General features: G+C 38.8%; 3 protein-coding genes across 7 annotated transcripts; 1 reads left to right on the top strand and 2 right to left on the bottom strand.

Annotated features, from left to right (window-relative positions):
• Nucleotides 1-19890: 19890 nt before the first annotated feature.
• ATG3 (autophagy related 3) lies at nucleotides 19891-46508 on the bottom strand. The gene is made up of 12 exons (XM_019448364.2): nucleotides 46402-46508; nucleotides 43652-43693; nucleotides 39888-39937; nucleotides 37130-37200; nucleotides 35306-35413; nucleotides 30564-30613; nucleotides 28229-28310; nucleotides 25007-25041; nucleotides 24602-24757; nucleotides 23478-23605; nucleotides 21731-21799; nucleotides 19891-20160 (listed from the first exon to the last, which is right to left on the bottom strand). Exons 1-12 carry the CDS (start codon nucleotides 46471-46473, stop codon nucleotides 20079-20081), a joined length of 945 nt encoding a protein of 314 aa, XP_019303909.1. The 5' UTR covers nucleotides 46474-46508; the 3' UTR covers nucleotides 19891-20078.
• Nucleotides 46509-47099: 591 nt separating this feature from the next.
• SLC35A5 (solute carrier family 35 member A5) lies at nucleotides 47100-67673 on the top strand. 5 transcript variants are annotated; one of them, XM_019448362.2, is made up of 7 exons: nucleotides 47100-47213; nucleotides 48029-48177; nucleotides 52041-52139; nucleotides 53675-53808; nucleotides 56410-56477; nucleotides 63791-64571; nucleotides 66183-67673. In XM_019448362.2, the coding sequence occupies exons 2-7, from the start codon at nucleotides 48048-48050 to the stop codon at nucleotides 66249-66251; spliced, it is 1281 nt and encodes a 426-aa protein (XP_019303907.2). In that variant the 5' UTR covers nucleotides 47100-47213; nucleotides 48029-48047; the 3' UTR covers nucleotides 66252-67673. The 5 variants fall into 5 exon arrangements, with proteins under 5 accessions (XP_019303907.2, XP_019303903.2, XP_019303902.2 ...); XM_019448358.2 differs by having other exon boundaries at nucleotides 47119-47213; nucleotides 48001-48177; XM_019448357.2 differs by having other exon boundaries at nucleotides 47141-47244.
• An 11352-nt stretch (nucleotides 67674-79025) lies between these two features.
• Nucleotides 79026-114221, bottom strand: CCDC80 (coiled-coil domain containing 80). Its single transcript, XM_019448365.2, has 8 exons — nucleotides 113632-114221; nucleotides 111272-113178; nucleotides 103188-103344; nucleotides 91161-91297; nucleotides 89335-89483; nucleotides 83648-83751; nucleotides 81087-81167; nucleotides 79026-79529 (listed from the first exon to the last, which is right to left on the bottom strand). Exons 2-8 carry the CDS (start codon nucleotides 113165-113167, stop codon nucleotides 79183-79185), a joined length of 2871 nt encoding a protein of 956 aa, XP_019303910.2. The 5' UTR covers nucleotides 113168-113178; nucleotides 113632-114221; the 3' UTR covers nucleotides 79026-79182.
• Between the last annotated feature and the right edge of the window lie 6896 nt (nucleotides 114222-121117).

Below are 121117 nucleotides of genomic sequence, written 5' to 3' on the forward strand. Positions count from 1 at the left end.
AATGTAAAAAGAAAGCCAGAAGTGGCAATACTTACATCAGACAAGATAGACTTTAAAACAAAGACTGCAACAAGAGACAAATAAGGACATTATATAATCATAAAGGGAACAATCCAACAAGAAGACATAAGAATAAATATTTATGCACCCAACATGGAAGAACCCAAATACAAAGACAGTTAATAACAAACATAAAGGAAGTAATCAACAGTAATACAATAATAATAGGTGGCTATAATACACCACTTACATCAATGGACAGATAATCCAAGCAGAAAATCAACAAGGAAATGGTTGCTTTGAATGACACATTGGACCAGATGGGCCTTAACAGATATATTCAGAATATTTCATCCTAAAATAGAATGCATATTCTTTTAAGTGTACATGGAACTTTCTCCAGAATAGGCCACATATTAGGCCACAAAACAAGTCTCAACAAACTCAAAAAGATTGAAATATGCATCTTTTCTGACCACATATTATGAACCTAGAAATCAACCACAAGAAAAAATCTAGAAAGAACAGAAACATATGGAGGTTAAATAATACACTGCCAAACAATGAATGGGTTAACCAATAAATCAAAGAGGAAAAAAAAATATATGGAGACAAATGAAAATGAAAACACAATGGTCCAAAATCTTTGGGATACAGCAAAAGTGTTTCTAAGAGGAAAGTTTATAGCAATGCATCCTATCTCAAGAAGCAAGAAAAATCTCAAACGACTTAACCTTACATTTAAGGAGCTAAAAAAAAGAACAAACAAAACCCCAAACCAGTAGAAGGAAGAAAATAATAAAGATTAGAGCAGAAATAAACAAAATAGATACTAAAAAAAGAATAGAATAGATTAATGAAACTAGGAGCTGATTCTTTGAAAAGATCAACAGAATTGATAAACCTTAGGCCAGACTTGTAAAAAAAAATCAAAAACAAAACATTGAGAAGACTCAAATAAACCAAATCAGGAATGAAAAAGGAGAAATAACAACTGACACCACAGAAATACAAAGGATTGTAACAGAATATTGTGAAAAATTATATGCCACAAAGATTGGACAACTAGAAGAAATGGATAAATTCCTAGAAACATATAACTTCCAAAAACTCAATCAGAAATAAATAGGAAATTTGAACAGACCAATTACCAGCAGTAATTGAATTGAATCAGTAATACTAACAAACAAAACTCCAGGACCAGACAGCTTCACAGGTGAATTCAACCAACCATTTAAAGAAGAGTTAATACCTATTCTTCTCAAATTATTCCAAAAACTCAAAGAGGAAAGAAAGCTTCCAAATTTATTCTATGAGACCAGCATTACTCTGATACCAAAACCAGAAAAGACACTACAAAAAAGAGAACTAGAGGCCAATATTTCTGACGAACAAAGATGCAAAAATCCTCAACAAAATATTAGCAAACTGAATCCAACAATACATCTAAAAAAATCACTCACCAGGATCAAATGGGATTTATTCCCAGGAAGTAAGGGTAGTTCAATATTTGCAAATCAATCAGTGTGACAATTTACATCAAAAAGAGAAACAATAAGAACTATATGATCATTTCAATAGATACAGAAAAAAGCATTTCACAAAGTACAACATCCATTCATGATAAAAACCCTCAACAAAGTAGGTTTAGAGGGAACATACCTCAACTAAATAAAGGCCATATATGAAAAACTCACAGCTAACATCATCCTCAGTAGTGAAAAACTGAGAGCTTTTCCCCTCAAGTCAGGAATAAGACAAGGATGTCCATTCTCATCAGTTTTATTCAACATAGTACTGGAAGTCCTACCCACAGCAATCAGATGACAAAAAGAAATAAAACTCATCCATATCAGTAAGGAAAAAATAAAACTTTCACTCTTTGACATGACACTGTAAATAGAAAACCAAAGACTCCACCAAATAACTACTAGAACTGATAAACAAATTTAGTAAGGTCACAGGATACAAAATCAATGTACAGAAATCCTTGCATTTCTATACACTAATAATGAAGCAGCAGAAAGAAATTAAGAAAGCAATCTCATTTCTAATTGCACCAAAAATAATAACATACCTAAGAATAAACTTAACCAAGGAGGTGAAAGACCTGGATTCTGAAAACTATAAAACATTTAGGAAAGAAACTGAAGATGTTCCATGCTCATGGATTGGATGAACAAATATTTTTAAATGTCCATAGTATCCAAAGCAATCTACAGATTTAATGTAATCCCTATCAAAATACAAATAGCATTTTTCACAGAATTAGAAGAAACAATCCTAAATTTTTCATGGAACTACAAAAGACCCTGAATAGAAAAAGCAATTTTGAAAAAGAAAAACAAAGCTGTAGGTATCATGATTCCAGATTTCACATTATATTATAAAGCTGTAGTCATCAAAACAGTATGGTAATAGCACAAAAATAGACACACAGATCAACAGAACAGACCAGAAAGCCCAGAAATAAACCTGTAATTATATGGTCAATTAATCTTTTTTTTTTAAACTTTTTTAAATGTTTATTTACTTTTGAGAGAGAGAGAGAGACAGAATATGAGTGGGGGAGGGGCAGAGAGAGAGGGAGACACAGAATCCAAAGCAGGCTCCAGGGAGCCGTCAGCACAGAGCCTGATGCGGGGCTAGAACTCACGAACCATGAGATCATGACCTGAGCTGAAGTCGGAGGCTCAACTGATTGAGCCACCCAGGCGCCCCTATGGTCAATTAATCTTTGACAAATGAGACAAGAATATGCAATGGGAAAAAGACAGTGTCCTCAACAAATGGCTTTGGGAAAACTGGTCAGAAATATGTGAAAGAATGAAATTGGACCACGTTCTTATATAAGACACAGAAATAAAATCAAAATGGATTAAGAACCTAAATATGTGGGGCGCCTGGGTGGCTCAGTCGGTTAAGCATCCAACTTCGGCTCTGGTCATGATTTCGCAGTTCCTGAGTCCAAGCCCCTCACTGGGCTCTGTGCTGACGGCTCAGAGCCTAGAGCCTGTTTTGAGTTCTGTGTCTCCCTCTCTCTCTGCCCCTCCCCTGCTCACACTCCATCTCTCTCTCTCTCTCTCTCTCTCTCTCTCTCTCTCTCTCTCTCTCAAAAATAAACATTAAAAAAAATTTTAAGAAAAGAACCTAAATATGAGACCTGAACTGATAAAAATCCTAGAAGAAAGCACAGGCAGTAATTTCTCTTACATCAGCCAGCCATATAACAACTTTTTTCTAGATAGGTCTCCAGAAGCAATGCAAACAAAAACAAAAATAAACTATAGAGACTATATCAAAATAAAAATCTGCACAGCAAAGGAAACAATCAGCAAAACTAAAAGGCAACCTACTGAAAGGAAGAATAACATATTTGATAAAGGATTAGCACATAAAACATATAAAGAACTTATACAACTCAACACCAAAAGCCCCCAAATAATCCAATTAAAAAATGGGCAGAAGACAGGAACAGACATTTCTGCAAAGATGACATACAGATGGCAAACAGACACATGAAAAGATGCTCAACATCACTTATTATCAGGGAAATTAAAATCAAAGCCACAATGAGATATCACCTCACACCTGTCAGAATGGCTAAGTCAAAACCATAATAAACAGTAAGTGTTGGTAAGGATGTGGAGAAAAAGGAACCCTCATGCACTGTTGGTGGGAATGCAAACTGGTGTGGCCACTGTGGAAGACAGTATTAAAAATTTAATTTAATTTAAAAAATAAAATTAGAACTACCATTTGATCTAGTAATTGCACTACTAGGTATTTACTCAAAGAATATGAGAATAGTAACTTGGAAGAATATATACACCTCTATGGGGTGCCTGGGGGGCTCAGTTTTAAGCGTCTGACTTCGGCTCAGGTCATGATCTCACGGTTTGTGAGTTTGAGCTCCGTGTCGGACTCTGTGCTGACAGCTTGGAGCCTGGAGCCTGCTTCAGATTCTGTGTCTCCCTCTCTCTCTGCCCCTCCCCCACTCATACTCTGTCTCTATCTGTCTCTCAAAAAAGAATAAACATTAAAAAAATTTTTTTTAAAAAACAATATATGCACCTCTAGGTTTATTGTGGTATTATTTACAATAGCCAAGTTATGGAAGCAGTCCAAATGTTCATCAATAGGTGAATGGTTAAAGAAGATGTGGAATATATATACAATGGAATATTATTTCAGCTATGAATGAAATCTTGCCATTTGCAACAACCTGGATGCATTTAGAGAGTATAATGTTGAGTGAAATAATTCAGTCAGAGAAAGACAAATACCATATGGTTTCACTCATATGTGGAATTTAAGAAACAAAACAAATAACCAAAAGGAAAAAGGAGGCAAACCAAAAAACAAATTCTTAACTACAGAGAATAAACAGATGGTTACCAGAGGGGAGGTGGGTAGAGGGATGGGTGAAATAGGTGAGGGGGATTAAGAGTAAGAGTATACTTATCTTGATGAGCACTGAGTAATGTATAGAATTGCTGAATCACTACATCTGAAACTAATATATCACTGTATGTTAACTAAAGTGGAATTAAATTAAACTAAATTAAATTAAAATTAAAAAACAAAAAACAAACCAAAACAGAAGATGCAATATGGGATTAATATAAATCCTTGGTGAAGAAAAAAAGCAAGAGAACAAAAATACTTAAAAATATAATTAAACAGTTTTCCTGAAAACAAACAAAATATTGGCATCCAGACTATTATGTGTGTAATGTGGGATAAAGTAAGTATGTATTTATAGAATAGTATAATTCTACCAATTCCTGTGTCTCTAAGAACCATGAGTCCCAATGAAAGAAAGGAGATAAAGATGTAACATAGAGGTCAAAGACTGTAGCATCCTCAAATTTTGGTTGGTGGTATTAAATATTTTACCCTAAAGTATGTATAAATATATTTTTAAACACGGAACTAGGAGATAGTTGGATAGAAAAAAAAAAAAAAAAGGAAAGAAAGGAGGGAAGGAAGGAGGGAGAGAAGACAGAAGGAGAAGGTGGGAGGGAGATCTTTTAAGATCTATCCCCCCAAGAGGCCTAAAAACTGACCAACCCAGTAGCAATAAGCATCTCTAGTACTGAACTGTGTGGTCTTAACATTTTCCACTTGAAAACAAAACAAAGCAAACAAAGACAACAACCAAACACCAGGGCCTGTTGGAGAAAGTTAATTCAGCGCGTAGGGCAGGAAACGTACAAAATAAACCTAGAACATCTTGTCAGAAAGATAGCAAGGAAGTTATGAAAGATTACTAGGTTATATCAAAAGGGTTTGAAGAAAACTTGAAGAGGATCCTAATGGCCAAAGGTGGAACAATAGAGCATTTAAATAGATAATTGCAATTTATTAAATTCTATCAAGTGTGAGGAAGTAAGTGAGCAGGAAGAAAACAGAAAGCAGGGTGCTTATCGCAGCAAGACCAAGACAGAAAACCTCATGTCAGTTTGAGGGGTTTGTCTTCTAGGTGGATTGAGCACAGTGATACTGAATCATGACTGTGTTTGCAGACATGATTCTAGGACAATCTATTACTCAAGAAAAATCAGAACAGCCATGGACCTGCTGGAGACTTTACCCAGAGTCAGGGAAGGATTATTCCTACTGAATAAAATTTCAAAGAATGGTGAAGGATAAAAAAAAAAAATAATAAAGTGATGTTTTGATTATAATCCATGTGACTTGTTTATTCAACATATCAGTTACATGCATAAAATATAACTCCGTCCCCATGGAGCAGACAAGCTAGAAAGATTTTACATGCATACAAATAACAATAATGCAAAATAGTATGAAATTTGTGCCACAATAGAGGCACAATCAAAATTCTATAGTTCAGTAGGCAGAAATATCACTTCTGACAATGGTGAGAGAGAAAAGTAGGATCAGAGCTGGTCTTTCAAGGATGAGTGGCATCTAGTAGGTAGAGATGACAGGGAAATCATGCTAGTCTAAGGAAATAGATTGAACAGAAATGCAGGATAGGAAAGTACAGGGACTGTCTTGAATTGCAATAGGAAATTCCAACTGTCTGGAGAGAAGGTATGTGATGAAGAAGTGAGACACAAGGCTGGAAAGATGATTTGGGAACAGGCAGCTGCACAGGCCTGCATCATCAGTGTAAAAGCTTGGAATTTATCCCATAATAGAGAGTCACTGAAAGTTTTCAAATGAAATAAAAGTCCTACCAACTAAAAAGCATTTTAGAGTACATGAAGGATAGGCTCAAAGAAAGAGCATGCAGAAACAGAGGGACCAGTGAGGAGGCCATGGCAGTCATTAAAGAACCGGGCTGCCATGGTGGCAGTGGGGATGGAAAGGAAGAAAGGGGTGCCAGAAATATTTTGAATGAAATCTCAAAATAGATTTTTGATGAATGACTAGATTATGGAGTTGAGAAACTTGAAGCAGATGAAGTTAACTGAAACTACATGATCAGAAAGAGCTACGATTGGAGAGGAGAGAATTTTGTGTCTTCTCAACTTGCAGTATGTTGAGTGGGAGAAGCAGGACAATTGAAATGAGAAACTGGAATCAGAGAAGAGCTGGGGCAGGAAACAGTTTTATGAGACAGGCCCAAAATGCAACTCTGGGAGAGTAAATGAGCACTCAAGGAAGTGCAGAGGAAGAAAAGAAGGGAATCAGTGACAGGCTCTTGGAAGAGACTGGTATTTGGTGAGGGCAAAAGGAATCAATGGAGAGTAGGGTAGACCCAGTGCAAATTCTCCGGCATAGTCTCCCAGGGCTTGCGCTGCCTACCCTGGGCTGATTACATCAACCTACCCATTCCACTAGACACTCACTACCCAACAGAAGGCACACTGTAGAGTAGCACTTCACAACCTGTGACGAAAGACCCATTTTTCCTTTTCGATTTGTTAGAATCAATACTTGTATAAAATCAATATAAGTTAATCACTAAAAAAAAAAAAAATGATCAAGTGCTTCGATGTTTTGGCAATATAAACTGCTGTGAAAGTTTTTGAAAGCTTACTTTCAATTTCTGTACTTACACCGTGGTAAATATAAACACCAACATATCCAAGTAGTGTAAGAGGAACTGACACCAAGACAGGATGCTGTTTCTAGTTCTGTTATTACCACTGTGACTACTGACAACCCTTTTAACTTCTTTGAGCTTACAGTCCCTTGTTTGTAAAGTAAGAGGATTAAATCTGTCCTATGAAGTCTAGATTGTATGGTGTTTAAATGTTAGTTGAAACCACAATGGCCTGATTAAATTATCATTCTGCCCATTCTCACTTCTGTGCCTAAGTGGGAAAGAACTGTTTTCATCTCCTGGAGTATTTCCCCCCTCCTAATATTTTAAAGTGTATTGTTGTATTTTGAGGCTAGGAGCCTCAGGGAGCCAGATTTTCTGCAAAACTATTCTGAACTAATCTCTAGTTGTCTCTAATCATGGTACATCAAAACCACAGGAAATCTAAAACAAAAACCTTAACCTGAATCACAGAGCCATTTTACATAACAGGATCCATGATTCACCTACTCAGGATTCCAGGCTACCAGCACCCTGCACCGGGCTGAGGGTGTGCACATTTCCACATGCCCCAGTCGATTTGAGATGGTCAGTGGCATTTATCATATCCTGTTTATCTTCTTGCTAACGGGCATACAGTAAATGCCCAACAACTCTTTCCCAAGTAAATAAATGAATGAAGGTGAATGCCTCATGTCCTACAAAAGCCTTCCACACCCCAGGGTGACATTAAGTTTCTCTTTATTCAGTGTTTCCCTAGCACTTATTCCTTGAAGAAATTACCTGTTTCCTGTCATTTGCTGTAGGAATTGTGATTCACATCTCTGAAAAATGCCTGTCTGGACTGAACTGTGTCCCTCCCCTTTCTCCAAATTCATATGTTAAAGCTCTACCTCTCAATGTGACTGTATTTGGAGATAGGATCTGTAAGAGGGTAATAAAGGTTAGGAGAAATAATAACAATGAGGCCTTGATATGTTAGGGCTGGCATCCTTATATGAAGAAGAAATCTCTCTCACTCTCCCTGCACATCGCAGAGGAAAAGCCATATGAAGAGAGAGTGAGAAGACAGCCATCTGTAAACCAAGAAAAAAGTCCCCGCCAGAAACAGAATTTGCCAGTATCTTGATCATGAACTGTGAGACATTGCTTAAGCCACCTAGTCTGTGGTATTTTGTTATGGCGAGCCAAGCAGACTAATACAATACCCTTTCCTGATTTCTCTCATGCATGCATCAGATGATCGAATGAAACTAGTTCCATAAAAGCAAGAAAACAGGACTATTCACAAATACATGAAAATTAACTCTTGAACAACTATTGAGTCAAAAAGGAAATCAGAAGAAAATTAAAAAACATCTCAAGACAAACACAAATGAAAACAAAACATACCCAAACCTATGGGATGCAGGAAAAGTAGCAATATGGATGTTTATGATGATAAATAGCTATATTAAAAAAGAAGAAAGATCACAAATAGTAACTTTACACCTCAAAGAACCGGAAAAAGAATAAACTAGGCTCAACATTGGCAGAAGAAAGGCAAAACAAGTATCAGAGCAGAAAAAAAAAAAAAAAAAGAAAGAGACTAGAAAGACAATTATAAAGATCAATGAAACTAAGAGGATAAATAGAAAAATCTTTATCTACACTAAGAAAAAAAACAGGGAAGACTCAAAATCACAAATAAAAGGAGACATTATAGCTGATAACACAGAAATACTAAGGATCATAGGAAACTACTATGAACAATTATGTGCCAACAAATTAGATAAACTAGAAGAAATGGATAAATTACTGGAGGCATATAATTTATCAAGATTGAAGCAGGAAGAAATAGAAAATGTGAACAGACTGGTAACAAATAACGAAATTGCATCAGTAACCAAAACATCTCTCTCAACAAAGAAAACTCGAGGACTATCTGGCTTCACTGGTGAATTCTACCAAACATTTAAAGAAGAATTAATACTAATCCTTCTCAAATTCTTCCAAAAAATAAAAAAAAAAAAAAGGAGGAAACACTTCTAAATTCATTTTACAAGACCAACAATATCCTGGTATTAAAGACAGACAAGGGCACTACAAGAAAATTACAGGTCAATATCTCTGATGAACATAAATGCAAAAAATCCTCAACAAACCAAATTTAGTAGTACATTAAAGGAATCTGGGGCACCTGGGTGTCTCAGTCGATTGGGTATCCAACTTTGGCTCAGGTCATGATCTCACAGTTTGTGAGTTCGAGCTCCTTGTCGGGCTCTGTGCTGACAGCTTGGAGCCTAGAGCCTACTTCAGATTCTGTGTCTCCCTCTCTCTCTGCCCCTCCCCTGCAAATGCACTCTCTCAAAAAATGAATGTTAAGGGGTGCCTGGGTGGTTCAGTCAGTTAAGCATCTGACTTCAGCTCAGGTCATGATCTTGCAATTCGTGAGTTCAAGCCCCACGTTGGGCTCTGTGCTGACAGCTCGGAGCCTGGAGCCTGCTTCGGATTCTCTGTCTCCTCTCTCTCTGCCCCTCCCCCACTCATGCTCTGTCTCTCTCTCTCTCTCTCAAAAATAAACATTAAAAAATTTAAAAAAAATTAAAAACATTTTTAAAAAGGAATCATACACATGATCAAGAGAGATTTATTCCTGAATGTTTCAAAATATGCAAGTCAACAAATATGTTACAGCACATTAATACAATTAAGGATAAAAAGAATATGAGCATCCCAATGTATGAAGAAAAAATTTTGGACAAAATTCAACATTTTTTCATGATAAAAACTCTCAACAAGTTAGGTACAGATGGACTGCATCTTAACATAATAAAGGCTATCTATGATAAGCCCACAGCTAACATCATACTCAATGGTGAAAAGCTGAAAAGTTTTCCTCTAAGAGCAGAAACAAGTCAAGAATCCCCACTCTCATCACTTCTATTCAACATTGTAGTGGAAGTCCTATCCCAAGAAATCAGACAAAAAAAAAAGGGGGGGGGGCATGGAAATAGTAAAGGAAGAAGTTAAATCTTCTTTGTCTGTAGATAATATTATATATAGAACAGGCTAGTGTCTGTCAAAAAACTATTAGGCTAATAAATTTAGTAAAATTTCAGGATACAAAATCAATACACAAAAACTAGTTGTTCTTCTATATACTAATAGTGCACTATTCAAAAAAGAAATTAATAAAACAACCCTATTTACAATAGATTCAAAACCACTAAAATATTCAGTAATAAATTTAACCAAGGGGGTGAAAGATCTGTTGTTCCCACAAAAACTATAAAATATTGATGAGAGAAACTGAAGATGATACAAATAAATGGAAAGATATTCCGTGTTTATGGATTGAAAGAATATTGTGAAAATGTCCATACCACTCAAAGCAATCCATAGATTTAATGCAATCCCTATCAGAATTCCAATGGTATTTTTCACAGAAATAGAAAAATCAATCCTAAAATTCACATGGAAGCACAAAACACCTTGAACAGCCAAAGCAATCTTGGGGAAGAACAAACTAGAGACATCACACTACCTGCTTTCAAACTGTATTATAAAACTGTAGTAATACAAACAGTATGGTATTGACATAAAATCAAACATACAGACAAATGGAACAGAATCAAGAGCCCAGAAAGAAACCCACACATACATGGTCAATTAATTTTCAACAAAGGTGTCAAGAATAAACAGTGCGGAAAGGAGAGTTGCTTCAATAAATAATGTTGGGGAAACTGGATATACACATGCAGAGGAATGAAATTTGGGACCCCTACCTTATACCACACACAAAAATCAACTAAAGTGTATTAAAGACTTGCAGATAAGACCTAAAACCATTAAGCTCCTAGAGGAGAACACAGCAGACCATTGGCATTGGTTAGGCAATGATTTTTTTTTGGATTTGCCAACAAAATCTAAGGCAACAAAAGCAAAAATAAACAAATGGGACTAAATCAAACTAAAAAAACTTCTGTACAGCAAAGGAAACGATCAACAAAATAAAGGGCAACCTATGGAGTAGGAGAAAATATTTACAACCACATATTCAAAAAAGGGTTAATATCCAAATTATACAGGAGCTCCTACACTTCAATAGCAAAAAACCCCACATGACCCAATTAAAAAATGGGCAAAGGACTTGAATAGACATTTTTTCCAAATAAGACATACAAATGGCTAACAGATACATGAAAAGATGTTCAACATCACTCACTAATCATGAGGGAGATGCAAATCAATACAGTAATAAAATATCACCTCACATCTGTTGGGATGGCTATTGTCAAAAAGAGATAACAAGTGCTGGTGAGGATGTGAAGAAAAAAGACTTAATACACTGTCAGTGGGAATGTAAACTGGTATGAAACTGGTATGAGACTGGTATAGATGGTATGAAAAACAACATGGATGTTTCCTCAAGAAATTAAAACCGGAACTACCATATGATCCCGATACCTCGCTTCTGGATGTGTATCTAAAGGAAATGAAATCATTATCTCAAGGAGATATCTACACTCCCATGGTCATTGCAGCATTATATATGATAGACAAGATCTTGAACAACCTAATTGTCCTTCGAAAGATAATGGATAAAGAAAACGTGACACACACACACATCATATACACAATAGAATATTATTCAGCCTTTAAAAACGAGAAAATCTTGTCATTTGCAATAACGTGGATGACTCTGGAGGGCATTTCACCAAGTGAAATCAGCCAGATAGAAGACAAATACCACACATTATCACTTATATGTAGAGTCTTAAAAAAAAAAAAAAAAAAGCCAAACTCATAGAACTAGAGAGTAGAATGGTGGTTATCAGGGGCTGGAGGAAATAGGGAGGGGTTGGTAAAAAGGTACATTAACTTTTAGTTATAAGATGAATAAGGTATCAAGATCTAATGAATTGTATGGTGACTACAGTTGCCAATACTTGAATGGATTTTAAGTGTTCTCACCCACCTACCCTCACCCAAAAAAAGGGAAATATGTGGTGATGGGTGTGATGGATGTGTTAAGTCTAAGAATCCTTTTACAGTTGATTTATATATCAAATAATCACTTTGTACACAGTAAACACAATTATACTTTGATAAGACAAAAATAATTTGAGTCCATTTCCCTAATTTTAGAAGGATAAATATGAAGGGTAGCAAAGGTGTTATGAGATTAAAACTGCAAATAATTACAAAAACAGAACCAAAATATTTGCAAACCACGTATTTGATAAAGGGTTAATAACCAAAATAAACTGCATGCATCACTGTTATTCAATAAATGGACGGATGAGAATCTCAAACGCAAAGGATGTTCACCAACATCATCCATTTCCTTCCTCCATCACCACAAGAAATACCAGGAGAGAGAGGTAGTGATTTTTGGTAACTGACATCTCCAGTATGCTTAAATACTTAATTCTTGTGCTATTCTGCCCTCTGCTGGACGTATGTGATACTCAAAACTAGGTCTAGAGTGGTGGCAATAGTGCTCATTATCATATCAGCAGCAGCATTAAAGGTCAAGCACTGTGCTAAGTGCTTTACATGCACTATTGAATTCAATCTTCTTAATAACTCTATGGCTAGAAAATGCTATTCTCATTTTGTAGGTGAGGAACCTGGAGGTTCAAAGGCAAGCAAACTAAGTTTACACAACTAACGAAAGGGAACTGGGAATTAAATACTGGCTCTAGAACCCAGCTCTCAGCTACCTCTTGTTCACTAAATACAAAACTTTCATACTATCAACTGTATTAGAAATAAACCTGGAAAGGTATTTTCATTTGAGACCTGTTTATTCACTAACAATGGAATCGAGAATATGACCTTTATTCTAAAAGCCCAAATGTATATCTTCTAAGTTTTCCCTCTTAGGAAGCCCCCAAATTATTCAAAAAGGAAAAGTTTACTCCTCAATCAAGAGCAGGAGAGTGCTTCTTAGGGGTTCTCACGTGTGATCCATGAATCTCCTGCATCAGAATCATGTGAATTACTTGTTCAGTACACAGAATCCCAGGCATCCAGATGTACTATTGGAGGTAGAGAGGACAGAACGTTACTATGGCATCATGTGTTACTAGTGTAGGGATAGACAGAAAGAAAAATCAAAGATGATTCCTAGGATTTTTGGCTCAGCAACAGGATTGGTAGTAATGACATTAATTGAGATGGGGAAAATTGGAAGAAGAGAATGGGTTTTTAGCAGTTCACTTGTGATAGGTGGGTGTTTGGCAGTGGATACAAAACTGGGAGCTTTGATTTTGACATGTTAAGTCTGTAATGTCTAACAGACAGCCAAATAAAAATGGAAAACAGAGGAAACTACAAAGGAAATAACTGAGACTTACTTTTTTAAATTCAAAACTGTGTAAGATCGATCCATGTTGTGTTATGTTTATCTATTCTGTTTCTAATAGCCATGTAGTACCTCGTAACCCTACCAATGAAAATAGCCAGATTGCTTCCAACTTCTGTTACCACAAACAATACAGCAATGGCATCCTCCTATCTGTTCCCTGTAAAATAATAATAAATATATATTGATCCTTGCCCTCAGCTCTTAACACAAGGCTCCTAAACCTCTTAGAAATTCCTAAGTGATAAGAACACTAAGAGCATCTTTTGTTCTACTGAGGTGATTCTGGGTAGGTTCTTGGTTGGCTGCTGGTAACCAGGAAGACCAAGCCATGATTAGAAGGTTGGAATTTTCAATCCCACCCCTCATCCTCCAGAGAGAGAGGGGCTAGAAATAGTTAATGATTGATTATGCCTATGTGAGCAAGTCTTCATAAAATCTCAATTATACAGGGTTACTTTCAGTTGGCCAAACACAGCCACACCGGAAGGGTGAAGCATCCCAATTCCACAGGGACAAAAGCTCCCGCACTCAGGACCCTCCCGGACCTCATGCTATATAGATCTCTTCATCTGGCTGTTCATCTGTATCCTTTATCATATCTTTTAATAAACCGGTAAAACATTAAGTGTTTCTCTGAGTTCTGTGAGCCACTCTAGAAAATTGAGACCGAGGAGGGCATTGTGGGAACCTATAATTTGTAGCCAAATTGGACTAAGTTGTGAGTAACCTGGGGACCTATTACTTGGAACTGGGATCTGAAGTAGGGTGGATAAGTCTTACGGGACTGAGCTTTTAACCTTTGGGACTGATACCATCTCCAGGTAGTGAGAACTGAGTTGAATTACAGGACGCCTAACTGGTGTCACAGAAAATTGCTTGATGTGGGGAAAAACCTCCACACATTTGGTGACTAGAAGTAAAATGTTCTACACAAGCAGTAAAGGAGAAACACAGGTGCAAAATATATCCCTATAAGATCTTCTGCATCTATTCCTTTGGATTATACACTCAAGAGTGAGACATTCTTAATTTGACCAGGTATTACCAGATTCATCCCTAAAATGGCTGTCAGTCTACACTCCAGCAGTGTACAGGGTTGGTTCCAATATCTTCACATGTCTTTGAATGCCTGCCATTATCCAACAAAACGTTTGCCAACTGAATAGGTACAAAGAAGCATCTTGTTTTAACGTCTTTCTGGTAAGTTTGACTATCTTTTTTTCTTTTTTTTATTGTTTGTTTATTTTTGAAAAAGGTGGGGGTGGGGAGAATCTCAAGCAGGCTCCGCTCCATCAGTGCAGAGCCTGACGTGGGGCTCGAACTCACAAGCTGTGAGATCAAGACCTGAGCAGCAATCAAGAGTTAAACACTTAACCAATGGAATCGCCCAGATACTCCAAGTTTGAGTATCTACACATCTTAGCTTTTTGAGTTTTTCTTCTATAAACTGCCTATTCATATTTCATCTTTTTAAAAAAATTTAGAATTCCTGGCTGTGGACTTTGAGTCTATAAAGTGGCCCACAACGATCCTTGCCTCACAGCATTCACATCTTTGTATAGTTGCCTTCCACACTGGATAGGGCTGACCTGTGCAACCACACCGGATAGGGCTGACCTGTGTAACCACACCGGATAGGGCTGACCTGTGTAACCACACTGGATAGGGTTGACCTGTGAAACCACACTAGATAGGGTTGGATACTAAGGAAACCACGCTGTGTGAATTCTCAGACTAGGTCATAAAATATACTGTGGTTTCTGCCGTACTCTCTCGATGACTTGCTCTTGGAAAAGCCCCGTCATGTCGCGAGGACACTCAAGAAACCTGATGGAGAAGTCCACATGGTGAGAAATAATCACTAGTCAGCACCAACCTGCTGGTCATCTGCCAAGACAGTCATCTTAGAAGTGGATCCTCCAGGTCCAATCAAAACTTCAAGCACCTGCAACCACGGCCAACATGCTGACTGGCAACATCACTAAGACCTTACCCAGAAACACAGCTAAGCCACTCCCAAATTCCTGATCTACAGAGACTGTGAGACAATAAGTGATTATTACTGTTTTAAGCCACTAACATTTTGGGGCAATTTGTTATGCAATGGACTGACACCCTGATTTTTCTGTTGTTGATTTGTAGGATTTCCTTGGATAGTCTAAAAAGATGAGTCTCCTGTCAGTTTTAGACTTTATAAATATCCTTTTCCAGACTACTGTTTAATAGAAAATTTGTCTGTATTGTCTTTTTAAAACAAATTCATAATTTTGATATAGTAAAATTCATCTATTTGCTGAATTATAGTTCATGCTGGGTAGGGGGAAGGACTGGTTTTCAAGGAGACTTCTACATACTAGGTCACAAGGTGACTTTCTTCTAGAAAGTTTTTAATTTTACCTGTGATGGCTGTTCTGGCCTACTTCATCCTCTCTTCAGGGAAGGTTTACCTCAATTCAGGCATATGTAATTTTTTCTGCAAGAATATGCCCCTTCAAATCTTTGCAAGTAGAAGGAGTATAAGTTATAAATTCAAAGCATTTTCCATTCTGTAGCTTAACAAGTAATAAGCTTTACCTATAAAGCTCACGTGCTTTTAAGAGTTCCTTCTAACAAGCTGTTATTCTTACCTAGTATTTTAGGAAAATCTAGGCTTGAGTTGCTTGGTTGTCTGTCCTTACTTCAAATAGAAGTCTATATCCTAAAAAATAAATCAAGCATTATTTAGGTAAGTGAGCTTCACAGAGTGCTTTAGGAGCTCTCAAGTCATTATCACATCATCATGTATTTCCAGAATAAATCATTCATGTGCAGAGGTCAGAATAAACGTTCTTCCATTTGGCTTAGCTGAGGAGTATATTTTGAAGCTAGTGTTTTAAAGTTTATTTGAGAGAGAGAGATAGAGGGCACACATGAGTGAAGAAGGGCACAGAGAGAGGGAGAGAGGGAATCCCAAGCAGGCACCATGCTCAGCACAGAGCCCCATGTGGGGTTCAATCTCATAGAGCTGTTAGATCATGACCTGAACTGAAATCAAAGAGTCAGATGCTTAACCAAAAGAACCACCCAGACACCCCAGAAATTGATGTTGTAAAAAACATAAAGACCTCTGCCTCAAGATGTAGAGAGCTGAAAAAAGTATTTCTTCTGTCCTTGCAGCAAAAAAAGAAAACTAGCTTCAAATTTAAGAATTTATGTAAACCCACAGGAGACCTGAGGTTGCAGAGAAAACACCTGGTCCAAAAGCTTCCCTCCAGCAAGAAAGAAGGGTGGCACAAGCCCACCAGAGGGAGTAAACTGGTATGGCTGGGAAGCAGTGAAGGCAGACTCCAGAATGCAGAATACTGTGAAACCTTTGGGGCCAAACATTCTGGGGGGAGTCCACACCCTCTTCTTCCATGGACTCCATGTGGCACTCACAGAAGAGATCAGAAGGAGCCTTAAGAAGTATCTGCTGTGGTGCTGACCCAGGGTAGGGGAACAGCAGCTATGCACGGGGGGGCAGAAACTCCACCAAGATTGTTCCCCTCTATCTCTACTATAGAACAAAATCCCTCCAAAAAATACAGATTACCAAACTCAAGAGTAGTTATATCATAAACAAAGTAACTGAATTTGTATTTAAAACTTCCCCAGCGGTGCCTGGGTGGCTCAATTGGTTGGGCATCCGACTTTGGCTCAGGTCATGATCTCATAGTCTGAGTTTGAGCCCCACGTCGGGCTCTGTGCTGACAGCTCAGAGCCTGGAGCCTGCTTCAGATTCTGTGTCTCCCTCTCTCTCTGACTCTCCCCCATTCATGCTATCCCTCTTTGTCTCAAGAATAAATAAACGTTAAAAAAAAAAATTAAAAAACAAAAAACAAAAAAAAAAACTTCCCCAAAAATCTCCAGGCCCAGATAGATGATTTCACAGGAAAATTCTATTTGTACACAATATCTTCAAGAAAATAGAGAGGCAACACTTCCCAACTCATACTATTGGGCTAACATTACTGGAAAACCAAAATCAAAATTAAAGACATTAGAAGAAAACCACTGGCAATATCCCTCATGAACATAAATGTAAAATTCATCAATAAAATTTCAGCAAATTTGAATCCGGTCATAATAAAAATATGTGGTTCATCTGAGGAATGCAAGGCTATCTCAATAATCAATGTAATCTTTTTTTACAGGCATAATACAAAACACTATATGACTGTTTCAATAGATACAGAAGACAAATTTGACCAAATTTAACACTTATAACAAAAATTCAGCAAACTAGGGATAGAAGGGAGATTCCTTAACCTAATAAAGACATAACACAAAAAGCTACAACTAACATCCTACTTAATGGTGAGAAACTGGTGCTTTCTCCCAAAGATCAAGAACAGGAAAGGATGTCCACTCACATTACTCCTAATCAACACTGTACTGTTCAATTAGGTAAGAAAAATACAAGACACATAGATTGGAAACAAAAAAGTAAAATTATCTATATATGCAGATGATATGATTGTCTATATAGAAAATCTTTAGTACCTGCAATAAACAGGAATTAAAAATGAATTTAGCAAGGATACAGAACACATCAGTATATGAAAGTCTGTTGTATTGCAAGCAATAAACAATTGGAATTTGAAATTAAGAAACCTAGTCTGACTTCAGCTCAGGTCATTAAGCTCATGGGTTTGAGCCCCGACGTCAGGCTCTGTGCTGGTAGTTCGGAGCCTGGAGCCTGGTCTGGATGGTGTCTCCCTCTCTCTTTGCCCCTCCCCTGCTCGTGCTCTGTCTTGCTTTCAAAAATAAATAGCAAACATTAAAAAAAAAAAAAGAAAGAAAGAAACCTAGCAGACACCACCTTAATCAACTGCTTCCTAACATGATGTTAAAAGGGCACACCAGCTCTGTGGTATTCTTTCCCAAATTTTTTAACCTCAGTCTCATCATGAGAAAACATCAGATAAATCCAGATGGAGGGGTATTGTACAAAATTTCTGACTATTACTCTGTAAAACTATCAGGATCATGAAAGATAAAGACAGAAACGGTCACAGATTGGAAGAGACTTAAGACAACTAAATACAGTGCATCCTAGATTGGATTCTGGAACAGAAAAAAGACATTAAGTAAAAAAAAACTCGGGGGAGTGTGAATAAAACCTGCAGTTAATAGTATATCAATGTTAATTTCTTAGTTTTGATAAACATCATGGTTACATAAGATGTTACAACAGAGGATGCTGGGTGAAGGGTATACAGGACTTGTAATGTTTCTGTAAATATAAAATTATTTCAAAATAAAGTTAAAAAATAAAGAAAACTATTGCCATTTGCTACTATTTATACAAATCAGAGTTTAAAAATACCACCACGAAGCTAATATAAAAAGTAAATTAGGTGCAAAGGCTTTAAGACTGTCATCCATGATCCAAATTTCATCAATACAATTATTGTTCTCATAAAATTCATGAGTTTAAAAACACATTCATACCATTAACACATCCATTTTGTATGCATTACAGATCTATACAAAGATTTCAATTGGAAAAATTACTGAAACTAAAAAGGTTTGACCAACAAAAATGGCTTATGCCACCTAGTGGTGACTGAAATAAATAGGACTTTTACTTGAAAAGATTTGAGGTTATCTATATTATTAAGACTAACTGGGAAAAAGTGCTGACTGTGATAATATCTAATAATGGACATAATTTAGATTAAAGGTATTCAAAAATAGAACACTTCAGTAAAATCAGTTTGGAAGATTAACAAAGGAAAAGAGCTGGCTGGCTTTATGAGCAAGCAGGATATCTGAAGTGTATTCGATGATGCTCATTTTTGTATCTCCATATGACACCCTATCAGACAGCATCTTAACTCTACCAAAACATTATCTTTATAATGGAGATTTCCTTGCAATAAAAGAACTGAACTACAAATGGGAAAAGGAGAAAAGTAAAGGGGCGCTGAAAGAAAGGAGAGTATTCTTGAATGATGAGAAAACAGCAACAACAAAACAAGGAAAGTTCCTTAGAGGCAGGGTTAGCCATTCCATTATATGCAGAATGGAAAGAACAGAGCCAAGAGGCGAAGTACAAAGAGAATATCCTAATGGGCATTCTGGTCCTTCTCCCTAGTTGTCCCACAGTAGAATGCATTTGACCTTTCTGAACTTCTACACCCAGATCTATACACTGATGTGATACAACCAAGAGATCCCTTTAAATTCTAATATTCTACCATGCAATTTCCAGAGATTTTTTTTTTAATGTTTATTTTGAGAGAGGGAGATGAGAGAGACAGAGAGAGAGAGAGAGAGAGAGAGAACGAGCACAATTAGGGGAGAGGCAAGGAGAGAGGATCCCAAGCAGGCTGTGCACTGACAGCTCGTTGGGCTCCATCTCAGGAACCGTGAGATCATGACCTGAGCCGACATCAAGAGTCAGATGCTTAACCAATTGAGCCACCCAGGTACCACCCATTTCCAGAGTTCTAAAATACTACTATCATCTTTTGATAAGAAGCAAGAAAAACAGTCTCTTCACACTCATTTTTATTAAACAAATAAGGATGGTAGTGGAACTTTTTTTATTTAATGCATAAACATATAAGTCCCTTTATTAGAGAAATTGTACATATTGGTGTATATGGTCAATGTCACATCTATGGGTTAATTCTTTAAAAATCAGAACCAGTAATTAGGATAAATTCTATGCTCTCTTCGTTACATTGTGAAGTGTCTTGTGTAGTCATATTCTATTGTTGGAATGACAGCTTGTACGAACTTCAAGAAAATTAGAAGATACCTAAAGGTCTTTAGCTAAGGAAAATTGTTTGGTAAATAGTACTAGGATTTAAGCTAACATTGTAATTATCCTTATTAAACAATTTCTCAGAAAAAATACATAAGACAAAATCTTAAGTATATTAAAAAATAATTCATGGAAGTTTGTGTCTATTCAACATGAGGTTCTCTGTAACTTGAAGACTGCTTGACCTACTCCCATTTAGTATTAAAATGTGAAACTTCCTAATAAGTATGAGTTTGCATGAGCCCATTTTTTTTTTTTATATAAAAGTGAGAACAAGGTTGTTCATGTTTAAATGAGTGGGAAATGGTTCCTTTACTGCCTATTAGTTTGTTAGAAAATAACATAGGGTAAAAAATATAAAAGCACTGAAGCAAAAGAGAAAAAAATAATTAAGTGGAAACCCTCCATAAGGATTGATTGTAGTTAGTGTATGTACTTGCCATACAATCTGCTACACTAGACTGTGTTTAATAAAATCCTGAATTTTTTTTCTATGTTCCACTGCACCTGAAAATATTAAGACCTTAATTTTTATTGGGGGAACTGATGACTCAATTATTAAACACAGAGTCTTACAAGTCGCTACCCAGTCTCCAACACAGAGATGAATGCTCAAGTTATGTGCAATAGGGTTTCAGGAATCAGACTGGCTTGGTCCGAGGGTTCCAGGTTTGTTTCAGTGTCAAATAAGCCCAGTGTTCTTCTGAGGGACACACTTTATTAGCAATTTTTAGGTCCTTTACAGTTCTAAGACAGGGGTGACCCCTCACAGTCTACATCTAACACTGAGTGGCAAGAACCAAGTGTTATATCAATCTAGCACCAAACTTATGTAAACTATTTGGCATCTACATTATTGACTTTGGCTGCTTTTGCCAAATCCATGCTATGGGTACATGTATTTCAGGATCCAGCAGTTTAGTTTATTCTTGTCAACCCCAGAAGTAGGAAAACCATAGTAAGATATAAGAAGGGTGCTCTTAAAATAAAAAAGATACTATATTTTAAGAATATATGAAATATACTTCGTGTGCTTTACTTTTTATTAACCTATTAAGCTGAATTCTGTTTCAGAGACCTCAGAATGACACAACCTAACTTTACTTTTACCTGATGGGAAGCACATTTTTTAATAATAGTTAAACTGGAAATATACTGAGGGAAAAGATACTCATGTGTTATCCTCTAAATTAGTAGGTTACTCTTCTTTTTGCCCGTTTTTTTCCATTAAGAGCAATGGTTCTATATTGACATACTCTTAGCCATTGCCTCTTCCACAAACAAAAGCAACTAGCAAGCTGCTACCTAGACAAACACACTGACCGAGGTTCTGTCATAAGGCAGGGCTGATGGGAGCACAAAGGAACATGTGCTCATCATCTGGACAAAGCATAACTATCACAATATGGCATTTTCTAAATAAAGACTCCCATTAAGACTTCCAGATATGAGGGGCTAAAACAAGTTATAGGTACTGTGTCATTAACATTATACTACATGTCCCAAAGAGGAAAACAATCCTAGGAGCCAATGTGCCACTAATGACATACACAGGTAAGGATACATATGAACACCAAGTTCTCCCCCTCCTTCTGCAACAGTCTCAATGATTTTCTTCATCACCTCAGCATGCCTAAAAGCAAAAGAATAAATAAATCTTATCAGCATAGATTAGATCAAAATAGGAAAAGCAAGGAATCTACCTTATTAGTGTCAGTGAATTAATTTTAACGTAATAGTTATATTATAAAATATTCTCCTTCCTCTTCCCAAACAAATCAGATTGTTGAGTCATGTAGAATATTTTACTGGAGCTCAGGCTAAATTTTAAAAGCTATGGTAGTCACAAACACAATGGCACTAGTTAGCTATCCTACAATGCGGGCTGAAGGAGTTTGGGGGATAGTGCAGCAGAAAACTAGAGAAAAGGGAAACCATGCCAGGGTATAATTGCAGAGCAAGGGCTGTGTGCTCTAAGAAACAAGAATTATACCAGGCAAATTCAAAAAACCTACATGGTAACAGCTAATCAAAAAACAAAAAAAACAAAAAAAAACAAAGACATATTTACAATGCTGGGATTTCAGCTGCTCAAATATTTAGCTGAGAATAAGCCCCTGCTCACTCTCTCTCAAAATAAAAATAAAATACAGTTTAAAAAAAAAAAAAAAAAAAGATTCTCAGAGTCCTGAGAATCCAAAAACATAATCTGAGGTGGCCCATGGCCAGGCCTAAAATGTACTTGAAATCTTACCTTATAGGCCCCCAACTTTTTGCTACTTACATTACATTGTATAATACAGCCATTTATTAAAACGTTTAACATTAATTACCAGTTAAATTACTTATCTCTTTTCCCTAACACAGCTAAGAAAGAGACATGCCTCAGTTTGATAAGCACCATCCTAAAACCTCAAACCATCAGAGAAGGCAACAAAATAAAATGAAAACCTTTCAGATAATTCAAAACTAAAACTAATGACTCTTGAATTACTTTTCAGTTAGCAATATTAACAACTCTTGACATAAATAAACTGGAAAAATGAACTAGGCTTTCTATTGGATAAAGTATGAGGACAAAGAGGTTGCAAAAAATAAGAAGAAAATACTAAGAATTTTTAAAAACTAGAATGTTGCATCTAATTAGTCAATGGAATACCAAAGTTTTCATCCAAAAAATATTGTTACCAGAATATCTCAGTGATTTGTAAGAGTTACCCATTAGAAATAACAGAGTAAATTGTGCATATAGAACCCGCTTCACTTACTTGGCCCTAAGAAAACACAATGATGCAAAGAAAATCCCAAACAGTAGGGCTGAATATCTCTTAACTGGAGACTAAAGGAAAATAGAAACTCTGAATACATCTTCCTTCACTAACCAATAAAAGGAGATAAATAAAAAACAAAAGGATAACTTTATACTCCACATTCATAGCAAGATTTGTCACAATAGGGCAAACCATGTCTAAATGATGAGTACTTTTTAATCTAAAAAGCATCTTCTAAACTATTCTTGGAGCTGAAAACAGTAAAACCACAAAGATCTATACTACACTATAGCTAAACACACAAAGAGAACAAAAAATAGTCTTATTAATTAAACTTAAAATAAATTGGTCTTTTTCCTTTGTTCTTACATATTTAAGCACAAGAACCTTTCTAAAAAAGACAAAAGAGAATTTTACTTGCTTATTAAACTTTTCTGTTAGGACACTTTGTTTACAGACTCTCAAGTAATAAATCCTTATGGACACACAACACAATACACACACACACACACACACACACACACACACACACACACACACCTGCACGGGTGAACTGAACACATAGGAGGAGGTGGGAGATGAGGGTGATTTTCAATGGTCACTGTTTTCTTCACATGATCTTGACTGATGTCTTCATACATGTGTTCAACTGTTAAAGGCTGCCTTTGCTGAAATGATAAAAAATGTTTTGAAATCACTGTTTAAAATCTTTCAAGCCTGGGGCACCTGGGTGGCTCAGTCAATTGAGCATCCAACTTTGGCTCAGGTCATGATCTTGCGTGGTTCAGAAGTTCAAGCCCCACATTGGGCTGGCGGCTGTCAGCACAGAGCCTGTTTCAGATCCTCTTTCCACCCCCTGCTTGCGCTCTCTCTCAAAAAACAAAAACAAAAACAAACAAAGAAAAAACACTTAAAAAATTTCAGGCCTAAACTTCAATGTTTAAAATAGATATATCCCTCTCTCCCATATCACCTGCAATACACTATTACAGACTATTTAGAATCACCAGACTCTTTGGGGAAGAAATTACAATTTATTTATACCAGGGAAAGGAGGAAGGAGTCTGTACACCAAGGTTATATAACTTCAGCTGCAGTAAAGATTCCACAAAAAAGTAAGTTCATAGCTGTCGAAACAATTTTATAACTTTTTAATTCATCTTTGGGGCCTATTTTGTTTTACTTTTTTATTTTCCCATTTATAGTCATAAGAATGACATACATGTTAAAACAAGTTGATTTTATTTCAGTTATCCCTTAATTCAATTACGTAAACAAGTTAAAAAAAAAAAAAAAGGTTTTCCGTCTTAAGGAAAAAAAACACACGCAACATGATCATTTTGTAAATGTCTTATGTACGCAACAAATGTAATACCCCCAAAATTTAATACAAGAAACTAAGTTCAATTTCTCTTACATTATGAATGAATAACCTCAAGAACAAAGCAATAAATATGTAGCAGATTATTTCTGTTTAATTCTTAGTAGTGTTATTGTCACACTGAATAATTCATAGTTTCTTTAAAATAAGAATCAAGTTCAGTATTAATCATGAAATTATAAAACAAATGATTTCTAAAATTTAAAAGGTCACAGTATATACACATGGACCTAATGACAAAGGAAGTAAATCCAAAAATTATAAATATATTTTCTGTTTGTACCTCATCATAGCCGAACAACCATAGCCGTGGTGTCTGGTAATATTTATCATAAGTGATATAAAGGTCGTAAGTTCGCGTTTGCAAAATAGCATCTTCACCTCCAGCATCAGTTTTAGCTTTACAAGCTTCTACCATTTTCCTTGTGTCTAGGGTAGCCTAGCAATAATGGAGAAAAATTTATAGCCGTTAAAATTAGTATGAATGTAACAATTTATAAAAGGTAATTTTCTCACCTTGTATTTTTTCCAAAAACAAATAGAACTTAAAAGTCAAAGCTAAAATGTTATACGCTATAACCAATGTAAACATATAAATAAAAGTTTACTGGAAAGATCAAGATACTATTAGAAATATTAATCAGCAAGTTTATTCAGTAAAAGTTAACTAAAAACTCAATTTACAAACCTCATCTGTTTCCAACAATCCACTCTCTTCATATTCTGTTATAAAAAGCAACAAAAGGTTAATCAAGTACAAGATTTCTTAAACCAAATAACATATATTACTTCAGAGTATCATTCAAAACCTGGGTTTTTGCTTTTGTTTTTACTTTATTTACTTATTTATTGACTTTTTTATTTTGAGAGACACAGAGACAGCATGAGCAGGAGACAGGCTCTGCACTGTCAGCACAGAGCCTGACACAGGGCTTAAACTCACGAAACCATGAGATCGAGACCTGAGCCGAAACCAAGAGTCGAACACTTAACCGACTGAGCCACCCAGGCACCCCTGCTTTTGTTTTTAACTGAAGATACTGAATAGGTATGAGTGGGCTAATTCCACACTTCCAAAGCAGCACTATACCTGACAAAGCCAGAGAACATCAGCATGGCAAGGCTTGGTCCACGCTACTGTCTATTAGCAATACCAAATGGCATGATACTGTAGAACCCTCAGTGACTCCACTGTATAACATAAGGCTGTTTATATAATTGCATAAAGTGTGCTTATTAAAATCATCAGTGACTTCCTCTTTGCTGAATCCAGGGGTAAATTCCCAGGTTTCATCTTAACTGACCTTCTAAGACCATCTGGATGATTTATTCCCACCTTCCTGAACACTTTCCTTGGCTTTGCCTCTCATCTCAGTGGCTTCTCCTTTACTAACTTCTATGCTTGGTTCTTCTTCATCTCAACTTTATTTCCTTTTTTTCTTTCTTTTCTTTTAAAAAAACTCTATAGTAACCAAGGGCTCAGTTCTTGGACTTTGTCTTTTCTCTATCTACCCTTACTCCCTTGATGATTTCATCCAGTCTGAATGGCTTTAAATGCTACTGATCCCCAAATTTACCCCTGCTCACAATATCTAACTCTTTACTTATGGCTCCAATGGAATGACTAATGTACATGGCAAACAGCACACATCTAAAACTGAACTCCTAAACTCCCCCTCCAAAGCTATTTGGTCCTACAATTTTCCTCATCTCAGGTCAAGACACCGTGCCAGACACTCACACCAAAAATCTTTGGCTACTCTGTCTCTCCCGTGCCACTTCCCACTCAGCAGCAAATCCCTTCGACCCTACCCTCAAAATATGTCCAGAAGTCTATTTCTCATCACTGTCAGTGTTGCCACTCGAGCCCAAGCTCTTATCATTTCTTGCCTAGATTATCCAAACAGTATCCTGTTGTCCCTAATCCCCTTCAGCCTGTTCTCAATACAACAATTACAGTGATTCTGTTAAAATAGTAAATCTTATTCTAAGTTGCTCTTCTAGTTACAAAAACCTTCCAATGGCTTCTCATCTCACTGAGTTAAAGCCAGGGCCCTACATGATCTGGTCCCAAGGTTACCTCATTGACTCCATGCTTTACTTCTCTGCCCTCGCTCATCTCTGGACACAGGATTTTTTTTTTTTTAAAGTAAGTTCTATACCCAATGTGGGGCTTGAACTTATGACCTTGAGATCAAGAGTCACATGCCCTACCGACCGAGCCAGCTAGGTGCCCCTGCTCACAGTATTTTATATAAGCCACACAAGCTCCTTCCTCAGGGCCTCAGATATCCAAATAGCTTGCTCACTCACCTCCTGCCAGGCTTTTACTTAAAATTCATGTTCTCAATGAATTTCTTGATCAACCTATTTTAAATAGTACTCATCCCTCCCCAAGACTCTGTCCCCTCCCCCTCCTTTATTTTGCTAATACTTATAACCACCTAATAAAGTATATTGCTTATCTATTGTTTTTTTTTTGTCTCCCATAACTAGAATATAAGCTCCGTAAGATGTCTACTGCTTTATCTCTAGCACCAAGAACAGTGCCTGCTACATAGATACTATATTGCCCAATAAATATTTGCTGACTAATGAAAACTGCCTGTTATATTAATTATTATATTACCTCCTATACCATCAACACAGTTTTTTAAGCAAAATTCCACACACAGCAATTTTTTCTTCAGCTCTATCCAAGGGAAATGTCACAAACACACTAAAAGGCTGTCGGTCAGATATTTAAGGCAGTCCCACAACTTGTACTCTAAAAACAGTGCTTTCTTCACTGTATTCTTCCTACCCTCTACCCCAGCCTGGATAACTGTACACCATTCAGACAGATGGAATGCACAAAAGTATTTGTGCAAGAAGGTGGTTCTGACAATTATGAGACATCCAGGTACAAAGGAAACTACACAAGTACCTCTGAAGTTCAGGAGATCTGGACTGGAGGTTTAAATACAGAAGTCGATCACTGGGATGGTTGGTATGTGAGGCTGCTGTGAGCAATTCTGGTTACAAGTTAACTCATACAGATTTCTTCCAAGAATGGGTGTTTGCCACAAGAATAAGGACAAAACTCTCACTAGAATTCAGTAACAGATATACAGCTAGGTTTCATGAAGACTCAAAAGTAATTTAGAAAACAAAACAGAAAAGTACTTTGAGTCAAGACTATGCTGGCAATTCAGCTACGCGTCATCTCCTCATGAGCAAACGCCACTTGCTATTAACAGCGCCTCGACTCTCCTTGGCACCATCTTCCACTTCTGCGTGCTACAGAACATTTCTATCTCATCATAAATTCTATGTATTTGGTCAAAAGAAGAAAAGTAAATGCATAATACAAGAGCACACTTTGCTCTGCTCTGAAATAGTTTTCAAGAATTAGCTTTTAAGCAGGCACCTGGGTGGCTTAGTGGGTTAAGTGTCCAGCTCTTGATTTTGGCTCAGGTCATGATCTCTTGGTCTGTGAGTTTGACCCCTGCATCCAGCTCTGCGCTGACAGCATGGAGCCTGCTTGGGATTCTCTGTCTCCCTCTCTCTCTGCCCCTCCCCTGTTCAAGCATGTGCCCACATGTGTAGGCTCTCTCTCTCTCTCTCTCTCTCTCTCTCAGAAATAAACATTAAAGAAAAAAAAAAAGAATTAGAGCTGTCCCCAGTGTTAAAGATTTATGACTAAGATGTATCCCACTAGAAATAATGCTATCAAGGCTATGCCTTAGGTAAAGTAGAAGAGTCCAAGATAAGGTAAGTTCTGCACTACTTAAGTTTAAATAAAAGCCTCTGTAGGCTGTTAAATGTTAAAATCTAGAACACAATGGAGTAGAATTCTTGTCCGCCTCAACTACAAATACTCAAAAATCCATATTCTAGTGTGATTAAAGCAAATCTAGAACACAAATACCTTCCATATCTGCAGCTTCTCCTTCATCTTCCTCTTCTTCCTCCTCACATATTGCTGAGCAATCTTGAAGTTTTATACTGTCCTTTGAAAATAAGTATATTTAAAGTCACTTAAGTATGTCCATTAGTTCACACACTGAGCACTCATGCATCAGCACAGTGCAAACCACCGTGAAAATGAGAGTGGTAAAGACAGTTCTTATCCTCAAGAAACTCCTACTCCACTGGAGATGACAAACCCATAAGCCAAATATTAAAAATGATATGCTAAGTGCTGTGACTGAAAAATATAAAAGTATTATAGAAGTACCAAGAATCACCTAAGCTCTCCATTTAAAAATAGTTGTCAGTTGCACTTCCAAAAAACTGTATTTTTATTTAACCAATTCATTAGTATTAGGAAACTGGTTCATAGTTATAACTTACACACATAATTTAAAAGAAAAAAAAGGCATATTTTATAAATCACAATACATTTATAAGTTAAACTTATTAGAAATCAAACATTATGTTCTAATTTGTTAACAATATCTTCAGTTGAATTAAGTAAAATTATCAGACTCTACAGTTACTATAATATGTAAGATTTCAGTTCAATTTTTAACCTATATTTGCACTAGAATAAAAGAATAATGCTAACCAAAGACAAGCCTAATACAGAATTATTTCACAAAATCAATATTCTAAAAAAGTGAAGTCAATGTAGTAAAGTAAAAAAAAAAAAATCCTGGCTATCTAGTTTCACCTAATTCGTAATTTTACTTAGGGAAGATTTTATTTACCACTAGAAGCTTAAATTGTATGTATCATTACTACACTCAAAATGTGAAACCAGAGAAGAAAGATAATATCTGGGTAATTATTAGAAGAGCCAATATCTGACAAAGTGATTGTTAAGAGAAATTTTAATCATGTTGATGTCATGGTGATCATACTTGAAACAGAATACAGTAGAAATCAACAAGAAAGATTAATATTTGGGTCTGGACAACAAATATTCTAAGCATTAAATTATGAAAAATAATATAAATTCTATATTACATAGGAAATGACAGGAAAGATATATTCCAGTTGTCCATTATTAAGTATTTACACTTTAGTAGGACATAAGGATGTTAGATGGGATATCAAGTACCATATTAACCACTACTGCATTTATAAAAAATTTTTTCAACAATTATCATCAACCTATCATAAAATGCTACCCCATACTACACTGCCATTTATCATTCCCAAAGGCTGAAGGATACATAATTAACAGCCAGAGTAAACAAGATTTTCTAAAGTAGCCAAAGCCATTTTGGGGTTTTTCAGTCATTCAAACTCTCCAAAAAACAGAATTTCAAAAGGCTGAATTTTCAGGCCAATGAACTGAACCTTAATCCCTAGCAAGCATAAAACTGTACATTAAAAAAACAAAACAAAACAAAAAGAAAACTTGTTTTAGTTTCTAACCCTTCCTGTTAAGACTCAGTTATGAATCCCAAAAGATCTAAATGATAAAAACACACAAAAAAGAGTATCTTAAACTTGTAGCAAATGTTGTATCAAGTGTTTCCTAAGGACAAAAGAAATGCAATTATTCTGTCCAAACATTCTGCTCTCTAAGAGATCTATTAACAAAATAATAAAGAAAAGAATAAAGGCATTTTGTATTTTTCATATTATTTCAAATATAAAAATATGAAGACAGCTGCAATCATCCTCTCTTTAGAAATGAAAAGCTTCTATAATAAAGTTAGCTTGAATTAACTGAAAATTTTCAAGCAGAAAAATTCCACCCCATTACAGATTTTTATCCCCTCTCCCCACAATAAACCATACAATAAAACTCAACTGATTTAGCTCCCACTCAGTCAAAATCCATTCTGGATGATGTTAAAATTTACCTTTAAATTTTCAAAAACAAAAACTTCCACTGAAAACAACTATAAATTAAGAGATTACAGAGGGAATGAGTAAATTACTTAAGACAATGTTTAAACTACAAAATTTGAAATTAGTAGCTACTAATCACTAAGTACATAAACCTCTTCAAAAACTTCTATTCACGGAAAATTTTATACTTAAAAATAAAAACATTTCTTTTAAACTAGCATAGTAGCCTTCCCAATTAGTGAAAATTAGTTGTTTTTACCAGTTACAATCTGAAAAAAAATTTTTATCATACACGGATTTAGGAAGATAAGCACTGAGAAGGAGTAGTTTTGATATGGTCGTATAAAAAAGTGAGAGGAGAAAAAAATAACTCAAATTTTAAAAAGCTTGAATAAGAATATATATATATGCAAATAATTACAACACTGAATTTAGAAATGTAACTAATTAACCAGTACCTTGCTCTCCAATGTAATCTCCTTAACTGCTTCAGTTACTCCTGCAATACCTGTTTAAAGTTCAAAAAAATACCTGGATTAAAGTGTAAACATCTACCATTTCCCAGATTCAAGCAACATATAAATTAACACTTAAAATTACCTAAATTCTCACAACTCCTCTGAAATAAGGAGGCAAAGTTAGCAGTATTTTTACAAATAAACTCTAATAGGAATAAATAATGCCAAAAGCACTTCTCAAATTAAAAAATATACCATTTTGATATTTTACCATGAATTATTCTATCACTCATTTACCATTCCTCATTTACTTTCCCTGTGTCTTTATCAAATATATATTCATTCTCAGACTGAACACATTAGAAGACTATAGGATTCATATTCATATTTCATTTAAACCTGCATTAAAATTTTCTCAAGAAGATATTAATGTTATTTGTTTCAGAAATCTAGGAGAGCCAGAAGTAGTAATACCATACCACACTTACATGGACCTTTCTATTTTACTGTTTCCATAGGTTATTTTATCCTTATAAACACTATCTTTTGAGGTAATTAGGTAATCATTTCTCCTTATAAAGAAACGAATGAGACTTGCTGAGTCTCACAGTGAAGAAACTGGGATTCGAATCCATATGTGCTACCTTTTAGTTCAATGCTCTGTCTACTGCACCCCATTAAGCAACTACCTCGCATACTTGTCTCAATGAAGGTGGCACTAAGCAGATGGCAGCACCACAAGTCAGCTAAGTACATTCTCATTTAAAATACATGTCAGTTTATTTAAGTTTATTTATTTATTCATTTAGAGAACAAGCATGGGAGGGGCAGAGACACAGGGAGAGACAGAGAATCCCAAGCAGGCCTCATTTTGTCAGTGTGGAGCCTGATGCAGGGCTCAAACTCACAGATCATGAGATCATGACCTGAACTGAAATCAAGAGTCAGCTGCTTAACCAACTGAGCCACCCAGGCGTCCCCACCACCACTTTTTTAAAAGCTTCTTTATTTATTTTGAGAAAGAGAGACAGAGACAGGGAGGGAACATGAGTGGGGGAGGGGCAGAAAGACAGGGAGAGAGAGACCATGTCAATGTTTCTAATTTGATAGTTTATTTAAAAAAAATTTTTTTAAACATTTATTCATTTTTTGAGAGACAGAGAGCATGAGCAGGGGAGGGGCAGAGAGAGGGGGAGACACAATCCGAAGCAGGCTCCAGGCTCTGAGCTGCCAGCACAGAGCCCGATGCGGGGCTTGAACTCATGATACGCAAGATCATGACCTGAGCTGAAGTCGGACACTTAGCCAACTGAGCCACCCAGGTGCCCCCCTAATTTGATAGTTTAAGAAGGACGAGATACACTAGAGAAAAAACTCTACATACAAAATATGCTTTGCTCCCTTTTTAATCTTCTAAAACTTTGATACATCTGTTCAACATGTCCAAAGAATAACTCACTTTTTACTAATAGAAAATATCACAATCCACAGCTCTAGCACAATGCTTTTACTTCATCCTTTTTTAGAAATTATTACATAATAGATAGATTATTTCATAACATTAAGATCCAAATCTTAACATACTGAATTGGTATTACAAAATGATTCCCTGAATCCAATACATAGATACAAAGAAAATAAACCTCTTCAATTCATTTATATATAATAATGCAGTAGTATGCCACTAGACTCTTCTAAATGTAGGACTGACAAAGAAAAAAAAAAGCTGAAATGACTCTAATGAGGGTAACATTCTCAAAGACTGTGGTGGTTAATTTTATGTCACCTTGGCTACGTTACTGTGTCCAGATGCCTGGTCAAACACCAGTCTAGATGTAGCTCTGAAGGTGGTTTTTAGATTTTTGTAGACTCTAACATTTAAATCAGTAGACTTTGAGTAAAGTAGATCACTCCCCATAATGTAGGTGGGCCTCATCCAATCAGTTGAAGGCCTTATAAGAAAAGACTGAAGTGCTCAGAAGGAAAGAATTCTGCTTTCAGACTATCTTCACACTCAGGCGGAAGCAATCAACCCTTACCTGGGTCTTCGGCCTGCTGGCCAGTCCATCCTATAAACTGCAATCTTGCTAGCTACCACAATCATGTAAGCCAATTCCTCAAAATAAATCTACGTATACCTATGTATCTATACCTGTATCTACCTCTATGATCTAATCTATATCTATATATACATTCTATTGTTTCTGTTTCTCTGAGAACCATGACTAATACAAAGGCTAAGAGAAATAAAAGAAACCTATGAGAAGCAAGGATGAAGCAAAGAGAACTGAGGTAACTAAGGAACCGGGCACATGGCCTTTTGAGTCCAACGGAAGTAGTGTTTTAATCAGATCAGGATAGAGTTTAAACTAAAATTCTAAGGATATCTCTCCAGCAGGGCAAACATTTTTTCAGTTGTTGAATTTCTTTAATAGACTTTCATCAATCCAATCGTACTAATACCTACTTACCTCTGTAATGAATGCCTTTGTAAATATGCACCAAATTTTGAGCTAGTGATTATGGAATAGAATACAACCAGACAACAGAATAGCTCATTTACTTCACATCAGAAACATACTGATACAACTAATGGCTTTGGTTAGTCAACAATTGCCTATAGAGGTCCTGCTCATGTCTTCCAGACACAGGAAAACTAAAGCAGAGCAGCTGAACAATTTTGGAAAGGTCAAAAAATAAAGGTTTTCAAACCACATTTTCTTAAGGCCTTGACTAATTAACACTCAACACGTTAAGAAACAAACAAGTTTCAGAATATTATTCAGCCATCAAAAAGAATGAAATCTTGCCATTTACAACAACATGGATGGAACTAGAGTGTATTATGCTAAGTGAAATAAGTCAGTCAGAGAAAGACAAATATATGATTTCACTCCTATGTAGAATTTAAGAAATAAAACAGATGAACACAGGGGAAGGCAAGGCAAAATAAGATAAAAACAGAGAGGGAGGCAAACCATAAGAGACTCTTAACTATAGAGAACTGAGGGCTGCTGGAGGGGAGGTGGGTTAGGGGATGGACTAGATGGGTGATGGGCACTAAGGAGAGCACTTGGGATGAGCACTGGGTGTTATATATTAAGTGATGAATCATTATTTTTGTTTTATATATATATATATTTTTTTTTTCAATATATGAAATTTATCGCCAAATTGGTTTCCATACAACACCCAGTGCTCATCCCAAAAGGTGCCCTCCTCAATACCCATTACCCACCCTCCCCTCCCTCCCACCCCCATCAACCCTCAGTTTGTTCTCAGTTTTTAAGAGTCTCTTATGCTTTGGCTCTCTCCCACTCTAACCTCTTTTTTTTTTTTTTTTTTTAAGTGATGAATCATTAAATTCTACTCCTGAAACCAATACTGCACCATATGTTGACTAACTTGAATTTAAATAAAATCCTGGAAGAAAGAAAAAGAAACAGGTTTCAAATGAAGAAGCCCAAGCACTGAATCTATGCTTCTATCACCATGAAGAAACACATGGCAGTGTCCCTTTTTAAGGGTAGAGAAAAACTGACCTAACAAGGTACTTTTTCCTGTGCAGATTACTTAGCCCTCTGACTACTGTATGGGTCTCAACAGATGGCAGCAATATGTCCTTCACAGAACACTTGGTACTGTCTGGAGGCATTCTTAATTACCACAATTGGGTAAGTACTACTGGCATCTAGTGGGCATCTAGTACCAGAGATACTGCTAAACATTCTGCAATGTACAGGAAATGCTACAACAAAGAATCACGCAGCCCAAAATGTTAGTACTGCTAAGACTGAGAAACTCTGTGCTAGTACTACTTTTGATACAGCTGCTACTCTCTAGGACTTAGAAAATTTATTTTTAGTACCTAGATTTAAACTCAGAACACATTTTCTCCATTAAAACTAAGCCAAAAATGGCACTTATATAACTGTGTAAATTAACTATTAATTGTTAACTATTAACTAACATTAATTAATTCATGTAACTATATATTATGTAACTACATACAACTACATAAACGCACATTAGTATATGCTGCTGTCCCTGTCATAAATGGTAGTTAGCTGTAGCAGCATATACTAATCTACGTTTACACAGTTAAATACAGTAGCAAAATCGGTGTTTAGGACTTGGAATAAAAAATCATATTCAGATTTACAACTTCTGCAAACACACTTACGAAAGGCTTAAATTTAGTCAATTTCTTTAACAAAAATCTATTGATCAACTTGTGTATCAGATACTATGTTAGATACTGAGGATTCAGCAATGAATCTCTACCTCCACAGAGTATACAGTGTTTGTCACTGAACAAATAATTATTAAATAATTTTAAATGTGGGTCTCTGGAGTACAATAAATATAAGCGTAGTTCCTGTCCTAAAGTTCGTCACACAGCAATGGAATGACACGTAAATAAGGAACTCTAAAGCAAAGCAGTATGCATACTCAGCAATACTAATTGTCTTTCTTTCTTTAGAAATAAAGAAAATGATATGGATATTTTCAAATTGCTACTGAAGTAGCAGTACTATAGAAATTTGGTATTCTCCAAAGGCACTTTTTCTTTTTTTTTCCAATTTGTCTTCCTGCTATTTTTCAGGTAAAAGTGTATTGGGACAACTGTGCCTTATGTATCCTTTGTTGTTGTTGTTTTTTAAAATCAATGCTGTTATAAAAGATTGTAAAAGAGTTTAAAACAATTTAGACTAAAATACAGTATTTTATTCTCCTCTTACCTGTGTTATGGTAAGTATCTACCCATCCCCCATCACCATCATCTTCTTCAATGATAGCTTCCAATTCATCTGAATATTCCATCTGTTTGCACCGCTTGTAGCATGGCACTATTAAACAAGTGGCAAATACAGTTACTAGCACATAATCTGCTTCCTATGAATCCATTAGAAAAAAAGAAAATTTATTCCATTTTAAGGAAATACTGTATTTCATTTCTAATAAGTGCTTAAGTAAGTGTTTAAAGAGTTATATTCAGCTCACAAATACATAATGATCACACTTATCTTTCCCTAAATACCTCTGTCAGAACACAGGTAGAAAAGTTCTACTGAAAATTTTTTTTGTTTATTTACTTATTTTGACAGAGGGAGAGGGAGAGGGAGAGGGGGAGGGGGAGAGGGGGAGAGGGAGAGGGGGAGAGGGGGAGAGGGGGGGAGGGGGAGAGGGAGAGAGGGAGAGAGGGAGGGAGGGAGAGGGAGGGAGGGAGAGGGAGGGAGGGAGAGAGGGAGGGAGGGAGTGAGAGAGTGAGAGAGTGAGAGAGAGAGAGAGAGAGAGAGAGAGAGAGCGCACAAGAGGTGGAGGGGCAGAGAGAGAGGGAGAGAGAGAATCCCAGGCAGGATCCACACGGTCAGCACAGAAACTGACATGGGGCTCAATCCCACAAACTATGAGATCATGACCTAAGCCAATATCAAGAGTCCAATGCTTAACTCACTGAGCCATCCAAGTGCCTCTCTACTTGAAAGTTTCTGTGTATTCTTTACCCTGATGGTCTGTGAAGAACAGCAGGCTAAAGCCAGAGACGACACTGTACAATTTCAGGCTAATGCATAATAATACCTTATTTTAATGGCTTTACTCTCAAAACATGAAGGCACCACCTGGCATTCTCAGAGGTGGTAGAGGTGACCTTCAGTTTGTAATGCTGCAGTAACTTTCAATATGTATTTCATAATTCATACCTAAGTTCCAGCTATTCATAAAGGATAAGCTAGTGTAAAAGTCAGTAACTGCTAAATTTTACTATCTTCTATAATATTGGAGCCAAGTTTTTCACATAGCATATGTGTGAACAGTTATTTTTATTCACATAAACCTAGAACTGAACAATTATAAGGTAAAAACATGATCTAGAGTCGAGAAATTGCTATTCATCTCCTGATTTCTTTAAAAAACAAGCAGGATATAAATGATCAACTCTAATAAAACATATGCTGTAGGAAAGAAAAAAAAAACCTGGTATGTTATACATGTTTTCCTTTGCTGTAATAGATAAACCAGAACAAAAATCAATGTGCTGTTTTGTGATTAGATAGGGACTATAACAACCTTCTGAGGCTGTTTTCATAAATAAGAAACCACTTGTTTCAAAAAAACAATTTTGTTCCTAAAGGCAATCTTTAAAAGACACAATGGATAATAAAATCTTTAGCTTGGAGCTTTTAGATGTCAAAGGTAGTATCAATTTCATTTTTCATGACAAATGTTTAAGTCTAAAGGAGATCAGAATCAAACAGCTAAAAAAATTATGACTATGAAGTCAACTTTTAAAAAAGGCCATTAAAATTCCAACTCTGCTCGGGTCCTTTTCCTCCACACCTTACAAGTGGATCTTTTTGGCAAAAAGAAGTAACAAAAAGGAAGAGGGTAAAAACCAAATAAGGAAAAAATACTCTAGCAACAGAAAACACAGCACTTCATCAAATTTTTAAGTTTCTGTCTGAGAGAAGCTGTAAGTATGGCTTCAAGCATAAATTAAGTTTTATTTTTTTAAATATAACTCTTTGTGCAAGATTTACTGATATACACAATGTAATTCTTACCATTTTTGGTGACCAAAAATTGTTTGCCTGTTGGTAGATATGCCTTCACTTTCAATTCTTCCCCTGTAGCCCTTTAAAGAGTAAAAAGGACCAAATATGAGAACTATTTTAACAGGCAAAGACAGAACAGAAGCTATCACATCTAAATACCAAAACTACACAATCCACACTCTTGAGAAAACGGTCTCAAGACTGGTTTGGGAAGGATGCTGTTAAGTGATGTATGTTAGGGCATGGAAAGACACAGCATTCTAAGTAAAATGTACTAAGAGACACAGACAGACCTAACAGAATTTATATTACACATGAGACAAAAAAGACAACAATACAGAATTACTAAACAACTATTATGTTTGCCTCAAACAAAAAGAAAATGTTGTTCCTTAGTGAGTATAATCTCAGACTTTGAGTTCTAAAGTATTGTTACTTCAGACATCTTCAGACCAAGAGGAGGCCAGAAAAATAGTTGCATGACATTACATAACAAAGTAGGTGGTTGGCAAGATCCTTGTTTCTTCCACTCTATTAAAATTGGAACTAAGAGAAAAAAGATGCTTTGAGTCACAAGATGATAATGTTAAAAATAATGAGTGAAAACAGAAAAAATCCTTTTATCAAGTATTTATTAAGTGTAAGACTTAAAACTCTAACTTTTATTTACTCCTCAGAACTCAAAGAGGTAATATTAACATCTCCATTTTAGCTTAAAGAAGTCAGATGGCTCACAGTCATAAAACCAAAACACAGAACAGCAGGGCTCCTGCTCTTCAACACTATTCCCTCTGTGGGTCAGAGCCAGCTATAACCATTTCTGATTTTTCATAGCTACTTTGGACTATCAAGAATTGGTTCAAAGATTCTTCTGTGGGTCTCATAATGGAATTGGCCAGAGCTGGAGCGGCATGTGGTTTATTGCAAAAACTGAGAGTCTGCTGCCTTATCAGAGCTTCAGCCTAAAGTTTAATACATTTGAGCACAAAATAAAGCCAGGAAATGACCTACTACCTTTTAGTAGCCTCCTAGGCTTCTTTAGACCATTCTCAACTGTCAAATTCAACAATGAAATGGCAATGCCTTAAGTTCTGAGTGAAGAATATACAACAAGGTCATGATGGTGCCTGCAGACACAAAACTGTAACATACAAATTATCTTTTTCTAGCACAGGTTTAAAATGAATTGCTCCTTTGGCTCCAGCTGTTCGGCCAGTATGGACACTGGAGTAACTAACTTCTAAGTTACAATAAAACTATTTCAACTATCACATTTCATAAAGTGAAACTATAAACTACCTGCTAAAGGAAGAGCCTGACCATATACCAAACCTCCATAATACTACTATTAATCATATGTTTGAACTAATTAGACAAATAAAGACTATGACTAAGAAACCTAAAGAAAATGTATACCTATTAAAGAAAATCCTAAATTACTTCCTTTTATAAAATGTATATTATTTTAAATTTTATATACCTATTTGACTTGAAATATAAAAAATTGTAGGCTAGAACCAAGCTAAATATAGTTTTAACAATTTGTAATCTAAAAAAATCAATCACCCTTACTACATCAGACAACTGCTATCATATTAACTCAATTCTAAATACAAAACAGAAATACACGTAAGGAAGACAAGGACATAAAAATAAACCTGACATTTTGGCCTTTTTTTGTACATTAAGAAACAGCGTTCTAAAAGAGCAATTGACAAAGAGCAGTAACAACTATTTTGGGTATGTGTCAAATATAAAAATTAAGAAGAGAATAGGCCACAGATAAAAGAGAGTTTCAACTTTGGCTTAAAACAGTTTTAACTGTTAAAGCTTTTTAGATATGAAGGAAAACAGTATCAGTTCTAACTTTATTAATTTTAGAACCCCTGCTCCCAAATCAAAACTACGCCTTTCAACAACAATTGTAAAAGTGTCATTGGGGGAATTTAAAAAAAAAAAGGGGCGGGGGGAGAAGGAGTTGAGCCACTTATATCCAAACAAGATGGTAATTCCAAAACAATTCTAGCCTTTAAATTAAAACAGCTCTGTCAGTATTGGGATCACTTTTTCAGCCACAGGTAGTTTTACTGTAAGTACTTGAAAGTACTGAAACAGCATTTGTTTTAAAACATTGTTATTATTCAGAATATTTAAAATATGTTATGAGATCTGCTAAGTTGCTTAAATTAATTTTATAATTAAAAGTGTTAATGAAAAAATTAAAATGTAAAAAGCCTATTACCAGCAAATTTCCAGTTAAGACCTTAATGAGTATCATGAACCTTCTTTTCGGCTAATTCCTAAAATGGGAACATACTTTTGAACGTGAATACAAAGTTTTATGATTAAAAAACATAAGACTGTAAAATGTCTGTGTTTATTAATGTTATAAAAATATTCAATAAACATTTTAGTTAAAAAAAAAGTGAGCTGGTCAAATTTATTGAACTCTTGAACATTAATTTTTAAAGATCCACCGTAAGATCAGACCTAGACACTACAAAGAAAGTGAATACTAATAAAGGAAGACATTTATCTCAAAAATATCTTTTATTCTAATGGAGCAAAACAAAATAGGCATAACACCCAATTTGTCAGCCTGTATTTTACTTTAAGTATCATGGGCACACTGCTTAACAAAGAAATCTACTAGAAGAGGGTTAAACTGGTCATTCTAAAGTTCATGCCCTAATTTATTTTGCAAATTGCCGTGATTATGAAGTCATACCTTTTACTAATTTTCGATTTCTCACTCAAGATTACTTACCATTGCCATGTTGGACAGTGGTGGACTAAGTGATCTCCAGCTGCCACAAACTATTTAGGATTTAGAAGGAATATAAAGAAAAAGGAAAAAGAAAAATTGAACATCACTGAATGCTAGATGGTAAAATACCAAAGTGACCATCTGTGTAATCTTGTTACACAATAATCACATAAATGCAAACAACACCAAACCTGCTCTACCAGTCTGGTGATTTATTTTTTATTATTACTAAAACTGCAAAATTTTTTACATCCATAAAGTTTAAATTTTGGAAGAAAAAAAGTATTGAGTGTTATTTTTTATTCTTTATTTATTTTAAATTCAATTTTTATCTTCGGATTAAATAATGCCAAAAGGATACTGTATCATGAAATGAACAAAGGTAACACTGCAGGATTTAAAATGTCAAAACCATTTTATGGATAAATAAGATGAAGAGAGATTCTTGCTAGTGGTTGAAAACTCAAAGAAGATCTTTGTGAAAAATTACTAAATAGACACAGGCCTACAATGTAAGAATAGTTTACTACATCACAGTGTACACTTCTCTTTTTTTGTTCTTTTTTTAAATTCAGATAACAGCCCATTTTGAAAGCTTTTTCATATTAACAAGAGTGAGAAACGCAGTGCCAAACAATGGAGAAGAGGTTAGAAGCTTTTGGATTGACTCAGAAAACACCAACACAGTTAAGAAATTAAATCCTCTAACACCTTGGACTTTCTGGGCAGGTTGAACACTGCACAAGTTTTTGTTTTTCTTCAGAAATAAAAAACTGAGAAAGAAAAGAGTTTAAGCTTTTGAGAATTTCCATTATACATGAGCATGAACTGATCTTACTATAAGACGGGAATCAGGCTTATTCTTGAGAGCAGAAAATGAAAGTCTGTTAAGTGTAACCGCAGTGTCCCAACTCAAGCAATACACATGCACATATTTTCCCAATTACTTCTGTTTCACAACAGCTCTAACTTAAAATCATTGTTCATGGGTTATTACACGCCAAAAAAAAAAAAAAAAAAAAAAAAGTTACCTTTAATCTTCCAATGCTTTTCTGAGAAAACAATGTCTACATTAATACTCTATCTTCGTTTAAGAAAGTAAAATTTTATAAAACAAGAATTCTAAGAGTAATTTCTTTAGAGAAGATACATTAACAAGATAAGATTTAGCAGCATATTCCCTTTTCAAATGTTTCTGTTCTTTCATTTCAAAGAATCTTTTTATTATTTAAACTAGTTAGGTAAAGACAAAAAACCCAAATGAAAACAATACTCTCTCCCCAAAGTTTTAAGCATTTTAGTTCACTGTAACCAATGCTACCATTAACTCTGTGGTTATCAGGAACTAATTTATTACTGAAAAAGTATTAACTCAACAAAATACAATACAAAAACAGTCAAAAACTTAATTCTTTAATGATACTGCCTTGACTCTAGTATTTTATTCCATGGCACCTCCAGCAGCATCTATTGAAAAACAACAGGGGCACCTAGCTGGCTTAGTTGGTAGAGCATGCAACTTTTGATCTTGGGTTTATGAGTTCAAGCCCCACATTGGGTGTAGAGATTAAAAAATTTTTTAAAAATTAAAAAAACTAAAAAACACTAGAAGGTAAGAAAAATTATAAAGGAACAAAGAATTGTACAGATAGTTAATATATGTACACATTTATCCTCATTAGCAATGGCCTTTATTGCATGCTTTATATGCTCAAATGAAACAAATGCAAGGCAGACTCAAGTTTCTCAAGCTGTAGTTTCTCTCAGTGATTAAAAATTGCACTGTACTGAATAATTCCAACAAGACAGAACCAATATTAACATTTTAGTCAGCAACTTTATCCTTCAAGCTATTGTATTACTGATAATCCAGTCACACACACACACACACACACACACACATATATATATACATTAATTTTAGTCAGACAATTCTGTATTAGATAATGTCTACCTCTCTTTTTAAACACAGTACTTCCAATACCTCTCAATGAAAACAAAAGAGAGCTGGAGACTAACAGCCAGAAGCCCAGAAACAGTAAGAGAAAACAAATACATAGATCAACTCAGTATATCATTTATCCGAAGTAAATTATGTCTTATTTTCCTCCTGGAGACTCATTCTAATCAAACTGAACTCTGTAACTGTGTTCTATCTCAATCCAGCATTATGTGGTTGGTACCCAGCTGAGCTAGTTTTGCCTTGCATTTTTTTTTTTAAAGGAGGAAATTTATAAACCACTTAATGATACAACTCTGTTGGAGTATAACTGTTAGTTATTCATTCTATGGTGAGTAGCTGTTTTAAAACAGTTAGCTTAAGTCTATCCAATGACCACAGACTTGCATCTCTCACTCCAACTGTCTATTTACCAATTAGTCATCTTCCCATATATAAAGCCAAAGAGTGGAAGAAGAATAGCATACTTTCATTCCTGCTCTTGATTTCAGATAGTTTTAAGAGCTATGTCTAAATTATACATTTGTCTGGCAAGAAAGTTAAGAATATCAAAACTTAATTTTATGTGGTATTCAAAATATTAAACTCTTGGTGCCTAAGGTAGAATCGATCCTTTAGAGAGTGTCTAGCCAAAACCCCTCATTTTATAGACGAGAAAACATGAGGCCTGTGTCTAGTAGCTTAACTGATTTGCCCAAGTCAGAAAAGGAGAAATTAAGAGAAATGGGTCTAGAAGGTCGATCTCCCAGGTTCTTTCTATACCGCCATCTGTCTTCACTAAAAATAAAGACAATTTCAGATAAAAAGATCAGTTCAGCACACCATTCTCAGAACTCACAAGGATTTGGAACCCAAGAGATTCCATCACAATTGAAAACTGAAAGATCAATAAATTCTTAGGTGGGGTCTTAGAATTTCTAGCAACAGCCAGATCACAAAGCATGGCCCAATTCAAAATGTTTCTTTCAAAACAGTAAGTAAAGTTCTATTGCCAACGAGTGGTATTTTTAATGAAAGTTAAAGGTGAAGCTTAAAATTTTCGCCATTTATTAAGACAAGAAAGTAAGTCTGATGCAACTGTAACTATTCATGAAACTGGAATGTAAAAGGATTTTTAGGACAGTATTTATTTCTCAAAGGATAACAAAACAAACTACCTAAAAAAAGAGAACATTTTTATTATATAGATTTGGTGAACAAGTAAAATGATTCCTCAAAACCTAATTCTATATTAAAAGTTCAATAAAACACAACTGGCCTATAAAATAGCCATCAGTTTCAGCATTAGGTAGACTCAACATTACTTGGTTAGTAGAAAAAGTTAAAGAATTGTGAGAAAAAAGTCAGCCTTAAGTATGTAGCAATAAAATATTTAAGCTAAATACCGAAAGAAAACATACAAGCAGTAAACCAAAGTTTCCAAATGAAAAGCCATGAAATCTCATGTTTGATGCAGACAAAGGCAAGACACAGCAAACACCACAAGAGCTCCCTGCACAGCTTCAATATAACACAAATATAAGTGAGGGGTAAGTGACCAGGAATATTTTCCATTCCCTCTCCCACCATTTCTAAATCAAGAGGAACTACAGAGAAATATGAGAAGTGGCAAACTGAGAGGGAAGTTACATCTTCTTCTCACATAGGAAGTAGAAGTCCCTATAAAACTGCTAATATAGTCAAAAGAATCTAATTTTAATCAAATCAAAATTAAACTTTAAGATATTTTCTTATAAAACAAAAAAGCCACACAGTTTAATATAATTGTAAGACATAACAGTTTCAGAATATCTTTAACACTCACCTCTTCTGGTGTGATTACACCTGTTTCCTTAAATTTTGATTCCTAAAAAGAGCAAGAAGAATTAACATATTACACTTTCGCTTTCAAATTAAAGATGTTTGTGGGCAAGTATCTGCCTGGTACCCTTCTAGGCAAAGGAGCACATACAAAAAAGAATGTATCACTGGTACCTAGAGGAATATACAAGTCTAATGAAGGAAACTGACATGAAATAATTACAATTTGATCAGTGCTATAATAGAGCAAAGCTCTTTGGAAAAGCATCCAAAGGTTTATACATTAAGTCTCACAATGATTTTGTACACATCTTTATTTTACAGAACGATAAAGATGTCTTAAAAATGTTTAGACTTTTTACTATTTAGTCAACATCTCCAACATCTCATTTCAATGGAGTAATATTAGAACCCAAATCTAGAGGTCATAAATTATTTAGTCCTTTCCCATTATTATATCACCAAGATATTGATACAATATTTTCTCCTCCAAAGCAAAGATGCTATTTACCAAATGTTTCTAAATTTTAAGTTAAATGTAAGATTTTGTAGTACAGTCTACAAAAATGAAAGAATTCATTTATGAACATTATTCATTCAACACGTATTTAGAATGACCAATATGTGCCAGGCACTATTTGAAGTAATGGGGCTACAGGAGTGAATAAAATAGACCAAACTGATCCTTGTCCTCATAAGGAATTTAAACTCTAGTGGAGGGAGAAAAGCCAAATGGTAATGAAAACCACGAAGAAAAATGAGGCAGAGAGGAAACTGGTCAGGGGTGGAGGAAAAGAGATGGCTATTTAAAATAGGACGGTGAGAAAACAAAGACTTCCCTGATAGGTGACTACTGAGCAGAGACCTTAAAAAAAATGAACAAGCCACATAGCTGTAAAAGAGCATTTTAGGCAGATGGAGTGGCAAATACAAAAACACAAGGCAAGAGAGCATTAAACGGAGAAACAAACAGGACAGACTAGATGGCTTAAGCCAAAGTGAGCAAGGAATAAAGTAGCAGTTGAGACAAGGGTCTCTCCCAATCAAGTAGAGGTTTGAAGATCATTGAAAGGACTTTGGCCTTTACTGTGCCATGACTTTTCTTAATTTCTACTTGCTAGGATAAGTCACTGTTTCTTTCAAGGGATTTGGTTTTTCTTCCTTGCCATCTTATGTCTAGTAGGAAACTACAGGATTCTCTCTGTAAACAGGGACAGGCAAGGAAAGGATCAATAATTCTGCTTTCCTTATTACTAAAAATACACACTAACAAGTACATTCTGACAAGCTAACACTTTTCAGTTTGGGGAATAAGTAAAATGATTCTTCAAAATATAATTCTAAGTTCAATAAAATACAACTGGCCAATAAAACAGTAGTTTTGTATTTAATTTGGGAACTCTTTTTCTTTTCCTTGGAAAAAAAAAGTTTAAGAATATGTATTATTTCAATGCTACATACCTTGGTAGACATATTTCTGAAAAATGACATAATATGCAAAAGAATCATTTGATTTAAATGTCAAAATTATTTTCAATTTCAGAGTTGAATGAGTTATTTTAATTACAAGGGATTTCACTGTAAAAAAAAAAAAATATATATATATATATCATATATATAAAAGCATAGCAAGAGTTGGAATTCTCATTTATAAACTTATCCCCCCCCCTTTTTTTTTACTTGGCCCAACAAGGTATCATTTTAAAATCAGTCTTGGAAATAAATATTAAAAAAGTAAGTACAGGGCTAACATTTCCCTTTGTCATGGAAAGGGAGCAAAATAAAGCTACCCACTATTCCTAGCACACCAGAATAACTTCTTGAATAAAGAGGACCAACCATTTCCATGGGTATTTCATCCCTACCGTAAGATTTGTAAAATTTTTACTGAAAGCTTAAAAAAATAATAAAAGCACTTAAGAACTCCCTATTCATTTATTCTCATTGCTCAGTTTTCAGAAAGGAAAAACAATGACAACAAACTTAAATTTTAAGACTTATCAAAACTTGAACGCACTTGTAGAAATTTATCTTTGAAAATAAAGTCACTGCTTTAAAACCAGTATGCTACAAATTTTACTTTAAAAACGCCGTACTGACAATGCAAAAAAATAAGTATATCTAGGAGCGTCAAGCTGCTCCTTATTATCACTTAAATCCAAGATTTACAAATAGTTTTTCGGCTATTTAAAAAACTCAGGAAAGGGAGGTTTTGCCTGGTAGGTTCAATGGTACTGTTGGAGATAATGTTGCACTTCACAGTGTTCTCTGAAATCTAACAAGATGAGACCTCAGTCACAATTTACTATTTCAAACCCCTAATCATAAGAGACTTCCTATGAAATTTGAGGAATAGTGACATGTCATTTTAATACCAAATACTGATTTCGTTTTTAAAAAGATAAGCAATACGCTCGTTTAAAAAGTTCAAAAGACTTCCGATGTTAAGATTTAACATTCTCAAATCTACTTAGCTGCGGACCACCTTCCAACTTGACGTACCCAGACGCGCTGAGCTCTGACGGGTGGCGACAGCAGTGCTCCAAGTTTACCTGAAGAGCCCGAAAGCCCTACAGAGCAGCTGGATAACACCTCCGGTGGGGCTGCGCCTTTGCCTGTGTCCCATCCCACCCTTACCACCTTCCTACACTTTCCCCCGCCGGAAAACACGGTGTCCCTCCCGGCGCCGGGTCCTCAGTCCCTGCGGAGTTGAGCGTGTACCTGACAGCCCTGGGCAAGCCCGGCCTGGCTTACCTTGAGGACCGGGGTCAGGTACTCAGCCACTTCCAGTGCCTTTCCCTTCACCGTGTTAATCACATTCTGCATCCTGGGGCCGGAGAAGCGGCCGGCCCCGCGATGGGGTGGGAAAGGCAGCGGGGGCAGGGACCGGGAGTCAGAAAAAATCCCCGCTGTCCCCGACGCGCATTGGCACCCAGCCGGCGGCACCAGAGGGGACGGGACGCGACGGGACGGACGGGACGAGGGGGAGGGGCGGCTGCGCCAATCGCGAGGGCAGGGAGCACGCTGCTCACAACCCAGGCAGCGCGCGGAGGACCGGGCCTAGGTGTCTCCCCGGCCGCAAGGGAGAGCGGCGGGGACGAGGGGAGAGTTGGGGGGAGAGGCAGGCGCACGCGCACCCCTCGCCTCCTCGGGAGCTGTCTTCTCCCCCTCGCTTCACTCGCGCCCCTTCCGGCTTCCCCTTCTCTCTCTTGCCGTAGCTCCGCCGCTACCTGGGCCTCACGTGACACAGGACTCTCCCGCCACGTGACGCGAGAGAGGGCTCGCTGGGGCGGGCTTAGGCCTCTTCTCTCCTCCCTCCGGAAGCGTAACACTGAGCGCGCCTGCGCAATGGGTGCCAGGTCCGCTCTTTCCTAGTCTGGACGTAGATGTGCTTTTTTGTTCCGGAATAGGAGGTTCAGGGGCTGGGGTTTTCGCCTTTCTTTCCCTCCCGTAGTTTCCCCGACCATGGACCCTAAAAGCTATTGCTGCCTCTGCAGAGCTACACAGTTACTGTTTCATCTGTAGGATGTGCGCTCTTCCACCAAAAACCCTTTGGACGGACAGAGGTAACCTCGCCCGGCTGGCAAAGAAATGCGCGTGCGTATGAGGGGAGGGCGCGCCGCTCGAGATCCCTACTGCGCATGTGTGACAAGAAGGCTCCCCCCCCCCCCCCCCCCCCCACGCCGTGCCTGGAGGGAAACCTGCCTTCCTTCGGTAGGGGAGGTGTCTTTTTTACCTCTACGTTTGCGCGCTGGTGGGCTGTCGGTGTTGACGTTTCAAGCCCATCTCTCACCAGTCCTCCCGGCCCTATGCGCTATCCCTTAACACAGGCAGGCTTTGGACAAGTTACTCAGCCTAGAGTTTAGTGCCCTCAACATGTCAGAAGAGGACTCTAGAGTCATTGATTTCTAAGCTCTCTTGTACTTTTAACACTAGTTAGGTGCAGATTCACAACACTGTTTCAGATATTCCCCTTTCGGTCATTATTGTAATGAATTGGCCCTCTTTCTAGGGAAGAGCTGCTACTGAGGTGAAGGGAAATCTGAAATTCTCCTCTAGGGCAAAGTTGCTAATAGGAATGGAAGCTAAAATGGGCTTTCTGCAAAATTCTGCAGTCCCCAGATGTCAATTGCTCACTTGCTACTTTTAGCAGCACTTCGAGTCTGGCGCTGCCTTTCTGTCTTTGGAGTCCCCCCCCCCCCAACAACTTTTGACACTTTCATTTTCTTTCCCTTTTCTCTGGTTCTCCTCAATTTTCTTGGTTTGGATACAACTGTAGCCAAACATATAAAAAATTGCTTTTCTGTTCCTCACTAATCAGTGGTATTTGTACTATGCTTTATCTACCAACAGTGTTGCTCACAAATATGTTCTCTTTAAGACCATTAAAAACCAGTGGAATGGAAAGCAAGTGCTGTGATCATCCCACATTGTGCTCCTTGTCAGCGATGTATACATTCCTACTAGGCACCATATTCATTGCTTTGAGCTCAAGTCGAATCCTACTGGTAAAATACTCAGCCAATGAAGGTAAGTGAAGACTTGGAATATATGGAACACTTGCATCTAATCACACGTTACGTCTCCTGTCGCTGGTCTCCTTGTATGCAAAATAGAGAAAATACCCTGGCAAGTACTCTGCTTCATGTGAAGGGCAAAGTGTGTTTAAGTTTGATTCTTTAACCTTTTATTCCTTAGCAAGAAAAATTTTTCCTGCTGAGTGAAATTTGGGTTAAATACAGTGTCACACCCTTTACAGAACAGATCATAACATCTGACTATTATTTTAATCAACAGGTATTTCTGGACCTATAGCAATATGTGTAATTATAACTTACTTTGAAATAGGAGGATATATCTGGTCACTTGGCATTTGTGAGTTAGTCTTAATTACTATATCATTGAGGCAGTACAGATTATTTGCTTTGAAATCTTTGAAATTATTAGCTAAGAAGTCTTCTGTGTTTTGTTTTGTTTTTTTAATGTAGGAATTTGGATTTAGACAAACAGTTTAATTCTACAAAGCTGTATTGAGAGCCTCTCACTAGTTATTCAGGACACATAGAAGTATGACATCATGACCCTTAATGGTCTGCTTGGGGAGTCAGATGTGTATATAAGTCTCTACTTCGGTTAACATTTCTGTCTTGGGCAGTAGGCTAAATATTAGTAACAAAATTCAAAGCGTATAAGACATAGTCGTTGTTCTCAAGAATTCAGTTTATTAGAGGAGAGCTGTACATTTGAAACGTCATGAAAGTACAGTATAATAAATGCAGCCCTATACCAAAGGTGTGGAGATAGTTTTATGTAGAAAGTGCTATGTTCTCTCTGGGACAGGAGGATGTGGAGTGCAAAGGGATTAGGGAATACTTCCCTGAGAAGGTGAAGTTGATCCACAAGAGGACAGGTGGGCAGTGGTATTCAAAACAGAAGCAACAATCCATAGAATCAAATAGATATGTTTAAAAAAAAAAGCAGGATGGATTGTAAGAACATGTACTTCAGAATGACTGAGCAAAAAGTTTAAGGACTTGAAGGAGAGGAGGAAGGAATGCATGCATATGACCAGAGGGGAAGTGATGATCAGATACTAAGGGACTTCATATGCCACGCTAAGGAACTGGGACTTTGTTTTCTAGGCTCTAGAGTCTGGGGAATAAGGAATGCTTGAAGGATTATAAACAGAATGAGAGAGACTGTTACACTAGCTGAATAGAGGACTGACTTGGGAAGAGACTGGATGCAGAGTAGCCAGTTGGGGTTACTGCAAATACAAGCCACAGATTAAGAAGACTAACCATGGCTTTGGAGGTAGGAATAGAGAAGAGAGGATAGATTCAAGAAATATACTAAACATGAGAAAAGACAGGACTCAGAGAATATTGAACGTAGAGACTAAAGGACGTGAAATATTGGACAGCTCAGAGGTTTCCTGTTTGGGTGCTAAGTGGATTGATGATGCTCTCAGCTAAGATGGAAGCTATTAGTAGGAATAAGCAGATAGGACAGAATTCAGAAAGATTGAACAGTTTTAGTTAGGTACCTTCTGTGAAGTCAGGAGCTATGTCCTTGTTCGTTGCCATATTCTGCACTATCTAGCACATCACATATATGAAGGAAATACGAATTAAATCTATAAATAGGAAGTAGTACTTCATGTGGATATGTTTAGTGAGCGTTAATGTTCCAGAATACAGATTTGGAGACATGAATATTAAATTGCTATTTAAAACCGTAGGAGCCAGAGGGCTTTTTCAGGGTAAGCACACAGAATGAGAAAATGAGAGCCAAGGATACAACTCCAAGGAAGCCAACATTTAAGAGGCATGCTGACACTCAGATGTTAGGAAAGAATCATCAAAGAAATAAGAGAACTAAATGCACATGATTCATAGAAAGGAAGGAAATAAGTTTGAAGACAGAGGAAATTGCAACATCATAGTAAGATAGGGGTTCAAGCGTGCCCTTTGGAGTTAGAAATTAAAAGATGTTTGGTAATCTCAGAGACCAGGTGGTTTGAATAAAGTGATGGGATCAGAAACCTGATTGCTTGGGAAGAAGACCTGAATGGAAAGTGGGTACAATGGAGATAATGAATGTTGATGCTGATTTAGGGAAAGAAGGAGAAAGTATGGTAGCTGGGGCAGGGGTGGGATCGTATATTTTGTTTTTCGGATGGGACAGTTTGAGCACCCTTAAAGGCCAAGGGGAGCAAGCCAGTTAATAGAAAGATAAAAGAGATACACTGAAGCCAGAAGAAGAAATACTCACTGAAGCAAAGTTCCTGAAGAGAAAGGAAAGTTTTAAAGGGGAGAAGGGGTCATCCTGGGGCTCTGGCCTGTTTCTTTGGACTAATGGGAGATCAGTAAGGATGAATGCAGTGTCGATTCGGTGTATGAGTGTCAGCAGAAGGTTAAGTGGAAGGAGGTACCACATGATGCTGAATCATAGTTTGGGATCTACTATGAGAGAAATATGATTTAAAAGTAAATAAAAGTCAAAGTGAGTTCTGGAGCAGTGGTAAGAGTTTGAGACTTCTAATCTGAAGACCTCTGCCTCCATTCTTGTGTGTGCATGTTCCCTCATGTGTGTATCATAGAGATCAATGCAAAGTATTAGTGGAAGATAGTAGAGTGTGATTTCAGTCTAGGTTTAAGCTCAGAGAAGGGAGGAGGAGATGTTTTAATTAGGCTTTGAATGATGGAGAAAGTTTAACAGGCAAATATTAAATTCAGGAGAACATTTATCAAGTGCCTACCAAGTGCAGAATACCATTAACTGCCAGTTTTATCAAGATGACTGACATGGGCCCTTTCTCATAAGGAGCTTACATTCCAAGGGTAAGACATACACAGAAGAAGTAACTATAATATAATGTGACAGGTACTGTTATAAAGGTTTATAGGTAACACAAAAGGATTAGAGATGAATAAAGAATCGACTGTGTTTAGGTTGAGAAGGTCAAGGGAAACCACAGGAAAAAAAAGAAAAGTGTTCTGGATAGAAAGAGTGTTGAGTTGGCATTGTCCCCCTGTACTTGGCCAGTTTTGGTTTTTCATATCATGGCCAAGGAAAATAAGGAAATGTTTCAAGTGATAGGAAAAATGCACTCCTTAAAATAGGACCTACTAAAGTTTATGTTTGTCCTTGGCAAAATTTTACAGCAAGTTGTTTGTAAGCATTTGGAACAGACGTAACAGCTAAGACCAAGGCATACAAACCTAACCTCATTTTCTGATTAGATTGACTTATAAGTGATCTTTCCAACTCATCAGTGGGTTTTGATATATCAGAGTATTTCCTCTCAGCCCTAAAGGGAGCCAGAGCTCTGGGCAGTTGCCTCTTGGCTCTTTTTACCCCAACGTACCATTTATTCCAGAGTGCCAGACCAATACTGTTTTCTGTATGTGCCGTGATGCAAAACAGATAGGAAGATTCCAAGTTAAGGGACTATCACAGACCATTTACTTTGATTGTAGCAAGGCAAACAAAAGACACAAGAGGAACCATAAGCTGGGTCATAATTCTGCCAGTTAAATTCATAGCTTTTTGATGAGTCAGGCTCTCAGTGCTAAATAATGGTCATGTCTAATGCCATACCACAAAGCCTTCTGTGCCCATAGCCTTAGCCTCCTCAACATATTTATCAGCAACTTGGGTGAAAAGATGAGAAACTCAAGAATAATAAAACACTGAATGTGGTAGGGATAGCTAATACATTAGGTGAATTGATTAAAAAAATCCAAGAGAAGAAAGCCAATTGGATGAAGTTTAATATAACCAGTATTAAAATCCAGCTTTTAAGTTTAAAAACAGATATAAATTATTACCTGTATACAAGCATTATATAGCACAAAATTTATAGTTAAAAAATGCCTGTTACATTTCAGAGAACAAGTATGATTATCTTCCAACTACTGTGAACGTGTGCTCAGAATTGGTGAAACTGGTTTTCTGTGTGCTTGTGTCATTATGGATTTTAAAGAAAGGTGAGTCTTGAAGTCTTGAACTCTATACTTGTTAATTTTTTTTTTGATTTTTTTTATTTTTGAGACAGAGAGAGACAGAACATGAACGGAGGAGGGTCAGAGAGAGGGAGACACAGAATCTGAAGCAGACACCAGGCTCCGAGCTGTCAGCACAGAGCCCGATGCGGGGCTCGAACTCATGGACTGTGAGATCATGACCTGAGCTGAAGTCGGACGCTTAACCGACTGAGCCACCCAGGCGCCCCTATACTTGTTAAAAATCACAGAATCAAAACATTTTAGGAAAACTAAAAGGAAGATTTTATGTCATTCAGTCTAGCCCAGTAATTTTATATATGAGGACACTAAGATACAAACATACGTACAGTTACCCATGTTTTGCAAAAGCAAGGAGAGGCTCAAAAGAACAGATGTTATGCAGTGGTAGGTAGGAGGGGGCAGAGCCAGGACTCCAGCCCATGTTTTCCTCATGTCTTGGCCATCGCTCTACCTTGTTACTTGTTCCTTTGTTGGAGCACACAGCAAGTTCATTTTTACTCAAATTCAGGATTTTCTAAATCACTGCTGTCTGATTTGATATGTAGCACATTGCAAAAACAGTCCCCATTTCCTGCAAGGGAGGCAGCAGAGTGGATTGGAGACTATATTCTAGGGTGGGATTATTTTAACTTCTCTGAGTTCCAGTCTCATCAATTATCAAGCAGGGATACTCCTCCCTTCCTCAAATCTAAAGCATCTAGCCTTTTGTGGCTCTTCCTGTGTATTAATTCTTCATCTTAGTTCCCCATTTATTGAGCCTTACCTTTCTCTGTTCTGTGGTCTGCCTTCACATATGAAGTAAACAGAATTCAAAGTATTAAAAGTCTTTTCCAAGAAGATTTCTGTTTTATTCTTAAAAGTGTCAGTTTGTGCAAAGATTCTAGTTGGTGGAATATATTTCTTAATCTCATGAATTTGCAGGACTTAAATTGTTTTCTATTTTTGCGTGTTATTTTACATTCTCTGGTTACAGTACCTTCCTGAGTTCTTGGAACTCTGGAGATGGGATCATAACTCATACCAGGACTAGCAAAATTTAATTTTCTCTGCTCCTGTATGTATAAATCTTCACCTGGTACTCCTTTTCCTGATTCCCCCCGGGGGGAAAAATCCCAACATAAATACTTGATTTATTTTCTCTGGATTCTAACTTCTTTCTTAGCTTTAGGCTCTCATAGTAGTAAATAAAACCATAGTATCCTGAGTTGTTCTAAGTGGTGTTTCTATCTCAAGTTAACAGGAATTAGGAGAACCAGTATTCCTCAGGGTGTTGCTGATTGTCAGTGATGAGGTCTGGTGGGGAGTTGAAGAAAGAGAGACCATAAATGAAATCTTATATTGTGTTTAATTTCTTAAGGCTAATAGTCACTGATAAAAGTAAGTTCATAAAACCTCTTTCAAAGAATTGTATCAGTAATCAAATACAACTTGCTTTGTCTAAAAATATGGGCATTCTCATCAATATTCTTTGTTTATTGCTGTCTTTCTTTCTTTAGAAGATCATCAAAGTAGAAACTTGAGATGTGCTTCCTGGAAAGAATTCTCTAATTTCATGAAGTGGTCCATTCCTGCCTTTCTTTATTTCCTGGATAATTTAATTGTCTTCTATGTCATTTCCTACCTTCAGCCTGTAAGTAAATATGATAGAAAATAGCATTAGAAAAACACAGAGAAATGAATCCCAGAACTAATGTTTTTATCATTTTCCTTATCAGTGTTAGTTTTTCATTACTCTCAGTGGTCTCCCTGAGGTTTCACCAGAATCATCTGAATACTGAGTTACCAATCTGCTGCTCACTGTGTTTTTTCAAAAATGTTTATTTATTTTGAGAGAGAGTGCACAGGTGAGTGGGATGGGGGAGGGACAAAGAGAAAGGGACAGATAGAATCCCAAGCAGGCTCCGTGCTGCCAGCACAGAGCCCGATGCAGGGCTTAATCCCACAAATCATGAGATCATGACCTAAGCAGAAGTCAAAAGTTGGATATTTAACCAACTGAGCCACCCAGGTGCCCCACATTCTCAGAAAATTGTATACTCAGTGCCCTACTTTTTCCTGCACCTGCTTTAATGTAGTAAATGTATTCTGTTTGTATGATTTTCTTTTTCTGTCAGTCCTATCATTTAACCAACGAGTTCTTTAAGGGTAGAAAATACATTCTCCCAACGATAAATGCTATCTATGACTGATAATACTAGGGATGTTTCTCATCTCTCTTGGTGTTCTCCATGCCAATTTAGGAATCCATTAGTAATCAGAATTAAAATTTGGGCTTTTGCTTTTACCTGTTACTCAGTTTGGGGGAATTTGTGTATTTATTTCCCTTAATTTATAAAATGAAGATTTCTGTTGCCATTGTTGCCAAAATGTATTTTAAGTTTCTTTCAAGAATAAATTCAGGCATTTTGATAATAAATAGGATTTTTATTGGTCCTAGTTCTCCATGTGAAGCCTTTTACGTATAGCGAAATCAGTTTGAGAGTGGGACGAGAAGAAAAGGATCAGTAGAGCACTAACTAGACAACAGGTATTTGATTATTTTGCACAGTTTAGAAGCTGTGTAACTAGGCAAGCCCAACTACTCTAAGATGACCATCTGTAAAATAGAATAACATTACCATACTAACGCAAAGGCAGGGACTGGGGCCAGGTGATCGATCGCCTGAAGTTCCTTTCAGCTATGTGATCCATGTTATTAGTAAGTGTTTTGAATGTTAGAATGTGTTCTCTCTTAAATTCTTACTTCCACTTTGTTTTTCAGATCTGAGAATTCCTGTACCCAACAACATAATTATTTGTATCAATGAGTACATATTTGTTGTACTTTATTTAGATTAGCTCTAAATTTATATCCCTTTCCTATATCCCCATCATGAAAGCAAGATTGCAGCTTCCTTGTTCTTCCACCTTATTACTTTGCTCTTCCTTCCCGATTGTGCACAACCACAGATATTACAAAAGAAATCACATGGCATTTTCTGTGTATAGCTGTGCCCAGTCTAGTTGGAAAGAATTAAATAGAGATGCACAGAAATTTTGGGGCAAAGAGCTCTGGTGTTTTGTTTATTCTGTGCACTTGCAAGAAAGTAGGTTCTAAATTCATCATCAGGTAAGCCAGGCTGCTTGGTTAGGTGCATCCGCTCCATTATTGGGGTTGATCAGAGCTACTGTGTCCTCCCTCTTCTCACCAGCCACTTACTTTCCTCCTTAGGTTTTTCTCTGCTTTTACCAAGGGGTTCACAAACATTTGTCTCCAGAGGACACAGTGAAATTCCTAAAACAGTGCTTCTCATAAAAAATTCAGTAGAAAAACAACAATGTTGTATTCTTGGAATTTTTGCTGGTTTTTATTAGATTCACTCTTATTTCTTTAATTTACCTGCATGGTAGCCATGCTTGCTGGTTATATAAGACTAGTGAAAAATACTCTTTGGAGTTTAGTGAACTTAAACTGACAGCAAGGAAGAAGGTAGAGTGAAGTAAATGAGTAGGATTTGTTTTTATTTTTTTTTAATGTTGTCAGATCCAAATATGGAGGAGCACTGATGAAATTTCGTACTTTTTGAGCCAAATTATATACATGTTCAGATTAATACTCTCATGTGAAATATGACTGACTTCATAAAAACCCATCTTTATGAAATCTGGCTACCACATTTCTAAGTGTGTAGAGCAATGTGAATAAGTCCAAGGACTGTCAGGTATGAGTTTGGGACTGAATCACTGGTACTGAATCACTGCAGTTCAACCAGGAGAACCGGTTCAATTCCTGTAACAGTAAAGATGCTTAAAAACCTCTACCTCTATTGTCTTTAACGTATAAATGGGCCTAATAGTACTTGCCTTCTCTCTACCTCTGGAAACGGTGTTAAAAGTCTATAAAGCACTTTAAGAGCCTGAAAAAGTATGCTTCATAAGTAAGGTCACTATTATTTTTAGACCTAAACATTTAGAGTTGATAAGTATTCCCTGATCTGCACATACAGATTATTTACACAGGCATTTGCTGAATTTAAACAAGTTTTCAAAGTCTGTCCAATAATTTGATCATATCTGTATAAATTTAACAAGCAATAAAAATGGAATTTCATCCTCTAGTGAAGTAGCTGCCCTAATAACCCCTCAGGTTTTTGACCAAAAAGCTTTTTTTGTCAGGTGAACCAGCAGGCTGGGAGATTTCTGAGGTCACTACTTTGTTTGGATTGTAATTCTATCTTCTCCTTCTTTCTAGGCCATGGCTGTTATCTTCTCAAATTTTAGCATTATAACAACAGCTCTTCTATTCAGGATAGTGCTGAAGTAAGTAACTTGCTCTGAAAGCATATATCATACTTTAAAACGGCACAGCCTTGTTTCAGATCATATACCCGGAGCACTGAACCCTCTGAATCCCAAGGCCAGGATTTTATTCCTAATTGGCTTTGGGCAACTTGTTTAACCTATCTGGAAAGCAGCTCCAGTGCTGGCCTATCTAAATCATTGCAACTAGATGTATGAAAAGTTTTTTCTTAGTATCTCAAAAATAAATAAATAAATAAATAATTGTCCAGCTTACTTTAATTTTCAGTGCCAACTTTTCAACAAATTCATGAGGTTTTTTTTTTTTTCTTTTCTTTTTTATCTTTTTCAGAATCTCTGTACTTTAGTAGGGAACCAAGAAGTTCCTAAATATTGTTAGTACATTTGTTACTTGTAGTTTGGAGATGTAAAGAGTGGCAAATTCTTTATCAAACTACTTGAGTACATGATCTAAGCTCTAATTGGCAGAAGATTTACATGAGAAATCTAGTCAAAATTACAATAAATAAGAATGATAGATTTTTGCTTTTAAAAATGCTGTCACCAGTGTTTCCTGTCACCAGGAGGACCTTTGAATAGAGTAAACATTTTTAAGTAAATAGTCTCTGCCACCATGTAAAGGCCAGACTATTCTAAGGTGTAATGGGATCTGGGCACTTAACTCCAGTTTAAGTTGTTACTTGATGATAAAAATAAAATTAACTTCTTGTTATATTTGTTGTGATTGTTTTTTTTTTTTAATTTTACGTTCACTTTGCCCTTTTAATTTCTTATTCTCAATGTGCCATGTCATACTATGTGCTTTCATAATTTATGTGTATGTAAGGGTGAATGGCTTGGCACGTAGGCACTCAATAAATATTTGTTGAATACGTGATGCATTCAGTACATTAATTATATGGAGTTCTTGAAAGACTTTCTTTTACCCTGAGGAAGCATTCAATTTAATGCTTGATGTGAGAGATGGGAAAAAAATGAACATTATATTTCATCCAGGTTAAATATTAGAGTGCACTGAATTTTTTTTTTTTTTTTTGAGAGAAAAAGCACAAGTTGGGGAGGGGCAGAGAAAATGGGGGTACAGAGGATTCGAAGTAGGCTCTGAAAGCTGACAGCAGAGAGCCCAGTACAGGGCTCCAACCCACCCACGAACCATGAGATCATGCCCTGAGCTGAAGTTGGACGCTTAACCAACTGAGGTGGCCCTGAAATTTGTTTCTGCATCAGGTTCTTTATTTAATTTATGAATTGTGAAAATAATTCAACTAGCAAGTGAAAGAATGCTATTCCAAAAATGTTTTGAAGTCTTTAAAATCAACATAAAAGCCACTTTATAGGACAAAGAGTTGATTTCTGAGGGAAAAAAATGTGTGTATATATATATATATATATATATATATATATATATGTATATATGTAGTAATATAAGTAGTATGTATATATATATATATACACATTCATAAGTAGATATATATACATATATGTGTGTGTGTGTGTATATATATATATATACATATATATATATAGTAATATCTTTATATTTATTCCTGTGATAAAATTAAAGATGCATGTCCATGGAAGAAAAAAAATGGGCTCTGACATATAATGAAAGGCTCATTATTTAATAAGGGCATCTCATAAAGGGGTCTCAAAAACATGTTGGGTTTTTAAATTTTTTTCCTTTGAAATGACAGTTTATGGGTACACGTAGTGGTGTACTTATGTTACACAAGACGTATTAGATCAAAATTGTATCAATTTAAAATTGAAATTTTCCAAAGCAAAAATACAAAGTATGTATTGCTAGGTTTGGAATTAACCTATAGCTCTAGCTGTGCCTGTAGTTTATATAATATTTTTTATTGGTTTTTTTTTTTTATTTGTTTTTGTTGTTTATAAGTTTACTCCAGAGCCTGAGCTGTGGCTCTGAGGTTGAGGTGAAGGGCCTCTCAGGCCTTATCCAGGGCTGGTCTTACTGGTTGGTAGACAACAGTGCGAGCGGGCTTTCAGCTGACAGTGACAAGATAATCACACCAAAGACTCCTCAGAGCCAAGGGCTGATCCGAGGGCCTTTCGCCTATCTAGACTTAACCCCCACTACAACCCCAGGAGGTAGGAGTTATTGTCCCCATTCATAAGTAGATTTGTTCCAAGCGGTGTCTGTGCGCAGAACCACTGGGTATTTTGCAGCATTTATAGGTAGTTTTGACCATGGAGAAGGGAGTATGTGGGGTGGCAGGGTTAGAGGCAGAGACCAACTAGAACTGCCCCTGTCAGGCTGAGAGAGCTAATATATGGGCAGAGATGGCCCATTAAATTTTTAAGCATTTAACTATTTGTATTAGGAAAGTTAAGGGTGCCTGTGGCTCAATCAGTTAAGTGTCTGACTCGATTTCAGCTCATGTTGTGATCTCACAGTTCATGGGATGAGCCCTGCTTTGGACCGTGTGCTGATAGCATGGAGCCTGCTTGGGATTCTCTCTTTCTCTCTGTCTCTCTCTAAAGGATGGATGGATGGATGGATGGATGGATGGATGGAAGGAAGGAAAGGGGAAAAGGAAGTTAATTCCTAGTGTAATCTAAATCTAGTTATACTTAAACTTTAAATGTTTGCTTTTATAATACTATTAGTTATAATAAGTATTATATTATTGCTAGTTTTAATAATAATTAACGTTATGAACTAAAGTTCGAAAAAGCTTTTTCACATATTTTACCTCTTAATAGAACAGTAATATTCTTAGACATGTGTTTGCTTTGTTGTTAATATGTTTTGAATCCTTTGAAGTTATTTATATTAAACAAACAATAAAATCATTTATTTTTTTTATTATTTTTACAAGCACTAACTTAGCTCCCAAAGGGAGTCTTAATTTGAGTCACAAATTAGCACCGAAGCTACTCTTAATAGTGCTGAAATAATATAATTAATCTAATGCTGTCTTTTATGAGAATGTCTTCCAAGTACTGTATTATCTATTATTACAGTTTATTTTATTTTATTATTTAATTAAAATTTCTTTTTTATTTTTAGAGAGAGAGAGAGAGTGAATGTACGAGCAGGGCAGAGGGGCAGTGAGAGTGAGAGAGAGAGAGAATCTTAAGGGGGTTTCACACTCAGCAGGGAGCCTGATGCAGGGCTTGATCCCGCGAGTCGGACACTCAACCGACTGAATCACCCAAGCGCCCCTATTATTATATTTTAAAATCAACTTTGTTCTATTTTGATCTTTTTGTTGTTGGTGGTATATATTGTTTGTTTGGTTTTTGTTATTCAGTCTACTCTTCTCTTGCCCTTAGCAATAAAATTTTGACCCAGGAGTAGAAGCTTGAGTTCTGTCATATTCTTAATGTGTTTGCCATAAGTAACTCATTTTTCATGGTGAATATGAATATGAAAGCCATTGTCTTATACTTGACTCTAGCGGAGGCACCAAATACCTTTCCCATGCAGACAAATAGTATAAGGCTACAAGGTAGGGAAAAAGAAGCCCAGTGACTAATGCAAGAATTACCTGGAAGAATTTGGAAGCGGTACACAAAAGATCACCGTCTAAATGTCTTACCATATGTTCTAGAGAAACCCCATGTGAATGTGTGCATTTGCTCTTTGAGGAATAGCCACTGGTCCGCAGTGGAGACTGGTTGCAGGTGTTATCCCTCAAAGCCTTGCTGGCTTGCTGTTCAAGGCTTGGTGAAGTTGTATAATATTGTTTAATTAGTCTTTAGGAAATGGTAGTATCAACCTGAACATTGAGAACTGGGGGCAAAAGGTAACCATTTTTGTCTAAAAAAATGTATATACGTTTCTCTGATATCTTCAAAGGAAAGCTGTTGGGGGGAAAAATCAATGAAGAACATTTTGGCACAGATGATGGGTGTCTTAGAAGTTGTGGTAACATTTACTCTTCAAAATCAGCAGAGAAATAACAGTGCCACTCGGTAGTACAAGCATTTCTCCAAAATCATTCACTTGATAATTCTTTTTTATAATTTCTCATTATAAATCTGCTACTGGTCACTCTGTGTTACTAAGAAATGTGTACAATTTTGTTTTAAAAAGTCATCTGAGTCTTTCCATTTAATTATTTTCATGTTGTGCCCTGTTTTACTATCACCAAATTTGGTAGGGATGCTCTTATCTGATACAATTTGGACTTAATTGTTGAGTTACTAAGAGTACTCAAAATGGTGAATCATGTTTAAAAAATACATACTTTAAACAGTTTAAGATATGTAAATGTCCATTCATCATTCTTCTGAAGAGCTCAGGCCTTTGAGAATGTGTGGGATTTGCTGGTTGGAGTGTTTTAGCTTCTTTCTTTTTAAATGTTTATTTATTTATTTTGAGAGAGAGAGAGAGAAAGAGCGAGCATGTGCACGTGCAAGCATGAGGAGGGCAATAGGAAGAGAGGGAGAATCCCAAGCAGGCTGGGGGAAGGGGGTTCTGTCTCACAACCCTGAGATCGTGACCTGAGCCAAAATCAAGAGTTGGATGCTTAACTTACTGAGCCACCCAAGTGCTCTGGCTTCTTTCTTGAAGCTACATTCAATCTACATCATACATGCTTCCTGGTTCTAGTTTCTTTAAAATAGAGCAAGCTCTTGGGGCGCCTGGGTGGCTCAGTCGGTTAAATGTCCGACTCTTGGCTTCAGCTCAGGCCATGATCTCATGTTTTGTGAGTTTGAGCCCCACATTGGTCTCCATGCTGACAGTGTGAAGCCTGCTTGGGATTGTCTCTCACCCTCTCTCTCTGCCCCTCCCCTGCTCACTCTCTCTGTCTCTTTCAAAATGAATAAATAAACTAAAAAAAAAAAAAAAAAAAAATTGAGCAAGCTCTTAAAAATACTTTTAAAGTAGATTGTTGTAGATTTTTATTTCCTAATCTTAAAATTAGCTCACCTGTACCCAGTTTGAAGGCAGATTATCTTGTGAGTAGTGTGCCTTTAATTAATTTTCCCAGAGCATTCAACTTTTCATAAAAACAGCAGTCCTTTTCCTTCACTCATAATTTGTCATTTATGTAATCATTAAAATATCTAATTACAATAATGAGGTCACTGGCAAAAACATAGGAACCAGGTCTCTCTGTGGGCAAGCAGTTCATTTGGGAGTCGAGGCCCTCAGGTAGAGGAGCCTTCTGGCTGTACATGTTCCACTCTGAGCAGCAATCCAAACGGTTTACAGGTGGTTTACTGGGGCAGTGGAGGGATCAGGTGAGTTTTTTACTGTCTCATCCACTAAACTGAGGAGCAAACTGTCACGCACTGTCATTTGTAAGAGCACCTATCCTCAGCTGACTTCATAGGATAATTTATTAAGCTTTATTTTCTTTGCTGAAAATCTACCATTTTCAGCCTAACCCTTAATAATTTTTACCTTCTAGAACATTACCTTGAATGAATGTTTGCAGTGGTACTGATTAACTTGTTTAAGACTGTTTAATTAGATTATTTTTTTCTCAATGTCCATGTTAGTGGAAAGTCTACAGCTATCAGAATTGAAAACTTCTATAGGAATTATAGATTGTTATTGCCTTATTTTTCTGGACGTCCAATAACTAGTTTCATGATGATATTTATAAATTGGGCATATACTTTTCATCTGTCTTTCCTGTCTTCAATCAATTTGGTTTCTACCACTTAATGTGTACCAGCTACACCTTTAGAAATTTATGTGACTAGTTCACAATTTTGGACCTTCCGGGCTATGCTAGCCCCATCACTAAATGCTAGATCTGGCTTTTTGAAAGTGTATACATGAGAAAGCATGATACTGTGCACATGGTGCTGCTATCTAGGCTGGTCTATGCATTTATCAGTCTCCACTCATGAAGCTCTATGGAAGCATTAGTGAAATCAGACACATCTGCCTGTATATGAACCTTGAAAACTCATTATACTTAAGAGGGTCATTGGTCCAGGAAGAAACATGCAGACCATCACTCAGATCCCTTCTTTGCTCTTTTGTAAGTACATGACCTTAGGGAAGTCAGTCTTAAAGTACTGTTTCCTTCCTTGGAACAGAAATTGCTGATCCATGGTAGGCGCTCAGTAAATGCTCCAAAATCTTGTAACTTCTATTTCTTACCTGTTGCTTTACACTTCTGCCTTTGCTTCTGGTATTCTGTGTGTGTGTGTGTGTGTGTGTGTGTGTGTGTGTGTGTGTACGCGCGCGCCCTCTCCTTCACCTGATAGATCTTTAAACTTGAAGATTTTATTCCTTGACTACCCCAATCTGAGTCAGCTACTCCTCTTTTCTTAGTTAACATTGTACATTCTTGTTGCCTTTTTATGGACTCTTCCCTCTGCCTGGATATATCACCAACTCCCTTTTCATGTGGCAAATTTCAGTTTATTTTTCATGTGTCAACTCAACTGTCCTTTTATCTTGGAAACAATACCTGACTCTATTTGCATACTTAAGTGTTCCCTCCCCCGTCGTACCCCAGTTGTTCTGTGTATCACTTGTCACGCATTATATTGTCATTACTTAGTTTCATGGCTCTTCTATTAAAATTCCTTGGGAATGGAGATCAAGTCTTCTTTATCTCCCCAGGCACACAGCAGCTGCTTACTAAATGTCTGTTGAACTAAATAAACCCACAAAATAGATTGACAATAATGTGTGTGTCATTTATATTACACAAGCTTGTGGTTAGACAAAATAAATAAAGAAATAAAGCATTGTTAAGACTTTGTAAACTGAAACACTAAAAATATTTTTTCCTTGCCTTCCCAAACAGGAGTTTGCTATAAAATGCTTTATGATTAGGCCATGGATCTAGGAGCTAGCTCCCTCCTTAAATCTTTTTTGGTTCATGAACACCTTTGAAATTTGACAGAGCTTTGAAGGGTCTCGTGGGATTGGTAGGGGCAGAGACAGTAACTCAACTGTATAGATGTGGCACCCACTGCAAGGACTCACAGATTTCTGAAGCTCATCACATTCAGGTTCAGGGAAACCAGGTTGAGAATCCCTGCCATAACTTACTTTATAGCAAGATAAAAAGTTATTTTACAAAGATCTAAGATCAGCTCTGGAGGTAGAAAAGAGACTTAGTTAAACCTGTAGGTTAAAAGGAAACTTGCAATGGTATTAAGGGACAGTTATTGTAAAGAAGAATAAAAATACCAAGTTTAAGAAGCAGAGACACCAAAAGGTCTTCTTTGAACTTGAATTGGGAATGCTAGCAAAAATTGGGTACAGTTTATTCAGCCAAGTAGTTAAGTGTCAGAGTTTTCAGTAGAAACAGTCAATATGGGAAGGGAGGGGAAAAAGTAGTAATATCCTGTTTTTCCTCTCTGAACAGGAGGCACCTGAACTGGATACAGTGGGCTTCCCTTCTGATTCTGTTCTTGTCTATTGTGGCTCTCACTGCTGGGACTGAAACTTCACAGCATAACCTGGCAGGACATGGATTTCATCATGATGCCTTCTTCAGCCCATCCAATTCCTGCCTTCTCTTCCGAAGCGAATGTCCCGGAAAAGTCAATTGCACAGCAAAGGCACGGACTTTTCCTGAAACTAAGTGGAACACCACAGCTATGATTTTCAGTCACATCCGTCTCGGCTTGGGCCATGTGCTTATTATAGTCCAGTGTTTTATTTCCTCAATGGCCAATATCTATAATGAAAAGATATTGAAGGAAGGGAACCAGCTCACTGAAAGCATCTTCATACAGAATAGCAAACTCTATTTCTTTGGCATTCTTTTTAATGGACTGACACTGGTCCTTCAGAGCAGTAACAGTGAACAGATTAAGAACTGTGGGGTTTTCTATGGCCACAATGTGTTTTCAGTCACCCTTATTTTTGTGACTGCATTCCAGGGCCTCTCAGTGGCTTTTATTCTGAAGTTCCTAGATAACATGTTCCACGTCTTGATGGCCCAGGTCACCACTGTCATCATCACAGCGGTGTCTGTCCTGGTCTTTGACTTCAGGCCCTCCCTGGAGTTTTTCTTAGAAGCACCGTCGGTTCTTCTCTCCATATTTATTTACAAAGCCAGCAAGCCTCAAGGTCTGGAATATGCACCTAGGCAAGAAAGGATCCGAGATCTAAGTGGCAGCCTTTGGGAGCGCTCCAGTGGGGTAAGTCTATGGAGATGCTGCCTTTCTCCTGCTCTTCCCAGATTCAGTGCATGCTCATAGAAAAGAAATCGATCAGTGCTTATTTATCAAAGGGTGTATTGGATTTCTGTGACTTTTAAAAATTATTCAGCAAACATTCACTGGACTTACATGTGCAAGGGCTCGTGATAATGCCATCAGTGGTCGAGAAAGAGTGTGAATCAGAGCCTCGAGGACCTTATCCATTAGTTGTATCTTAGAATATTATAGAGCCACAGAGCTGGGAGACAGCACACAGGTTATCTTGTCTAGTCTTTCTGGTTTGCGGAGTGAATAAACAGATTTGGACAGGCTAAATGGGTTATAGATAGTATGTAAAAAAACTATGATCAACCCATGAGGTCTCACTCCTAGTCCATTACTCTTTCCACTCTGCCATAGTCAGAGAAATATGCCTCATTGGCAAGAAAAGTTGATCATCTTCGACATTAGTAGGTCTTGTTAGATGTAAGCTCCTTGATTTTCCATCTGTAGTTGCTTGTAAACTACACGGTGCCAGAAGGGTAGGCCTCAACTCACTATGAAGGTGATTTTCAAAACTATCTTCATAAGTAAGAGAAAAATATTTTCTAGAAACCTACTTATGTCGTTATTCTGAATAAGCATTATTCTTCCAGTTGCTTATAATTGTTTTAGGAAGGTCTGTCAGGCATGGTGTTGACAGATGAACAGTGATCTTTTGGAGACTGAAGTAAGGAGTTAGATATATATTTAAAAGATGAAGCCAACTCCTCTAGCTTTAAATTTACAATTTTCCTATACACCCAAAATACCAAGCACTTCACAAAATGAACATTTCACTCTTTGGGAAAACAATCTCTTGCCCATTAGAGTTCATGGCAGAGCTTCCATCAGCAATGTCACTGAGGTGGTGGCACAACAAATCCCTAAGGTGAAAAAATCAGCAGCGCCTGGGTGGCTCAGTCGGTTATGCGTCCCACTCCTGGTTTCATCAGCTCAGGTCATGATCTCACGATTCATGGGTTCGAGCCCCACTTCAGGGTCTGTGCTGACAGCATGGAGCCTTGCTTGAGATTCTCTCTCCCTCTTTCTCTGCCCCTCCCCATTTCATGCTGACTCTCTCAAAATAAATAAATGTGCTTTAAAAAATAAATTAGAAGCATGGGTCCCAAATGCCCTTATCTCAGCCAGAGTATAGTTTCAAAAGTCCTGCATTCTTTTCCAGTGGTCTGATAACACTGCTTGCCCTACTTTATAGGTAAAAAAAAGTAACAATTTAGATAGTAGCCTAGCTTATTTATACTGTACCTATTTCTTTAACCACTAGTTATTTCCCTTGAAGACCAGCAGAGGGCGCTCCTTACTGTGTTCCTGTTGTCAACTTTGAAATTCAAGTCCTGAGATGCTTGCTTGTCCATGTTTTGTGAATCTCCTTATGTGTCAAAAATGAACTTTCTAAGAACATAAGTATTTATTGAATTTCATTTGACTAGATTATATTTGTAGTTTAATGAAATACATTTGCCAGTAAGGTTTCTCCTTAGTAATCATTACAAATGCTACATTTCTACTTTTGTTTTAATTAATTACTGATTTCATATTTCTTTTTAGGATGGAGAAGAACTGGAAAGGCTTACGAAACCAAAAAGTGATATTGACTCAGATGAAGATACTTTCTAATTAGTACCCAAATAATTGGCTGCTCACAGAAACTTTTTTGCACACTTTCAGCATGTGTCATATTTATCTTTTCACTTTGATAAACACGAATATTTCTGAAGTAGAAAATTCTTTGCATATGTGTAACCACTCCCTAAACAGTTCCATCCATGGCTTAGAGGACCCAAAGGCTAAAAAGTTCTAAGGAACTGACACGAGAGTAATAAATAGTATGGAGACTGCATTAATGGTACTTGATAAGTTACAAGTTATCTCCCAGGTTATTTTCCTCGTCCTCCAGGGTTCCAAAAAAACCTGTAATAATCACGTTAGCTGTACCCTAGACATGTACAAATAGAGATCAGCTTGCCAGATATTCATAATGATGTAGTTCTACTCTGCATGCCAAAGTCTTCCCTTATTTATCATTATAAATATCTCCTAGGTTGTCCCTTGAATTTCGAAGCCCAAGAGAAGCTCATTTTGCTATTAAAAAGTAATGTGACTCTTTCTAAAAAAATTTGGTGGAAGGACCTTACCATCTATCTGGCTACAACATTGATTTGAGGGCAATATAGTCTATGCTGAATGTTTTGCTGAAGAAGCAGTTTTTCAGAGCTGAAAGGTTAGAATTTTAATTTTTAAAAATTCACAGGGAATTTGATTTTCAGTGATTATTTTTTGATATATTTTTCTATACAAATAAGCTTCAATTTAGGTGAATGTTTGTTCCCAATTACCACAATTCTCACTTGGATTTTAAGTCACTTAAGCCATGGTGGACTTTTTCCCCTCAATTTGACCTCATTTCTCATAGATTATTAGATTTCAGAGAACTAATGAGCCATTTCATTGTATCAGTTGTCAGTTAGAACTCATGTTTGTTATATATCTTACTATCATATCCTATCCCTAAGAATCAAGCCACTGGCTTCAGAATCATAACAGATTGTCAGTAAGACTAATGCCTAAGAATTCCTTTTAAAACGATCACCTTGCAAACAAATGACTTTCACTGATTATGAATAGTATTCCTCTAAAATGAGGAAGCCTAGTAATACGTAAAGTACTTTACGGTAATATTCATACTTCAAGTGCATGGTATTTTCATGGTATTTTTGCATGCAGTCAATTGAGTATGAGATAGAGAATCCAGATGATAGATCATTTAAAAGTGAGAAAACAGAAGTGACTTGCCCACGATCATGCAGCTGGATGGCAATTGGACAGAGCTGGCTCACAGGCCTATGTTTACAGAACACTACACTATAGATGTGAACTTTAAGGTGTCATTTTCATTCAGTCTGTACATCTCTTCTTTCCCCTAATTTTCATGCAGATGAACATGTGAAAATACTGTTATATAATCCATCTGTGATACCTGGAATAATATGACAGGCAAGAGTTGGTGGAGATTTATAAATAAAATAATTATTAAACCTATATCTTGAGTCATCACTCTGTCATGGGACATGGGACATGGAATACTTTTCATTACAAAAAATGTACTGAGGCAAGAACTTCAAACAACTTTTAAGACTTTCTTTTTCAGTCGATCTTGACCTCTGAGAATAATCATAAGTATACCCCTCCATGGTGTCAAAGAAGGAGATTGCACTATTATGGCAATTTATTTTATTTGTTTATTTTTTTAATGTTTATATTTGAGCACGCACGAGAGAGAGCATGAGCAGTGGAGGGGCAGAGAGAGAGGGAGACACAGAATCCGAAGCAGGCTCCGGGCTCTGAGCTGTCAGCACAGAGCCCGACGCGGGGCTCGAACCCATGACCTGTGAGATCATGACCTGAGCTGAAGTCAGACGCTTAACTGACTGAGCCACCCAGGCACCTCGTGGCAATTCATTTTAAAGGTAAGGAAATCAAGTATAGGAAGACCTCACTTTAGGGAAATACACGAATCATATTATGGAACAGATAAAATTATGACATTATTCGCAAAGTTATTGCCTACATTAAATACATTAAGTAGATGTCACTGGTCCACAGAGCTTGATTTTCTTATTTACAAGTACTTTATCTGTAATTATAGGTTTACTTGTGTTAACTGACCAGTTAATGAGAGAGAAAGAGCTGGAACTAAAATGTGAGGTTCTGGTGTGGATGCACTGTAGTACTTTGTGGGCACTACTGCTTTAAGAGGAGAATAACTGGAAGGTGAGAGGTCCAGAAACCACATCCTTTCATCTCAGGTGCTATTGGAGTCAAGTGTATGACCTGGGGAGAAGAACAGTTGTCACGTGGAAAAAGTAGTCTTTCCTAGTCTAAAGAACCAAACTATAGTGAAAATTATAGGTTGACAGCTATTCTTTCCTTATATGAAGACTTTCCTAACAAATGACTCTTTACAACAGTACAAAAGTCCCTCCTGAAGAGTGGTAGAGAGTACTAGTAAATTCTCCATCTCTGAAGTTTTCAGGAGAGATTGTACCATCAGGATGCTTTAGAAGAGGTTCGGTCATTGGTAGAGAAGTTGGCCTAAGTGATTTCTGAAGTCCCTTCTTATTTTTAGATTCTCTGCTAAGCAGTTATGATCTACAGCTAATATGCTGAATCTGCTTTCTTCGTAGTTTCTGAATAGCCTTTGGTTGGACCACAAGTGTGGCTTGCAGTGACCTAGTTCCAGCTCTGTCACTGGCCCTAGGACCCGAGTCCTGAGGGGAAGCAGGATGTGGATGCCGGTAGTAGAGGGAAAGATGGCCTAAAGCCAGGATCCCAGATCTGTGGCCAGCTGTGTCCCGCTGCTGTAGGTTTTCATGGTCCACATGCAGAGGGGACTCAGGACTAAACGACTTTGTTTATAACTCCAAGGCTTGCCTCTAAATCCCCATGTGGAAGCCCTGTTGCATGAGCTGGACTAGACTATGTGGAGCTACAGGGAATCCCTTCACTTTTCTGAACGGGCCCAACAGGCTCGACCAAACACAGCCCAGGTCCTCCTCAGTTCTTTTTTATGTTTGTGCTGATTTTTCCCACCAACTCTTACTGCTCCAGCGTGGAGAAGAGGCAGAGAAAGCCAGACTCAAAGGAAAGACACTGGCTTTCCTCCTTCTAACACCTAGAGCTGACTTTATGAAATTGAGTAATACATCCTCTTTTAAAAGGAAAAAAAATTCTCACAGAGATCAGCATTGGCTTTTTTCTCCTTTGCTGTTATTTAAATTCATACAAACATAATATGAAGTATAAACTTACTTGCTTATGGTCTTTATATGAAAACCAAAACAAATTTATAAATTAAAATAGAAATGTAGCTATAAAACCAACCAACTTGCATTGCAAATATGAATTTAGTGAGAAGGTGTTGCTCTGCTCAAATAAAATCACAATAACCCCCCCTACCAGACCTGCAGAACTTTTGCCCTCCCTTGCTATTTTATTTGCTTCAAGCTCCATCCCGTCTTTGCCAAGATAACTGAAGCCTGCTGACATTGCTAGTAATGCACTTAATCCTGCCAGGATTTATCAGCCCACGTCCCTGACAATCCCATACGGATGTGGTGTGGGTCAAGCTGCCAACTCCCATTGGCCTCGGTGCCCTGGAAAGATATTTAAAACGTCAGCTTTATGTGTTCCCTAAAGTTTTGAAAGAACTCACCCACAGAATTGCCCAGGCTTGGCACTTTTTGAGGAGCACTTTTTTCCCCTACAACATTCTCTATTTATTCCTTGCCCTCCTTCTGGGTCTACTCTCTGTCACTTATGTTTTGCTAAAAAGTCATTCATCCAGGTTTTCAAATTTACTTGCATAGGAATCTATGAATTATTCTCAGAATTCTTTTAATTTCCTCTGTTACTGTAGTTGTTTTCTTCCTTAATTGTGTGTGTGAATGGTTTCTCTATAGTCTTTTTAAATAAGTCAACCAGCAGTTTCTAATTTTCATTTTATTGAAGTTTATTTTATGTTCCATTTTTCTAAGATTTGTTTTATGTTCTTTTTCCATCTTATGTATTTGAAATACATTCATTCTTTCTTGTTCATTAATGAACACTTTTATAACTAGTAGAAACATTTCTTGGAATGAGCACATATTAGGCCAATCCCCAAAGACTTTAAAATATGGTACTATGATTATTTTCTAACTAATCTGTTTTGAGCCAAGGGCTGTGGGATTGAGGGATTTTTTTTTTTTTTGTATTTTTGTTACTTTCTAGTTTTCATACACTTGGTTAGAAAGTGAGAATAGGATTCTCTCCATTGTTAAATGTATATTTTTTATTGTATTATTAAGTATATTTTGGCTGCTCCTTTAGTATGCAATAACTTCTTTGAGAAAGTTGGTATTGGTTTGATATTTTGAACCAGTTCAAAAGTTTCTTGTAATATTTGAAATTTATTCCACTCACTTTTCTAATCTATTTCATCACTAGTAATTACTTTTACATTTAAAAAAAAACAAACTTAGGGGTGCCTGGGTGGCTCATTTGGTTAAATGTCCCCCTCTTGGTTTCATCTCAGGTCATGATCTCACAGTTTGATGATTTTGAGCCCTGAGTCGGACTTTGTGCTAGCAGCATGGAGGCTGCTTGGGATTCTCTCTCTCCCTCTCTCTTCCCCTCCCTTGCTCACGCTGTCTCTGTCTCAAAATAAATAAATAAACTTAAAAAAAAAGCCAACTTAGAACCTTATTTACACATTTATCAATTTCAAAAGTTAAAATACAGTCATTGACTCCTTTCACTGAGAGTTGAGGAACATAGAATATTGTGTCCTCCCAATTCCCGGTTTTCGTTAATAAGCTCGAGAATTTTCTTTAGGTCTGCTAAACTGTATTTCATCTACTCTAAGATTCATGTTTTCCCATTACCATCTCTGAAATTCGAATGCCTTAAACAATGGCAGGTTAAACTAGCTGCCACCTTGCGGCGGTGGTGATGAAGTTGTCTTTGCTTGTGTATGTGGGCATTTGGTGTGACCAGATGACATTTCAGTCGGCAAACCACTTAAAAACCATTTGAGGAGAGGGTGAGAGCTCTGGTTGTTGTCTGAAAATCTTCCAACGATCCCTCCTAGTAAGATCAGGAACACGTCAGCACTGAATTTTGCAAAATGGTTATCAACAGCTTGAAAGTTTTTGGAAACCCTGGAGACAGTCGAGCAACTTAAGGAATGCTACATCATCATCAGTTCTCTCAAGGGTGCAGAGAACTCTGGAAAACTTCAGACATCTGCAGCTCTGCGCCAGAAAGTGATTCAAAGATCGTTGGCTCAAGATGGGAAGATTCTTTAGAAATAGCTTAATTAGTTTATTTAACGTATAGCTTTCCTTGTTATGTAACCAGAATATAAAATGTTGTCTTTAAAAGCTCTTTAAGGAAATATGAAAGTAAAACTCCTGAGTCATGAAAAAGAATGTTTAATTGACAGTGTGCTTTCTTAGTGGAGCATAAAATAGTGATTCCTTTTGGAAGCTGTCATAGGCATGTTGCAATTTGGAAGTTCATTAAATTTTTTGTTGTTGTGCTATAACTCTTCTTTCAAGAATTCATAGTTTGCCTTTTAGTTTGTAATCCCAATTATCACAGCTAATTAAACTTAATTTGTTCATGACATAATTTCCTCATTTATAACTTTTTAATGCTAATTTTTCTCTCAGCTGAAAGCTGACACAAAAGAGGTTTTTCTCTTCTGAAAGAGGTTTTGGCTGATTCACTTCCTGAGGTCTTGGTTTTTTTTGTTTGTTTTGTTTTGTTTTGTTTTTTTAGCATCTAGCAATTATTTACTAACTGCACACTTTTTCTTGTCATATTGCTCAAACATAGTCATTTAACATAAAGAAAAGCTTGCTTGGAAAATATTTCTATTTTTTAAAATTTTTTAGAGAGATAGAGAGTGAGTGGGGGAGGGGCAGAGAACAAGAGGGAGACGGAGAATCCCAAGCAGGCTTTGCTCTGTCAGAGCAGAGCCTTATGTGGGGCTCAAACTCATGAACTGTGAGATAATAACCTGAGCCGAAATCAAGAGTTGGATGCTTAACTGACTGAGCCACCCAGGTGCCCCTGGAAAACATTTCTTGGGTCACCCATTTTTTTCTATCAGAAATCTCTTTTTTATCCTTCAGTGTTGCCAAGAAGTTAAATGTTTCCCTGCTATTTTTATTATGCATGGATTTTTTTTCCTTTTGTAGGTGAGTTGTTTTCTTAGACTAAGTGCTTGAATGCCCTTTGTATGAGTCCCTTTTTTAAGGTTTCTGTGTACCCATCTTTAAGCAAATTTAACACTCCAAGCAGGCCAAGTACTTGCCACAAAATGGTGTAGGTAGAATCTCCTTTACTTATTTGCTCTTTACCTGAATACTGGGAAGCAGGGACCATAGAAAATTACAACGAGGGACCTTTGTGATGAGTACTTTTCTTCTGTATTGGTTGAAATTTCTGCTTTGAGGCCAGTTTCAAAAAGATAGGGAAAACTGTGTCCTGTCTGTGAGGAGGGGAGTTTTAGTTTGTTCCTCTGCTTTAGATGGAGGCCCTGCTTTGGTAAGAAGTCAGATTAAGCAAAGTGCCTTGAAAGTAGCACACAAACTTTCTCTACAGCTGTGAAATTTACTGCTAGAATTTTGATATTACAGACTTCTATATCACAAAATATTTAATGTATTATTTTATATCTTTTTTTTAAATTTTATTTTTTTTAAGTTTATTTATTTTTGAGACAGAGAGAGACAGAGCATGAACGGGGGAGGGTCAGAGAGAGTGGGAGACACAGAATCAGAAGCAGGCTCCAGGCTCTGAGCCATCAGCCCAGAGCCCGACGCGGGGCTCGAACTCACGGACCGCGAGATCGTGACCTGAGCCGAAGTCAGACGCTTAACCGACTGAGCCACCCAGGCGCCCCAATATCTTATATACATGTTCTATGCTATATAAAATGTTATATTTTATAAAGTTTTATATATATACACATATGTATACAAATACTTATGCATACTTATAATACTTATACATAATATAATACTTATATATATATTTAAATATATATGTATATATGTGTATGTCTGTGTATCTATATACACAGACATACACATATATACATATGCACACCACCCTGCAAAGATTTCCCAAATTCGTATATTTCAAAGGACTCATCAGACTCCACAGAACATACTTATTTAAAGGCAAAGGATATGGTGTAGCAAGAAAAGGGGAGCAGAGATATTGGAAGTCCAAAAGAGGGCTCTTGACTAAGCTCTGTAGGGTTCTCATCTGTTCATGCAGACCACACTGTCTCCCCCCCTGTCTCCTGCCTGAGCTACCAAGATCTGTGTGAGGAATCTTGACTTTGGGAGAGCTCAAAGCAGAATTTCCCAACACTTTTATGCCTCGCTGGCCATGTAATCAGCTAGGTTTTCTTAATCTTTAGGCCAGTTGGAAACCATCATTAAAGAAGCTGACCCTAGGGATCACCAGAGTGTTCCAGACTTTAAACAGCACATCATAAATCCCACTGCCCTAATCTTGGCCAAGAGTCAAAAAACAGACATCCTCATGTTCTCAGAGATAAAGAGAAAGCATTTCCAGCCTAGCTGTAAATCAATTCTGTCTTCCATATCTATATACACCCTCACCTCCAAACCACCTTCCTCCCACGGAAGCTAGGTGGATCAGAAGGGGGACAAAAAGGACCCAGCCATATCACCTATCTTTGGGTTCTCAGACAGCTGACCTTTGCATGAGCAATGGACTACAAGTGTATTACTTATCTTTCCTACTGCCCTGTTTCTCCAAGTTGGAGATGGTGAATAGGCACACATTACCAAAGTTCATGCATAAGATTAAGGCCCTTCCCTAGTTTCAATCCTTTTTTTTAATACAAAATTTATTGTCAAATTGGTTTCCATACAACACCCAGTGCTCATCCCAACAGGTGCCCTCCTCAATGCCCATCACCCACTTTCCCCTCCCTCCCACCCCCCATCAATCCTCAGTTTGTTCTGAGTTTTGAAGAGTCTCTTATGGTTTGCCTCCCTCCCTCTCTAACCTAGTTTCAATCTTGAGGAAGTTTTCTTCTATAAATTCACAGATGCTTGTTCATTTTGGTTTATTTCAGGGAAAGGGTGGTGTTGACAAATGAATTAAAGCCACCATCTTCCCATGGATATCCAGACAACTTCTTAAATCTGGGAGAGGGAAGAAGTTTCTAGGAGAAGCACTGTGAGTACCCAAAGCCCTTGACCTTGGTGACAATAGAGTCAATATGAGGCACTTGCTCACATCATTTGGAGCCTGACTGACAGAGCAATTTATAATTCTAGACTCCAAAAGACTGAAGAACTATCATCACTCATCTTTCCCTGGTCTCTTATTCACCCCTCACCCACCCACCCCACCCAAAATGAGGACCTATCATTGATTATCCATACACAGTGTTATATAATTAAATGTATATGACTGTTCTCTACTCGTCTGTGCAGGGAAAAATTTTTTTTTCAGTTTTGTGTTCCTGATTTCTAGCAGACTACGCAGAAAATAGTATAAAATACAATAAATGTTTGAATCATCATATAACTTGAGTCTAATCTACAAGCAAGTATCTTGGATTAAGAACCAGAATGACCAGATGGTTCTTTGCACACATCAAGAATTTCAGCAATTGTGGATCAGGTGTTGCCAAATTTGGGAGTATTCAAGCCTCTGCTTACCCTAGCCTACTTTGGATCTCTAAAGAGTGCTCATCACAAAGAAGTAAGCTAAAGATAGAAAAAAGGACTGGAGGAGACAAATGGAATGATGGTGAAGTCTGCAGGCAGAATTTAATCCTTTCTCTACATTTTTGGGAAGAAAAGTGAGGCTTGCTTCCAGGGATTGGCAATCTTCCAGAAGTGGTTTGTTTCCTACCTCTCTCCTTCAAGGATTTTCCTTTGCACTGTAGATATTCCTAGAATGGATGGCACCTTTAGCCTATAAGTTATGCCTAATCAATTGTAGCCATCTCTGAGCCAGAATGGATCATGGGAAAGTGGCCTGGGAAAGGGAAAAGGGCTGGGAGAGATGAAAAAAATTCTTATGTTGGAGGTGGAAAATCAAAGAAAATGTTGCCCAGAGTCACTTTTAGCTCTTTAAAATCACCCCACCCCTTCACCCAGCATCTCTGCCACATGTATCAACCCATGGATTGGAGGATGGAAGGTCATTCTTTTGCTTTCTAGAAGGAAAGTGGTAATATTGAAGGTCTCTGAAGTTTGTCCAGGGATTGCCCAGTTTGTAGAAGCTTCAGGATATCGGAGAGGTGATGCATGCGGTGACCACATTAGGTAATTGTGTTGGAGAACAAGTGTGTGCTTTGTTGGAGGGATTCCTTCAATGTTCAGGATGCTCAGTCTTTGCCAGCCTGAGTGTCCTTGGAAGCTCCAGTCTGGCTGTGTGGAGATGATGAAGGTTTCTCTGTTAGAGGTGATAAGCCCCTTGGGTCTCAGCTGGAAAAGTGCACCATGCTGGAAAGAAGTTAATACGTTTTCCTGTTCCCATAAAAATCTGGAACTGGAATCTGAACTATGAAGTCTGGATTCTCTAAGAGTTTAAATCTCTTGAGTTTAGCATCCTGCTTCCTAAAGGCGAAAGGAAGATTCAAAATACCATGGAGTTAGACAAGAACTTATATAATCTATTCCTACTCTCTCATTTTGTAGATGTGGCACTGAGTCACAAAGGTAAAGTGACTTGCCTCAGGTCACACACAGACTATGGCAGAGCATGGACCAGCTATTTTCCTAAGTCCAGTGGCCATTTTATGACACTACTGAATTCTATAACAACTGGCCCTTTGCCTCTCACTGCCCTAAACTTCGTTCCTGAGTTCCTAATAACATATCTGAAACTCAGAGAAAGTCTGGCATTGGGTCTTTGCACCAGCTTTGAGAGAACTAAAGAGAAGTAGTTAGCATTTAACTGTCCTTCACTTTGTCATGAAGTTAAGAGTACTCATCAACCACCTCCACTATCTGCACACCTCAAACCATTAAGTACAGAGCAGCCAAGAAGAAGAAAGGGGGAAAGGAAAGCAATCCTGCAGGAAAATGGGAGTTAATGGCTGAAAAACAGAGGTTCTTTTCAAGACACTTCTCTTTTTCTGGAATTTCCATACATTATTGAATACTGAGATCATCAGTCACGGCCCATTGAGCCATTATTCACCCTAGTCTTGAGTTGTTTTTATCACCGAGGCTCTAGAAGTCAAGAAGGTGTGAACTTCAATATTAACCATACTCCAGAAAATGAGACCAGCTGGGTTCTACAGATTCTACTGTGTCTGGACTGCCTGTAGCAGGGGAAGGATTTCTCTGCTGAATTAATATTCACCTCAGAGCCTTGGGATTTCTCCAGTGAAAAACAATTCCTGGAAGTTTAGGGAAGAATTGTAACAACCAGTAGCTTTGTCTTCCTCAGAGTCTTCCGGATTTCCCTAACTCTACTGGGTGCTTTTCTTTCTAAATACCATAATTCTATAATAATTCTCAAAAACTATATTGTCTTTGTTGCTGTTATTTGGAATGAAATGCTTTTATGAAAACAAAACCAAACAAAACCAAACAAAAAACAACACCCAGGTTTCAAACAACCTGATCTATATGCCCTGAAGACAGAGATTCAGGATACCAAATTCTCTAATCCTCGCATTTACTGAAATATACTTTGTGTTTTTCCAGATTATGGGATTTGATGACATTTACCAACAGCATCTTCCTCTACATGTGGCTCAGTCCCTTTGCTGAGCTATGGCTTATTCTACCACACTCCAAATGATGATTCATGGCTTCTTGGCCCGTGCACAAAAGGAAAAAGTTTAGATACATTGCTAATTGTTATTTCAGTGCCAGTGAAAAATAATCTCAGGTAATGAAAAAAGTGTTGTCTTTCTTTGGTTGTGGAAGCTAGAACTTTATTAATATTATTATATAAGTAAATTGTCTATTATTCTTATCTACTTAGTTTCCTCGGGAGTTGAATCTCCCTCATTACTATATTTCCTGAAATTGACACTATGTGGACCCCTTACTTAGAATTTGTCCCTATGTAATTTCAGAAGCAATGGCAAAGACACCCATTTTTATTGGGGATTTTAAGCTGTCCATCACCTTGGCAAAAATATAAGAGCAATTACATAATCCTGCTTCTCCCACCTGCCCACTTCAAGCAGCTGGTATATACTGTTCTAAAGGGAGAGAGGAAGTGGGGCACCTGGGTGGCTCAGTAGGTTGAGCATCCGACTTCAGCTCAGGTCATGATTTCACGGTTCATGAGTTTGAGCCCCGTGTCGGGCTCTATGCTGACAGCTCAGAGCCTGAAGCCTGCTTCACATTCTGTGTCTCTCTCTCTCTCTCTGCCCCTCCCCTGCTCATGCTCTGTGTGTGTCTCTCTCTCAAACAAGGAACACACAATAATAAATAAATAAATAAATAAATGGAGAGAGGAAGAAAGCTCTTCACCATGGGAGAGGGGTGGAGGTGGAAACATAATTTACACAGTAAGAGAACCGTGTTCTAAAGTCACTTGAGCTGCCTGGGCCTCAGTTGCCTATAAGACAAGTAAGAATGAATGGGATCTTCATGGAGAATGAAGGGCAAAACGAGTAATTTCTCAAGGTCATTGAGGTACAAATTCTACTTTTACAATATAATTATTTATAACCGAGTCCAGATGATGTAAAGACAGATTTGTGCAAATAGGCACAGATAAATGAATAGCAAATATTCACATGCGGCTTGAATGCAGTTATCAATATCTATGCTCATTAGAGTTAACCAATACTAAGATGATTTGCAGGATTAGTCATTAATAACAGTGGCAAAAAAAAAAAAAAATAAGCATCCCCACTACTGATAGAGGCTGGGGCTGTTAGGATGCTAAATGCCTGGGAATTGGACTGACTGCCTCAAGGCAAGTTCATAGATCTTGGTACTATTGTATTTGTTGAAAAAGAAAAAGTAGAAAAGAAGGAAGGGAAAGAGGGTAGGAGGAAGAGAGGATATTTAGTTTGAATTGCCATATCTAAAAAACAAATGCTCTTTTTCAAAGATAGAGAATCTATTTTTCACCCCAGCTACACTTGTATCCGTTTTAACTTAGTAACATTTTTCTCTGAAAACAGAAAGAACCCTTGGGTATAATCTTCTTTGTAATTTTCTTATATGAGATGCCACTATGGTAATAGACCCCTTAACAAGTAAGTGCAGGGGTGTCAGGTGTGAGGGGGTCAAGGTTTTCCATGCCAGGAATTCACGGCATCTGCTAAAACTCTGGAAGTATCATGTCTGGCTGCCGTGCCAGATTCTGGTGGTGACTCAGGGATTGCTTTTCCTGGCCCTCTCATCTATTTCTGAAAAGGCAATAAGAGAAACAGGGCAGGAAATGGCTCTGATAGCAAAGCTGGGTTTGGTGCATTTCCTGGCTTTGGTGGCCAATATCATTGGACTCCTGTGGTATCAAGCTTTATGAAAGAAACTAACAATAGGAAGCAGGGCCATCTCAATCACTTTTAGACTGACATTTCCAAAAGTGTTAAGAAGCTATTTCCTCTGTTACATGTGATCAGATGTTTCCTGAAAACATCTGTGCCGTGGTCCTTAATTTTCTTTAACAATCAGTTTTACTTGCCAATTAATACTTTTAAAAAGTAAATAAGAGGTATTAATACTTTTATATAGAATTATGTGTTCCAAATAATGTCTATCATGTAAGAAAAGGGAAGTGTCCGTTCAGCACCAGGTCCCCTCCAGTTAGAGAAACAAACAATTCTTTTAAACATCTTTATGATTTAAGGTTTCAATAACAACTCACAAGTAGGCAAAAGTTTGCTATTTATTTAATCTTGGAAGAACACAGAAAGAAAAAGGCAGGGAATGTAGGCAGTGTGGAAGAACTCCTTTGCATAGCTGGCCACTTGTGGCTTTAACAGCTGCAGGGGAAACTGGCTGGGGCTACGGTTACGTATTTCTGTTCAGTAAGGATAGCCATGGTGGTAACTCTCATGATGACGGTAGTCATCCTGGTAACCATCCTGGTATCCTTGGTGGTAGCTATGGTAACCGTAGCCTGCGTACTCATCTTCTGGGCAGCGCATCCCCAGTGACTGCTGAATGGCCATTTCCTGTCTCCGGAGTTGCATCGAATCAATTAAATCATACACAATCACCATGGACCACATTGGGGAAGGATACCAGGATTTGACATTTCCATCTTTTCCAACTAGAAGCATGGAGAAGTACTCCGGGCTCACTTGAAAATAGTTACGGATGTCTTTCACCAAATGGGCTGATATGTCTTCTCGCTCCACAACAGAACTCCCTAGAAGAGGGTTAAAAAAGTTGTTAGTGGATTGAAGAGTCACCACTCAAGCAAACACCTAAATGAGAAGAAATCACTATGAGAATAGACAGAGGACACATGAGTCTATTCCCTTTGGTTCAAAATCCAATTAAAGAAGGTTGCCGGGGTTTTCCACTAGAAATTAAATGTCCCTAATGTTCTGCAACATTATTAGCATCAAACTTTAGGACACATGATGTCTCTTTTATAGGAATGTTACAAAATATAAAACCAGTCCTCTAATTTAATTCTGGCAAGATCAACTTCTTTCAAGTTTGTCATGAACAAAGATTATATTGTTTGTATTATTGTTTATTACCAATTAGCTTAGTTACTTCTTTGTAAGTATGGATTTCCTTTTGATACTGTGGTTTTTATAACAAAAAGCTTATTTTCTTGTCAGAGGGGGAAAATACCAATTATATAAGATGTGAATAAATGTATTTAAACTATTATGGTCAGTGAAAAGAAGAGGGGGAATGGGGAGGGTGCTGAGGCTTTCTGGGCCAAGGACTTTATGCACATTATCTCATGTGAATAGCTTGATCTTGGAAAGAAGAACTGATTTGCTTTCTGAAAACTTTAATCGCTAGTCATTTTTTTTACAGCGTTTCTGAGCCTTTCAAGCATTTATCCTCATGTGCTGAGAGGGAATCAGTAAGATATGACCCATGTGCCTCATAAAATTATTGTGGGAATTAAATGAGATTACATAGATAAAAATGCTTTGTAAATCATAAAGTCCTATACAGACAGAAAGCATTATTCTAGTCAAGAAAATGGATATTTTTACTGTCATTTTTGAATTATTTTATATTAAGAACGATATTAGTGAGTGCACTCTACTTCCTGTGTGCACACGTGCACACACAGGTGCATACACACACGAGGTAGGTGGATTTGTGAACTGTGTTCACCTTAGAGGCACATCCACTGCTTGCATATAGTTTAATATAATTTAATAGAACTTAAAATTTTTTATTTTTTAAAAGTTTTTTTTTTTAATGGTTTTATTTATTTCTGAGACAGAGAGAGACAGAGCATGAGCAGGGGAGGGGCAGAGAGAGAGGGGGAGACACAGAATCTGAAGCAGGCTCCAGGCTCTGAGCTGTCAGCACAGAGCTTGACGCGGGGCTCAGGCTCACGGATTGTAAGATCATGACCTGAGCTGAAGTCGGACCCCTAACCAACTGAGCCACCCAGGTGCCCCTAAAATTTTTTAAATATTTATTTATTTACTGGAGAGAAGAGAGAGAGAGAGAGAGAGAGAGAGAGAGACAGAGAGAGAGACAGGGAGAGAGAGAGAGAGAGAGATAGAACACAAGCGGAGGAGGGGCAGAGACAGAGGGAGACACAGAATCTGAAGCAGGCTCCAGGCTCTGAGCTGTCAGCACAGAGCCTAACGCAGGGCTCGAACTCATGGACTGTGAGATCAGGACCTGAACTGAAGTCGGACGCTGAACTGACTGAGCCACCCAGGCATCCCTAACAGAACTTGAAAGGAGTTCATACTGTTTTAAAATAACAGCACTTTACCGTTAATTGGGAACAGTTCTAAAACTCCCCCAATTTCCTCTCCAACCCCTAAAAGTTTCAGAATGGTTATGTGACGCAGACCTGAAAGAAAAAAGAAAGCCATAGAATTGGTAAATCATCTTTTACTTCCAAAGGCCAACAGCTGACAATTAGAAATTTCTACCTTAAAGACAATATAGAACATAACCTGATTAGGTAAAACAATTCATCTTTCCCCATAAAAAAGTAATCAAATACTTTTAAAACCTTGAAAAAGACCAATTGCAGATTTAGGATTATCAACAGGGTCAGGTGTGGGTTGGTTTGCTTTGGTTTGTAGACTGAAACAAAAGAATCTGCTCTTAAACTGTGCTTCTATTAAATAACAAAACAAAAATGAAACCATCAGAACATTAAAACATCTGGGATAATGTGAGCTGATTAGCATTCTGGAAAAAGAGTCATTCCTGAAGTTTCAATACTCACACGGATAATTCAACTGTCTTAGAGAAAAGACTGCAGAACCCATGTATTGGGAGTGTCAGAGGAAGAGTTCTGGCTTCCTCGCACAGAAGTTTGTCAGCTTAAAGGGCAGTTTCTTATCACTTATTTAGAGGATTCAAAGAAGCGCTTAAGCAAGCACAGCTTGGCTTCCCACCCTCAGCTAAAGTTTCAGGAAAGGAGAGAAGGTCATGCCTTGGTAGCTTGTTGGAATTCTTTTGAAGATGAAGTACATGTGAAGGGGTTCAGGAGAGAAAACCTAGGAGGACAAGGGGGCTGTCAGTTCATCATATCAAGATTTCATGGTGTTAGACAAAATGCCAACCTTGTCAGGGTCATAACTGGGGACTATGAATATGAATTTTGATGGTGTTTATTGTTCAGGGGAGAAAACTGAAAGCTGCCGGGGCAGGGCTGTTTTAAGGAGGAGCTAAAATTCAAGCAAAAGGCTATTCCTTAAAAAAAAAAAAAAAAAAGGTTGTGGTCTTTGCTCTTCTCCCAGAGAAGTGAAGCATTCTGTTCTGCATGTTGTTGAGTCATGTTTTCTAAAGGGAAGATCACGAATTTCATTATTCCCGGAAAATATGACTTGTTTACATTTCCTGTATATTACAAAAGGGTTTGGTTACACTAATGTGATTTAGGTTCTGTGTGCATAGATTAAAAATGAAACACCACCTAATAACTGCTGCAAAGATGTCTTTAGAAAATTAATAATCCACGATTTTATTTATATTCTTATTGTGAAGGGTCATTAACTGCTCTAAGAACTTCTGTCTTACCTAGCAACATTGGTGGTTATAAATAATTTAAAATATGCTTAACAATACAAAAAAATCTTATATATTGTTATAAAATTTTAAATTATTTGATAATAGGAGTATACATAAAAATTCATGACTTTTCTAGTTGTTCTTACTATTATGAACTTGTTTTCTGCTTGCTTGTGTGTGTTATTATTTCACATCTTAAAATTGAAATGTATTTATAATTTCTAGGTACTGTGTCATAGCAGGGACCCAGACTCTGTTAATGCTTTACAAAACCTACACCCCCATCTTTTTATAAATCAGGCACAGTTTTGTAACTAATAAATGATTCTTCTTCCTAACAGAAGTATCAAAATAATGCTGATTCATCTGTGTTCCAATTAGGAATTTTTAAAATCTGTGGCTCCTAGCTACTTTTCCACCCCTCTAACAACTGTTCAAATTCTTCCTCTGCAGAAGTGTATTTTAAATGAGACTTCAGTTGTGAGTTCCACTTTTGAAATTGCCCTTAGCTCCTTGGTTCACCATTGAACTTAGTAATAAGGTCTATGCATAATAGCCATTCATTTTCCTTTCTGTATGTCCATATTCAAAATGATACTTTAGGTCACCAAGATAATCATTTTGGTAAAGAAAGCAAATGTTACTTTTCGAAACACTAAGCAGTTCACTACAAAAAATAAATAAATAAATAAATAAATAAATAAATAAATAAATAAACTATGTTTCTCTTTGACCTGCTTGTCTTAAAAATAAGATTCTGTTTAAGAGATCTTGCTGTCTTTGATGCCCAATTATAGATCAAAATCCTTTTTGAGGGAATGGCAATATAGTACAGTTTACTTCCATTAATATATTAATTCTCAAAGCCATTCATGTTTTTACAAAAGGCATTTCATCTACGGAGAAGTACCCCCCCCCCCCCCCGCCAATGTTTTTACCTAAGTATTATCTAAGTAAATGATGATACCTGAGGTTTATAATGTTGAGACAAGTTTTAACAAATCAAACAAGAAGGCACATAACACAGATCACTGAAAGTAAAACAGTGGTTATTTTCAAACACTTCAGTGAAGAATCCAAGGGGGGAAAATATTGAGAAAAAAAAGAAAGAAAACAAAAAAAAAACTCCAGTGGACTAAAGCTTGAGTCTGAAAGCAACTTTATATTCAACACAATTGAGTAAGTGTCTGGGAATCTCCAGTCTGGACTGAGGAATATTTGGATGATCTAAGCTTCTATGTTCCATTTTAGAATTGACCAGGAAGAGAGTGGTATGGGAAAACGGTGATGACGAAGCTTCCCACTCACCAAAATTGCAGGCCTGGCCACTGAGGGCCGAGAGCTGCTGTGAATAGGCCCAGTCTTCATCATTAGGGGCAGAGATCACCAGCAACCGCCTCCTCCATCGGAACCTGGAACAGACAGGAGGCCGTGATTACTGCTTCAAACAATAGAGGCTAGTGTAAGAAAGCAGACTCGCTTTGGCTGTCGGGTTTTCCTGTGCCCAGAATATAAAACACCGGCCCTTAGAAGTATCTCCTAGCTCATCAAAGTCATTAAACTGCATTTCCACATTTCTTACTCTCTTTCCGTTGTAACTTCACGGTCTGCTGACTGTGGCATTTGCACGAAACATCAGGCATGAGTCTGGCCACCGTGCCCGAAGAAGTCACTTCCGGAGACTCAGAGTTTTAGACGCAATGAGGACTGGCCCAAATCGTTATGTTATGTTGTAGCCACAGAAATAGGGAATCCAAAGAAAACTGAAGAAAACTCACAATCTAATAGAGTTTGCTCAGGCTTGGAGGGGGTTAAGAATCAAACGTATGGACTGGAAACAGAGTAGAAAAAAGAGAACTAAGTTTTAAGGCGGTGACAGTGACAGGAAGAAGGAAAGTGGCAAAGCAGTTCCAAGGGCCAAGGAGAATTCCTGGGAAAACAAAGCCCTGTGTGCCTTTCTCAGTAGCCAGTTGTTCTTCCAGAGGCAAATGCAAGTCCTAAAACACAGCCTACTCTCATTAGTAAGACCCAACATTATAGAGTCCTCTGTGAAGTGGGATGGGGCTACATCTCGAGCCTAGGACCGTAGCACATATAACAAACTTGCTGCTCCAACACAGTAGGGTAGTAGAAAGAGCTTTTGTCTTGTAACCTAGAAACCCGAGTTCATGTTTTGTCACTGCTACTTTTTGGGTTCCTTGAGCACATCGCTGAGTTCATCTGAGTCTCAGTTTTTCCTTATCTCTAGAATGAAAAATAGCATCAGCTTCAAAGAGGTATTATAAGACTTAAGCTAAAATCCGTCAGTGTAAGTTATTCATGTGATGACATGGGTATAGATGGTGGCTTAATCTGTGGGCTTCTTAGATGTAGACGTTTGTCCGTTAATAGACCTTGGACGTTTGTCTCTCATGCCATATGATAACTTAGTCAATCCTCATGTTTGTGTATCATTTCACAGCTCACGTTCATCTATACTGACAACATTAGAGGTCAGTGAAGGCACAGCTTATTGCCTTCATTGTACAGATGACAAAATGGGGCTTAGAGAAGTAACCTGCCTAACTAGTACATCTAAGAGGTGGTACCAAAATAAGATTTCTCTGACTCCCAGGCCAATGGTTTCCCTAGTTTATCCCCCTCAGAGATCCTGAGGCTTGGCTCATACAGTCAGGGTCCCAAAGGAGATACGAAGTAGAGAGGGAATGCATCCCAGGGGCAACTGTATGGAGTTATCTCAAACTCCACCTTCACTGGAGGAGGGGTTTTGCTTTCTGCCTACTGTGCAGACCCCTGTGGGGTGTTAGTACACTCACTGAGCTGGAAGCCACTCGATTTTATTCGTGACTTCTCTCCCTACGCTCATTCTAGCCTCACAGTGAACATGAGAGTTTTCAACCCCGAAGAAAATGGCCTCTTGGGGGAAAAGTGGTTTGGGTGAATGAGAGAAAATGATAGTCTGATGAAATACAACCTCTGAATGGACGCCTGTAGGAAGGCTCGCCAAGAACTGCTTGCTGTGACATTACATTTGCTTCCTCTGCTTGTTTCTCTTCAAAGGGAAAGAAAAACTAAAATCTCCACTGAGGATAGGGAGATGAGTGTATCTGGCATGGAGGAGGGGAGAGGAGTGTCTGAGATTGTCCGAGGTCTCCCGGGAAAGGGAACAGTGATCACAAACATGGTCTCCTGTACTCTCCCGGCTTCCTTAGGAGGCATGCCAGCCCAGCTCTGGCCCCCCAGCCAGCATCCAAACCAGGCCAGCCTTCCTGGCCTCACACAGAGCTGTAGGGTATCCTGGAAGGAGCTATTTTGGGTGAGGTATATTTTGGCTTGTTTACCTGTGTGCACCACTGAATGCTGTCCTGATTGGATGGGGACAGGATCTGAGACTCCCTGTCGCAGACAGAACCAGGCAAAGGTCATTCCCCCTAAGTAATGATTCTTTCTCCCACAGATCTTCACATTGAGACACAAGACTCCAGCTCACAACACTGAAGGAAATAACTTCCAAAGGATGTAACAAGAGATGTCAGTGTGGCCCAGATCCTTATTTCGGGCAAATAGATTTTCTGTCACTTTAACTTATCAGTAAATAAAAATTCTAAGAGCTGTGTGTGTGTTTACTTCCCTTAACTGGCATTCCCAGATTAGTGTGCATTTGCCAGTCTTTGGGGCTTCTGTCTCAGAGGAACGTAATTATAGCCTGAACCAGATGAGTGTCACTAAAGACCAGACTGGCTTTAGAGTCTGGTCAGCTGAAACCAGGCTGTATAGACTCACCAACAACTCAGCAAATTTGAAGGAAAATTCCCATTTGGATACTCATTTATTTATAGAACTGCTATTTAAATTTTTTTTCCTTCAGTTCTCTTTGCCTGGGTTTCAATCCTGAGGTGTTTACTAAATTTCCTCCTACCTCTTCCTTCATGACAAAATTCTCTAACTAGCAGCTGATTAACTGGTCCCAATACTAATAGCCAGCATTTATCGATTACTTACTTTGTACTAGGTCATGGGCCATTGTTGTGAATTTACTTTTCACAACTCTTAAGGATAAATACATTTCTTATCTGCCTTTCACAAATGAGAAAACTAAAGCCTGGAGAAGTTAAGTAATCAGCCCAAGGTCACACAGTCAATAAATGAAGAAACCAGGAATCAAACTCAGGGCTGTCTGACTCAAACCTTTAGGTTATACACAACTCCACATTAATTTTTAAGATCAATGATAATCATCAGCACAGTGATTTCATGAGTTGTGACCACAAATCATGCATAGCTACAGGACATCTAAATTATAATCATATCCATCCTGAGTATCCACAACAGATGCATGTTCCTAAAATGGTACAGAATATGAAAGCCCGTAAGGCTCTGACATTAGAAAGGAGATACATTTACACATCACAGTGCCCTAACCAGTACAAAAGACTTTAGAGGCAAAATGTGGGTACAAGTCTTAAAAATCAAAGATATGCCAAATTCAAATCAGTTATCAACTGGAATGAGCACTGCAAGCTTCGGGTGTGAGCAAAATTGAGATAATGTCAAGCTTTCCCTGTCATGTTTTGAAACCCATGACACAGTCATTATAAAAAAGGCAGCCTGCCTGGGGATGGTAAGAAAAATCAGGATGTCTGTAGCTGCAGCTCTCAGAGCTGGCCCAAATCCTTGGTTATAAATAACATCAATGGACTGGGTGGTAACTGCCTGCTGTAGAGGTTGGGCAACCTGAGTTTACGAGGTTGGTTCAGCAGGTATGCATCTTATAGTCCTGGAAGATTTAGAATTAAGAAGAGCAAGTTTTCAAAGAATCAATCATAGTGATAATTTATACTTCTAAGAACGATCCTGGTCTTCTTTATATACACAATATATGTACTTGTGAAACTTAAGAGAATTTGGCTCAATAAAATGACAACCTTGAAACTTTAAATTAGAATTTATAATTGAGTAATTGGTTTAGATGTGTGGTTTTAAGTGATTGGAACTCCTGAGAAACTCTAGATTCACTGTATTTACAAGATTAACTAATTAAACTTATGGATCATTAAAGTACTCAGAAAGATTTTGTTTATTTCAACAACTCAAAAATATATATTAAATATAAAATGACCGTTTGAAATAACAAAATTGTTTAATTATTGATTTTGTAAGCCAGATCAAACATTATTCAAAGCCCCATAAAAGTGATGGCTAAAATTTGCTAGGTTCTAAATAGAATAATAATAAGATTAAAAAGCCTAACTTAAAAGTTTAAGAGAGAGCTAAGAAAGAAAGCAAGGGAAGGAAGGGGTAGGGGAGAACGGGGGAAGGAAGGTAAAGGAAGAAAAACACCTCAAGGGCAACAATAAGCTTTGACCATCCATCTTCTAAGTCACTGCCATAGAGAGGGATGACCTTGGATCAGAAGTTGATGTTTCAGTGCCCCCAAGACTAGACAAGGAGCCACCTGTCAGGTGGAGAGTTAGAGCCCTTTCTCAGCTAAGAGAGTGGACTGAAGACTGGGTTGAGCCTCAAGTCCTTATAAAGTCAGGCACCTTCCATCTCCATTCCAGATGCTTGCATTGCACTGAAAATTGGGATGAAGGAAGAACCTCAGGTTCCTTTCAGCTCTGAAATCCTGTGGTTTTAGGGATATCTCTCTTCACTTCAAACTCTGGGATCCTGGGTCCAAGACTAAAAATAATTCAAGTTATATTTTCAAAAGGAGTATTTGAAAAGAATACGGGCCTTGGGTGGCGCCGTGAGTCCCAGAGCTGACACTAGCTGGGTGATGACCGAAAGTTAGTTACTTGATCTCTGTCAGCCTCAGTTGTCCCCTCTACAACTCAACAATAGTTACAGTATTCAGCTCATAGGATTGTTGTAAAGATTAAACTTGGGAAGGTGAAGTGCTTGGGACAGAGGTGAGCATACAAAAAGTGATCCCAGAAACCCTGGGATGGAGTCAGGGCCATAGAGGCAACATAGCTAGTAAACTGCAGACCCCAAACTTGGATGAACAGTAAGTCCTGTGCTCTTTACACATCATGAGGTTATCTTTTAAGAGACCCAAGCCTCCTGAATCTAGAGGAGTTCAGATTACCTACTTACTAAACAGAGAATCCTTGATTCTCTGACTCACACATAAAGAACATGCTTTATAGACACAAGTAAGGAAGTTCACAGCCTCCAAGTTAATGAGCCTCCAAGTAAATTCTTGCTCCATTTCTGGAGCTTCTTGGCCACACAGTACAGCTGGGCGGGGGGGGGGGGGGGGAGGTGTTGGGGAGGGGAGATGTTACATGGAGATCTCTGTGCATTTATTTGCTGTAGGTGGAACTTCTGTAGTTTTGCATCTCCTAGGGCCCCAAAGGCCCTGTAGAATTTCCATCCAGCATGGGGGAAGGGATGGAGAAGGGAGGAAGTGGAGCAATTTTTTTTAACAGTCTTCTCTGTGTATTTACTGAAGTTTCCCTACAATGGTTTTCAATAAACCCTCCTCCCCAGGGAATCAGGGAGCTGGGTAAAAGGCATTTCTCCTTCTGAGGTCCTAGAGGGGCTTTTGTTGTTTTCTGCAGAGCTGGAGGGAAGCAGAAAATCAAGCAGAGTGTTCCAAATCCTGTTTGAAACCAGAAGGGCCTAATAAATAAATATGTAAAATAAAAATGCACTATATAAAGCCCTCTAAATTCACTGATGGAATAAATTAACCCTCACAGGTCAGAATTATTTATTCTGTGCCAAGAAAGAAGCAGAAAAGAGAGAAAAGGCCTATCCAAAGCCACCAAATCAACATTCAAGCTTGGAGCTGACCCCAGTCAACCTTGTGACCAGAGCCCTTTTGACAGGAAAAGACTAAGTCCAGTGGCCAGAGGACCATGAGGCAGACGGACCTTTCAGCTGGGCAGGTCTGCACACACATCTACTTTGTGTTTCCTTAGCCTTTTCATTAACTCACTCAGAACACATCCCCACCTGCCTCCTCAGGGACTCCAAAGGTGAGGTACCTGGACAGGAAGTTCTCCAATGACTGCTTCTTGTCTTCCTTGCAAACAATGCCCTCCTTCTTCTGCTTTTCCATATCTTTGATTCGGGACTGGAATGTATCGATCAAATCGAACACAGACTTCATTGCTATGGGTACCTCGTAGTATTGCTGTTTAAGAAAGAATAGAAAGCATATAATGTTTAAGGGTGTTTCTTCCCTCTGCTCAGAGGATAGAGGGCCTGGGAAAATTCAGGGGAGCGCTGGAGAAATCAGAGTCTCGAGGGTTCATTGATTTACACATCCTCCTCTGCAAAAATACCTCTGCTGATGTTTTGGGGTTCAGAATCCATGAAGCAACTGCCCCTTATGTTTAATGAGAATTTCTTAACTGCGTGCCTTTTATGGGAAAGGGTCCATGACTTCCTTATCACACATATCCTAGGCTCACTTCCCTACCTCTGGGACTACACTGGTTCCTGTTCACTACACAACTGAGGAGAAGGTGAGAAGTGCTGTAATTGACACGGAAACGGAATAACCTGTTGGAATATCTGACTTGAACTATCAGGGTAATTTTTCACCGTTCTCTGGCCATCAGGAATCTAGATAAACTCTTTGTGATTCCCAGAAGCTGTTTTATTGAGCAAGCATCACTTAAAATTAGACCATGTTTCTATGTGTATCCTTAGAAAAAAAGTTGGAATCCACCTTAAAGATAATGCAATTCAGTTTCCTGGATCAGAGCTTCCTGCACTTATAACAGCAACCTAAGATGGATTTGATGGCTGGCTGAGCATTGTCAGCATAAACTACAGGGAAGTCTGGACATGGCTTGGAGATATACCCCCTGTGGCAATTCAGTAAGCTAGAGTGTAAAAGCTGGCAGAGACCTTTGGGCCCATCCAGTTCAGCCCCTCACGTTATAAGTGGGGCAACGCAAGTAAGGAATGCATTAAAGAAGGGAACTCTCTCCAGATCCAGAAGAAGACTATAGGTTGAATGACCTATTCTGATGGCCCAGGTGACCTTTCTCCTGATGATCTTCATATAAGCATGGTATGCTATTGGTGCACTAGAATAGTAAAGACAGTGCAATCTGGAGCCAGCCTGTGTGGGTACCAAGCGCAATGCTAAGTGGGTAAACTTGGGCATGTTACTTAACCACGCTGGGCCTATCTTTGTTCTTCTGTGAAATGAAGATATTACTCATTATTTATCTCAGAGATTTGAGATAGGGATTGTAAAGGGTTGAGGTAAGTGCCTGGCATAAGGAAGATACTTAATAAAGTTAGCTATTTTTGTTAGTAGTATTAGTATTAGTATTAGTATTAGTATTAGTATTATTAGTATTACTACATGGCACAATTTTTCATGGTTCAGAACTTCTGTCCCTAAGCATAAGAAGAAAGTAGGTATAAAACCCTGCTGTCTTGTCCATGTGGGATTGAGAGGTAAAACTTCCAGGCCCTTCCAGAGTGGGTCCATGTTAAATCTGACCTTCCTGAAGGAAGAAGCCAACTACTTTTCACCTTTTATCCCCAGGGCCTGGGACATCATAGCTACTCAACCAGTGTCTGATGAATGCATGACATTGATGTTACAGAAGAGTTTAGTCTGAGTCAAACAGCTGGGCCATACAAGGTCATCCAACCCAGTTCTTTCCATAGACTACATTTGTAGGCACAAATTCTATAAGATAATGTGGAATATCTGGACCTTTTCAAAACCTTCCCACTTAATAAAATAATTTGTGCTTATTCATACGTCTAATAGATTCATTGACAAAAAATTCAGAGTTGCTATTCTAAGGAATGGAACTGTACTGTCTAAAACAGAAACCCTTACCTTGACTCTCAGGTCCACGTCTGTGAGCACCATGAAGAAGTCATTATAGGTCATTCCATACTCTTTCCTCAGCTCACCAATGAGATGCTGGTCTACCAGGTCCTCATCATCCACCACTCGCATGGGTTTTTCATTATCTTCAAGGAAATGAAATGTGAATGAATATGGGTGTGACAAGACCAAAATAAGTGGGAAGCTCTGAGTCTCCATCCTGAGTTAATTAGAACAGCTTTCATTAGTTGCACACATTCAGCCAACATTTTGTTTGAACACAAGTTCCCCAAGTGAATAAGTAAATGTAGAAATAAATGAATAAACTCATTTTGAAAGTCAGTTCTCTACAGATAATCAAGCCCCATCTGTGCCTACCCTGATGGTAGGTAGTGAATCAGAAGGAGCAAAGTGAGAGTGAAGGCCGCTGACTCACCCCTGGAAGAAGATTGCCAACTCTATCCTGGGAATGAGTCATCACCCCATCTCACCAAGGAGCTTTTAAATTTATTTTAGTTTTGTTTCTGTTTTTAAAGAAAAACGTTTTTGTTTTTTTTCTTTTAGTTTTTGTTATTTATTTAGTTGAGTCTAAAATCTCTATCTTTTCCTCACTTTTATTACAGAATCACTTTGAGACTCAGTGAACCATGTCATTGCTATAGAGAGAAACAAGCCTATGTTCAGGCCTGCCCAACAGGTTCATTTTAGCTCCAAAAATGTAGAGCTCTCCGTAATACAATTTTTTAAGTTTATTTATTTATTTTGAGAAAGAGAGAGAGAGAGAGAGACACTATGAGCAGGGGAGGGGCAGAGAGAGGGAATCCCAAGCAGGCTCCGAGCTGTCAGTGACAAGCCCAATGAGGGGCTTGATCTCACGAACCATGAGATCGTGACCTGAATTGAAATCAGGAGTCGGACACCTCAACCCACTGAGCCACCCAGCTGCCCTCATTATACAAATTTTGTAAGTGAATACAATTTCAAGCAAAGTGTTACTAAATGTACAGAAGTTTTTAACCATTATATATATTTTTTAAACATCAAGCCCTAAAAATAAATTATTATACTTCGAAATGGTTCTTGAACATGTCACTAGGTGGATGGGAAGTTTGAATATGGCAACTCTTAAGTCTGGAAATCAGTTTAACATCTCTGAGATGAAAATGCTACATCCCTCCCAGGTCACAGTGTTTCCCTCAACCCTACAAAAATTTTTATCTGCCAAATGACTCCCTGTATTTAAAAAAAAAAATGTGAAAAAAATAAAGTCAGCAAAGATGTGATCATAGATATATTGGTGAAAAGACTCTATCACTTACTGCCCACATTGCTACCCACTGAATAGTACTACAGTAGAAACAGCCATAGTTTTACAAATACAGAGGTTATAGGGCTTGAGTACCACAGACCATTGCTCTTTTCCTCAAAAGGGGATGATTGCAATTTAACTATTACTTTGGTTTATTTGATTAGGATCACTGAAATTACACAAACAAGGAACTTGATTTCCTCTAAAGCAGATCAAAATGCAAAGACAAAGAATCTGCTTTCTTCCCCCAAATTGTGACAGTTCTTCACAGAGGCAGTTCAAAGGCATGGGAGCCCATAGCTTGTATGAGGACCAAGCGCTCTGCAAAGTGAAAAATTATATGCTTCGTATATATAAACTACTTTTTAAAAATTTTTTAAACATTTATTTATTATTGAAAGACAGAGAGACACAGAGCATGAACAGGGGAGGGGCCGAGAGATGGAGAGACACAGAATCGGAAGCAGGCTCCAGGCTCCGAGCTGTCAGCACAGAGCCTGATGCGGGGCTCGAACTCACAAACCGCAAGATCATGACCTGAGCCAAAGTCGGATGCTTAACCCACTGACCCACACAGGCACCCCCATATAAACTATTTGTTATGTTTGCTTATTTATTTTGAGAGAGAGAGACAGAGACAGCAGGAAGGGGCAGACAGAGAGAGGGAGAGAGAGAATCCTAAGCGTGGGGGTGGATGCCACAAACCGTGAGATCATGACCTGAGCCGAAATCAAGAGTCAGAAGCTTAACTGACCGAGCCACCCAGGCATCCCTAAACTTTTTTTTAAATGTACATTTTTGCTGTCATGAATTAATTACAAAGTAATTAAAAAAAATTGCCAGATTCATGTTGTTGGTTTTTGTTTACTATGTCTCATTGAGCTAAAAAAGCAAGTTGCTGAAGAAAATGCATAGTAGACATTATTCTTGCTTAAAAGGAAATAAAAGAAAATACATCTGTACAGGAATAGACACTGGAAAATGTCCAGAAGGACATCTAGTTGGTAACAATGGTTGCCTCTAGGGAATGGAAAAGGTGAGTGGACACTTTCACTATTTACTCTAAGCATGTCTATATTATGTAAAATTTAACAAGGAGCATATTTTACAATTAGTAATAATAATAAAATAAATAATTAAAAACTGATTTAAAAATGTTTTTAATAACTAATGATTCTGAAACTTTACAAGCAAGATTTTCTCTTGAATCTAAGGATTCCTAGTTTTAATTCTCAGCATACTTTTGTTCATTCCACAAAGTATTTGTTAATACACTGGAGTGTAATAACAAAGTATTTGTTAATACACTGTAAATACAAATAATAAAGTATTTGTTATACACTGTTAATACACTGGAAATGCAGCCAGTGTCCTGAGCTAAGTCTATGCTGGGTGCTGGATTCAGAAATGAGTAATTTGGATAGAGTTCAAATTCCTAATTAGAATCAAAATGAGACCATTATCTCTACCTCACAGAGAAAGTTACAAAAAGCACTAAATGGCTCGGATGGAAGGAAGTTGGAGAATGTAGTAGATTTCAAAAAAATGGCCCCAGTTCTTCACCTTTCTCCATACCTACACTCTTTGTCCAGTGACTGTGGCTCCTCTTTAAAGTGATGAGTTAAACTGTCGTGCCTCTCGATTCTGAGCTCATCTATACCACATGCTCCGGCCAGTGCTAGGTGATGTTAGCAAAAGTGACATAGAGGCTAGAAATGAGCCTGTACATTTGGGATTGCTCTTGCCTCTACCGTCGCCATGAGAACAACATGCACGCTAGACTTCTGAAGAATAAGCTAAACCAAGTTACCCTGGCCTCAGCCCAGACGGGGCGACACCAGTTGATCCCTAAAGTGTGCAAGCCCAGCCAAGATCAGCAGGACCACCCAGCCAACCAGCAGCTGACTGGACATGCATAGGCCAGCCTCACCAAGGCTTGCCCAGCCCAGCCCAGCCCAGGTGACCTGAACCCTACAGGCTTATGACTGAATGTTTAATAATTACACACCACTGGAGTGTGTGGGTCGTCATTACACAGCCTTGTTGTGGCAACAGAGAAGTGATACGGACATTACCTAGCAGAACCCAGTCACGTTACTGAGAAACAATAATATATGGCGCATTAGATGAAACAGGGACTGAAGCAGACACTTTGGGGCACTGTCCATATCCTGCCTTCAGAAGCAAGGCTGCTGTGAAGGTTAGCCGCTGACTCCCTCTCTGAAAATCACTGACCTTAGAAAGGAGGTGCCTTTCTGCCAAGTCACACTCTTCCTAGGGGACAGCCCACATTCAGCGGCTGACGCAGTGGGGTAGATCTAAAAAACGTCCCCGTTGCCTCCAAGTGAACTGCTACTCCGAAGGGTTCATTGCATTACAACTAAAACTCCCTCTCTGTTCTCTCGTATCCCTCCCCTCTCATAAGCATTATTCCGAAGATGACTCCCCCATTAACCGCATGTATGCAAATCTCAGTTTCAGAGCCTGCTTCCCAGAGAACAAACCCATCACAGAGCCCACAAAGGAGCAACTGGCTCAAGTTTACCCTACTAGTTAATAACAGAGTGAGGGTTAAGGCTCAGTTAATACGACCTCATTCTTATTGAGTATTCTCTCTACTCAATACATAACCAAAACATACCAAAACATATCCCACCCAAGGACAGAGAAGACCTAGGACCAAGATTTAAGCCAACCTTCGTTCTAACTGGGATATAGCAAGAAACCGATGTCATGGCCTGTTTTCTCCTTTCAACTAAAAGATCTTCTGAAACGTTTTGACCTGACATTAAAAATAAACATTTTACACTTCCAGACTGCAAAGTATCTACATCCCAAATGAATGTTTGTGCTGAGGTGGAAAATCACAGTGAAAGCACTGATCAACGGTGGCTCCTACAAGGGATGACAGCAGCTCTACCATAAGACAGTGTCCACCTCTGGCCCAATTTGGAGGAAGGGATGTGTGAGGCCAGCTCCCAGCTCCAGCTGCCTGCCCCTGCCCCAGATCTCCACTACGTTCCACGTTCCGTCTCAGTCAGGGCTGGGTGAACACCAGGCTCTCCTCGGTCTGGAAATGCAGCATCAATTTGGCAGCTTCTTGTTACATTTTTGTAACAGTTTTGCCAAAGCTCTCTAGTCCTTTGCAGGGCTTAGAAGCAAACATTCTTGAGGACGCAATCCTATAAACAGTCCGCATGGTCTTGATCCAGCTAAATGGATTCACAGATCCAAACTCATGTGGTGGGATTTGGTTATGCCACACAGCCTGTCCTTGACCTAAGATGACTTAGGAGGGACAGAAGGGAGCTTGAACTCTGTCACACCCTGGTGGGGACTGGTCCTGTAAGTGGGGCATTGGCCTGGGTTTCCATCCTTTAAGGATCTCAATTCCCAAGTTGAGGTGGTAATAGATTTCTTCATGTATTTGTTCTTCCATGTCTGACCATAGACAGCAATGACGTTGCAGAAAAATTCAGCTCCAGCAACAACTTACTAATCACCAACTGTGTGCCAGGCATTACATTTGAAGTTTCCATCTGTGACGGCTCCTTCTCTACGATATCTGTGGTATCTCCTACTCCCACTCTGTCTCACCTGAGTTCAGGCATTCTGCCAATGTTCCTGGACCATTTCAGCCTCTCCCATTGCTTCAGAAGTTCTTTATCTCCTCTAACAGTTTTTCAAAGCATGATCCACTGTCTACCCTCACCTGGGTAGACAGGTGGGGCACAATCACCTGGGGCACTTGTTAAAATTACAATCCTTGGGTCCAGACCAATTTGATCAGAATTTCTAGAGGTGAGGCTCAGGAATCTGCATGTTAACAAGTTTTCTGGGTCGCTATGTTGCCATCTAAGGACAGGGAACAAGGACAGGATAAAATCCAAATCCTAGGCATAGCGGCCAAGGCCATTTCTGCCCTGGGCTCAGTCTATCTTAGTGAGCTGATCACTTAACTCTTCCATACAATATGCTCCAGCTTCTATTTTCAGTTTCTAGAAATATGCCTTCTCTTCCTGGAATGCTATCCCTACCCCTGTCTACATGGGAACTCCTAATTACTTCTGCAACCTATCTTTACCTCACCTATGCACTCACAATACTTTTAGCTGCTTCTGCAATAATGCTTATCACCCTGCATTGCAACACGTTGTTTACACATCTATCTTTCCACTAGATACAAGCAGTTCATCAACAGGGACTAACCTTTGATTGTCTTCTAAATCCCTGTAGCCTGGTACGCATAGACACTAGGTACAGATTTGGTAACCATGACATCTCTCCCCTAAGAAAGATGCCACGTGAGAAAAAAGAGGGTAGTGAGGGGTAGAGTGAAGGAGGTGAGCAGTTCTGGGTCCACATAGAAAATGCATCATCAAACCCTTACACTTCCTGTATCTTGTGAGCTTATAACACAGCCAGTCTAAGTGTAATTTGAGAAAGCTCATCATATAGATTTATTTTCTAAATTTGGGTTTTCACATATGAGGTCTTATAATTGTATTAACCACATTTAAAAATTTCTATATATTATGATATTTTGACATGTTAAAAACCCTTTCTGACTAGGGAGAGACTGCCTCTCCCAAAACTAGCCAATTCTTAGAGACAGCAAATCTGCAGCCTGCAGTAGCTCTCTGAAATGCAAACCAACCAACCCAATGCCCTGCCTCCTCTCTCTGACACGTGCACGCCAGGAAACAATATTCCTCTTCCTTAATCATCCAGGGTCAGGTACCAGGCAACTAGGGACCAGCCCTATAGCCCAAAGCCTGGTGAAATTATTCAAACTAGCCAATCAGAAACTCTGTACTTTGTCCTGCCTCACCTTTCTCTTGGGAACCCCAATAAAGACAGTGACCTAGGCTCTCCCCTCCCTGCTCTTACTGCTGCTTTCTGACCCAACCCTGGCTCCACTTGTGGGCCTAGGAGGCGTGCTGCAATTTCCTCTCTGGCACCCATGAGCAATAAACTCTATTTTCCTTTGGCATTCTGATCTCTTGAGTGTCATCCACTGCGCTGCACCATTCATCACCTACCTTAATAAACCCTTTCCGAGGTAACACACAACATAGATAAAATCTATTTATATGGCATTTAAAATATAACTATCCTGGGGTGCCTGGGTGGTTCAGTAGGTTAAGCACCTGACTTCAGCTCAGGTCATGATCTCACGCCCTGTGAGTTCGAGCCCCGCATCGGGCTCTGTGCTGACAGCTCAGAGCCTGGAGCCTGCTTTGGATTCTGTGTCTCCCTTCTCTCTCTGCTCCTCCCCCACTTATGCTCTGTCTCACTTTGTCTCTCAAAAATAAATACATGTTAAAAAAATTTGTTTTAATAATAAAATATAACTATCCTATTCAAGAAGTCAGCACAGGCCAAAGCTATGGATAAATCTGAAGGCAAAGACTCCATAAAAAGCTGAATCTTTTATTTTAACGATATTTCTGAGATTGCTGATGATAACCCTGGCCTCCAGCTATGGGATTTACTTTCTTTTGATTGGAAACAGATTAATTTAAATGACTCTGTAGTCGATTCTCTTGCTCCTATTTTACTATATGAATGGGTCAGTTGCCTGCCTACCAACCCATTGTGAAATGAGTGTCTGGATCAAATTGATAGGGGAGACTAACCTGGCCATTCCTGATCACAAAGTTGCTGCTTTCTTGGTCTCTAGAAAGAGCAACTTGTCCTATCTATGAAGAAAGCATCCTTCCAGATTCTTTTCTGTCCTACAGATTGACTCCCCCAAACCTGGGCAGTTATTTAAAATTTATTTGAAAAATATATTTAGAAATCTTTAGTGACTTCACATGGTTTACCAAATAAAATTTGATTTCTCTGTGCTGGTATTTGAAATCCTTTAAAATCTGGTGCCAACCTCTCTTTCACTCTGTCCTACACTTAACCGTCTGCTCTCCACCAAACCTAGCTGCAAATCAGAACCACTTGAGCAACAGTTTAAAAATATAAATTCCTGGACCTTATCCCCAAACTGGGTCAGTATCTTGGAATTGGGAAGAGAACTGGAGTCTCAATTTTCATTCTAATTTAGAAAGAGTACCTATAAATTGATATTAAGAAGAACAATCCAATAGAAAAAAAAAAGGCAAAGGACACTAAAAGCAAAGTATGAATGCTCCTCAAACACATGAAAAAATGTCCAATCATACTCATAGAAAGAAAAATGCAACCCACCAACACACTATGCTAAGATCTCATTTTTCTTTACCACATTGGCTGAAAACATTCACAAGCTTGGTTGTACAGTCTTTTGGAGAGCTTTAGGGAAACAGACACTTACACATTGCTGGTGGGATTGCAGTATGATACAACTTGTGTGGAGAGAAATCTGCTGATATTTAACGAAATTAAATACATTTTCCATTTGGCCCAATAATCCTGATTCTCAGAATCTATTGTAAAGATATACCCACATAGATAGAGTAACATAAATATAAGGTGATTTGCTGTGAAACTGTTTATAATAGCAAAATACTGAAAGCAATCTAAATGTCTATTAACAAGGGTACTAGTTAAACTATGATAGGCTCTCACAATGACTTAATAAAGAATTAGGATGATTTTTGTATACTCATAAGGGAAGATTTCCAGGAAATATTTTTTAGGTGAAAAAAGCAAAGTCCAGGGTATTATATATACTATATTTTGTACTAAAAGTGTGGAGGGAATACAGATGTTTATATTTATTTGTATTTGCATAAAGAAGCACTAAATTCATAAATAAGGAATCATAAAAATACCTATGGGGCAGAGATCAACAGGGTAAAGGGGTCAGGAATGGGTGTAACATTTGTCTGTGGATACCTTTTTGTGCAGCTTTGACTTTGGAATCCAAAAATCCAATTCTCTTTAAAAAAATAAATAAAAACAAAAAGTACTTTGATAGAATCATCTATCAACAAATCTCCATTTTCAAGGCCCCTCCAATGAATCAACCCACTTTTCAAAATTTTCTGATATTTACACCTTCTCTAATGACTGCAACTGGAAGAGCTAATTCCTCCACCACATTCTCCAAGCACTTGTTTTGTATGGTTGGCATATCAGGTGCTTTTCACCCCTTGATCATCAGGGGTTGATCTTGACACTGACACACTTGAGAGGCAAGAGGGCAGTGAAATGGGATGATGGACAAGCTGGGGGCAGGCTCCCCTGCCTCGAGGACACAGCGTGATTGATAATCAAAGACGGAATAAACAGAGAGGGACGCCAAGCCAGTGTCTGGAAGTGTGATCACTCCCCCAGCCTTGCGTCCCTGCACAAAGTGGCAGGGTCTGAAGAAGGCAGCTGCCAGGCACTGTCACTACTGACGGAAGAAAGGAGGAGTTGGGGCAAAGGGTCAAATTTTCAGGTGCTCCTGAGGAAAAGTGACACTCTACATTGTTATGGAGCCTATGAGGCTTGTCCATAAAGAACAATTCTCTTCAACAGGATCAAAGACAGAAAGAGAATATTAGGCTGAAATGGAGTCTATCATTTTCACCTATCAAAGGTATTTTAGAAATGCACCCATGAATTCTTTATTCATGGGACTATGGAATCACTTTCTTTCCTGTTGTCATGTTCCATCCATGAGCCCATCAACTTCCCCACCTCCTTTCTCATCAATTACCCTTAGAGTCTTCTTCCTTCAAAGGAGGCCATCAAAGAACTTCCTTTGTCCCATAAAAATGTCCATATGTTCTGGTCCTTAAAATCCGGTGATTGACTATCAGTGTCAAATATTTTTCAGCCCTCTATTCTGCTAAGAAAGAAACATGTTTGCTGTGCTTTCCCCTCAGTTTCTCTTTTCAGTTCTGCAACAAAGTGTCTTAGGCCAGCAACTTCTTCCCATCTGCACACTTAGTCTGTAATTCCTCCTCTTGACATAGATACAAATTTTTCTACCCAATTGATATTTTAAATACCACTAACAATTGGGAATGCTTTAATGTACCATGTCTTTCTAAACTCTCATGTATAATATTATCTTGGATGAGAAAACCAGATGGGCTTATCCTGCATTGCAATTTCCTCAGGCATGAGTGACTTTCATTAGGCTAACGACTGAAATCTTAAGGTAAATTTCCTGGAATTTGTGGGTCCATCATTTATAGTTCAAATACACTTAGCAAGATGGACCAGCTGGTGAGTACAGCCCACAGTGTAGTTGGATGTGGGTCTCTGTTTTTGAGGCCCAGTAAAAGTCTGGAAGAGGAGAGACTACTTGATTTATTTTTAAGGAAAGTAAGGCCATCTGATAGATTTCCAGCTGAAAATTGGTCAAGGCTAGAGTTTGGTTCACTGAGCCCATGATGCATGCCAATTCCTGTTTTCCCATGGCTGGCTCCCAGTCTTGGCTGAAAGTTCTACGGCCTTTCCCATAAGGGTAAGCTGGGACATAACATGAGGAGAGAAAGGCCTTCCAGGAATTAAATGAGGAACAAAATAAAAGCCCCCCCCCCCCCAGATCAAGTCCAAACTGCCATTCAGTGAGAGGCAAACACCAATGCACAATACCTGATTTCCAATAGGGCAGGGAAAAAACCCTCAGTGCCTCTACTGCTCATATTTAATCCAGATGTCTAAAAAACAGCAGGATTAATGCTAAAAATTTGCCAAGGCAACACCAGATGCTTATAACAGTTGGGACCACATAGAGACTGAAGTAGAACATATAATGATTTTTCCAAACTTCTCTGAAATAAGGAATGAGGTTTCTTTGTGTAAGGGTTGGTGGGCAACACATTTGACACTGGAAACACCTGGTGGAGGAGGCCTTTTATCACCAGCCAGCACCAGCTTCTGCACTAGATTGAATACCTACTTCCTTTCTAGACATCTGGGCTGTAATTAAGCTCACTGGCTCTTGCTACTATTTAAAAATCCAGGAAGCTAATGGTTGAATCTCAGTTAAACACTAAATATGTGGCTTTGTAGTATTAGTCTTTGGGGCTTTGGTTTTATTACCAGGAGTAGTAATGCACCTTGTGACCTCGAAGGGCCGTCATGAGGGTTCACTGTTAACATTCTGTAATTAGCAGAAAGCAATTACAAGTCCCTTTTCATTATAGGTGCTCTAGTCCCTGTGACAGTTCGTTGATTTCCAGATGCCTGCCAGAAAAAATGGTGGTAATGATGACCACACCATAGTACTTATTATATGGCACATATTTATACACATTATCTTACTAAATCCTCACCATAGCCTGTGAAAGAGATATAATTATTTTCAAGGCTGAGGCTTAGGAAGTAACTTGCCCAAAGTCACACAAGAAATAAGTTGGGACTGTTGGTTTGAACTGGTCTGTTTGACTCTAGACCTTCTGTCGTATCTTCTGTTTGTATGTATGAGTATTGTTGTTTTGGTAAAGGACCTTGTTGTTGTTTTCTCTCCCAAACACACACCGCACAGGGATTAATGTCCACAAACCAATCACCAATCCACAATGATTTATGATGGGACATTGGAAAGGATGGAATTTATTTTCCTTTGGAGCTATCTCAGTGGAAGGTGAGTTAATAAAAAGAGAGAAGGCATAACTGAAATTCCATATCTGAATAAATTCTAGAGACCTGCTATACAATATTGTGCCTCTAGTTAAAAACACTATACTGTGCACTTAGAAATTAGTTAGTTATGTTGTGTTTTAACCACAATTTAAAAAATATGATTTAGAGGCCAGACAATATTCAAACCAAATGACATTCTCATGACATAATTATGACTACTATGTGTTCTGTTACATCAAGATCACATGACAGAAAAATCTGTGAGCTAATGTGTTATATATATTGAAGCTAACTGTTAACTAATAGGGAAAATATGTTTTATATTCTTTCAGAGGAAATATATTTTATGAAAAATAGGCAGGATATGCACATGGTAAAATATGAAGGACTTTCATTATAGTTAAAATAAAAACTTTGAGAAGTCGAGAATACGTGAAGGGTAAAAGTTTTTTTTTTAAAGATAAAGCCCCAGAGATGTAATAATTATAAAAGAAACTGGGTGGGTCTGATCTGGGGCTTCTGACTTTGTGGCTGAACTACTCACAGTAAGTCTTGCGACATTCCCATGAGAATTGCAAGAAGTTAGACAGCTGCCCAGCGCTGAGCTGTGCACCTCCTGAGCCTCACATGCACCATTAATATGAAAAATTGTGAAAACTCTACATTAAGCCAAATTCTTCTGCTCTCCAAAAGGACTTGGGTGCAGTTCAGTCCACACTTTCAGTGACTTTTCATTTAGCTGAACAGCGTCTCTCAGCCCTCCCCAGTCTTGCCAGAGTCAAGTGCTTCCAAGGGCCTGGCAGGTCCCCATCTGTGAGTGAGTCACCTGCAGCATGAAGGCAGCAGGAAGATCAGATGGTATTAGTCACAGGCAAGAAGACTCCAGATCCAGAAGAAACTGTCTACATACTTTTCTGGCTGTCCCACCACTGTATTACCTCTCACATTTTTCTCTACCTTATTGATCTGCAAACCATAGAATTCTTGCATATTTTTTTTTTCATTTTAAAGTGCCAAAAACCTACACCAGAACCATGTGGAACAGTTAACATAAGTAGGTAGGTAAGCTGACCTTTGTTACGACAAGGAAAGAGCCCTCTGAATACCTGAATTTTCCTCTTAATTTCCCACTGACCTCTCCCATAAAGTTTGTCCCACCTTACGTATGAGAAAAACAATAATGTAATTAAAATGTTTAAGAGAACCTAGCTGGAAGTGGTCGATTTTCATGGTGCTGTTGTTGACAGGGCCAAAGATGGTGATCACGGAGATTTTCCTGGTGGCCATCTTGCAGAAGCTTTCCAGATACTCATCTCGCTGTTGCACATACATGTTGTTCTCAACCTTAGGAGCGGTGATCAGCTAAAGGCAGGCGGAGGCAAGCAAATATTAATTCACAGTGATGGTTGTACACAGAGGCAAAATCCAAAGGGAACATTTGGAATAGAGGGCTGGCAGTGACTGGCACTAAAGTCAACTAAAGCGCTCTACTGGACACTTAGCATAGTTAGGGCCAAAACAGGCCATTCGGAAAGGCCCTCTTTATTTCAGTGGTTCCAGACACAGAGTTTTCTATTCCCACCAGTTATCTTTATCACCAGTCTCCATGTGCCTTAGTTTTCTCATCTGTGAACTCTGCATAGGAATACTTGTTTTGCAAGGCTGTTACGAGCATTACATGAATGCTTGACATGTCATGATTGTTCAATAAATGCTACCTCCTTTCCTTCCTTTTGGTCTTCATAATCCTAATTGGCAGCTCACACATTTGTAAGTTCAGTGGTTTTTACTCTTTTGTGTCATGTCCCATAGGGTTGAGAGAGCTTCATAACCAGGCCTGGGGCACTACGGAACATTCAATGACTCAGTATCTTTAGTAGGCAACTTGCAGAAGGTTTTTAGGATGGCCTTTTCGCCTATGTTTTGTCACACTGGGCCTATACAGAGCTTGTGGCAGACTTCTTTGACATTCGAATCCCCCAACAGGATGGATTTTTACTGTTTCATTTCAGCCTTCTTTCTAATTCAGACCTGGTATTTTTCACCTAACTCCTTGTGTCTTTCAAGCTCACTTTGAACCCCTGAGTTCTGGGGAAAAAAGAGGAAAAATAGAGCAAAAGAAAGAGATGCTGTAGGCACTGGAGCCATCTGGGACAACATATTTTGTAATTTTGTAGAAAAAGAGAATATCCTTATTTTTAGGGCTCCTGTTGAATGCTCTAAGAATGTCTCAATGCTCCTATCTAAGTGGATATAAAAGCTTTTCTCCTTCCTTGATTATTTTTGTAGCCTTTTTCTGAGCCTTCTCCAATTCTACCACATTTTTCATGAGCAGAAACCAGAACTGTATACCTCACTCCACAAGTGAGTGGGCATGGTGGTGTTCACCCTGCCCACTGATGTGAAATTTCATTCTGAGGATGATCAGGTCTTTGTTGAGCTCTTTGACCCCACATACCTCACTAGGCTAGTGTCTGCAGTGAAGGCTGTCTATTGATCTTTTGCTAACTCATCACTTACCTTAGAAACCAGCCTCTATACACATTTCTCGAACTTGACCACATTCAAATTTATCAGCCACTTTTCTTTTTTTCTTTTTCTTTCTTTCTTTCTTTCTTTTTTTTTTTTTGGTATTTCCTTTCCTTTCTTTTTCTTTTTTTTCAATATATGAAATTTATTGTCAAATTGGTTTCCATACAACACCCAGTGCTCATCCCAAAAGGTGCCCTCCTCAATACCCATCACCCACCCTCTCCTCCCTCCCACCCCCCATCAACCCTCAGTTTCTTCTCAGTTTTTAAGAGTCTCTTATGCTTTTATCAGCCACTTTGCTACTTGCCCATCTAAACTTACAAAATATTTCTGAAGTTTGTGACTATTAGCTTGGCATTTTTCAGAAAGGAAGTCACCATGTTGCTAAACCTCTTCCTCACACTTTATCAAAATGGTTACTAAATCTGCTCCCAGCTTGATATTGGTATTTATCTTTCTCTGTCACAGATGTGTTAATTGTTGCCTGTAGGCTTTCCCCTTTTAAAGATTTCCTGTGCCTGCCAAATTCTATCACTTGTGGATATCAAAATGTGTTCAATAACACTTTTGAGTGGAACATTAACAAAGATTTTTCTGAGATGAAATTTTTTTCCCCTCAGGTTGTTATTTACTTTAAGTAGTCATGATTTTGTTTATTTTTGATTTCATGTTTATATGCCTGTTCAGACGGACAGGGTTGGGTAGAAAATGCTTATTTTAGAAATGTAATTTCCCAAGAGGAAAAATAGTATTTCCCCAAATGTATTCCTTGATTCATACTCAGCTTTAAAAAAGATTTAAAGTGGCTATAAAAAATACACGGTGATGATATTTTTGCTTTGTTTGTTAGTTTTTAATTAGCTTTATGATATTTGAAAGCATTTCTTCAGCTTTGGTGGTGGCCCAAATCTTGGAGTTTTATTTTCAGTTGGTATGTTTTAGGTTTTTCTTTGTGGCCATTCTTTGCTCACAAACACACTATTTTAAAATAAATGAATGTTTACGTGAAAACACAAAACCGTCAAAAACAAGGATAAGTTCTACTGGTAATGATCTTGGATTCCTTTTTCTATATCTAGAATATATTTAGAGGAGTGCCCATGTGCTAGATGACTGATAGTTACCTGCCACTGTAACTTCAAATCCATACATTTCATTCTTGACATATTTTGCCATGAACTATTACAGTCTATGATATGACATGACATGACAGGATTTCCAGATTCCTCAAAACTACTTCTGGTCCCTTTGTCCTTCTTGTGCATAACTGGGGTTTGCAGACAATATAGAATCTCATACAGAACCTCATCCTCCCCTGCCTGGCAGCTTTTCTCGGTACCTCTGAACACCGTAGCCTGAGGCCATTGGATACCCAGTGGGAATCCAACAGAAGTAAATAAAGAGCCCTGATGTTTATTTGCATCTCAGGACCTATGCCCAGGGATGCCTTAACCCACCAGTGAGGTGACATTTATTTTGCATGACTCATTTCCTCCCTCCCTCGGCAACCTGGCCCCAGGCTCTCTCTTGCTAACCTTTCCTCTTATTCCTCCCTTACATGACCACTTCACTCTTCAGCCAGACTGCTCTCAATGGTGAAATGAAAGGAATCTGGGCAGAGTGGCACAGAGAAAGGGTGTCTGCAGCCAAAGCGGGAGGGCCTGAATTTTCTCCTAGTTCAACCGTTGGCTACCTTGCAGCCTCAACAAGACCACTTAAACCTTATGAACCTTAGCTTTTGCATCTTTATAACAGAACAACTCTGCCACTCATCAAGTAGTAAAAATCAAGAAAAAAATTATATCTATCTGTCTATCTATCTATCTATCTATCATCTATCTACAGGCTGTGTGCACACAAACACCATACGTGTATGTTGCCTCTGAAGAGTTCACTCTCATTCCTTCCTCTGCCTTGGCCCCTATCACTCTTTCCACCCAGAAAGCTCTCCCCTCCCCTCCCCCTTATCCACATCAAATGTAGTCTTCAAATGCAAGATCCTTCTTAATGCCTTTACTGGCCCACAATGGTCACTTTCTTCTTTTAATTGCTCTTCAGATGCAGGCCCACATTTCTCGGGTCCCACAGATCACTCCAGCCAGAGGAGAGGAAGTGGTCCCATGCTGAGGAATGTCTAGATGCAGCCTGCAAACCAGCTGATAAAGACACTCCCCCCCCCCCCCCCCCCCCCCCCCCCCCCCCGCCCATCCTCATTTAATCTGCTCCTCAAGTTTGCATCAGAGGAGGCTGATCATGTGAACATATTTCGGCGACTCTTTCTCTGTATACTGACACCTCCAGCCCATTCACTGTTCAGTTCGGCAGTATTTCCAACGGTATTTAAAATGGTAACCGTGTCCAGTCCCCTCTTCCTAAAAAGAGCATCCTAGAACTTTTTGGTAAACATTATTGTCTGACACTTGCCCTCTTTCCAGTTTGGTGGTGATAAATCAGGGCATGTGTCGTGAATAGAGAATTGTGTCGTGTTCTTTTTTACATTTCTGTTTCCAACTGGTGTGTTGGCACAAGGAGCCTCAGAATGTCATGAAGCCAGTTTGCATAAGTAAAGGGAGCAAACAGGAATGGGAGGATGCCAGAGGGAAGATATTTTAAGTCTCAGCTTCTTCTAAGTGCTGCGTTAGGATCAAAACACTAGATTTTTACAGGATTCTGAAAAATGACATTCAAGCTAGTCGTCTCAGTAAAGCAGAGCTTTGTATCCCTTTCTAAAATTAAACCAAATAAGTGGCTTGTTGTCCCAATACCCAGATTTCTGAGGTAAGGCTAAAAGTGTGAACCCAGTTGCATTAGAAGAGATTCAGTCTCCAAAGAGTACTTAAACTTGATCTTGAGTCTATGCAGTCCCACATTATGAGGCCTCTTGCTAATTGACAAGTAGGGACATCTCGGGGCACAAAGTGGTGGCTTTACAGCTTGGCTCCACATAGTTCCAATGTTTTCGTGATAAAAGGCTTAACTGTGTTCTTACGTTGTCAATCCCAAACTGACACCAACCGGTCTGAGGGATTAAGTTAACAGGGATTCAGTCTATTGTTCTCCACTGACTGAGGGCCAGGAAAGCCAGAGAGCTGAAGTGCAGAGAATTACCTGGGTATTAAAGGCGGAAACTCTACATTGTTGCTTAGCAAAAAAATGTTGACAATTGATATACCTGGCCGTTTACCTGAGTAATTTAAGGTTGAAAGTGAATTTTAAAACATCTGTATTGATTAAAGGGATGAATTCTTAGTTTCCCCCTCACTTTACTGCTTATGCCCACTAGAAGCTCACACCCATAGGAAGGCAGAATAGAGGGAGAGGCTGGAATGTGAGCTTTAAAATCAAACAGGCCTGGGTGCCTGGGTGGCTCAGTCAGTTAAGCATCCAACTTTGGCTCAGGTCACGATCTCACAGTTGGTGGGTTTGAGCCCCGCAACCAGCTCTGTGCTGACAGTGCGGAGCCTGCTTGATTTTTTTTTCTCCCTCTCTCTCTCTCTGCCCCTCCCTGACTCATGTTTTTTTTCTCTCTCTCTCAAAATAAATAAATAAACTTAAGAAAAATCAAACAGACCCGAGTTCTAACTCTGACTCTGCCACATATTAGCTGCACACCTTGGGAAACTTCTCAACCTCTCTGAGCTTCTTTCCTTGGCTGTACGGTAGAGTTAATCAGTCCTTCCTCATGGGGTTGTTGTGAAAATTAAACCACACAGTTTTGGTGAAGCACCTTACGTTGCCAAAGGATGTGCCCTTTTCTGTTCACAGGCTGACAGGCAGGGGCTTGGAAGGACTGACCTCTGGCCTCAGAGTAGGAAACCTGTTTCTACTTGCAGCTCCTTTGAAGGTCCCTACTATGATGTTCACTCATACCACTGCAGCCACTGTTTCTCTAAAAACTTGGATAAGGAGTGATTACATGATGTTTTCACACCTAAAGAATGATATAAATAAGTGTAAAAGCACTAGGGCTTTATGATAAATTGTACTTGGGCGCCAGGTTACGGAAACACTGGAAAGATGAGCTCAAAGTCCTGCGTGATTTCTGGGAATGACACCTTATTTCAGTCCGAGCACACTGGGTTAGGTTGAGGCCAGTTGGAGGTATATGCTGTCAGCCGTCTTTAACAACTCAGAGCGTGCTGAGCCTTAGTGAATATTAATTGAATCACCGAACCTCCTGAGTAACATCGGCGTGTCGAATGGGAAAAATGAGTAGAAAAAGACAAATGGCACCAATAAGCCCTTTCACCCAGAAACACAAGTCTCCTCTCTGCCTGGTGACATGGAATTTCTTTTCTCTCCATCTTTTGCTATTTTGTCACGTTTATTTCATCTTGTCTTTTCTAACCCATTCCTATTTTAGATATTAGCTCTTCAGAATACACATTTCTGATAGGATCGTCAGCTGGGCACATGTGGGACGGCAAGATTGAACTGCCTCCTCTTGCTACTTTCTTTCTAATAACAAACCTGGTTCGTTCACCAGCCCCAAAGAGCAACACTGCCCTGAGCAATCCCAGCTGGTTTCTGTTTTGCCTCACATGACATCAGCAGAAACTGTCGCTTGATTTTCATTTGCTAGAAATTTATGATCAGGGATACTGTTTAAAGCAGAAAATAGCCAGCTGGACTTTCAAATCCCTGACTAAGGGAGTAGAGAGAAAGGGGGAGAAATGAAAGGCATGACTAATGTCAGGGATAGAGTATGAAAACCTCTTTCTTTTGAGTCAGAAACCAGGGGCAATGGCAGTATTTGCCAGCCGGGTGCACAATTACAATCCTGACATTTTACCCAGGATTATTTCTCCCCTGCTTGAACCCTGCCCACGAGGAACACTTCGCCTGCCCTGTGGGCTAAATGGCCAGGGTTGGGTGATGTGCTTTCACAGGCTGGACTAAGTGCTGTGTACTCAGGAGGGGCACACTACCAATGCTTGCCCACACCCCAAAGACAGCAGTTGACTCCCTTGGGTTCTCTAATAAACATTTAAGTACCAGGTAAATTCTTCTCTGAAATAGTGATTCTTTGGTTCTGACTAAAATATTCTCACTTAAATTTATGTCCTCTGAAAATACCCAAGTAGCTGTTAAAGTACTCTAGCAGACAGCATATCCTCTACTAATTTATATACTTTAAGGCTCAGTTAAAAATGAGTAAAATATACCAAAAAACAAAACAAAACACATAACAACACACATACACACACCACACAAACCTGTACAATCAATGAAAACTTACGTTTTGTTCTAATACATAGGTACACTATTGTGGAACAGCTAAGACAATTTTGGGACATGTCTCGCCCATGATAAACACCACCAGGGACTCTGCTCAAATGCATATTTCAGCTTTTTTGAAACCACTAAAGATGAATGGACACCAGAGTCCTGCTGCTCAGATTCTTAATCCATTAATGACCAATTAATCCATCATTAATCTGGAAAAACTAAAAGCCCCTTTGAGAGATGCCTTGAGAGAAGAGTGCCTGTCTCCTTTGGTGGGGATAATGCAAGGTTCAGAGTCACCTTGTGCCTTCGGTAGGACAGATGCTGTCCTCGGTGGCATGAGAGGTCTCCTTCCCACCCATGTATCTGAAAAAACTCATCCCTGACCCACATTGCCCAACATTAATTTCTGATCCTTTTCTCTGAAGTGATTGTATGGTACCTTCTCCTCCTTGACAGCCTGGAGTAAAATGACAGTATTAAGAAGGGGTAGAAATCTTGGAAGGGCCCTAAAAGAAGGGGCAAGGAGACATGGAGAGGGGAAGGAGCCATTCTCACATGGCTGATGACAACTGCCCTTACATTTAGGATGGGATTCATTTCTGTCCAAAGGCTTCCTTGGATTTGACTAGATTCTTTCATCATTCTTTGGATGGAGGCAAGTAATGGCCAAAAGAGAGAGCTCCTGAGATGGACCTACGGCTTGCTCAACATCAGTGGCTTCAGAAACACCCACAAAGTAGGAGAAAGAGCTGCTTGTCTCCTTACACACACACACACACACACACACACACACACATTCATTTGACAGGGGCTCAGGAGAAACTGACATCTGTCTCTAGGGTATTGGAAATTGGAACAATCAACCCAGTTCCTCACACTCTACCTTTTTGGCCTCTTACTGGAAGCTGGGCAGTGACGAGGGAGGCAATCTTTAAGGGGAGAAGACTTCAGCTGGTTTTAAAGTATTTGTGAGGGTCACACCAACAAGGACCCTCCCCCACTCCCAGTCACACTCACTCTCTACCCAGGCTGCCTTACTTTCCTTTTTGAGGCTTCCATGTGTTGATACAGACCTAATTAGGGGGAAAAGGAAAAACTTTACCAATTCTCCACACACATGTGTCTAGTTCCTAAGCTCATGAAGAGATAGTCCTTTTCCTAAGTTGTCACCAGAGTCAAAGCATGCCATTTTAGGAACTATACCCAGAACTATCCCTTGGGAGAGAGCTAAGGGTGGGGGATGGGCAATGACAGGTTTGGAAGAAGCTGAGCATAGGTGCCTCCCCAGGCACAAGGTCTGAGGTCCTCTGGCCATTGAGTCTGGACCTTAGGGCCAGGAATCTGTGTGGACAGAGGTTCACAGAGCACCGGCCTGGCTGCCCTCTCTTGGCATACCTCCTGATCTTCTCCACACGGCCTGGGTTCAGCCACAGCCCGCCGTCTAGCAACATGATTTTAGAAAAATAACAAAGCAAACATTAACGTGCCCTGCTTCGGCCCACAGAACACTGCTGGGGAGATTACTTACAAGAAGTCGTCGTTTGCCTTCAAAGGACCCCAGCAGATCGGTCACGGACTTCCTGGGACTCTGAGCGAAGTGTTTTGTGGTGGGTTTCAGGTAGCCATCCTGCTCTGTTTTCCCTACTTTTTTCTTCTTGCTCTTCTCTTTCTCCTGCCGGCTCTTTTTCTCAGCCTTATCCTTCTTCACTTGTTTTTCACTCTTGAGTAACTTGTCTGTTTTCTCGTTTTTCACCTTTTTTTTCTTCTCCTTCTCAGGTTTCTCCAGCTTTTCGTGCTTTTTGGATTCCTTTGCTTTCTGGGGGGGAATATTCCCCACCTGCAACTCGTCCTCCAGCTGAGAGGCAGTTGGCCTGCTGAGGTCGTATTTACTCTCATACTCATTGCTAAGGATTTTGTCCTGGACTTTCTTTTTGGGAGGTTTCCCCTTCGCTGGCTTGTGAGGACCTGGCACCACGTTTGGGTCCCGGTGGCCGTGCTCCCGCCGGTCGGTGCGGTTGTCCCGGAGACGGCCCGCGCCCGCCCGCGTGCTGTGCTCCGAGGCGGTGGTGGGAGGGGCAGCCGTGAAGCTCTCCAAGCTGGTGGCCTTGCTGGGCCTCCTGGTGGCCTGCAGCCTCTCCCTGTGCTGCTCCTTCCTGGGCTGGGGGTAGAGATTCTCCGAGGCCCCGGGCTCCCTGGCCGTGGCCACCTCAGCAGTTGCTGGGGGCCGGTGGGCGTCCGAGGAGGGGTGCGCCCTGGGGGTCCAGGGCCTCTGGGTGGTGGGAAAGGCCGTGGTGGTTGTCGGTCTTGCAGCCGCGGTGACCACCCGAGAGGTGGCCCGGGTCACTGTTGGCACTGCAGCAGGAGACAGGGTGGTGGTGGCCCTTGGGGTTGGAGGAGCGGGGGGAGCAGCAGCCGTGGCGGTGGTCGGCTTCCTGAGCACCTTCCCCCGAGTCTCTCTGGTCGGCGGGACTTGTGCTCGCCTCGGGTCTTCTTTTCTCTTCTCACCGCTCAGTCCTGGCCTTCCGGCTCCTCCACCATGGTTCCCCTCCTCCACCACCTGGCCCTCTACCCCAGACGCCTTACATTTTTGGACAAAACCCTTCTGCCTGATTTTCTCTATCCGGCGGATGGGGCCCTGGTCGATGATCTCATACAGGGCCTCCAGCCTGACCGGATACGGGTAGCGCTCCTCCACCTGCAGCGTCTTCTTCAACAGCACCATGCCGAACTTGCCCTTCTCCAGCTTCAAGAAGCTCATGAGCTTTGGGACGAGGTTGGGGTCCAGGGGCTGCTCCAGGACGCGGCCCTCGCTGGTGATCCTGCGCACCTTGCCTCCTTCCTCACCGGCCTGGTGGAACAGCACGATCTGCTGGATGTGCCTCTCGGCCAGCTCGCAGTACACATCGTCCTTCAGGAGACTCATCATCAGGCGGTAGTAGCCTTCCGAGGCGTGCGGCGCCGAGATGACCCACACCCTGTTCTTCCCTGCGAAGCTGGCGAGGATGTTGGGAGAGCTGGACCCAGAGGGGAAGCGCAACACTCTGGAACGGGCTGAGGACCCCTCATCTCGGATCATGTCACGGGGAGAGCTCGGGGCTCCTGGTCTCTGCTTCGGTCTCGCCGGGGCTCCACTGCCGCGCGGCCGGGCTGGTGGGGCTGTTGCGGGGGCCACCCTCAACACGGGCACACTCCTCCTTCTTTGGAGAGGCGGAAGCTTTGGTTCTTCCACAGTGGTTCTCTCAAGTCCCTGAGCCTTCCCTGTGTGCCTCAGAAGCCGAGCTGGCCTTCTGTGGACGGGGGAGACCAGGGGCACCTTCCGCCCTCCGTGGCTCCCTCTATGCATGGCATGGAGGTGGGGTTCTGATCCGCACACCAGCCACATTGCCAGCAGCATGGTAACACTGAGTCCCATTCTCCATGTCATTGTGCAATCCACTTTGAAAGGCAGCGGGGTCAAAAGACAGAGAGGGGGGAGGGGGAGTAAAAAAAAAAAAAAAAGAAAGAAAGAAAGAAAGAAAGAAAGAAAAGAAAATCATTTAATTGCAAACAGAACTGGGCATTTTTCTCTTTCTCTATCTTGGCCAAGGGGTGGGGGAAGGGATGGTGAGAGAAAAAGGAAGGAGGTCAGGGAATGGAAAATAGGATGAGATCCTGTTGCTTTTAAACCCCTGCAATTTGTTAGTGCTTAACAGAGACAGTTCCATTAAGCAGGAAACCCAGCTCAGTTCCCCATTCAGCCTGTGTGCACCGTTTCCACGGGCTCTCTGATGCTCCAGAGAAAAGGCACACTGAGCACGTTAATGATGACAACATTCCTATTTCATTTCTTCAAATAAGCAACAAAGAAACAAACAAACACACCAAAGACAGGAAAGATTACACACTTACATGGTGGCTCATGGAGATGGAATGTAGAGGGTTTAAAAGGCAATCTGAAGTGTGGTCCCAGGACAGTTTTCTAGATGAAATACTTTTCCTCCCAAGCCTCTTTCTCCTTTGCAGGCTGAGCGGTACAAAGGGGGGTGTGCTGCAACTCCAGCTCCCAAAGGCGCCACCGACCCACAGCCTGTCCTGACCTGAGGGTTGAGCTGCTTTCTTCTTTCCTCTGGCTGTCTTTTCACCTTCTTGACAAGTAGGATGAGGTGAAAGGAGCTGTCCTTGTAAGTCTTTGCTTCTCCATTTGTCTGTAGTTTCTGCTCGGTCTCGTGTGTCTGTGTGTGCCAGTCCCCTGTGCCAACAACACAGGGCGCCCCTGGAAGTGGAGTCCCAGCTAGTCCTGAATCTTGCTCTTTCTCTCTTTAGAGTTCCAGGATCCTTCTTATCACCCTTTCCCCCACAGTCTGGCTTACTCCCTTTGTTTCCAAGCGTAAAAGCACTGGGATTAATATGTTTTCCAGGCTGAGGGAAAACACAGGAATGTGATGTTGAAAAAGACTTTTTTCTTTTCCTGCGCTTCTCTCCTCCCTTTATTTCTCCCCACCTTTTTTTTTTTTTCCTCCTCTTTTCCTTCTCCTTTTTCTTCTTCCTCTTGCCTGGACTCGGTCCCAGAAATGCCAGGACAACCTCAGTTTTGATCCAAACCAAACTCAAACAACAGCAGCCGCTGGAAATCAAGGAAACTTCACTAAGAATTTAACAGATCAGCAAAACACCACCTCCTTCTCACTTCAGCACGTTGAGAGTGGACTCTCGGTGGGGAAGGGGAGGGCTGCTCTTTGGGGTGGGGGAGAGTTTTGAAACACTACCCATCATCATAAATCACTTTAGAATAGGATGGCTGAGGACTTAACCCCTTCCTTGCCAGGAAGGATAGTTTCCCTTCCTGTCTGTACTCACATTGTACTTTGGAAAGGGAAAATTCTCAGATTTCTGCATCTGGCTGCTTGGCTTTCCTAGAGACAGATACTCGTTTGGCTCAGGGTGCTTGGCTGCACATCCACAGACAGTATATATATTTATAGTTCCATGTGTATATTTTTATCGCTTTCTCCCTGTTTCATGTGTTTAGTTTGAGGTTGGAAAAGCCCGTGGAAAACATGACTGGGTTGTTTTTATTTTATGCTAATTGGGGATCATATTACTGAGTTCTTGTTCCTAGTTTTCTCTTTGGCATGGAAGGAAGCTGGTAAAAGGTTAGAAATGCAAGCAATGGCTGCTGTTCTCCTGAGATTGTGATTGGTCATTACATCAGGAGAAGGGCATTATGATCTCTAGTTCTGGGCTCTGGCTAGAGACGCTAGGCTAAGAGAGAGCTTCCTCAGAGAACATGATCGTGTGTCTGGGGGTGTGGGGGGGTATAGTGCAGTATTGTGCTCCCAGAGGCTTCTGCTGTCTGGAGGGTTTTAGGCAATCCTTAGAAGTTGTCATATCAGGTTCCAAAGGAGAGACTGAGACAGCTCTGTGCATCCACCTCCTGGACCTGCCAGGGGGATTTAGCTCTTGGTGGTGAGAGAAGGCGCCTCGGGGTATACAGATATTTAGCCCGGTCTCTGAAAGAGCACCATTCAATTGGGATTAACGGCCATAGACAGTGGTGAACCAGGATTCTCAGAACACTCCTTCAAGCTAGGTTGTGTTAATGGTTACCCTCACTGGTTCCTAATTGCCACCCCCTTGATCAGTCCCATCTCCGACTGGTCACATTTACCTTTCCTTCACACAAACTCCCAGCACTGAATTAAAGACCTGTAGGGGATTGAATGTAGGGTTCTCAGCCCACAGCTTCAAGACCAAGGTGTGCCAAGAGGGAAGGCTCTCCTGTGAAGCCCTTTCTGACACTTGTGAGTACAGTAACAAAGGTGAACTTCAGACAGAGACTCTGTATCTACTGGGGTTGGGGAAGACTCCCCCTTTCATGGGATTCACCTGTTAAGTTGATCAAATAAATGCCTCTGCTAAGTTGGAAGTCCTAGATGTTATTTTCTTTCTCACATCATAATGTGTTCCACATCTATCCCTTACTGAGCTTTCTTCTTTCCTTCTCTTTTACTTTTGTCTTTTCCCTACTAATAACGCTACCATTTATTGTGCGTTTTCACATGAATCCCTGGGCCTGGTGCTTTTGTATCTTCCTTTATCTAACCCTCATAGCATCCCTACAAGGTAGGGGGGATGACCCCCATTTTACAGATGAACAAATTGAAGCTTAGTAAGTTTAAATAAATTTCTCAACATCGCACGAGTGGTAAGCGGTAGCTCTGAAATTTGAACCCAGATTTAGAACTATCTACCCAGCATTATGCTATCCTGTCTCCCTCTTTCATTTTCTCCCCATGCTTTCTCTTTTTTCCTCTTCCTTCCTTTTTGTGTTTCTCATATTCAGAGAGAAGTATTATTTGTTTTCTCAGCCAGAGTACTTATAATTTTAGAGTGCTGCTTTCTGGAATAACTAACAGTACTTCTTGACTTTCTTAATAGGTTCTCAAAGTCTTTTATCCTCTTTCTTAAACATCCCATGCCTTTAAGCAACCTCCTAACGATGTGTACCACATTTGCCCCCTGTGCACTGGTAAAGTTGAAATACAGTCAGTTTTGCCATGGGGAATTGACCCAGAGGGGAAGACAGCCCAACCCTGAGCTGGGTGTGTCTTCGTGGGGCTTTCTTCCCTTCTGTGAGCTCCACTAGATGGCGCGCAAACCACGTAGGCGGAGGAGGACCGACTCAGTGCCTCCCCAGAGCTATCTGCCCCCCACCTTCCCGCACACACGCACTGCCAGAGTGGGGCTTCTCCTGCCTGTTAGGAATTTTTCAACCTCAATACCTAAAGCCTTCCCTGAGACCTTAAGAGTCCAGGGAGCACATACTTAATAAAAGCAATTAGGAAACAAGTGAGAATCCACAGTTTTCTGGAGAATCGTGTACTGATACATGGTCTGCAAAGATTCTCAATTTCTAGTCCAAGATTTAAGAGCTCTGTATTAAAAAGTCTTCCACGGAGATATTTCCATTTTTCTATAACCTAAAAAAGAAACAGTGACCCATTAACTGAGAAGAGAGATTTGAAAGAGATGGATGCTGAGGCAGATGGGGGTAAAAGGAATACAAGTTTAAAGTGGACTTTAGAAATGCTAGTTTGGGAATTCACTGTGTTGAAACTGCCTGACACCCGTTGCACAGTAATTTGGAGGGAGGAAAGGAAATGAATGAGCAAAACAGAATGGCTTTGGAGACACAGTGTTGGGAGTAGTTATTTGATGAATGTGGGAGTGAATGTAAGGAGGCATCCAGAAGGAGGTGTGCTAACTGGTCAGACCCACACTGACCTAAAGCTTCAGCAACCTGGGACCAAGACTTGGGAAAATAGCAGAGCTGTTTTATCCACATCTTTGTGGCAGAGGCATGGAATGGCACGTTGAGGTTACTGCTGGGTGTTTTTCGTTTTTATTTGCAGACCTTAATCAAATGTTCAGTCTTAAGAATGAAGACCACATTTGTGTCTTTCAGAATGCAAAGGAATTCTCCTCTTTCTCAGTATTCAAAGGGTAGGACAATGAAAGAAATAAACAACAGGGTCCAGGGAAAAGCCAGGGATGTGTTAATTCAGGATGCTGCCAGTCCAAAGAGGCTCTGAGACAGGGTAATTCCCAACAAAGAAACACTCTAAAATTGTCCCTGGAATGTCAACAGGGTCACATGTTTGATCCAAAATTGATGAATATGTGTATTTAAAAAAGTAAAATAAAAATAATTATTTGATAAGATAATGTCCCAAACTATTGGGAAACGGTTATTAATATTCTTTTTATTCATTTTTTTAAATTGCTTTAGAGTTTGTCGGGGGAGACTTAAAGGCACTTTTTTCCCCAAGCGGAAGGTTATTTAATTAAGAGAATGTTGAACTCCTAATAAGAACAAGTAGAAAGATCTTGCTATTAAGGAAGATTAAGGAAATAAGTGAATCACCTAATGGCTCATTTTAAATCTTTGAGGTCAATGATTTGAAATTTAGGTCCATATTGGTTGTCATTCTGTCTGTGCAAGAGGTGTAAATTTGTGGGCATATCAATTTGCTGCTTGGGAAGGGATAGACAGTACCTTGTTAAAAGTCTTAACCATTGGCCATGTAATGCATGCAAAAGATTTCTAGCAATCAGGTTTAAAGAGGCAAATTCTAGTTACTCTGCTCTTCATACCTTTGTATATAGCGAAGAAGAGATCAGTGATCCATTTTTTTTTCCCCTTCTTTCAGCTATTCTCTCAAATATTTGCCAAGAGTGTAGACTTTGTATCAGGAGTGATACAGGACCAGGCAGTCTCTTCCCTTTAGAAACTCACAGCCCATTGGAAAAGATAAACAATTTTCAATTATACTTGCACAGCGATACCACCAACTTCCTCTTTGTGTAAAGATTCAGTGCTGACTATGGCTACAGCCAATATGCACAGAGTCCATTCCTGTTGGAAACTTTGCTCCTTCAGTTCCCCCAGAAAAAGGCTTCCCATGGCAGCCACTGCATGACACTGGAAAATCTTGCTTGGTATGTTCCATTGGCTCTAGAGTCCCCTAGAGTCTACAAGAGTCTAGATACTCTGTGTGGCAGGAGGTGCTGGATTGCCTGACCGCCCTTTCATCCTCGTTTTCCAGTCCCCATCTTAGTTCTGTCTTCTGCACTGGCTCTGCTAAGATTGCCCCATCTTTCACTTGTAATTTCTCTATATTGTGCCTGCACTCTGGGTTTTGATCACATCACTCAGGATACCACCTTACATAAGGAGGGGCTAACCAAGAGGATGGCAATGCACTCATTCAACAGATATTTATTCAATGCCAGGCATTGCTCTAGTCACAAGAGTTATAGCAATGAGCACTCCCTGACCTCATGGAACCTATATGCCAGTGGTAGGAAACAGGCAATAAGGATATGAATAAATAAATGAATAAACAAACCTGTACCCAGATAAGTGCTTGGAAGAGATTTTTTTTTTTTTTTAAAGAGAAGGGAGTAAAAGGTGATGAATAGAGTGTGGCCATTTTTAAATAGGGCTCGAGGATAATGGTCCTAAGGGAAGCTAGGGGAGCTAGTCACTCAAGTGTTGGGGGAGGGGAAGAACATTCTAAGCGGAGGGAACAGCAGGTACACAGGCAATGAAGCAGACTCTTATGCAAGTGTATCCCAGAAGAGCAATGTTTGAAGGCTTTTAAGCAAGGATGTCACAAGAACTGAATATAATATGAAGTGATTACTAGGGGGGCTACATGGCAAATAGACAATGGCAGCAGGGAGACCAGTTAGGAAGATACTGCACTAGAGCAAGTAGATGGTGTGGTAACTTAAATTAGGCTGCTAGTAGGAGTACAGGTGCAGAAAAATCATCCTCTCTGGCATATATTTAAAAAAATTTTTTTTAATGTTTATTTATTTTTGAGACAGAGAGAGACAGAGCATGAATGGGGGAGGGGCAGAGAGAGAAGGAGACACAGAGTCTGAAACAGGCAGAGCACAATGTTTAAAAGATGAGGGGTCAAGGTCATAGAGGAGGGGCAGCTGTAGGAGGAAGGCATTGTATTTGATAGATCGGTGCTGTTTTCCGCTGCCCCACAGCTTGAATCACATGTTGCCTCTGACCCTTTCTCTACAGGTCCTCACCTCACATGTCCACATTCAGCTCATTTCTCAGTGTCAAGGTGCTGTACTCTGTCTTCTACACCATCCTCTGAGAAGCTCCAACACAAACCACTCTCCTCTCTCTGAGAAGGTATTCCATAGAATGTCACTCTTCTCATTGTTTTTTACTTTAAATATGGGCTCTTGTTCTTGCAAGCACATCTTTAAGCTCCTGAAAACCTGGAGTAGTCCTACACTTATTTTGCATCCTTCTTAGCACCCTGCATGTAGTTATGGCACAAAAATTGTACCAATATAATACAGTGAGAGGCAGAGAGAGCAAGACTCTAGAAGGCAATCCAATGGTAACTTATCCCCTTGAAGTAGGAAAGAACAGAAGAAAATAATCTATACTGCTAATGAACCAGAGGACCACTTTATCTCTATTTATTGAATAATAATAGAAGAAACAGAAAACATTGAACTATATAAGTCATTAATTGAAACCTTATACTTGCATTGACTTATGGAATTGTGAAATTAAAGCAAAATTTTATGTGAAGTAATATAAATCTTCATTTTATTTGTTCATTCATTCATTCATTCATTCACTTATTCATTCAAAAACTGTTTATGGAGCACCTTTTTATGTGTCAAACATTATTCCAATGTTAGGAATACAGCAACATGCAAAAGTCTCTGCTCTCATGAAACTCACATTCTATTGAGAGATTCTATTCAGTTTTCTCAAGTAGAGAAAAATAATGTAGGGAAAAGTAATAGCATATAAAGGAAGAAAGGTACTCTTTAAGATGGGGTGATCGGATATTACCAACTGCTAGCCTTATCGAAGTGGTTGTATGCTACACATAAAGGAATCTTTAGCATATCTTCAACTTGATCAATTCTTCAGCCTCTGAAGTTGGAATTGACTTTTAGTTATAGCCTGAAGATTCTAGAAGCCAAGTCTATTGAATAGTCTATTTGGTAGATGACCAAATTGTATATTTCCGGTTGGGGTCAAAATAATAGATGACTATAAAGAAGTAAGTTTTGGAGCACCTGGGAGGCTCATTCAGTTAAGTGTTTGACTCTTGACTTTGGCTCAGGTCATGATCTCACAGTCTGTGAAATGGAGCCCTGTGTTGGGCTCTGCACTGACAGTGTGGAGCCTGCTTGGGATTCTCTCTCCCTCTCTCTCTGCCCCTCCCCTGCTCTTTGTCTCTCTCTCTCTCACACACACAAAACAAATAAATAAACATTAAAAAAAAAAAGGAATGTTTTCTTCATGCTTCATTAACTGGATTTGGAAGAAATATAAAAAAGGAATTTTAAAAATTCTCTGAGTGTCTGACATAGAATAAGTATTTCTTATGTGTTTCACTGAATAAATAATTGAAATATCACTATCTATAGTCTCCCAAGATGTTTGCTTTGAAGTCAATAATATGAATTTGGACTCCACTGTTTTCTAAAAAGTCACATTAGTTTCTAGTCACATCTCTGTTTAAAAATTATATTGTTATGGCTTAAATATTTTTAACCAAAGTCTGTTGCAAAAAATTTCAGGATAAAGATCAAATACAATGTGGTCTTCAAAGTGAGTTAAAAAGTTCAAAGCAAAATTCATTCTGAATATGTTAACAGGTAACATTCCAAAGCTTTAAATGTTATTTTTATTTAAAAGTTAAGTATGGAAAATAAAAGCGTGTGGTCCCTTTTCAAGTAATTTGTAATAGTGGATTTTGACAGAAGTCTTGGCATAACTATGGGGAAAATTCAATCAGTGCAAATAAATGTTGGTAAGTAACTGCATCAAAAACAAGAG

Source organism: Panthera pardus, unplaced genomic scaffold (genome assembly GCF_024362965.1).
Source record: "Panthera pardus isolate Hobbes unplaced genomic scaffold, ASM2436296v1 HiC_scaffold_16, whole genome shotgun sequence".
Taxonomy (NCBI): Eukaryota; Metazoa; Chordata; class Mammalia; order Carnivora; family Felidae; genus Panthera; species Panthera pardus.

What these genes read in the sequence shown, in the direction of transcription:
- ATG3 (XM_019448364.2), bottom strand. Translation starts at nt 46,473, where the DNA reads ATGCAGAATGTGATTAACACGGTGAAGGGAAAGGCACTGGAAGTGGCT. An exon ending in AGAAGCTGCAGATATGGAAG is followed by an intron (nt 25,042 to 28,228) that starts GTATTTGTGTTC and finishes TTTTTATAACAG; the next exon opens with AATATGAAGAGAGTGGATTG. An exon ending in GGTTGTTCGGCTATGATGAG is followed by an intron (nt 23,606 to 24,601) that starts GTACAAACAGAA and finishes TTATCATTTCAG; the next exon opens with CAAAGGCAGCCTTTAACAGT.
- SLC35A5 (XM_019448357.2), top strand. Translation starts at nt 47,174, where the DNA reads ATGTGCGCTCTTCCACCAAAAACCCTTTGGACGGACAGAGGTAACCTC. An exon ending in CGGCTGGCAAAGAAATGCGC is followed by an intron (nt 47,245 to 48,028) that starts GTGCGTATGAGG and finishes GTTCTCTTTAAG; the next exon opens with ACCATTAAAAACCAGTGGAA. An exon ending in TCATTTCCTACCTTCAGCCT is followed by an intron (nt 53,809 to 56,409) that starts GTAAGTAAATAT and finishes CCTTCTTTCTAG; the next exon opens with GCCATGGCTGTTATCTTCTC.
- CCDC80 (XM_019448365.2), bottom strand. Translation starts at nt 113,167, where the DNA reads ATGACATGGAGAATGGGACTCAGTGTTACCATGCTGCTGGCAATGTGG. An exon ending in TTGGAGAACTTCCTGTCCAG is followed by an intron (nt 83,752 to 89,334) that starts GTACCTCACCTT and finishes TGTCTGTTCCAG; the next exon opens with GTTCCGATGGAGGAGGCGGT. An exon ending in TGGCCAGGCCTGCAATTTTG is followed by an intron (nt 81,168 to 83,647) that starts GTGAGTGGGAAG and finishes TTTTTCTTTCAG; the next exon opens with GTCTGCGTCACATAACCATT.